The 144,179-nt window shown below is 37.8% G+C and overlaps 2 protein-coding genes, 1 non-coding gene and 1 pseudogene across 5 annotated transcripts; 1 reads left to right on the forward strand and 3 right to left on the reverse strand.

The window, feature by feature from the left end:
* Positions 1 to 21,024: 21,024 nt before the first annotated feature.
* IPMK (inositol polyphosphate multikinase) lies at positions 21,025 to 97,113 on the reverse strand. Of its 2 annotated transcripts, none has more exons than XM_055274357.2 (6): positions 96,560 to 97,113; positions 71,156 to 71,250; positions 60,130 to 60,226; positions 48,656 to 48,828; positions 28,830 to 28,911; positions 21,025 to 26,204 (listed from the first exon to the last, which is right to left on the reverse strand). In XM_055274357.2, exons 1-6 carry the CDS (start codon positions 96,747 to 96,749, stop codon positions 25,582 to 25,584), a joined length of 1,260 nt encoding a protein of 419 aa, XP_055130332.1. In that variant the 5' UTR covers positions 96,750 to 97,113; the 3' UTR covers positions 21,025 to 25,581. The 2 variants fall into 2 exon arrangements, with proteins under 2 accessions (XP_055130332.1, XP_055130333.1); XM_055274358.2 differs by having other exon boundaries at positions 71,165 to 71,250; positions 96,560 to 97,097.
* Positions 43,697 to 48,317, reverse strand: LOC134736459 (translationally-controlled tumor protein-like; annotated as a pseudogene).
* On the reverse strand, positions 72,063 to 72,166 carry LOC129481473 (small nucleolar RNA U13). The gene has a single exon (XR_008657459.1). It is a non-coding gene; the product is annotated as a small nucleolar RNA U13 (small nucleolar RNA).
* A 1,010-nt stretch (positions 97,114 to 98,123) lies between the features above and the next one.
* CISD1 (CDGSH iron sulfur domain 1) lies at positions 98,124 to 119,483 on the forward strand. Of its 2 annotated transcripts, none has more exons than XM_055274366.2 (3): positions 98,124 to 98,427; positions 105,802 to 106,007; positions 116,198 to 119,483. In XM_055274366.2, the coding sequence occupies exons 1-3, from the start codon at positions 98,397 to 98,399 to the stop codon at positions 116,285 to 116,287; spliced, it is 327 nt and encodes a 108-aa protein (XP_055130341.1). In that variant the 5' UTR covers positions 98,124 to 98,396; the 3' UTR covers positions 116,288 to 119,483. The 2 variants fall into 2 exon arrangements, with proteins under 2 accessions (XP_055130341.1, XP_055130340.1); XM_055274365.2 differs by lacking the exon at positions 98,124 to 98,427 and adding an exon at positions 104,696 to 104,898.
* Positions 119,484 to 144,179: the final 24,696 nt, after the last annotated feature.

Raw genomic sequence — 144,179 nt, forward strand, 5'->3', positions numbered from 1 at the left:
TCAGCTTCATCTAATCACATGGACAAAGGTAGGAAAATTAGGGTGGTGTTTCCTGAAGAATTGGAAATTAATGCTGCACATGCAAAACAAAGTAGGTGTTAATGATAATATTAGAATATGAGTGCCAGAATAGCCCAAAGTTACTGTGGCTTCAATAAAAATAGAAGTGCATTTCTCTTTCACATTCAAGAATCACAGTGGTAGTCAGACCAGAACTTCAAGGGGTAAGAGATTAGGCTCAGCTACGCTGTGGGATTTCCATTCTAAAAATCACCTCATAGTGCAAGATGGATGCTGTGGCTCCAGTGATTACATACTCATTCTACCCAGCAGACAGGAAGTAGTGTACAAAAAAATGCAGATCCTCCTGCCATTGGACCACTACCAGCTACATCCTACTGAGTAGAACATAGTCATGTGGTCACATCCATCTACAAACGAAACTAGAAAATAAAGTCTTTTTTCTGGGCAATCATGCACCCAACAAAAAATTGAGATTTAAAATCACTATTGAATAAGGAGAGGATGAATACTGAGAGAGAACTAGAAGTCTTTACCACACAGATTTAAATATAGAATTATAATAGAAAGTAAGTTAGTAAGTGCTAAGAAGACAAAAAAAGATGGTGGGTTTTGCTTTATATTTCTGGAACACTAAGCAGCTGTAACTCAAATTAGTCTTCTGATAATACTGCCAAGTTAGGGAATCACTGACCCAGAAGAATACTAAATACTGATAAAAGTAAAATTGTGGCAGCCAGAGACTTCAAACACATAACTTATATAGCTTTAGGAATTCACCAAAAACATAGTTTTGAGAATAATAATGAAATAATTTTCTACATATTGGGAGTTTATCATTTCAGATCTTCAAATCATGTCACAAATAGTAACAACTAGTTTACATGATAACTTTGAGAATAATTGTAAGCAAATATTATCCCTGTTCTGCCATTAAGGAATCAGAATCAAAGGCAAAACAACAAAATACTTAAGAATTCTACAAGTCTACAGATAAAAGGAAGAGCTTTGTTTCAAAGATTCCCATCTTTATGGATCCAGTCTACATTTCCAGATTCTTTTCCCAAAAATTTTCTTCCTAATGCAGCCAGTTTTTGAGTGTAACTAGCCATTCATTCTGCACAGTCTTCAGATTTTCACCTGAATCCTTTGATGCTGCTGGGCTCTCCAGGTGAAACTTCCTGAAAACATTTCTTCTTGTTAAAATTTCATCCTTCCTTTTATAATTGCAAAACCACTAAACAAACACATGATGGGCACACTGGAGAGAGAGAAATAATAACTAAAACTAAGCTCCCCTCTCAAAATAAGAATGCTCTCTCTGAACACTAAAATAATTGAAAAAAATCTAATCAAGCCAAAATATAAATGCAATCAATTTCTGTATCATTTGACAAAGACCAAAATAAGTATATTTAATTGCTCATCAAAATAAAGGCAAAACACATTATTCTGTTTATTTTATTTTTTCTTGAGACATCACTCTATTGCCCAGGCTGGGGTGAAGTCATATGATTATTGCTCACCGCAGCCTCAAATTCCTGGGCTCAAGTGATCCTCCCCTCAGCCTCCTGAGTAGCTAGGACTATAGGTGCTAGCCACTGTGCCCAGCTAATTTTTAAATTTTTTGTAGAGACAGGGATATCACCATGCTGCCGAGGTTGGTCTCGAACTTCTGAGCTCAAGCAATCCTCCTGCCTCTGCCTCCCAAAGTGCTGAGATTACAGGAATGAGCCACTGTGCCCTGCTTAAAAAGCATTATTCTAAAAAGAACAACTACAGTGAGATTTATAACATAATCTCCTCAGAAACTAACAGGACAAACAGATAATAACAAATGAAGATAGCAAATACTTGAACAATTAGTATTCGACATACGAAATTTATTTAAACATTAGGTTGGTATGGAGAAATACCTAATGTAAATGATGAGTTGATGGGTGCAGCAGACCAACATGGTACATGTATCAAGCCTGCAAGTTGTGCACATGTACCCTAGAACTTAAAGTATAATAAAATATATATATATATGTTAGGTTGGTGCAAAAGTAATTGCAATTTTTGCCCACTATTAAAGTTTAATATTAATTAAATTTCATATATCCAATTACTTTTAATGGCAAAAACCACAATTACTTTTGCACCATCCTAATACATTAGATATAGTAGATGATACACCTTTTGAATATACATGCAACATATATAAGAATGAACCATTTCAAGCCTTTACAATAATCTCAGTAAATTCCAAATGACCAATACGTACTTGAAACTATTACTCAGACTATTGTACAATAAGTTTATAAATTAATACCAAAAATATAGCTATTGAGATGTAGCAAATGTTTGAGAACTAAATAATATATGACCAAACAATCCGTGGGCTAAGAGAAAAAAGAAACCTTAAAGAACATTAAGATCTATTTATAACTGAATGCAAACAAAACCCAGTTTATGTAAAACGTATTTTGACATAGCTCAGGCGGCACTTGGGAAATTTATTGTTTACATGGACTCACTAGGAATTAAGAAAGGTTAAAAATAAACATCTTTATTATTTCTCTCTTTCTTGCTTCTTTAGATGTGTCTTATTGCTCTTTTTCAACTCATTGAGTTGAATGCTGCACTTGAATGACCTATAAACATATGAAAAAAGATGCTCAGCCTAATTAATATTCAGAGATTAGCAAATGAAAACCATGAGATACAAGGCTGGTGTGTTACATGCATCTGCATAGTCCAAGATAACTCAATATCATATTTGCATTCTAGCTATCAGGAAAAAAAAATGTTAGGATAGCGAAGGGAAAGGCAAACCCCATCCTTCTTAAAGGGTGTGGCCTGAAAGATGCAACATTAACATTGTCATTGACCAGAACTTGGTCATGACTACACCAAGCTTTCTGAGGATCCACGAAATGTATACTTTATTGTAGGCTTCCATGTACCAAGATGAAAACTGGGGTTTCTATTACTGCAGAAGAAAAAAAGAATAGACATTGAATAGATAGCCAGCATACTCTAGCACAGGAGACACACTGAAGTAAATTTTTTTTAACTCTCAGACTTTGATGGGGAATCCAGCCCCTTTTTAATGTTCTCAGATGGTTCATTTGGGTGTGGAAAGTTATCTGCTGCTCGAGATTTTGAATTTGAAAAATAGGCCAAAATTAGATTTGGAAAGAAAAAAGTATGCATGCAAATGTCTTTTCAGGAAACTTTTGTTTATTCAGTCCAACATTTAATTACTTGAAGTTTTTTCAGCCTTCACCTTTTATGGAGCTTTTGAAGCAATGCTGTCTGGGATGTTATTAAGCAGAACTGCTAGATAGTTCAAACCCTGAGGACTGATGGCAGCCAACGACTTATAGTGAAAATCAGACTACCTTTCATTTCTGTTTATGACATGCCATGATTTACTAATAGTTTTATATTATCAATTCTTTTCACATGAAAAGAACTATAAACCTTTTTGAACACACTGACAAGAATTTGTAATACCTCTTTGGTATCAAGAACACCATCTCTGTAAAGCAAATGGGCATTTGACAAGCCAATCAATTGCTGAATGGAATGCAGAGGAGAATATCTGGGGGGGAATAATTGACTCCTCCAAGTGGATTTGGAATGGCATAGTTTCTTTTCACAGAAGGCTTCTAGTTACTTTTCAAGAAACAGAATAACCTGGTGTTATCAATGTATAAAAGCTTAATTTTTTTATTCAGAAATATTTTAGTCTCCAGCCTTCCCAGCAGAATCTTGAAATATTGTTGAACACTGAAAGAGTTGAGACCTATTGACACATATTACTGCAGTGAACAAAAATGAAGTATCATTTTCTATTATACTGCTTGTCTCCTCTTCCCCACACCATACAAGAAAATGTGGAATCTGTAAAATCTGTTGAAAATTTACATTTGTTTGGAAAAAAAATGTATTAAAGAGGAGATTACAGGAATTGGCAATACCATCTTTTTACTGGAGGGCTACTGCCTGCCTGCCGGCATCAATGCCCAGTACCAGTCAAGCAACTTACCATATTTTAGGGATGGATCTAATTATAGCCAGTGGAAATTAGCTACTTTCAGATGGCACATTCACTTTCCTGTGTCCTGCATTTTATAATGTGCTTTTCTTGTCATTTGTCCCTTTGTCTAACTCAGAAGTCTTGGGAGACATTTAGCAGGAATGTGAGAGGCCTGATGGTACCAGACATGCAAAAAATGATAACAGGAACTATAACCACCAATTGTGGGCAATGATGATAAGTTGTGTCCCACAAAAATTTATGTTCAACCAGCAACTCAAGTAAAAGAGGGCAAGACTGAGGAAGAAGCTGAAATACAGGTAGCTGTGCTCAGGAAACAAAAGCTAAAATTTTTTAAATGCAGTTTTTCTGTGAGCAAATAATTTTCTGCAAGAAAAGAAATGGGATAAAGGGCATACAGGTGCTTTGAAAAAAGAATTTCAGAACGATTTGGCACTTTAATCTATGTGACTGTATAATTTGATTTAAAAGCAAGCATTAAATAATTAAAAAGCTAAAATACAATTTATTTTCAAGTTCTAACTTCCAGTACCTGTAAACATGATCTTATTTTAAAACAGGCTCTTTGCAGATGTAATCAAATTAAGATGAGCTCATACTGGATGAGGGTGGGCCTTAAATTCAATAACTTGTGTCCTTATAAGGAAAGGAAAATTTAGAGACAAAGAGACACAGACATACATAGAGGGGGAAAGGCCAAATAAAGACAGAGGCAGAGATGGGAGTCAGACAGGTATAAACCAGTGTATTAGTCAATTCTCCATGCTGCTAATAAAGACATTTCCGAGACTGAGTACTTTATAAAGGAAAGAGGTTTAATTGACTCACAGTTCAGCATGGCTGGGAGGCCTCAGGAAACTAACAATGGTGGAAGGGGAAGCAAACACGTCCTTCTTCACATTATGGCAGGAAGGAGATGAGTGCCCAGTGAAGGGGAACTCCCATCATAAAACCATGAGATCTCATGAGAACTAACTCACTATCATGAGAACAGGATGGGGAAACTTCCCCCATGATTCAGTTATCTCCACCTGGTTCCTCTCGTGACACTTGGGGATTATGGGAACTGCAATTCAAGATGAGATTTGGGCGGGAACACAGCCAAACCATATCAACCAAAGAACACCAAGGAATGCTGGGAGTTATCAGAAGTTAGGAAGAGGCAAAGGAAGGAGTCTTTGAGTCTCTGAAAGCTCAAGGAGACTTCAGAGTGTACATGGCCCTGCCAGCACCTTGATTTAGAGCTTCTGGCCTCCAGAACTATAAGAGAATAAATTTCTATTGTTTTAAGCCACTCAGTTTGTAGTAATTTGGTTCAGCAGGCCTAGGAAACAAACACAGGTGGGAATGATATTTCTGGCTCAAAATTTTCTACTACGTCATCAGGAGTTAGTTGCAGACACTCAACCCTCAGGGATATGGAAAAATCTGGCACTGGTTATTTGACTTAAAGGTAGTAAGAACCATGTTGATGGTCAGAAACTAGACTTTAGCAGCCCATAGCATGCTGTGGTGAATTATCTAATTAAATGAATTCCTATGGTCACCTGGAATAAATTGACCTTTAAAAGAGATTTAGGGAAGCTGAGCTACTCTCCGATCTTAGACTAGTATGAAAAACTGAAGGAATTCAATATTGTGGAGTAGCAACTTCTAACAAAACCAGAAAGTTTAAACAGAGAAAAGCTCAAATGCTTAAATTCTCTGAACCACGATGAACTAAAGGCTTTCTATTATTATTTAGCACTAAAGCTAAGATAATTGGAGATTGAATTTCTTCCAAGGTGTGAGGTCACAGTTTCATGATTTCTTACATGACAGTTATAGCATTGGTCACAAAGGAGTGTGACAGAATTTAGAAGATTTGGACTACACCAAGACTCCAACTCCCTATGAACCTCCCCAGACAAATGGATCAGCCCTGTCCTTGTGAGGCTGTGCCACCTTCTTAAAGACACTGTCTCTCTCTTACCTGAGTAGATCGCTTTTCCAGAGGAAGCCACTTCTCAGTTCTCATCTTCAGTCTTGCCCCCCACCCCCACCACTCCTCACAGTCTTTAGATATTAACCATAGGAAGATACAGTCTATGCTGGTAGACTAAACCCAAGAAGAAAATTCCTTGTAGTATGTTACTTAAACTTTAGGAAGGATACTATACCATGGTGGTTAAAACACTGGAATCCAACGGCCTGAATTCAAATCCCCACCGTGACAGTTACTGTGTGACCTTTGTCAAGGTTTTTTTTTTTTTTTTTTTACATATTTTTGCCTTAATTTCCTCATCTGTAAAATTCAAATAATAACAGTTTTATCCCTTAGGGTTTTTGTAATAATTAAAATGAATCTATATATATAACATGCTTAGAACAGCTGGCATACACTAAGCACTAAGTCGTAGCTATTCGTGCACATTAAACTCTAGAATACAATGCACTCAGGCTTCACCAAGCAGTCATCCCTTAGTGTAGTTAGACTCTGGCCTTTTCTGCTATGGAGGCTCCATGCTGCTGTGTTCCACACCTCTGGATAACTGCCATTCTCAGCACAGTCAATCTGCACATCTTCTATGCTGAGCAGGTGCACACCGCCAAGGAAACAAAGACAATAACAAAGCCAGATGTGCTGATACCAGATTCAACTTACTTAATCCGCAACATGAAAAACATAGTGACACCAAAACAGTGAGGCCGAGGGTACAGCTGCTTCTTTTTATGAAATTACTATTTATTGAGGGCCTTCGGTTACAGAAACTGTGTGCTTCCCCCTTTACAAGATATCGTGGATTGATGTCTGCTCAAATGTTTATGTCCCCTCATATTTCACATGTTGAACCCTAACCCCCAGTGTGATGCTATTTGGAAACAGCATCTTTGGGAGGTAATTAGGGGCCCTCATGATAATGGAATTTGTGTCCTTATAAAAAGAGACCCGAGAGTTTGCTCTATAAAGCTCTCTTCACCATTCTCCCTCACCCTTATGAGAGGACACAGGGAGTTGGTGGTGGTCAGGTGCAAGCCAGGAAAAGAGCCCTCACCAGAATTCAACTATGCAGGCACCCTTACCTTGGACTTCCAGCCCCCAGAACTGTGAGAAAATGAATTTATATTGTTTAAGCCGCCTAGACTACAACACTTTTTATGGGAGCCCAAGCTAACCAAGACATGGATATTTTCCTTTGCCCTCACAAGAGTGCAGGAGACCCAGTCCCTGCCCCCAGGGAACTTTCAGTTTACTGATTAGGTACTGATACCAAGGTGATGAGGCACAGAGATAGGGAAGTACACCAAGGATAGCTTGAGGAAAGGAATATATAAAGTACCCCCTCAACACACACCTACAGTTCTCTGCCAAATACAAGGGGGTTGTTTCTTGCTTGATGACAGCAACCAATGCACTTTGAAAACAATGTCAAGCATGTTTCTTCCCACCCCTTTCCCAGCAAGTTCTTAGGAGTTATGCTTCTCTCTCTCTTCCTCCTCCTCCTTCTCCTCCTCCTCCATATTTTCCTCCACTTTTGCCCTTGCCTGCTTCAAAATTCTTGGAAGAGGTTGGACCAGCAGTCACCAGTATCCTGAGGTTTCAAAGCAATTATGTCCTAGTATGGTGGTTTCAGAACCAAGGACAGCACTGTGTCTATCTCTCCCAGACAAAGTTTTGTAATCCACACCTATGGGAGTGCTGTGATTAGATTTCCCCAAAAGTCACAGTTAAGACAGATCTTTCATATGCCATCCTAAGAAAATAATATTAATGTAAAATAACAGTAGTAATGCCTAATGTTTATTGAGTGTTTAAGATATGCTATATGTTTATCATATCATTTAATTCTCATAACAACCCTATAAAGTAGATTTTTTATTATCCCCATTTGACAGTTGAGAAACAAACTCAGGAGGACATCAAGTGGTTTGCTCAAAGTCACGTGGATAGTAAGAATCAGAACCAGAAGTGGAATCCAAATTAGGCATTTACTACTATTATTCTATTTGACAGGACTTCTTACATAACTGTACTTGCTGCAATTATTCTTTCTCTGAATAGTTTTTCCACCATAAAGCACTGTTTTCCAGGAACACTATCAGAATTATGTGCATTTCACCATATGAACCTTACACAACATGACTTCATTACTCATGGGACATTGAGCTTCCACGAAGCCAGATAACCTTAGCAGAGACTCCTGCAAGGAATTACGTGGCGAGGCTGAGAGAAGACATTCCCAATTAACCATTGCCTTCCACCTTAGCCATTGAACTACCAGCCCCAAGAACTGTGAGAAAGTGAATTTATATTGTTTAAGCCACCTAGTCTATAACACTTAACTATGGCAGCTCAAGCTAACCATAAGACGTAGACATTTTCCTTTGTCCTCATCCTGTGAGTGATGGAGAATTACTGTCACCAATAGGAAGGAAATGAGAAGGGCAAATAATATTCATGGAAAATTGCTGTTTTGCAAGGACCTTGGTAGGCATTTTTGCAATATTTTAAAATTTTATATTCAATTTTAAATAAAATTTATTATACTTTTTTCAATTATATATACACACTCCAGCAAAAAAATAAAACCAAAAGGAAAGCCTCACTCATTTTCCAGTATGCAAAGATAACTACTCTTTATGTTTTGTGTATTTCTCCACAGTCTTTACTTTCTACAGTTATTTTCAGCAAGTAGGGGAGTGAGTAGACCATCCAATGATAAACTAAGTATTTATCAGCTAAACATACTGGGACTCCAAGTAAACTCTCATTTGAAGAAAGGATATCATTTGTTTTTAAAACTAAAGTTTTTAAAATTTACCTAGTAAATATTTTAGATACGCTTATGGATATTTTCAAGTTGACTTTCGATTATAAACCAGAAATATTAGTAGCTGATTGCAATCCCGTGGAAGAGAAATGTCTGAGTATTGGATTTCAAAAATTCCAAAATCAACTCGCTATCTACTTATACACCACTAGGTGGTACTAGGTGATTTTTCTTTTCTCTTTAAGTCAGATAATTGTGTGTGTTTTCTGCTCTTAACACTCCTTAAAAGGTGAAATTGAAGGAAATTTGGGAAGTGCCAGAAAAGTTCTAAAATTGGATTGTGGTGATGGCTTCTAAATTTAAATCACAAATTTACTAATATGTCTTGAATGACATCTCAGTGAAGCTGTAAAATTTAAAAAAAAAACTAAAACTTTTTCATATGTGGTTTATCTTGAGAATCCATATGCTTTTTCTGTATATTTAAAAGAAAGCAAGCAATCTGCTTAGAGACAAGTTGAAAATTTTTAATTCATTTATATAATCTGGACATGCTTCCACCATTGTACTTTTACTTCTTTAATTTGCATACTTTCAGAATTGTCTTACATCAGAAAATTGCCCTAATATTGCGGGTACCTAATTAACCAATATAATTAAGTACTTATTTAAAATCTTTTTGTATAGTACTCTCAAACAGAAATAATTTGATTTTTGGTATTGCCTTTCAATAGCTGGTTTACCACACAGAGTATCTCTATGAAATGCAAGAGTCCATAAACCCACATCTTTAACTTTTAACTTAGATGGTATTTTCGGCATTTAATTTCCTTAAAGACGGGGTTTTTTTCCACAGTGATATACATGGTACAGCATACTATCACTAACACAGGTATCCCTTGTTAAGGAAATTACAGAATTGGGAAGTAAGCAAATCTAGTGCAGCAGTTAAATCCCTTGGTCTCTTAGATCTGCATTGAACTCATTCTAAGCTCTGTGAGCTTGGGCAGTGTTCAGAAGTTGGAAACTGCTTAACCTCCCCAGGCCTTTTCCTCATCTGTAAATTTGGAATAAAACTTTCTCATAGAGATTGTATGAGGATTAAATGCGTTTGACATCAGTAACATAGAGGAAGAAAAATGTTACTGAAGCTACCATAGTCAACTGTGCTTGCCAAAAGTGGCTATCATAATTCATTTTTGTAAAACTAAACCTCTGTTCTTCTATTCACAGATGTTGTTGAGAAACAGGGGAACAAAACTGAGACTGGAAGGCTCGGCCAGTGATGTTAAGCTTAAGATCTGAAGTAGGTAGATGGCTTGTTGTTTTTAATAAAGACATTAAGGACCCAGATATAGTAACAGTTAAAAATTCCAGGAGGGAGAGATGTAGGCACTAAAGGGTAGTTTAAGACACAGATGTTTAACATTCTACTTCAATTTGTTTGTGTTATTGCAATGCAACCAAGTTTATCATTCCCAAGCCTTCCTTTAATCCTGCTACACAAACAAAGCCTCTGTGTGATTAGTATGAGAGGAAATCAAAGAAAAGGAGCTGAGTCCCACCCTGGCTTGCTATGGAGCAGAAAGAGCAGCTGCAGAATTAAACAAGATCAAGGGCTGTTGTCCAGGCTGGAGTGCAGTGATGTGATCACAGCTCACTGTAACCTCCAACTCCTGGGCTTAAGTGATCCTCCCGTCTCAGCCTCACAAGTATTTGGGACTATAGGCCTGAGTCATCATGCCTGGCTGGTTTTAAAAAATTTTTTATAGAGACAGGGTTTTGCTTTGTTTCCCAGGCTTGCCTCAAACTCTTGGCCTCAATCATCCTCCCACCTCAACCTCCCAAAGTGCTAGGATTACAGGCGTGAGCCACTGAACCAGGCCTCAAATTCTTCTTAAGATGTGAGATAGAAGGTTGTAATCAAATGTGCATGTTTGTGTGTGTGTGTGGTGGGGTGTCTTAATGTATACAGAGTTGAGCCTCATTATTCATGGATTCCATATTTGCAAATTCACCTACTTGCTAAAATTTATTTGCAGCCCCAACACAAATACTATAAACAACAATAAATATTGACAGCATTTTCTCAGTCATTTGCAGACACACACAGAACAGACACACACACAAAAAAATGAGTCACCGGAGGCATGCTTTCCTAGCTGCAATCAAACAAGGTAATGTTCTGCCTTCTTGTTTCAGCTCACATAAACAAGTATCCTTTTCACAGTGTGTTTACTGCCATGATTTTGCATTTTGGTACGTTTATTATTTTTATTTACTTTTTTGGTGATATTGCTGTTTAAAATGGCCCTACCAAGAGTAGTACTGAAGTGTTGCCTAGTGTTCCTAAGTGTAGAAGGCTGTAATATGCGTGAGGAAGAAAATACACATGAAGATAAGCTTCATTCAGGCATGAGTTACAGTGCTATTGGCTGGGTGTTCAGTGAATCAATCAAAAGTATATATTAAACAAGCCATCTCTAAACAGCAACACACATTAAGATACTGCAATATAATTCTGATGCTAACCATCCAGTTAGCATTCAGACTCCACAAGTTAAAGAACACAGTCCCCGCAAAGACTGCTCTTATTTCAGATGCCAATTCAGGAGTGTCCAGGCCACCCATACTTCTGACCAACTGGTTACAAATCTGGGGGTTTCAAGGATCCCCTCAGGTTCAATAATTCACTAAAATGACTCACAGAACTCGGGAGAGTGCTACACTTATGATTACGGTATATTATAAAGGATACAAACCAGGATGAATTAAGTGAAGAGACGCAAAGGGTGAGGTCTGGAAGGGCCCCCAAACATACAGCTTCCTTGCCTGCTAAAAAAGCTTCTATTGAAAAGAAAGAGAGTAGCTGTCAAAAAGCAGGGAGAACAGAACTACCTGAGAGCACAGCCAACTAGAGCCATTTATGCTCCAACAGTCTTGGAACCCTCAAAAGCCCCTGCAGCTAGTGGGGAACAGGATCACAAATAGTTATCCTCTAAAATTTAAAGTCACCAAAAAGACATTACCCTTCCTTCCTTCCTTCCTTCCTCTCTCTTCCTTCCTTTCTTCCTTTCTTTCTCTTTCTTTCTTTCTCTTTCTTTCTTTCCTTTCTTTCTCTTTCTTTCTTTTTCTTTCTCTCTCTTCTCTTTCTTTCTTTCTTTTTCTTTTTCTTTCTTCCCTCTTTCTCTTCTCTCTTTCTCTTTCCCTCCTTTCTTTCTTTCTTTCTTTCTTTCTTTCTTTCTTTCTTTCTTTTTTCTTTCTTCTTTCTTTCTTTCTTTCTTTCTTTCTTTCTTTCTTTCTTTCTTTCTTTTTTCTTTCTTCTTTCTTTCTTTCTTTCTTTCTTTCTTTCTTTCTTTTTCTTCTTTCTTTCTTTTTCTTTCTACATATAAGGAGCACCTACTCTGTCCCAAGCAGTGTTCTAGATGCTACAGAAGCAACCAGGAACAAAAATGACAAAGCTTTTGCTCTCCTGGAGCTTCCCTTCTACAGGGGGAGAATATGGTGTGGTGGCGGGGGTTGGGACACGGGATGAGAGAGACAGACAATAAATAAATAAGAAAAACATAATATATGTCAGATAATAATAAGTGCTATGAAGACACATTTGACAGCGCAAAATGCCTGAGTCATGAGACACTGGCTGTTCTTACTCAGCAAAAAGCCTTCTAGGGCAAGGATACAGGCACGGGGAACTGGAAAGCGTTGGGGAGAAGTCTATGAAGATGTGAGAGTTGAAAGTTCCAGGTAAAGGCAAGTGTAAATTCCAGGCGTAGGAGGAAGAACTGCACGAAGGGCAGTACCAGCTTAGCCAGAGGGCTAAATATGATAGGAATGGAAGGAAATGAGATCAGAGAGGCAGCCACAGTTTCGAGAATATAAGGCTCTGGAAATCACCGTAAGTATTTTGGATTTTATTCAAGTGAGATGGGACACTACTGGAGGATCTTGAGTGGGAGAGTGAAATGATTTGACTCGAATTTTAACATCCTCATTCTCACTGCTAGTGGAGAAAGAAGATAGGGTGACAAAAGGGAAAGCATGCAAGTATCTAGAAGGCCACTGGGGAACCCTGGGAAAAGATCATGGGGTCTTGGACCAGGGTATTAGCACTGGAGGTGGTGAGAGGCAGTCGGTGTATTTTTGAAGGTAGAACCAACAAACCTTACTAACAGAATGGATTTGGAAGAAAAAGTCAAAGATGACTCTTGTTTTTTGTTTTGTTGCAGAGACAACTGGAAAGATGGCATTGACTCCAAAGATGGAGCTAAGGATCACCAGAAAGGAATCTATTTTTTCTAAGAGTTTTTGGTATACGTACTGCTCTCATGTAGCTAAATTACACTGTGACTTTTTCTAATTACTTTGGCTGCTAAATGGCTAATGGCTTAATTCATGTGTACAGTGCTGGGACTGACGAAGAACTCAATGAATACTAGCTACTGTTACTACACTTTAGATCACAGTTTAACTTCAGTAAAATATCTGGAATAACCATACCAAAAATTAGGATAGTTCATGAGAAAGTAACCCAATGTTTTCCGACTTGGTGACTTATCATCCATCTAAGTAAATGAAGGGTGTTCAAGTGTGTGAATACTCAGAAGAAACTAAATTTGAATGCATGGATTTCTGATTTGTTCTTTTGGAATACAAGTTTAAGAGCTAGAGATTAAAATGATTAGTGGTCTGCTAAGAGATGTTGCTGGGGGAAGGACATTTAACCTTTATAAACCAGAAAATGTATTTTTCTTTCAGTCATATTGTGTTCTGCTCTGTGCTTTACTGCTTAATTTTCATGAAAACAAACTGAACATATGTCTTAGAACAAAGACAATTGGCAGAGCATGTGCAGGCCCTACATTGCCTATTGCTTATTTTCATAACTCTATTTAATTATAATTTATATATAACAAAACGCAACCGTTCATAAGTTTCTCAAGTCTTGACAAATAGATAACATTTGTATAACCACTGTCACAATCATGGTAAACAATATTGCCACCAGTGCTTTCCCAGAACCCCTCATCTCTTCTGGAGACCACCTCTTCTATTTATCATTAAAGATTATTAACTCCAAGTCACCAGTCTCTGTCCAGCCAGGGAAAACGAAGACTGAGTTCAGTGGTTTTTCTCCTTTTGGGGAGAACGAGGGAATTCCACCTCACAGTGACACCTACCTGGTATAGTGGGAAAGAGGGGGTGGTATTAGTGACATATTTGCTGAATTTTATCTAATTCAGTCATCCTTTGGTATCTGTGGAGGATTGGTTCCAGATAGATCCCAAAATCCGCGGAGGCTCAAGTCTATGATATAAAATGGTGTGGCATTTGCATACAACCTACCCATATCTTACTGTATGCTTTAAATCATCTCTAGATTAGGTATTAAATATAATACAATGTAAAAGCTATATAAATAGTTGTTATACTGTATTTTAAAATTTGGATTATTTCTAATTGTTGTATTGTTATTTTTGTTGGAGTTTTTCCCTGAATATTTTCCATCTCTGATTGGTTGGATCTGCAAATGAGGAACCTGCAGATACATAAAGCCAACTGTATTCTTTTCCCCAAGTGATACTAGATAAAAGTATGTCTGTCTGTCTGTCTGTCTTTGGGTGGGACTTTTCTAACTTCATACTGATGCAAATGAACAAATTGTGTACCTAAAGTGTGGAGAAATGATAGGTACAAGGAGAGAAAGACAAGTGCCCACCAGTCCTGGGCCCAAATCTTAGCTTTAACACCAACTAACTGCATGATATTAGACATGGGTTTCAGTTCCCTCATCTGTAAAATGGACAATAGTGGCTTCATGTACTGATTGGATCATTTTGTGTCCTGGAGGGTAAGACAGGGCCTGCTTCTGCTGCAACACTCGCCATCACTGCTTCACAGGCCTGGCCCGCAGGAAGGAGCTGATCCAGGCTGTGGAGCCCACAGTGTATCTCTAAGTGTCTTCTACATCTCTTGGCCTCACCTCAACTTTGATTCCCTCAGAAAGATTCTTTTCAAAGACCCTGTTTCTTGTGATATTCTCTGTGGCACACTCCTTTGTGGCCGATTTTCATGGAATGAACACAATGAAGACAGGAAAGGAATCAAGAGTAGAAAAGGCTGAAAATGCCTGAAATAATCAAGTTGCAAATTTTTATGTAGAAGAAGCTCATTTCTTCATTAAGAAAGACATTTAAAGATATGAAAATACAACCTAAATTTTCTACTTTTGTTCATTTACTATTTAAGGTCTTTTTAAAAATAATGCCACTGTTTTATGAGAACGCATGGGATGATTTATTACATAAGGTCAAAGTATTTTCACTAGAGGAGAGGCCACTGAACTGCAGAAACTCTACTTGAACTTTTCTCACAATGTAATTAATACCCACTCCTAGTTCAGAAAAAATAACTAGCATGCTTTACTGTGTTCCTAATAATGAAATACACCTAACTTGTGGCTGGAGCTTGACTCCTTTGAATTGTGGTATGGTGCGTTTGGGTTTGTACCCAAGTTCCTGATAGTGTAGACAGAGCTGTTAGACCATTTGAGGCCCAAGCTCTCTCATCTACCCAATAGGGATTGTAGTGAAAATAAATTGTAGCCTAAAAATGTTTTACACACACACAAAAAAGCACTGCAAGATGAAGCTATGTGATTTTAAAATGTAAGAAGTGTAATTTCATTTGTTCATTCAATACATACGTACTAAGAATCTCAAATCATAAAAATTCATGACTTATCCATGATGTAAAAATCTTTGTGACCTTGGGTTAAGTAAATATTTCTTAGAGCCAATATCAAATGTACCATACATAAAAAAGAAAAAACATTGATGAATTAACCTCTGCAAATTTAAAAATTTCTGGTTTTCAAAAAGAATATCTTCTCTGTAATGAGAATGAAAGACAGTTCACAGACTGGGAGAAAATACTTGCAAATCATATCTAATAAATAACTTCTATCCAGGATGTATCATGAACTCCCAATGTGCAATAATGATATGGGCAGGAAAGCCTATAAGAAAGGGATGGTTAAAAAGCTAAACAGATACTTCCCCAAAGAAGATGTATAGATGGTAAATAAACACATAAAATGACATCATTAGCCATTAGCGACATACACATTAAAACCACAATGAGATACTACTATACATCTATTAGAATGCCTCAAATTGAAAAAAAAAAAACAAAAAACTGACCATACCAGTGTTGGTGAGGATGTGGAGCAACCAGAATGGTAAAAATGTGAAACAGTGAAATCGCTATGGAAAATAGTTCAGCAACTTCTTAAGACGTTAAACCACTAAATGACCCAGCCAGTCTACTTCTAGGTGTTTATCCAAGAAAAAGCAAAGCACATGTTCATACAAAGATTTGTACACAAAAGTTTGTAGTAGCTTTATTATGATAATGGTCAAACACCAGAAATAATCTAAATTTCTATCAACAGGTCAACAGACAAGAAAATTGTGCTCTCTCTCTCTCTCTCTCTCTATATATATATATATATATATGAATACTATTCAGTAATTAAAAAGAAATGAATTATTAATACATGAAACTATGAGAATAAATTTTAAAACAATTATTCTGAGAGCAAGAAGCCTTACCAAGTAAATCAATAAATAAAAAGTATAGAAATAACAAAAATTCAAATCATTGTATGTATTTGAAAGCAGATCAGTATTTGCCTGGGAATGGAGAGAGGAAGGAGGCATGATGAGGAGGGCCTACAAGCAGGATTACCAATGGGCATAAGGAAATTTTTACAATTGATCGATATTGTCATTTTCCTGATGGTTTCAAGGGTATATGCATATATCAAAATTATCAGATTGTACATTTTATATATGTGCAATTTATTGTGTATTATATAATAAAGCTGTTAAAAAACAAATTGATCATATTTGCTTGTGTCTACTTCTGAACTTTCTTCTCTGTTCCATTTATCTATGTATGTATCTCTCAATACCACAGTGTCTTTGCTTTTTGTAGCTTTAGAGTGAATCTTGGAAAGTGGTAGTGTGAATTCTACTTCATTTTTTTTTTTTTAGATGGAGTCTCCCTCTGTCACCCAGGCTGCAGTGCAGTGCCGCGATCTCAGCTCGCTGCAACCTCCGCCTCCTGGCTTCAAGCGATTTTCCTGCCAGGAGGTGGTAGATGTTCTGTAGCCACTTTCAGAATCATCATTATTCCTGTTCCTTCCTTTAACAAAACAAGGCAAATTCCTCTGAAGTACCTGCTCTCCCTCCTTATTTCTTTTTCTTTTTTTTTTTTTTGAGACGGAGTCTCGCTCTGTCGCCCAGGCTGGAGTGCAGTGGTGCAATCTCGGCTCACTGCAAGCTCCGCCTCCCGGGTTCACGCCATTCTCCTGCCTCAGCCTCTCCGAGTAGCTGGGACTATAGGCGCCCGCCACCACGCCCGGCTAATTTTTTGTATTTTTTAGTAGAGACGGGGTTTCACTGTGTTAGCCAGGATGGCCTCGATCTCCTGACCTCGTGATCCGCCCGCCTCGGCCTCCCAAAGTGCTGGGATTACAAGCGTGAGCCACCGCGCCCGGCCTCTCCCTCCTTATTTCATTCATCTATCCATAGCCCTTCCAATGATGTCAGACACAGTACCTGGCTCACATTCATACTCCACATTCCAGTTTCTGAAGTTATTCTTGATGATTTTTTGTACACATAGGTGATTTTTCCGATAGCTTGACCTCTCAGTCCCTGACCTCCTCACTTCCAGTGATTTTATTTTCTACTCCAACTTCACCTCCTGGCCTGACCTTATTTAAATATAGTGAAAAAATAGCCACTGGTTACCTTAAATATCTCCTTCTGAAAATATAAGGAATTGTGCAATATCTTTTGGAAGGATTATTATAAACAGTTTGAGAACACTGTAATACTTGAAGAAATACACTTCAGTTATTTGCAGATTTGTTGTGTGGAAGCTTCTAATATGTTATCTGCTATTTATGGCTTCATCTCAAATGGATAATAGCATATTTCAAAAACTCAGATCCTTGAGCACTTTTGTGAAAGCAAGGTCTCTACAAAAGCTATAGGGAAAAAGTAAAAATTAGCCTGGAAAAGCTACATAGCACATATTTGTGTAGTAACTGAGCACAGGTCTGATTAATCCTCCTACTTAAGATTAGGCAAATTTACTTAGATCTAGAAACTAGAAATTAGGGATAAACACACGGACATGTTTGGATAAGGCCAGAGTGCTAGATGTTGCCATTTTTCAAAGAAGATTTACTAATTTTATTATCCTCAAGAAATATATTCAAAGCCAATTATTACATCTGCAGATGTACATATTATTACCAATAATAGCAGGGTAAGAACTTACAAGTATCCCCTCTGGGGAAAAAATGAATGGGAAGTTCATGGGAAAGGGACATTATAAAGTAAATAGGTATTCCTCCTAAGACTTTTCACCCTCTTTGGTACATTATAAAGAAAAAAATAGCAGGGAGAAAATGACAATGAATTAATGTGAAATTCTGATTTAGGATGATGAAAATCCAGCTAAACGGAAATGAAACAGCATATTCAAGTTTATCTAAAAGCTGAACTAAAACTACTAGATCTGTGAAAAGAGTTTCAACATTAACTGGTGAAATGGTGTTTACAACACATAATAGAAGGTATGCATTCTTTTGCATAATTTCTGTCATAGAAGCGAACAGTTTGTTTACACTTGAAATAATATCAGTTGACATTGATCACCAAGGAAGCTCATGAATAAGACAAGATTGCTTAGGATATGAAACCACTCTCCAAACTATAACATCATAATTTAAAGTGGAAGAGGGCAATACTCTAGGACTGCCCAGTGGGCTCTACCTAGAAGAGGTAACGGATGAAGGAAAAAAAAAGCAACAAGAAAACGGATTTTAAAACTTGCATATGCTGCTTGTCCTGCTGTCTCTGTTCTGATCCACAGAATTAAATATCCACATTGTCTAACTTGTTCTGACATTGCTGCCCCATAAAGCCATGGACTACGACAAGACAGACTTTCTTGGTGCCCTGTGTGAGTTAATCTGAGGTTGGAGCATGTGGTTGATTGTACTGTGGCTTCCCTGTATCCACACCCTTCAGTGTCCTCCCACTCTGACTCTGGATTCAGCAACAGTAGCAAACTTAAACAGAAACTTGAAACCTGTTTGCATGTTTTCAGCTTCTTCTCCTGGACTCCTAACTACAACTAAGAGAAATGCCTGGGCTAGCCTGCTGAAATATGAGACACATCGTCCTACCCGCACCCCCAGATGACCTGCCAGCTGATTCTAGAGACATAAGTCTAGCCAAGATCAGCAGAACTGCCCAGCCAACTTGCAGATCCATCCAAATAATAAAAAGGGTTAAGACTTACGCTGACACTTTGGGGTGTTATGCAGCAATAATTGCGGACAGAGTGGTCAGGCTAGTCCATGATTTAGATTGATTATCCCCTCCACCTCTGACATAACTTGGGTGGGTCAGGGCCAACCACTATGAAGAGTGGAAACTGAGAGTTAAAACGAGTAAGAATTAAAAGTTATGGTATTACAGTTTCTTTACGAATTTATAAATGAGGATGTTCTTTGAACTGGATTCAAGCCTCAAAAGCTATAAACTAGGTCTGTTTACCTTAAGTATATGATCTTTAAAGTGTATGAGGTGAGACTGGTTATTCCTCCATGCACTATCTCCACACAATGCTTCCACACTCATCATTTTCCTTGAGCCCATTCCAAGGCACTTTAACAACTTATGTTAACTTTCATTAAATAATAATTTTAAAGACCTTCCTAACTCCTCTTAGAAAGACTTGGTTTTCAACATTTCTTGGCATTTGAGGCAATTGTGCCATGTCATTTATGCCCAAAGCACCTCTAGAATGTTGTCAGATGACAAGTACAATGTAATTAACAAGCATACGCAGATTATTTTCTTAGGTTGGCAAAGTAGTAATTATTCACACAGAAATAAAAAAAGGCCAATGGCACAAATAATAGAAAATAACAAGTCTATCATTACAGGACTCCCAAAACTTGTTGCAGGAGGCATGGTTTAATGTCCTTGACATTAACTTTCCAATGAACTTTTTCTTCCAATTAAGAGTGGCCAGTGTTATCTTAAGCCATTTCTGGCTGTATTTTCTTCACATTCTAAGCCCATTTCCTTGTCTGCTGCCAGCACTCTCTCTTGGCTTTCCAACAGCTCTGGTTGGGCCTCTGTTCAAGTGGTAGTGCACACCCTATCTCCAAGAAACTTGTTGCAAATCTTGTTAGTCAAAAGTGTGGTCCATGGACCAGCATCAGAGTCCAGTCCAGTCTACTTAATCAGAATCTGCATTTGAACAAAATCCCCACGTGATTTTTACAATTATTTTCACTTTTTATTCTTTCTCTTTAGCTTTTAGTCTTTACACTTAGCTATAACTTGGGGACTGTGGCAGTGGGGTTCCATGTTATTTTTTTTTAGCAGGTAGGCAGCTCATCTTAATCAGGAGGGAAAAACTACTACATCATATAGTATTGCTCCTCCCCATAGCATTCACAAAGAAGCAGGCATTAAGGTGGAATTCAATACAACCTTCTTTAGCACTACGATGTTATAAATCACACTCTCTTCTTCCTCTTGCATGCTATTGGAATGACTTCTCTATCTTCACAACCCTGCTGGATATTGAGAAGTCAATAATAATTCCACTATTTTATCCCATATTGACATGTTTTTTTCTCTTCCAGCCAGTATATATCTTGATAATAGGTACTGAATCCTTTTTAACTAATAACGAAAAGAATAACTTGATCACTAATTCCTGAAATTTCAAATACATGCAAAAAAAAAAAGAAAACATTACCTTCTTAAGCTTAAGTTACTGCATTTTCATAGCCATATCAATTTGTTTCTCCTCTGGCCCACTTCTCCTTCTAGGTTGATTCCAAAGATTTTAGTTTATGTGACAGAAAAAATAAATATCCATGGAAAATGGTTTACATACTTTATCATTTCCAATTTGTACACTTAAAAAAAAATCCCTTCCCCAATTTGTCTGAAAGTATGGATCTTTCTACTGACGCACTTTGTCATCTTTGATTCCCCAATGATTCCTACAGTTTCTGATACCTAACATTCAAATATCTGTTGAATGAATGTTATTTTTAAACCACCATGTTTGTTAGCATGTTACAATTAATGAAAAAAGTTCCAATGAAAAACATTTTAATAGGTTGTCAAATATACAGTTATTAGAATTATGTAAATATCACTTATAAAAATTGGTATATCACATTAGATGATTCTATAAAATAAAAACACAATCACACATTGACAATAACCCCTGCAGTCCAAGTATACCCCCACAATAGTACAAATTACAAACACATTAAAAAAAAAACCCTAAAGACATTTATACATTTAAACCAAAGTAACTGTGACTAAATACATTCATTCATCAAGTACAATAAATTTAGCACTGCTGCTTATAGTCACTAATAACACAATTTTAGGTGCAATTTCACATGCTTTCATAAATCTTCCAGTACAGTTCCCATAGTAAAGTGTCTTTGTGCACGCCATTTTCATTTATATGCAGGTGCATCATACATCATACTTAAAACTATTTCACTTTACAAACTGTTAATATATATTTAAGTGGACAGTAGGTAAAAAATTTAAACTTCGATGACAAAATCTAAAATTAAAGTCTTGAAAGCCTATAGTGACTTGTTTACTTGAATAAATAATATTTTCACTTAGAACAGGCTATTAATATAAGTAATGAGAATTTAAATATTAACTCAAAAAGATAGAGGCTCCAAACTTTTCTAAGAAATTAATCCATTTTCAAAGTAATAATATAATCAATCTGTAAGTCAAAAGTAATTTCATATTCATTGCCAAATTTAAAATACCAGTGATGTTGATTGAGGCCTAAAACTGTTGTACTAAATTGTAAAATACAGTAAAGAAGATGCAGCTCATTTCCTTGGGAATATGTAATGGAGTGTTTTTCACAGTAATGTTTATGTTAAACATTATTTTAAATGGACAGTCTAAATAAATGTACCTTTGCCAGCAAGGAAAGTGAAAAATTAAGGCTTTTTTATGCTATCTGTAACTAATACCCAAACTTAAATAGAGGTTACAATACTGTAAAATATTACTTCTAACTTCAACTATTGTTAGATGCTTCATTTCAACCCCATACTTATTATCTTATTTAGATGCCTATTTTCCTATATCTCTATTTTAATTAAGTCCCCAATCCCACCCCATCCAAAGAGAATGCTGAAAATGGTTAGGGCCTTATCTGTTTGGTTCACAGTTGTAATACTGGGGGCTAAAAATTCTTAACACATGGCATAAATCCAAGGAATATTTTTGAATGAACTAAGAAGCCTGGCCTCCAAAGGCAACCCCACTTGTTTTTCCAAAGCATTAGCAGATAATTGTTACCTCTTTAGATAATCAGACTGACAATTATTAAAAAGGAATCGATGTTTCCTAGGCTATGAAAACATCAAAAACATGTAATAGAAAGGGTAACTGAGGGCACAAACATATCAAATCAAGACTAAAGGCACTGGAGAAAGAAGGTAAGCATTGTAAACAATTTTTAAAGCAAAACAAGTTTTAAAGTATAAAATGCCAAACTACTAAGAAAAAATGTACTAAAGTGATGACAATGCTTTACCATAGTGGACACAATTCCTGTAATTTCACAAACAGAATTCGTTCGTTGTTCTATCGTTTTCTTTCATCCTACATCTTCTACAATATTCCAGCCCCTAGAAACAAATGTATTTTCAGCTGCGTGAAACAAAAAATTGCAACTGAAGTATCTGTGGAAATTCCTTTTTCTTAAACGATGTTATAAATTTGATACATAGACTTGATAGACATAAGAACATCATCTTGGAAATCATAAAATACTAAATTATGCTCAATCAAAATACAGACAAAAGTTCTTCAGTTCAACAGTTTAGAGCCCCATAAGAGCAAATTGTAGTGTAAAGTAAGTACAATCTTTCCAGACACACAAATAATAATGAATACTGAGTTGAAATACAACAAGCTCCACATTAGAGCCATTTAATATACACATTTTCATAACTGTTTCTTGAAAAACTATTTAGATAAAATATTTAGCATTTATCATTGATTTTAATTTATTTGAATCTATGCAATGTCCATCCATATTAAAATATCAATTAATGTAAATACTTTATTATAAAACTATTATACAATTTAAATTTTTATTAGAGAAAGGTATTATTCACATCCACAATTTCTTAAAGTCCTTTTTAAATGAGTGTATTCCATAAGAAATACACTAAAATCATTACTTATGTTTCATAGGGGAAAAAAAAACTATGAGAATCCTATTAACCCAAACTATATCCATATTATGCTTATTTCTTAAGCATTTACATGTTCAAATATACTTGGTGAATAGTGATCATTCATCCCCACAGTGGTAAATTTCAGCATAATATTAAGTGACCGAGAGAGACTAAGATAGTCACATGTAAATTAGATAAACAGATACTTATTCTGTTATACCTAAGCCTACTTATAAAGCAACATAAAATGAGCATTGGATAACAATGGTAACAAATGTAAACAAACAGAATTAAATGTTAATCCCTTCTCTGAAAAACAACAGATAAAATTATGGGCTTCTTGCTTTATTAAAAACAAAACATGATCTATTGTATCAAAAAGTTAAGACATTGATTTTACAAAATTATATTTCCAAATACAGATAAAAAAATCTTGAACAGTTAATTCAGATTTTATTCAGCTAAAATGTGCAAAAAATCTGATAATACTTAAGTTTATTAAATTCATTGTACATAGGTTGATATCATCCCATACAAAAAAAGCCTCAGTATCTTGTTAAGGTTCAAAATAGTGTTTAATTGTCTGAGCTTAAGATTTATTGAACCACTATCCAAATAACAACAAAACCCATATTGTAAAAGAAAAAAGTAAAACTAAAAATTTTGATTATTATGACTTGAAATTCATTCCCATTAAAACATAAAACTATAGCCAATATCCATTCGAAAAGTGAAGAAAAATTGAAGTCCCTATGATAAATACACCAATTCTAAATAAAAAATTAAAATCAAATTTTGCTATTACAAAATGCACATGATCTTTTAAGCTATTCAGGTTTAACAGATTTACTAAGGATAGAGTTCATAGAGCATTTAGTTGGTACTTCTGTTTGGACTCAGGTATTTGCAAAGTGCCCTCAGAGAAGGCTGAGAAGGTAAAATAAACATAAAATTGTGGTAATTTTCTCCACACCACAATAAAGGTGCTCGGATTTAAAAATGCAATTTGTAACTCCAGAAGAAAACGAGGAGAAAGAATTTACAACCCCAAAATATCTTCCAGGAATATGACAAAACTGATAACTACCTAGAAATGTTACTAGTGAATGGAAGTGCAAGTAATGACAGCATTAACATCAAATGTATTTGAAGACTCAAAGTTTTAAATGTTTTAAATGACAAATAACTAGTTGATTTTTTTTAAGGAGGTGGGTGTGAAACAAAGATAATACAAATCTAATTTTTCCAGGAACTGTAGCACTGCCCCTGTCCCCATGAAATTAAGTTACAATTTCACTGGTCAACATAATATAAAACTGTTTTGAGTAAGAGTGAAATAGAAGCATGAATATAGATATGCACCAAACCCTATATTATGGACTAATTTACACACAGTATTTTTGACAACAACCTAATTAGATATTGTCTTTCATTGCTTACTATAATTCTGAGAAACTGTTTTTAACAACATACATTTACACTACCACTTAACTAAATGGGGACATATAAATACATAAATTTTTAAAGAAAAAAAATCAAGTTATTTAGAGGAGAAATAAAACTTCAATTCTTTACTTTTTTGAAGCTGCATTTAGAGATACAAAGGTATATTGTTTATGATACTTTCACAATGTAATAAATTTATATTCCAATTTTCTCATGAATGAAAGATTGTAAAGGAAAATATTTTGTTCCTTGAAAATAACATCTCTTTTCCCCTAACCCCAGTAAGAACAATTAGTGTGCCCTTAATTTCAAGACTTTGTTGTTGTCATCCACGTCAATTGTCTTTTTCATGAAGTATAATATTTTGAGAGAGAGATGTAAAAATTAAAGAGAAAATCTGCTTTTGGAATGCAACAATTCTAAATCATTTCACTAAGAAGCACCCTTTGATATGCTGGTCTGAACTTTTAATATAAAACCTAAACAGTACTTATTTCTGAAGTAGAATTTTCTCCAGTTTTAGTAACTTCATACATAGCAATACTAAGGACATCAACCTGTGCTTTTGAGATTTTGGTAGGTGTTCTAATAATGTAATATTTTAGATATGGCTCATTGTCAAGGCTGGGTGGACAGAGATTTCATGAATTGGCTACAGAAAGCTAACTAAACTCTTAATGACTGAATAATGGTTTTCATTTTGCTTGAGCCAAAAAAGATGTTTAAGCCATGTACCACCACTTTCCCTGCTTAACATTCCTAAGTTTCTTTATTCTTCATAGTTTTCTAATGAACAAATAATTAGTTTTCCTGAGTAAGATTATAAAAAAGTTAACCTTTCTTCCAAAAGTATAAAGGCAAATAAAATGTCGACTCACAATACAAATTTTTTACATAGCATTAAAGGTGCAGATATTGACTGCTCCTCTTCATTATGATTGGCCCACCCCTAAAAGACTGCAACAGAGGATTCAATTGTCTAAAATACTTCGAAGTACAGAAATTAAATGCTTTAGCCCATAAACATATCCCTCATCTATTGTGTTGCTAGGGAACACATGAGCAAAATCTATCATTCGCACTTCTACTTCAGCAATCTCTTGGCAACCAGTGGGAAGATGGTAGAAAACTTTTTCCAGTTGGGAAAGTACATTTCCATTTAAATGTTCCTGTGACATGCTTTTCCACCCATTGCCTTGCTCCAGATTTTCAACTTTCAATGAAGTCTGACTGTGATGCTTTTTTGTATACATTTTCCTGTGACGAGCATACATCTTGGACAAGCTTTTGCCCACTGAAGCTTCTATTTTTCCATTAGCTGTGGAACTTAACACATGAAAGTTATTATTGTACTCTAGTACTTCTGTGTCTGACAGTTGTCCTTTGGACAAAAACTTTTCTGCCAAAATTCTGTCATTCAATTTTGTAGTGGTTGGCTGAGATGAACCTTCATAAACAAAGAGTAATGAACTTGCGTAAAAATTAAGCTGCTTCTGGTTTTCAAACCACTGCAGAATTTTCTCAATCTTCTGAATACTGGCAGCAACAGCATCTTTTCTTAAGCAGTACCCATTATGAAAAAATCTGGAGACTCCTATAAAAAGAAAAATATGAGCATTATAATCAAATAATGAAATAACTATTATTTGGGAAGTAAACTCATCACAGAATTCTCCAATATTTTCCCCATCATCCCTTAGAATTAAGTGAACAGTTAATCCTAGCATTCTAAGAATTCTAGTCAGATATAGAAGTCTGACCTCAGCTTGATTTTTGGTGAAGATGCTTTTTTAGAAAACATTTAAATGACACTAATATAATATGAAATATCCTATTTAGACAAAAGGAAATTTATTACAGGTAGACTGGTAGTTTACTTCTCTCACTATATTCTCTTAAGAAATAGGATTCCAGGCTGGGCACGGTGGCTCACGCCTGTAATCCCAGCACTTTGGGAGGCCAAGGCGGGCAGATCACGAGGTCAGGAGATCGAGACCATCCTGGCTAACATGGTGAAACCCCGTCTCTACTAAAAATACAAAAAATTAGCCGGGCGTGGTGGCGGGCACCTGTAGTCCCAGCTACTCCGGACGCTGAGGCAGGAGAATGGTGTGAACCCGGGAGGTGGAGCTTGCAGTGAGCCGAGATTGCACCACTGCACGCCAGCCTGGGCGACAGAGTGAGACTCTGTGTCAAAACAAACAAACAAACAAACAAACAAACAAACAAACAAAAACCAAATAGGATTCCAGGCCGGGCACGGTGGCTCACGCCTGTAATCCCAGCACTTTGGGAGGCCAAGGCAGGCAGATCACGAGGTCAGGAGATCGAGACCATCTTGGCTAACACGGTGAAACCTCGTCTCTACTAAAAACACAAAAAATTAGCTGGCTGTGGTGGGGGACGCCTGTAGTCTCAGATACTCAGGAGGCTGAGGCAGGAGAACGGCGTGAACCCAGAAGGCGGAGCTTGCAACGAGCCGAGATCGCCCCACTGCACTCCAGCCTGCGCAACAGAGCAAGACTCCAGCTCAAAAAAAAAAGAAAGAAAGAAAGAAAGAAAGGAAAGAAAAAGAAAGAAAGAAAGAAAGAAAGAAAGAAAGAAAGAAAGAAAGAAAGAGAGAAAAGAAAAGAAAAGAAAAGAAAGAAAGAAAGAAGGAAAGAGGATCCAAGACTTGCTCTATTTGCTATTGTGAGAAATTTTACAGTAAAATTACTTGTTCGGGCTGGGCGCAGTGGCTCACGCCTGTAATCCCAGCACTTTCGGAGGCAGTGGCGGGTGGATCACCTGAGGTCAGGAGTTCAAGAACAGCCTGGCCAACACGGTAAAACCTCGTCTCTACTAAAAATACAAAAATTAGGCATGGTGACGCATGCCTGTAGTCCCAGCTACTTGGGAGGCTGAGGCACAAGAATCACCTGAACCTGGGAGGCAGAGGTTGCAGTGAGCCGAGATCATGCCACTGCACTCCAGCCTGGGCGATACAGCAAGACTGTCTTGAAAACAAAAAACAAAAAACAAAACAAAACAAAAAACAAAAACTTGCTTGTTTGAATCTCATTTAGAGCTAACTAAAACCTAGAGTCAAATTTAATTATTTTTTAATGGTACCATTACCAAATACCAAACCATACCTCTACTAATTTTCATTTGCTCTCAATAATATTGATTAAGTCAATTTTTCCAAAAAGTTAAGCTCACTTTTGGGAATAGCACTTTCCCACGTTAGGTATATTATTGAAAATTGAGACCTTTAAGTGTTTTAACCTATCAGATTATTAGGCCTTTAAAAAAAAAAAAAAACAAATAAAAAATAACTATGCCTATTTTATCATACGTGGGAATTTATAGGTATATATAATTTGATTTCTGCTTTTAAATAACTTGTTCCCCAATGTGGGACAGAAACTATTAAAAGATATATTCAGATATAACTAAATTATTAGCCTGGGAAAATATTTTTTTAAATAGCCCATCTGAATGTTATTTTGCTGTTGATTAAGTACTCCAAGGCAAACACTAATTGTTAAGCTCATGCTATGGATGTTTGCTTTCTATACATAAAATAAGAATTCTTCTACAAACTTTTTACACTATGCATAATTTATTCTCTAAATATCTTAGTGGAGCTAAGAATAAACTTGTAATATAATGTTATTTCCAGGAATCTAGGATATTGTTGCTTTTGTAGTATCTTGGCCATAAATATTTTAGAAGCATATATATATGTTAACAGATTTTATTTAAATCAGTTTAATGCCAGTTAATTATTCATTACGTAGCTCTAGAAACTTACATAGCTCAACTACACGTGGGAATATTCAATAAAAATACATTACATGCTACAACACGTATTTTAAAGTCTCTTATGTAACAAGCAGTTTTAATATACTATGATCTATAATGTTTACTTACAAAACATTGTAGTAATGTTCCAGTATTGAGCTAGATGGCTGGTACACAGCTGTTCATTTTTTTTTAAAGTATATTAATAAGAAATAAATGAAAATGTAACAGAGGGTCATTCATAGTCCCATGGTCTTGATGTATTATGAACCAGGGCTTATGGTTAATCCAATTCTGTAAATCTAAGTTTCATTATTTTTAAAAATAGTTTATTATGAATCAAATCACTTTTCCAAATGACAACTAAAACTGAAATAACTTTAGAAGTATTTTAACTGTTCAATCATAAAAGCATTAGTTTTTTAGTCCTTACCATCCTTTATAGTTTCTTTTGTTAAGCTTCTTCCGTAATGCTGGTTTTGTGTCTCATAGCTATCGGAATGAACATGATAAACCTGTCAAAAAAAGCAGTGAATATTAAAAAGCTAATACTTCTTGACCATGTGGGGTTTATCCCAGCCACAAGGGTGGCTAAAGATGAAATCTACTCAGGTAATTCATTCTAATAGATTTGAGAAGAAGAAAAAAATCGCAGTTATATCAATGGATGCTGAAAAGGCACTTTACAAATTTAACATCCACTACTGATGAAAAATCTTTGTAATATAAGGATAGATATTTCCAATATGATAAAACTATCTACCTCAACCTACCAGGAGTTAGTCTCAAGTTTAAAGGAGAGAACTGAAAAAGCACTTCTTTTAAAATACAAGAAGCCTTCACAAAAATATTTTATCATGATGTCTTTTATATTATTATCATCTAATATTCTGGAGTTCCTAGCAAATGCAATTAGAGAGAAAGAAATTAGAGGTATAATAATTTGGAAAGGTGGAGATAAAGTTAATACTCTGAAGATAATAGTTGTACACTGGAAAATAAAATTAAAGACAAATACAAATAATAAAATATATGACATGGCATTTGAATACAAATTAGTAAACAGAAAATAAGCTTTCTAAACACAAATAACTCGTTAGAAAATGTAATGAAAGACGCCATTTATAAAATGTAACCCCCAAAGAACATGAAAATAAGCTAGATAAGTAAAAGATGTATAAGAAAATATCTTTAAAACATTCCTAAGACACACACCTATGTTCTCAAAAAAGATTCAACATAATAAACTATATCAATTTTACTTAAATTAATCTACAACTAAAGTGAGATTATAATAAAAATATCAACTTTTTTTTGTTTGGGGGAGGGACGGAGTCTCTCTCTGTTGCCCAGGCTGGAGTGCAGTAGTGTGATCTCGGCTCACTGCAACCCCTGCCTCCGGGATTCAAGTGATTCTTGAGCCTCAGCCTCCCGAGTACTGGTATTACAGGTGCATGACAATACGGCCAGGTAATTTTTGTATTTTTAGTAGAGGTGAGGTTTCACCATGTTGGCCAGGCTGGTCTCAAACTCCTGGCCTCAAACGATCCACCTGCCTCCACCTCCCAAAGTGCTGGGATTACAGGTGTAAGCCACCATGCCCGGCCTCAACAATTTTTTTTAACCATAAGCCAACTCTGAAGTTCACATATTTAAAAAAAAAAATAACAGACAAGAAAAGTTAAAATAAGATTAATAAGGTAGAATTAACCTTGCCACCCTACCAGATACTAAAACACATTTTACAATCAAACATATGTGAGAATTTAGTATATGATAATGGGATTTCAAATCAATGGGAAAAGATTATTTATTAAATGGTGTTAGTCTGATTAAACAATGATCAGGAAAAAAGTAAGTTGTATTCATACCTGATACCTTATGTCAGGATAAATTCCAAATGTATCAAAGATTGAAATGATAAAATGGTCCCCGAAAACATATAGGAATCCTTGAGTAACTGATAATAACTAGGTACAGCATTTCCAACTAAAACTCAGAAATGTCAGTTGGTTTTTTTTGGTAGATAATATTTGTATATATTTATGGGGTACATGTGATATTTTCTTACAGGCATAGAACGTGTAATGATAAAGTGAGGGTATTTAGGGTATTCACCACTACAGATATTTATCATTTCTATGTTTTCACAGTGTTCTTCCCATGCATAAATCAAAAGAAAAATAGAGAAAAAAAACTGTTTGAAATTTATTTGATGAACAAAGGACATGTTCACACTTATGGGGGAAAAAACAAGAAACAGAAAAGTGTTTAAGGTAGGTTTTGTAATAAACATATATGCAGTATTTGCATGTTTAAAATATCTCTGGAAGGATATATAGAGAAAAAATAACTATAATATGATATCTTGTATGGAGGCAGACTATTGAAAATTCTCAATAGCAAAGACTTGGAACCAACCCAAATGTCCAACAACAATAGACTGGATTAAGAAAATGTGGCACATATACACCATGGAATACTATGTAGCCATAAAAAATGATGAGTTCATGTCCTTTGTAGGGACATGGATGAAGCTGGAAACCATCATTCTCAGCAAACTATCACAAGGACAAAAAACCAAACACCACATGTTCTCACTCATAGGTGGGAATTGAACAATGAGAACACATGGACACAGGAAAGGGAACATCACACTCTAGGGACTGTTGTGGGATGGGGGGAGGAGGGAGGGATAGCATTAGGAGATATACCTAATGCTAAATGACGAGTTAATGGGTGCAGCACACCAACATGGCACATGTATACATATGTAACAAACCTGCACATTGTGCACACGTACTCTAAAACTTAAAGTATAATAATAATAAAATAAAATAAAGAAAAAAAAGAAAATTCTCAAACTTATATCTGTTATGGTGATCTGTGATTAGTGATCTTTGATGTCACTCCTGTGATTACTTTGGGATGTCACGAACCACGCCCACATAAGATGGCAAATTGGATAAATATGTGTGTTCTGACTGTTCCACTGACCAGCTGTTCCCCCATCTCTCTTCCTCTCCTCAGGCTTCCCTATCCCCTGAGACACAATACTGAAATTAGGCCAATTAATAATTAATAACCCTCCAATTAATTAATAACCCTCCAATGGCCTCTAAGTGTTCAATGAAAGGAAATGTCACATCTCTCACTTTAAATCCAAAGCTAAAAAGTGATTAACTTAGTAAGGAAGGCATCTTGAAAGCAAAGACAGGTCTAAAACTAGGCCTCTTGTGCCAAACTGTGAATGCAAAGAAAAAGCTCTTGAAGGAAATTCAGAGTGCTAACTACAGTAAACACACAACTGATAAGAAAGTGAAACAGCCTTACTGCTAATATGAAGAAAGTTTTAGTGGTCTGGATAGAAGACCAAACGAGCCACAACATTACCTCAAGTCAAAGCCTAATCCAGGGTAAGATTCTTTTCAATTCTATTAAGGCTGAGAGTCACCATGAGAAAGCTGCAGAAGAAAAGTGCAAACTAGCAAAGGCTGGTTCATAGACCCTAGCAGAAGTTTATGGAAAGACGTTGTTTTTAACCTAAAATGCAAGGTAAAGCAGAAAGTGCTATTGTAGAAGCTACAGCAACTTATCCAGAAGATAACTGATGAAGGTATCTACTCCAAACCACAGATTCTCAATGTAGATAAAACGGACTTCTATTGAAAAAAATGCCACCTAGGGTTTTCACAGCTAGAGATAAGAAGTCAATATCTGGCTTCAAAGCTTCAAAGGACAGACTAACTCTCTTATTGGGGCAAATGCAGCTGGTGACTTTAAGTTGAAGCCAATACTCACTCATTTGTCCTAGAGCCCTTAAGAATTATGCTGAATCTCCCAGCCCTTTGGGAGGCTGAGGCAGGAGGATTGCTTGAGGCCAGAGGACAACTTGAGGCAAGAAGCTCAAGAACAGCCTGAGCATCATAGTGAGACCCCGTCTCTACAAAAAATTTAAAAATTAGTTGGGTGTGGTGGCACATGCCTGTAGTCCCAGCTACTCGAGAGGCTGAGGTGGGAGGATTGCTTGAGCCCAGGAGTTGGGGGCTACAGTGAGCTATGATTATGCCACTGGACTCCAGCCTGGGCCAAGACCCTGTCTCAAAACAAACAAACAAAAAAACGTGCTGAATCTACTCTGCCTGGGCTCAAAGCCTGGATGACAGCACATCTGTTTATAGCATGGTTTACTGAATATTTTCAGCCCACCATTGAGAACTACTACTCAGAAAAAAAGATTCCTTCCAAAATATTACTGCTCATTGACAGTGCACCTGGTCACCTAACAAGATTACTGATGATGTACAAGGAGATTAATGTTGTTTTCATGTCTGCTAATAACATTCCTTTTGCAGTTCTATGGATCAAGGAGTAACTTCAACTTTTAAGTTCTATTATTTAAGAAATATATTTTGCAAGGCTACATACAGCTGCCATTGATAGTAATTCCTCTGATGGATTGGGGCAATGTAAATTGAAAACCTTTTGGAAAGAATTCATCATTCTAGATGGCATAAAGAAGATGTGAGATTCATGAGAGGAGGTCAAAATATCAACATTAACAGGAGTTTGGAAGAAGTTAATTCCAGCCCTCATGGATGACTTTGAGGAGTTCAATTCAAGACTTCAGTGGAGGAGGTAACTGCAGATGTGGTAGAAAGAGCAAGTGAACTAGAATTAAGACTGAAGGCTGAAGATATGACTGAATTGCTGCAATCTCATGATAAACCTTGAATGGATGAACAGTGACTTGCTTGCTTGCTTTATTGATTGGCTGACTGAGATAGGGTCTCGCTCTGTTGCCCAGGCTGGAGTGCAGTGGCACGATCATGGCTCACTGCAGCCTCAACCTTTTGTACTCAAGTAATCCTCCCACCTCAGCCTCCTGAGTATCTGGGACTACAGGTGCATGCTACCATGTCTGGCTAATTTTTGTATTCTTTTGTAGAGGGGGTTTCACCATGTTGCCCAGGTTGGTCTCAAACTCCTGAGCTCAAGTGATCCACCTGCCTCAGCCTCCCAAAGTGTTGGGATTACTGGCATAAGCCACTGCCCCTGGCCTCAGAGTGGCTTCTTATGGATGACAAAGAAAGTGGTTTCTTGAGATGGAATCTACTCCTAGTAAAGATGCTGTAAACATTGTTGAAATGACAATGAACGATTTAGAATATTACATAAACTTACTTGATAAAGCAGTGGCAGGATCTCAGAGGACTGACTCCAATTTTCAAAGTTCTACTGTGGGTAAAATTCTATCAAAGAGTATCCCATGCTCCAGAGAAACCTTTCATTTAAAAAAGAGTAAATTTATGTGGCAAACTTCATTGCTGTCTTATTTTAAGAAATTGCTGCAGGCACTCCAACCTTCAGCAGCCACCACCCTGATCAATCAGCAGCCATAGGCAAGAGCCTCTACTAGCAAAAAGAAACAACTCACTGAACGCTCAGATGATCATTAGTATTCTTTAGCAATAAGTATTTTTTAATTAAAGTATACACACTGTTTTTTAAAAAACATAATGCAACTGGGCACAGTGCCTCATGCCTTTAATAACAGTGCTTTGGGAGGCTGAGGCAGGAAGACTGCTTGAGCGTAGGAGTTTAAGATGAGCCTGGGCAACATGGCAAGACCCTATCTCTATAAAAAATAAAAAATAAGCCAGGTGTGGTAGCAAAGATATTTGTAATAAAAAGTTAACATTCTCAACCTAAAAACATATAAATATGTAGCAAAAAAGTATCCAAATTTTTTTTTAATGGAAAGAAAACTGAGAAACAGGTGTAGGAGGACAAAATGATAAGCAAAAGCAAGCTCTAGCTTTTCCTGGTACGTCACCATATTAGTTGCTCATTTTGTGACTTCTTTGCAGAAACTGACAAGCTAATCCTAAAATTCATGTGGAAACTAAAGGGATCCAGAATAGCCAAAACAAATTTGAAAAAGAAGAACAAAGTTGAGGCCAGGTGCAGTGGCTCACACCTGCAATCCCAGCACTTTGGGAGGCCAAGGCAGGAGGATCACTTGAGCCCATGAGTTCAAGACTAGCCTGGGAAACAAAGTGAGACACAGTCTCCACAAAATAATTTAAAAATTAGTTGGGTGTGATGGTGTACACTTGTAGTGTCAATTACTTGGGAGGCTTAAGTAGGAGGATTGCTTGAGCCCAGCAGTTCAAGGCTGCAGTAAGACACGATCACACTATTGCACTCTAGCCTGGATGACAGAGCAAAGACCCAGTCTCAAAATAAAATAAAATAAAATTTAAAAAAGAACAAAATGGGAGGACTCATAATTCAAAACTTACTTCAAAGCAACATTAATCAAAACAGTGTAGTACTTGGCATAAGGATAGACAATATGAAAATGGAAAACATTTATGGTCAATTTATTTTCAACAAGGGTATCAAGAATATTAACTGGGGGAATAACAGTCCTATCAACAAATGGTGCTGGGACAACTGCATATCCATATGCAAAAGAATGAAGTTTGACCCCTTCCTTAAAGCATACAAAAAATTAACTTAAAATGTATCATAAGTCTCAATACAAGAGATAAAATTATAACATCCTTACAAGAAAAATAGGAGTAAATCTTGATGAGTTTGGGTTAGGCAATGGTTTCTTAGATTTTATGCCAAAAGCCTAGGTAACAAAAAAAAGTAAATTGGACTTCCAATTTAAAAATTTAAAAATTTGGAATCTTCGACAAATACTATCAAGTAAAGAAAATCAGATTAGAAAAAATATTTGCAAATCAAAAGTTTGATGGATTTACATACAACTCAATAATTAAAAACAAAATGTCTGAATAGACATTTTTCCAAAGAAGACATATGTAGTCAATAATATTGCACATGAAAAGATGCTCAACATCATTAATCATTAGAGAAAGGCAAATCAAAACCACAAGGAGATGCTACTCGACACCTACTAGGATGGCTTATAGCAGAAAAACAAAAAGGAACAAAGGTTTCAAGAATGTGGAGAAAATGGAACCATCATGAATTGCTGGTGGGAATGTAAAATGAATGGTGAAGCCACCATATGTTCTCACTTACAAGTGGGAACTAAGCTATGAGTAAACAAAGGCATACAGAGTAATACAATGGACTTTAGACACTCGGAAGGAGAAGAGTGGGAAGGGTGGCTAGGGATTAAAAAAACTACATATTAGGTATAATGTACGCTACTCAGGTGATGAGTATGCTAAAATCTCAGAATTTACCACTATATAATTCATCCATGTAACAACAACAACAAAAAACTGTACCCCAAAAGCTACTTATATAATTTTTTAAAAAATTAAATAACTAAATAAAATGGTGAAGCCACTGTGGAAAAACACTTTGGCAGTTTCTCAAAAAGTTAAATATAAACTTAACCTTAGGACCTACCAATTTCACACTTAGGAATCTACCTGAGAGAAATAAAACATATACCTACACAGAAAGTTGTATACAAATGTTCATAACGGTTATTAGTAGCCCAGAAGTAGAAACAACCCAAAGTCCATCAATGAATGAATGGATAAACAAAATGTGGTATAACCATAGAATATTATTTGGCAATAAAAAACAAAGTGCTGACTTATATGACAACATGGGTGAACTTTAAAAACACAAAACTAAATCAAAGAAGCCAGTCACAAAATACCACACATTGTACTGTACAATTTGATTTATATGAATTGTCCAGAAGGGGCAAATCCATAGAGATAGAAAATAGATTAGTGGTTCCCTAGGGACAGGGAGTTTGGAAGGAAATTGGTAGGGACTGCTAATGTGTATGAACGTTTTTTGCAGAAGTGATAAAAATACTGTAAGTTGAATGTGGTGACAGTTGCCCAAGTCTATGAATTGATTAAAACCAGTGAACTCTATACTTTAAATGATTAACAGAATGGTATGTAAATGACATCTCGCTAAAGCTATTTAAAAAAACTAAACCTCTTTAAGAAATAAACAAACCTCTATTTATGTCTAGGGAAACAATAAATCCCAGCAGAGCGAAATCATACAATACCTTGTTTGCTTATCCTATCCATGTACCCTAAAGGTAATGCAAACCCAAAGAAGAGTTTACTATTATTATTATTGTTTTATTTCAATAGCTTTTGGGGAATAGGTGGTTTTTTGTTACATGGGTAAGTTCTTCAGTGGTGATTTCTGAGATCATGGTGCACCTGTCACCCAAGCAGTGTACATTTTACTGAATGTGTAGTCTTATCCCTCACCCGCGTCCCACTCTTCCTCAAGTCCCCAAAGTCCATTATCTCATTCTTATGCTTTTGCATCCTCAAAGCCTAGCTCCAACTTGTGAGAGCACATAGTATTTGGTTTTCAATTCTTGAGTTCACTTAGAATAATGGTCTCCAACTCCATTCAAGTTGCTGCAAATGCCACTATTTCATTCCTTTTTATGGCTGAGTAATATTCCATTGTGTATATATATCTCTCACATTTTCTTTTCTTTTTTTTTTTTTTTTGAGACGGAGTCTTGCTCTGTCGCCCAGGCTGGAGTGCAATGGCGCGATCTCAGCTCACTGTAAACTCTGCCTCCTGGGTTCAAGCAATTCTCCTGCCTCAGCCTCCTGAGTAGCTGGGACTACAGGCACCCGCCACCACGCCTGGCTAATGTTTTGTATTTTTAGTAGAGACGGGGTTTCACTGTGTTAGCTAGGATGGTCTTGATCTCCTGACCTTGTGATCCGCCTGCCTCGGCCTCCCAAAGTGCGGGGATTACGGGCGATCACATTTTCTTTATCCATTCATTGGTTGACGGGCATTTAGACGGGTTCCATATTTTCGCAACTGCGAATTGTACTGCTATAAACATGCATATGCAAGTGTCTTTTTCATATAACAACTTCTTTTCCTTTGGGTAGATACCCAGTAGTGGCATTGCCAGATCGAATGGTAGTTCTACTTTTAGTTCATCCTGTTTTCCACAGTGGTTGTATTAGTTTACATTCCCACCAGCAGTGTAAAAGTGTTCTCTTTTCAACACATCCATGACAACATCTGTTATTTTTTTATTTTTTAATTATTGCCATTCCTGCAGGAGTAAGGTGGTATTTCCTTGAGGTTTTATTTTGCATTTCTGTACTAGTGATGTTGAGCATTTGTTCATGTTTGTTGGCTATTTGTATATCTTCTTTTGAGAATTGTCTATCCATGTCCTTTGCTCACTTTTTGAAGGGATTGTTTTTCGCTTGCAGATTGCTTTGAATTCCTTGTAGATTCTAGATAGTAGTCCTTTGTCAGATGCATAGTTTGCAAATATTTTCTCCAACTCTGTGGGCTGTCTGTTTACTCTGCTGATTATTTCTTTTGCTGTGCAGAAGCTTTTAAGTTTAATTAGGTCCCATTTATTTATTTTTGTTTTTGTTGCATTTGCTTTTGGGTTCTTGGTCATAAATTCTTTGCCTAAGCCAATTGTAGAAGAGTATTTCCAACGTTATCGTCTAGAATTTTTAGTTTCAGGTATCAGATTTAAGTCTTTGATCCATCTCGAATAGATTTTTGTATAAAGTGAGAGATGAGGATTCAGTTTCATCCTTCTACATGTGGCTTGCCAATTATGTCAAAACCATTTGTTGGACAGGGTGTCCTTTACCCAATTTATGTTTTTGCATGCTTTGTTCAAGATCAGTTGGCTGTTAAGTATTTGGCTTTATTTCTGGGTTCTCTATTCTGTTCCACTGGTCTATGTGCCTATTTTTATACCAGTACCATGCTGTTTTGGTAACTATACCCTTGTAGTGTAGTTTGTAGTCAGGTAATGTGATGCCTAGAGATTTGTTCTTTTTGCTTAGTATTTCTTTGGCTATATGGACTATTTTTTGGTTGCATATGAATTTTAGCATTTTTCTGTAGTTCTGAGAAGAATGATGATGGTATTTTGATGGGCATTGCACTGAATCTGTAGATTGCTTTTGGCAGTATGGTCATTTTCACAATATTGACTCTACTCATTCATGAGCATAGGATGTGTTTCAATTTATTTGTGTTATCTATGATTTCTTTCAGCAGTGTGTTGTAGTTTTCCTTGTAGAAATCTTTCACCTCCTTGGTTAAGTATATTCCTAAGTACTTTTATTTTTTATTTTGTGGCTGTTGTAAAAGAGATTTAAGTTCTTGATTTGATTCTCAGCTTGGTAGTTGTTGGTGTATAGCAGTTTGTGTACACTGATTTTGTATCCTGAAACTTTACTGAATTCATTTCTCAGATCTAGGAGCTTTTTGGATAAGTCTCTAGGATTTTCTAGGTATACAATCATGTCACTGGTGAAGAGTGACAGTTTGATTTCCTCTTTACTGATCTGGATGCCCTTTATTTCTTTCTCTTGTCTGGCTGCTCTGGCTAGGACCTCCAGTACTATGCTGAATAGAAGTGGTGAAAGTGGGCATCCTTGTCTTGTTCCAGTACTCAGGGGAAATGCTTTCAACTTTTCCCTATTCAGTATGATGATGGCTGTGGGTTTGTCATAGACAGCTTTTATTATTTTGAAGTATGTCCCTCCAATGCCAATTTTGCTCAGGGTGTTTATCATAAAGGCATGCAGGATTCTGTCAAATGCTTTTCTGCAACTATTGAGATGATCATATGATTCTTATTTTTAATTCTGTTTATGTGATGTATCACATTTATAGACTTGTGTATGTTAAACCATCCCTGCATCCCTGGTATGAAATCCACTTGATCATGGTGTATTATGCTTTTGCTATACTGTTGGATTTGGTTAGCTAGTATTTTGTTGAGGATTTTTGAATCTATGTTCATCAGGGATATTGGTCCGTAGTTTTCTTTCTTTGTTATGTCTTTTCCTGGTTTTGGTATTAGGGAAATATTGGCTTCACAGAATGATTTAGCGAGGATTCCCTCCTTATCTTATGGAATTTCAGTAAGATTGGTACCAATTCTTCTTCGAATATCTGCTAGAACTCAGCTGTGAATCCATCAGGTCTTGGAGTTTTTTTCTTGGTAATTTCTTTATTACTGTTTCAATCTCGCTACTTGTTATTGGTCTGTTCAGTTTCTATTTTTTCCTGATTTAATCTAGGTGGGTTGTATATTTCCAGGAATATATTCATCTCCTCTAGATTTTCTAGTTTGTGCACATAAAGGTGTTCATAGTAGCCTTGAATGATCTCTTGTATTTCTGTGGTATCAGTTGTAATATTACCAGTTTTGCTTCTAATTGAACTTATTTGGATCTTCTCTCTTCTTGGTTAATCTAGCTAAAGGTCTATCGATTTTGTTGATCTTTTCAAAGAACCAGCTTTTTGTTTCATTTATATTTTGCATTATTTTTTGTTGTTCTTTTAATTTCACTTAGTTCTATTCTGATCTTTGTTATTTCTTTTCTTCTGCTGGGTTTGGCTTTGGTTTGTTCTTGTTTCTCTAGTTCCTTGAGATGTGACATTAGGTTGCCTATTTGTGCTCTTTCAGACTTTTTGATGTAGGCATTTAATGCTATGAGCTTTACCCTTGGCACTGCTTTTGCTGCATCCCAGAGGTTTTAATAAGTTGTGTCACTATTATCAGTCAGTTTAAAGAATTTTTACATTTCCATCTTGATTTCATTGTTCACGCAAAAATCATTCAAGGTCAGATTATTTAATTTCCATGTATTTGTATGGTTTTGAGGTTCCTTTTAGAGTTAATTTCCAGTTTTATTCCACTGTGGTCTCAGAAGATACTTGTTATGATTTTTCTTTTCTTTTTTTTTTTTTTTTTGAGACGGAGTCTTGCTCTGTCACCCAGGCTGGAGTGCAGTGGCGTGGTCTCAGCTCACTGCAAGCTCTGCCTCCCGGGTTCACGCCATTCTCCTGCCTCAGCCTCCCCAGTAGCTGGGACTGCAGGCGCCTGCCACCACGCCCGGCTAATTTTTCGTATTTTTAGTAGACACGGGGTTTCACCATGTTAGCCAGGATGGTCTCGATCTCCTGACCTCGTGATCCACCCGCCTCAGCCTCCCAAAGTGCTGGGATTACAGCTGTGAGCCACCACACCTGGCCCTGTTTTTAAAATTTAAGTTGCTTTTCACCTTTCTCTGGTATCTCCTTGAGTAGCTTAATAATAAGCCTTCTGAATTCTTTATATGGCAATTCAGATATTTCTTCTCGGTTTGGATCCATTGCTAGGGAGCTACTGTGATCTTTTTTGGGGTGTTACAGAGCCCTGTTTTCGTCATATTACCAGAATTAGTTTTCTAATTCCTTCTCGTTTGGGTAGACTGCTTCTTCAAATTGTTCTTGAATATATTTTTGATTGGACTTTTTTTTTTAATTTACTTTTTCTCTCTCTCTCTTAAGGATTAGACTTTAATGTTCATTTTAGTCTAAACTGATTCTCGGTACTTGTAGGGATAAAGACTCTGTATGAGTTCCTTATTTATAGAGAGTCTTTGTGTGCTGGCTTTCCCTAATGCTGGCTATAGTAGTTATATTATTGGTGTGTGGGTGAGTTCACTGTCTCCTATAGAGTTGGAATGGCAGGGATCTCTTGAAGCTTATATTTTTCTCTCGTGGTGTACGCCTTATTTATTTAACTTTTTCCTGGTGTTTTATTTCCTAAGTTGATGATTCGGCTTCAGGCCCATAGAGGGAGTAACCCTGGGTAGGCAGCAGGTGTGGCTAAGGCAGGTGAGTAGATGTAATACCCAATGGTGGGTCAAGGTCCCAGCCTTGATGAGGGTAGCTGGGGCGGCTCTCAATTAGATGTGCTGAGGATTTATCAGAGTGAAGAGTGGGAACTACCACAGCTCCCCTACCAAGTCCAGCAGGATAATTATTTACTTCACAGCCTCACTCCTATACTAGTGTTTCAGCTCTTTAGATCAGACAGGCACCTCTTTTCATCTATAGGAATGTTGGTATTCCAAACAGGGAGTGATTGTGACTCTGCCTCTCGTTCAGGCCTGAATCTGGGGGGTGCTCCTCCTGTCAGGCTGCACCCACCCTGGATTATTCCAGAATGGCTGTCTATAGGTGCCTCCATGCTGCATTCCTGTGGGGGATGCCCCAGCTATGTCTACAGTGGAGTGCTGGGGAGAACAAGGACCTCTTCTCCAAGGTCCTTCATGATCACAGTGGCTGCCTGCCTGTTGCGGTGTATGTGCAGACTTTCCCAGTTGTGCCTAGCACTGCAATTGTGTCTCTGCTGTGAGAAACTACCCACCAGTGAAAAGATCTGGAACTCAAGGCCTGCTGTTCAGATTCTTTTGTCCCACAGGGTGATCCTTTGATGTGGTGCTCTCCCCATTCCCCTGGCGATGGGGCTTCCTGAGAGCCAGACTGTAGTGATCGTTATTGTTCTTCTGGGTCTAGCTACTCAGCAAGGCTACCTGGCTCCAGGCTCTGGTTTGTGCTGAAAAATGTCTGCCTGTGATGTGATCAGTCTTCAGGTCTCCAGTCATGGATAACAGCACCTGCTCTAGTGGAGGTGGCAGGGGAGTGATGTAGACTCTGTGAGAATCCTTCATCGTAGGTAGGTTTAGTGTGCTGGCTTTCTCGAATGCTGGTTATGCTAGCAGTGAAGTTGTCACATGGACAAACTGAGGACCACTGGTTAGCCAGGGTATTGGAGGCAGTAGTTTCAGCAGTTGTTTTCTCCTTCCTGGGAGCAGAGTTATTCTGTCATGAGTTGCTGTAATGGCCTGAGTTGGTCAGCCTCCAGCCAGGAGGTAGCGCTTATAAGAGAGCACCACTTGCAGTATTGGCAGTAGGATCTGAGCTTGCCCTAAGTTGGCAAGGGGGAATTATTCTGGTTTCTCACATAATGGGCAATACCATAAAGCTCCCAAGAGTTTATGTCTTATCAGGGCAGGTAGAGAAAAACCACCAGGTGGGGGCAGGGTTAGGCAGGTCTGAGCTCAGACTCTCCTTGGGTGGGGCTTGCTGCAGCCACTGTGGGGGATGGGGGGTGGTTCTCAGGCCAATGGTATTTTTTTTTTTTTTTTTTTTTTTTTGAGACGGAGTCTCGCTCTGTCGCCCAGGCTGGAGTGCAGTGGCGCAATCTCGGCTCACTGCAAGCTCCGCCTCCCGGTTTCACGCCATTCTCCTGCCTCAGCCTCTCCGAGTAGCTGGGACTACAGGCGCCCGCCACCACGCCCGGCTAATTTTTTTGTATTTTTAGTAGAGACGGGGTTTCATCGTGGTCTCAATCTCCTGACCTCGTGATCCGCCCGCCTCGGCCTCCCAAAGTGCTGGGATTACAAGCGTGAGCCACCGCGCCCGGCCTGCCAATGGGATTATATTCCAGAGGAACGTACTGCTGTCTCTGCTGTGCTGTATAGTTTGCCAGAGAAGTGGGGAATAGCCAGTAGCAAAAGGACTCACTCAGCTCCCACGCAGTTGGCGAGGCTGGTGTTGCTCCCACAGTGCATGTTAACAGCCCCAAGTTTAGATCCAGGCAGCCTGCATGTGAAACACAGACCTGCCCTGGGCCATAAGCTTCCCCACTGAGAAAGCAAACATGGCTTTCAGGCCACACCCCTCCTTGTCTGCCAACAATGGTGGTGGCTCCTGTGCTCCTATCTGCAGCATTTCCCATTTGCCCCTGGATTCTGCTCAAGTAAGTTCATGCCCACTTGAAATTGCCACAAAATTCAGCTGCAAGCTTCTTTCACCCTGTGACTAGTCCCTAATTCCACTGGCTGCCTTCCCTGAGATCCCATGTAAGATATAGTCAGGGATGACTTCCTGGGGCTTGCGCTGGAGACTAGGAGTACCTACAAGGCTGTTCCTGCTGTTGCTTCTACTTTTACATTTTACGTGGCCCCCTAAATCCATTCCACCTCTAGGTAAGGTTAAATCCTCCTACTGTGATCTGGATTCTCAGATTCACTCAGGGGGTATGTGTTCAGAGGCAGGTTTTCCCTCCTCATACTTTGGGAATTCACAGTTTTTCACCTAACTCACAGAGTTTGCAGTGATCCTTTCAAAAGATCTGTGAATTCGTTTGGTTTTCCTGGTACTTTCTTGTGGTGGTTTTTGGAATGACAGTTCACATTGTGAATCTCCACACAATGTTCTGTCCATCCACGTGGAAGATGCACATTAGCCCTGCCTCCCATCCACCATCTTCCTCCCATCTGACAGAAGAGTTTTTGAATAGGGAATAGCATGATTAGATATACATTCTACAATGTATAGGGAAAGAATTATAAAATAACAAAACTGAACTTGAGAGACTAGACTCTGGAGAGGGATAATAGTGATAATGGGACTCGAGAAGTTTAGGAATCAAGATCAGTAGGATTGATGGATGGCTGACAGGTAACAGTGATTACCTGGTTTCTTTTTTTTTTTTTTTTTTATGAGACAGAGTCTCGCTCTGTCACCCAGGCTGGAGTGCAGTGGTGCAATCTCAGCTCACTGCAACCTCCACTTCTCCACTTCCTGGGTTCAAGCGATTCTCCTGCCTCAGCCTCTCGAGTAGCTGGGATTACAGGCGTGTGCCACCATATGCAGCTAATTTTAGTATTTTTTATTAGAGACAGGGTTTTGTCATGTTGGCCAGGCTGCTCTCAAACTCCTTACCTCAGGTGATCCACCCACCTCGGCCTTGCAAAGTGCTGGGATTACAGGCATGAGCCACCATGCCCGGCTGACTATCCGGTCTCTAATGTGTAAAACTGGATATATGGTGATGCCATTTACTGAGACAGGGAATAATAGGGATTTGTTTTTAGGCTGGGCACAGTGGCTCATGCTTGTAGTCCCAGCACTGTTTGGGATTGCCCAGGATCACTTGAGCCCAGGAGTTCAAGACCAGCCTGGGCAACGTGAACCTCATCTGTACTAAAACCTCAATTCAACAGTGAAACAGTGCACAGTAGCAACAGTGAAACCTCATCTGTACTAAAAAAAAAAAAAAAAATCAGCCAAGTGTAGTGGCACATGCCTGTAGTCCCAGCTACTTGGAAGGAGGCTGAAGCAGGAGGATCCCTTGAACCCAGGGGTTGAGGCTGCAGAGAGCCATGATCTTGCCACTGCACTCTAGCCTGGGTAACATCTCACCAAAAAAAAAAAAAAAAAAAAAAAAAAAAAGATTTGTTTTCATTGTTGTGGTTGCTGGTTTGCAAGAGGGATAATGAGTGTGTCAGTTTTGTGGGGTTTTTTTCCCCAACTAAATTAGAATCTTCTTATTCTCTTAGTAATCTCTTCCAGAGTCAACTACTTCCATTGTAGGTGATAAAATGTATAAGGCTCCACTTCAGATGTTGGCATTGCTATGAGCATGGTCTCTCCCCTTTACTGCAACTCAGAATTAAAACTTTTGCTTCTTATTTTTTATATTCCAGTTCCAGAAGTAGTTTCCACCGTGAAGTTATTTAACGACAGTCTTATTCTTTCTAGTAGTGGCTTACTACCAGGCTCCAGCTTCTTCAGGAACGTTACAAGATGGATTTAATTTAAATATGTATTAAAAGGTATTCTATCAAATGAGTTTAAATGCATTTTATTTTTAGACAACCTACATGACACGTTTTTCTTAAAAACAATGCATCCACTCCATGCATCCATAGCCAAAATAAATGAAGAGCTCAAGATGACATCAGTCCCATTTGTCTTAAGCCCTGGTGTTGTATGGATGACAAGCAGCAGCCAGTTATGATGACAGGTGATAGATCCAAAGTAATTGCCAAATTTGTTAACATTTTTCCATTTCTGAACCACCCTTAAAGAAAATCATTTATGGGGTCACACTATCCTCATGATAGTCCAATAGAGCAACCATGCCATCTGGATTCCTGTTTCCACCAATAAAGAACTAGTAGTTTTTGCAATCAGCAAGGATGTGCAGCCTCTGTCGCAAAAGGTTTAACTCTTTCTGGTCTCTGTTCTTCAAGTTTGCCTTTGATTGTTTTCATGTAATCTTTGACGTAGTTCTTGTAGGTGTTTTTTGTGAAACTGGTTTCTTGCAAGTGATAGTTTGTGACAGTATCAACAATAGTGATAACTGTGGTTTTGGTACCTTTGCCCTCGGGACCTTCAGCAGAGGCATTTCCACCAATGAGCAAGTCATCAATGTTACCCTCTGTCCTACTGACCATATTGCCCTCCACCACCAGGCAGAGCCCATCTGCAATCTCCCAAATCTGATAAATGTGGAATAACACCTATCTCGTCATAGCTGATAAGATGCTGGTAAACAATCATGATGGCAGCTGAAGGGAGACAGAGGGCAGCGGTGCTAGCTTAGCAGGAGCCGGGAGCTCTGGGTGAGGGTGGTGGAGCTAGAGCGCTCCAGGAAAGGGGAACCATGGAAAAAGCTATGTCAGTTTTTTATGTACTGAGTTCAAGATGTCTTTAAGCACTTAAGATATTTAAGTAAGGTATCCAGTAAGTTGTTAGATGTACATATCAGGAGATCAAAGAAAAAGCAGAGCCTGCTGATAAACATTCGTGAGTTATGTGTGTAACTATAATGAGAACAGAGAGCCCCGCTTAGGAAGAAATAGAAAAGAAAGATAGACATTAAAATGGAACCGGGAGGAATACCTCAGCATTTAAAGAATAAACAGAGGCCAGGAGCAGTGGCTCCACGCCTGTAATCCCAGCACTATGGGAGGCCGAGGAGGGCAGATCACAAGGTCAGGAGATTGAGACCATCCTAGCTAACATGGTGAAACCCCATCTCTACTAAAAAAATACAAAAAATTAGCTGGATGTGGTGGTGGGTGCCTGTAGTCCCAGCTACGCGGGAGGCTGAGGCAGGAGAATGGCGTGAAACTGGGAGGCGGAGCTTGCAGTGAGTGGAGATGTGACACTGCACTCCAGCCTGGACGACAGGGCGAGACTCTGTCTCAAAAAAAAAAAAAAAAAAAGAATAAATAGAAATGGGCTGGCAAAGAAGATTGCAAAGTGGCCTTAGGCAGAAAACAGGAGAAAGGTGGGTGTCATAGATTCAAAGAAGAAAGTTTCAAGGAGGGCGTGGTTGGCATCGAAAGCTACTTTTCAAGGTAAAGTAAGGCAATGAAAAATGCCATTTGGAATTAATGGCATGGTGGTGCTTAATGAAGAGCTAATCCATTAGCATGATGGGGCAGAAGCCAGATTAGAATGAGCCAAATACTGGATGGGAAATAGGGAAATAGAAATAACGAGTTTGGTTGTAAAGCGGAGACAAGCTAAATCTGCAGTTGGAAAGCAAAGCAGGTTAAAGGTGGGGTTTTGATGTTTTGTTTTTTAAAAAACTTGACAGTGATTTGAAGATATTTAAAGCAAAACGATAAAAGCCAGTAAAGAGAGGCAGAAGTTGAAAATATAAGAAAGATAAGAGAAAATCAATAGTACAAGGTTCTTGAACAGGTAAGAAGGAATGAGATTCAGAGGGTGTACAGAGGAGCTGTCCTTAGACAGGAGGATGGAAAATTCTTCAATGTGACGGGAAAGAACAATGAGGGAATAAAAGCAACTGCAGGTAAGGCATGTGCATCTGTTAGCAGGAAATTAAGGGAAATCCTGTCGGATGATTTTTATTTTTTCTAAAGCAGAAAGCAGTCATCTGCTAAAAGTCAGAAGGAAAGAGGGAGGGTGAGAGATCTGAAAACAGTGGAGGCTTAAATAGTTGCCCAATCAGATTCCTGTGGGATGTTTATTTCTTGTTTGTTTTAACTTTATTCCATTACCGTTTTTTCTTTTTCTATATACTCATATTTAATTATAGTTTTCTAAAATGAAATAACTCATTGAACAATTTCTCTGGTTTTATACACAACCCAAATATCAAATTCAATTTTGCTATTACCATCACAATGACAATTTATCTATCATGCTTCCTATTAGCTCTTCTGTTTAGAACTCATAAAGGAAGATCCATATATCATTTTACAGGAATTTCAGAACTACCCATTATGCTTACTATAGATAAACAAGTATTTGGTATATCCACAAATTTTACCTTCATGCATCTAGAAGATGCAGCTTTTGTTTAGAGGACTTTACACCACATTACTTCGCTTTTTCTCTTTTTTTTTCAAAATGGCCTCAACAATTCTCTTCACCCTGTGCACATTGCTATTCATGCTGTGACTTTGCCTTTCCTACCATCGGAGGTGGAGGCTGTTTTCTTGCCCTGTAAATCTGGGCTAGCCCTGTAGTAGATGTTGCCCTACAGAATTTCATAGACGTGACAACAAATAACTTCCTAACCTAGAGTTTAAGAACCCTTATATTCCTCCTTCTTGGAATGTGGTACTTCAAAATAAAAAAGCCCAAGCTAGCCTTCTGACAGATAAGACCACAAAGAAAAAGACCCAGCCAACAGTACCAACTTTCTGACACAAGAACAATTCTCTGGTTTTATATACAACCCAAATAAATCAGAGAGAGTCATTTTAGACCATCTATACCCAGCTGAACCATCAGATGATTGCAGAGGAACCCTAAATGAGATCAGCAAAAGAACTGCACACTTGAGACTAGCTCAAATTGCAAATTCACAGAATTGTGAGAAAATAAAACAACTGTTTTAACCCCAAAAGTCCGAAACAATTACCTATTTTCTTTTTGGCAGAGGCGGTGGGGGCGTTGTTTGTTTTTCTGAGTCAGGGTCTCACTTTGTCATCCAGGCTGGAGTGCAGTGGCATGATCACGGCTCACTTCAGCCTTGACCTCCTGGGCTCAAGATATCCTCCCACCTCAGCCTCCCGAGTAGCTCGGACTATAGGCACATGCTACCTCTCACCCAGCTGGTTTTTGCATTTCTGCAGAGATGGGGTTTTGCCATGTTGCCCAAGCTGGTCTCAAACTCCTGAGCTGAAGCAATCCACCCACCTCAGCCTAGGATTATAGGCCTGAGCCACTGTGCCCAGCCATACAATTACCAAATTTTTAATTTCTTTTATATTTTGAAAATGCAGAAAAATGACTGAATATATAAATTTAGCACTTTTCTCATGGGAAAATCATAAACAATATCACATTTACATTTAATATTTGCTTGCACCTAAATTTAAGACTTCTTTAAAACAAAATTACCAGAATTATAGTCGAGATTCAGCCATCCATCCATTTATTTATCAATCACTCTACTATGTTCCTGAACCAGAGAAACTGACCATATATCAGTGAACAAAAAAAAATTTTTTAAATCCTTGCCCTCGCTTTTCACATCAGGGAGTTACAGACAACTCAATTCCAAAATACATTATTTTCTGATATATTAGTACTACAATGACATCCATAATTTTCAAGGGAAGAACATGTAGAGAGAAATGTGCACATTATACTAATAAGCACTCTTACCCTCATGCCAAGCACCAAGAACCCAATCTCTTCCATTAATGGGTACTTGTTGACCTGTTGCTGAATCTTCTCAGATGAGGCAAAAGGATCATAGCTTTTTTGCCCTATCTTTACATCCATTATACAGGGCTTATTAAATTTATGGGTCACATCTTCCAGTTTTAGGTATAAATCTGTTATTAAAGAAAAATATTAATTAGTAATAGGCAAACATTTTACTACTCAAGTACTTGCCAGGGAAAAACAAGATGAGAAAATCCTAAAACAGAGAAAAAAGTTAAAATAAATGTAAAGTCAATAATTATTCTTACTCTACCTAAAAAAAAAACCTAAACAACAAATTTATAACAAGTATAAACATCACAGAGAAACTCTTGCAGGAGGTGAATTAAATAAATTCAACCATAAGCAAAAGACAGCAGATACAAGGTTTCCAACAATATTGAAAAGGCAATGGAATCATTTCAAAAGCTTTTCCAGAATGCATTCCCCTTGTGAATACAATTTATGCCATACGTTTCAGCAGATCTCTTAGTATTTTAATAATTTTTAAAAATTTATTCATTTAAAATTAGTAATAGGAATAAATCGTTCCCACAGAGTAATACAACAGAAGTACAGATTAAGAAAGGGTAAACCTATCCAAATGATGATAATTGTCAAATATACATTCAAGTCTTACCAGTTTCAAAGGAAAAATATGAATCTTCCTTTTTATTTTTTTGAGACATGGTCTTGCTTTGTTGCCTGGGCTAGATTGCAGTGGCTGATCTTGGCTCAGTGTAACCTCCACCTCCCGGGATCAAGCAATTCTTGTGCCTCAGGCTCTCAAGTAACTGGGATGACAGGCGTGTACCACTGCCTGGCTAATTTTTATATTTTTAGTAGAGATGGTGTTTTGCCATGTCGACCAGCCTGGTCTCAAACTTCTGGCCTCAAGTGATCTGCCTGCCTCGGCCTCTCAAACTGCTGAGATTACAGGTGTGAGTCACCATGCCCAGCCCATCTTGATTTTTTTTTTTTTTTTTTTTTTTAACACAGGCATTCCCCAAAAGTTGGTCTGTATATCATGCTGGCATCCTGCATACATCTTTCCACAAAAAAATTAAATAGAGATTCAAATATAGTATTATAAAAGCCCCAGTTATCATACACGGCTGACCTGCTTTTAGTTTTAGTTTGAAAGGCAGGGTCCAGGTCCCCTGAGGGAAACAGTAAGGAAAGAAATTCTTCCCTCCTTTCCCGGGTTAAAGAATCGTCTCGGCCGGGCGAGGTACCTCACGCCTGTAATCCCAGCACTTTGGGAGGCCGAGGCAGGTGGATCACCTGAGGGTGAGAGCTGGAGACCAGCCTGACCAACATGGAGAAACCCCGTCTCTACTAATAATACAAAATCAGCCAGGCATGGTGGCAGGCGCCTGTAATCCCAACTACTCGGGAGGCTGAGGCAGGAGAATGGCTTGAACCTGGGAGGCAGAAGTTGCGGTGAGCCGAGATCGCGCCATTGCACTCCAGCCTGGGCAACAAGAGCAAAACCATCTCAAAAAAAAAAAAAAAAAAAAGAATTGTCTCAAAGTTCTGAATGAGATCAAGACTCATTTTTTAGTCAGGAATGTAACAAGAAGTATTTCTCCTCAAAGACAGAAAAGATTACTATCAACCAACATGACAAATAAGGTTAGAGAAGGTGTTTATTTTCTGAATTAAATAAAAGAGTACCGGCGTAAGAGAAGCCTTACTCTCTGATGTCCTTTCATTATCCCCATTCCACCAAGACTAGCATAGTTGCTGAATTACAATAAAGAAGTTTGTGCTCAAACAAAAGTGAGAACCCAGTTAGGGCTTGAAAAATTTTTAAGCCCCTCAGATTTAAAAGGAATAAATCTTCTCTTTCAAAGGACAAGAGATACTTTTTATGCTTTAGTCAAAGATGAGAGCAGGGTTGTAACTCTGTAGAACGAAGTGAAGTTAAGCCCAAATATGACAAAAAAGTTACTGCAGTCCAAGGGAGCAGCACTGACACACCCAATGAGCCCTCCACACTTGAAAGAAGGGTTCTCCCAGACAGACACCTTCAGGATAAGAGAAAATGAAAGATCTTGACAGAGACATGAAACTGCTGTCTGTGAAAACTAATGGGACAAGTGGAAATATCCTGATCAAGGAGTTGGAACACACCCAAGCTTCTGTGTCTAAAAGATAACCACAGATGGTATGAAAGAAGAAAGAGCACAGGACAGTTACCTTCAGATTTTCTCCTCCCATCTCCAACCACCTTAAGCAAAAAGGAAGAAAACAGATCCAGCCCCACTCTAGGGCTGCATAATAATTTCAGTAAAAAGACTTGAATTCCAAATATCAGAATAAAGCTAATTAGATAGTAATACATAGTACAGTAGATCCTTGGCATTCAAAAATTTATTATCATTAATTTAGACTCAAGAGACTGCAGAAATCTTACTGGGGTAAAGTTGTATATGGGAGTATAAAGATAGTGAGAGAACATAGCTAAAAGTCACAGCATCTATATGTCACTGTAGGGTTAGTGTCTACCTGTCAACTTGATAGTGATTAAAAACAAACAACAAACTTTTTATGATAAGATAAAGATAAGAGAAGCTAGGGTACAGGCTTTGCAACTCTGAAATAAAATCTCCTATCTCTTTTTCTCTTTGAAAGGAGGAAAATACAAATGCAAACTCTATATACAGTGGAAATACAATAAATGTTTGCTGAATGAATGAGTGTTTGCCCTTCCCATTCCTATTGTCCGGTGAAACTTTAGACTTGGCCTTCCTTGCGCTATAATAAATTGAGGCACCCCTTCAGTAAATAGGGATGAATATCATGGGTTTTATTTGATATTTAGTTAGACTATCCAAATGTGTTTTTCTTTACTTTACTTTCAGGTCCTTGTTATGTTTCATATGGTTGGAATTACCAAATAACTGCTAAATTATTTCTTATTAGCCTTCAGAAATAAAACTAAGTTAAGCCTAGTGAAGAGTGGTTTGGTGTTTTCTTTCTGTTCTCTAATCTTCCATTTTTTTAAGTGAAAATAAGAATTTGAGATTCTCATTTCTATCTTTCCCTCTGAGTTAAAAAATAAACATCAAAACCTGCTTTAGAGATGCAGAATTCTTATGAAAGAATACAATACCATTTATTTCACAACTTACTGCAAGTGCTTTTGAAAAAGGTAAATAGAAAAACAGGGCATGATCTGAGCACTGAGATTTTTACTGATTTACAGGCTGTCATTAATAGAAATAAATCTGATTATTAATTCACCCTGAAAAATGCCATTAGCAAATTCTTTCCCTAGAAGAGAGCTTAATTCAAGGTAGATCAATCCTGAGACTCAGTTACTTAAATGACCAAAAACATTTTACTACAGGCAGCCTCACTTACAAAGCAATGCCAAATTCTGGATTAACAAAGGACACCTTTTTGGCTAGGCCCCTCTGGGTGTAGAGTGGAGCAGTATTTTTCCATTTCTAGGTCACAACCCATCACTGGATTATGAATTCAACTTAATAGGTTGTAACCAAGTTTCCTAAATGAAAGAGAAAAGAGAATATATGAGACTATCTCATATATAGTAAGACTAAGTATTGTTGTCTGGGTTGGTCTCAGTCTTATAAACATTGAGTTGCAATGTAAAAATGTATTTATTACGTATCACAGACAAAGAAGTTTATTCCCCCCATGCCCTAAAGACCCAGTGTTTTCTTGTTTTTTTCCTTTTAGACAAAGAAGTTTTAAAAACACCTGACTAGATAGAATGTCACTGTGTCATTAGCATGTCTGCCTAGCTCAAGAACTATCCTCAGACCTACAGAAGTGGTCCCTTTGCCAACACCATCATACTTTGGGAATCCAGCCCATGGCCCACAGTTACTGACTGGGGCAGGAGCAAATATCTGATACAGGCTTGGTCAGTCTTGCCAATTTGGAACTGGAATGCAGAGAAAACCTGTTGCTGACCTCTGTGGGTGATTGGTACTGTAACATGTAAGTCCCTTGGTAGGGAGGGGAGAAGTGTGGATAGCAAGGAAGGCAGAGGAGAGAAGAGGAAGGGTTAACTAAATATGCAGAGAGAGATCTCCCTGGGCTTTGATAGGGTTCAGATTCTAGTCCCAGTCCCATCTTAGATGCATAGCCCTTGGCTTTCATAAGACACCCTCATATCCTTACAAGAACTTTTCCTTGTTGCTTAATCATGTTCAAGTTTATTTCTATAACTTGTGCCCAAAGAATCTTAACTAAGATGATAAAGTTTAAAGCAACTGCTTTAGAAGAAGAAAAAGGAGGCTCAAATCTCAACTCTACGATTTGCTAGCCTGTGACCTCAGGAGCACTTCTCAAAACCTTAATTATATGTAAAATGCAGGTAATTACAGACTCTACCACAGGGATATTAAGAAGACTAAATGAGATAATATACAGTAAAGCACTTAGCATAGTGTCAGTCCTCATCCCATAAATGCAGGTTACACATTCCCACATCCCCTCCAAAATAAAATTTCATACATTCCATATATAATTACTGTCAAGGCACACAGGTGAAGAAAACAGATAAAAACCTGCCTTCATAGAGCTGCTTTTGAAGAGCTGAAATCGCATTACACTTAGCATAATTGCTGCTACATATTTGGTACTCACTGAATATTTATTAATTTTACCTCTAAGTATATATAAATATTAAACAAGCAAGTCACTGATAAATATTAAAACCTGCTAACCATGTTAGGTCACCAATGAGTACAGGTCTAACTTTGATACTCAGTATAAATAAAAATATAAGATGATTCCCTGGAGTCTACTCTTACCCTTCCAGATGAGACAAGCATAATAAACACAAAATTAAAAATGTATTCATAACTCAATTATGCACTTGATAATGGATATTCTCCAACCCTCAGGCTAATATCAAGCCTTAGCCTTTAGTTAAATATTAAAAAGAATACCTATATATAATAAACATCAAAACCTGCTTTAGAGATGCAGAATTCTTATGAAAGAATGCAATACCATTTATTTCACAACTTACTGCAAGTGCTTTTGAAAAAGGTAAATAGAAAAACAGGGCATGATCTGAGCATTGAGATTTTTACTGATTTACAGGCTGTCATTAATAGAAATAAATCTGATTATTAATTCACCCTGAAAAATGCCATTAGCAAATTCTTTCCCTAGAAGAGAGCTTAATTCAAGGTAGATCAATCCTGAGACTCAGTTACTTAAATGACCAAAAACATTTTACTACAGGCAGCCTCACTTACAAAGCAATGCCAAATTCTGGATTAACAAAGGACACCTTTTTGGCTAGGCCCCTCTGGGTGTAGAGTGGAGCTTTAGAGATGCAGAATTCTTATGAAAGAATGCAATACCATTTATTTCACAACTTACTGCAAGTGCTTTTGAAAAACATAAATAGAAAAACAGGGCATGATCTGAGCACTGAGATTTTTACTGATTTACAGGCTGTCATTAATAGAAATAAATCTGATTATTAATTCACCCTGAAAAATGCCATTAGCAAATTCTTTCCCTAGAAGAGAACTTAATTCAAGGTAGATCAATCCTGAGACTCAGTTACTTATTACATATTGATTTCATCTCAAGTTAAAGTAACTCTCTTTTGCATGTGTCATGACTGCAAAACACAATCTGACCACTAACCTCAAGTATGCCCTTAAAGTTGCTCAACTATCATGATCTGTTTCCCAAATCTCCTCACTTTTCCATCCTCTGAGACTACTATTTCATCCTTCCTTCCCCCATCATCCATAAGCTCAGCTTGCCTCTCTATTTTTTTTTTTAAATTCTGAAGAAAAAGCTACAGATTAGTCAAGGTTATAGATAGTAAACATTACTACAGTAAATATGACAGCTAGGTTTTCTTTGATGAAATAATAACATAAAAAAGATGGCGGCAAATAAATTTGTTCTAAGACTGATCCAAAAAAATCTAATGAACTAAAAATAAGATAGATTTTTGTTGTTGTTGTTGTTTAAGACAGGGTCTTACTCTGTCACCCAGGATGGAGTATAGCAGTAGAATCACGGCTCACTGCAACCTCAAACTCCTGGGCTAAAGTGATCCTCTCGCTGCAGCCTCCTGAGTAGCTGGGACTACAGGTGCATGTCACCACACCCAGCTAATTTTTTTTTTCTTTTATCTTTATTTTATTTTTGAAACAGGGTCTCTCTCTGTCGCCCAGGCTAGAGTGCAGTGGTGTGATCTTGGCTCACTGCAACCTCCGCCTCCTGGGTTCAAGCAATTCTGCTGCCTCAGCCTCCTGAGTAGCTGGGACTATAGGTGCCTACCACCATGGCTCAGCTAATTTTTGTATTTTTAGTAGAGACAGGGTTTCACCATGTTGGCCAGGCTGGTCTTGAACTCCTGACCTCAGGTGATCCACCTGCCTCAGCCTCCTAAAGTGCTGGGATTACAGGAATTAGCCACTGCACCTGGCCTAATTTTTAAAATTTGTTGTAGATATAGTCTTGTTATGTTGCCCAGGCTGGTCTTGAACTCCTGCCTTAAGCAATCCTCCTACCTTGGCCTCCCAAAGTGCTGGGATTACAGGTGAGAGCCACTGCACCTGGCAAGATAGATGTGTTCTATCTGGAATAGTTTAAGTTCACTCTGTTCAAGGTCAGGAATATAAATTAGACTATATTAATATGATGTTTGGAAAATATCTTGTAAAATAATTATAATATGATTATTTCACATGATGTAGTTTACAAGTAAAGGCAGAATTTTGAATATTAGAATAGAGCTTATTTTTACATATCTATATACCCCTCATAGACGTGTGTATCATAAAGATAGCACAATTAACTAGATTTACTTTTATAACTCTAAAACTCTATTTAGGACTCTTATGAAGTGAGTCCTGCAGAAGTCTAAGGACTGGCACTTGTAAACCCCAGATCTAAGACAGAGAGTCTGTAAAGCTTAGTGCTGGTACTTGTATAATAAATAAAAGGATATCTACTCTTCATAAATATGTGGAGTTCATTTCAAGAGGTAACAATGTTTAGAAATAAAGTTACGTTTAAGAGGCTATGGTTAATAACCTATCATTTATTAATTTATAGAAAGTACATAAAGAATTTCTATAGTGCCTTAATTTTTCTGAGGTAAAGATCATGAAAATACCACGTGTTCAGAAATATAACACTTCCTGCTGTTTTAAGCAGACTAAATAAGATCACTCTGTGGCTTTACCAAGGATATTGTTTTCATGCTCAAAATATTTATATATTTCATGATGCTGATGATAGTATGAGATTATATTAGGTTAAGTGAAGTAACTCAGGAATGGAAAACCAAACGTCATATGTTCTCACTCATAAGTCAGAGCTAAACTATGAGGATGCAAAGGCATAAGAACAATACAATGGACTTTGGGGATTCTGGGGAAAAGGCGGAAGGTGGATGAGGGATAAAAGACTACACACTGGGTACAGTGTACACTGCTCCGACGATGGGTGCACCAAAATCTCAGAAATCACCACTAAAGAACTTATTTATGTAACCAAATACCACCTATTCCCCAAAAACCTATTGAAATTTTTAAAAATTTAAAAATAAAGATTACACAAGGTTACTATGAATGAAACTTTTCTATCTTGTTAAACATATAATTAAATATAATTATCTTAAACATAAGTCAAATATACATATTGTTTTATAAGTGTTAGGTATAAAAAAACTTCCTTTAGTTAATTTTCTACTGCTAGTCTTGATACCCTAAGAAAAAGAGGCAAAAAGAGCCCTACAGAAAAATCTCGAAAAATCTACAGATAACTAAATAGTAAAGATAAATAACTAGTTCCTTTAAAGGGAAGACAACAGGGAGGGCATTTAGGGAATTGAAAGAATACTTATTTACAGCCCCTTAATCAATATTGTTGATTTCATAAATTATGAAAATATGGGTTTCAAATTTCATTAAGGTTTTCCTCACCCTATCTGGAAAATCTACTAGGTATTAGCTACCATCTTGATTTCTAAACCTCACAAAAAAGAAGGAAAAGCCAGATGAAGAGCCACTGCCCAATTATGAAGCCAACTGGAAAAACAGATGATATGGTTTGGCTCTCTGTCCCCAACCAAATCTCATCTCTAATTGGAATCGCCATGTGCTGAGGGAGGAACCTGTTGGGAGGTGACTGGATTATGGGGCATTTTCCCCCAAGTTGTTCTCGTGATAGTGAGGGAGTTCTCATGAGATCTGATAGTTTTAAAAGTGGCAGTTTCCCCTGCACTTTCTCTCTCCTGCCGCCATGTAAGACGTGCCTTGCTTTCCCTTCACCTTCCACCATGATTTTAAGCTTCCTGAGGCCTCCTCAGCCATGCAGAACTGTGAGTCGACTAAACCTCTTTTCTTTATAAATTATCCAGTCTCAGGCAGTATCTTTAAAGCAGCATGAAAATGGACTAACACAATAAGACCTTTCTTTTCCACATCAATCTTCAGCTATTCCTGAGAACAATACAAGTTGAAAGCAGAAAGAATAACAAGTAGAGACCTTGGGTCCCCAGATTAGGGGTGAAGGAAGAGGGATGCAACAGACATGTATGTCAGCTTGTTTCAGTTCATGCCTCCTGCAACATGACTAATAGCTAGCTCCAGAAAACTACCAATCAATCAGGCTAGAGATTACATTTTGAAAACTCTCAATTTTTTCAAACATACTCAATGTTATACTTTTCTATCCCTCCAAATAATTATATCCAACAGTTTTTGATGCTACATGTATTAGCCTTTTATGTGTTTATACACAGGTACAAAAGATATTTATTATATATAACTAGCATGAAATGTTCAAAGATAATTGCCAACAAATGTTATATTTTTAAAATTCCACTGCTCATGTTCTAAAATTAGATAATTGTGATGATTGTATAATTCTGCGAATATACTAGAAAACGCTGAGTTGTATGCTTTAAATGGATCAGTTTTATGGTATGTAAATTATATCTCAATAAAACTATCATAACAAAATTAAAAGAAAAAACCTCATTGGTCAGAACATTCTTATTCTTCAAATTATTATATGATAATTTGTTGAACAAGTTGGCTTTCAGCATTTTACTACTTTGGATTATTAAAAACAGTATCAGCTTTATAAAACTCTACCCTGAACACATAAGAAAAGACACCCAAACAACAAGAACAAAAACCAACAGGAAATAATGTCATTAGTTTAAGACTACATAAAACACAGTAATGAAAACCATAATATTCTACTAAAACTCAAGCAAATATGTTTTCATGATCCTGTGAGCTAAACATGTACATAAGTTTGTCATCTTCTATTTCTTTCATTTGCAATTAAAAGGATAAAAACAGAAAGATGATTCTATGAAGTTGCTAGTAAAATCAAAAGAAAACAATCTGCATGGTCCAACAGTTTTGTCCCACTTCTTCCAGAGCTAACAAAGTAGGAAAGAAGTAGAAAATCCCTTGAGGCAACTGTTGGTACTACTGGACCACTCTGTTATCATATATACTTTATTCCTTGTCCTTTTTTCCCTTCAGTTTACATTTTCTCCTCTCTTCACTCAGCTTCCTCACTTCATCCTCTCATCTTAGTAGCACCAATATCGCCATTTATTTTCAAATGAGAGAATTAGAGTTTATAAAATATTTTCACATAAGATAACATGCATCTTTACAACTCGGTGGTATTACTTTCTATTTGCAGAAGAAAAGGTGGAGCTCAAAAAGATTACTGAGTTAGCCAAGTTCATAACATTTGTAAATAACCAAGATAGAGGCCAAATATTTTTATTTCAAAGTTACTGCTCCTCCTATATTAGCATAGCTGAACTTCAAGATTATACAGTATTGAAGACCGAAAAGGTTGATTACTAGCAATCCCTTGATTATTTAAATCATATGCTAGTAATCCTAAACTAAAAATGCTGTCTTTAATTAAAATGTTTCTTCTCTTATCCAAATTCTTTCTATATACTCTATTCATAGTAATTATGCTGTATTTGCTAGTTATTCTACTCTTTCCAAACAATCTTTTAAACTAAGCATTTAATTACCTAGATTTTCAATCAAACACCATCCTCAGCAACCTTCATTAATTTTTCAGCGTCACTTTACTGAGGAATAATGATTTACTCTAAATTAACAGCAATCGGTAGCAAAGTTCATTGGACTCTAGATAGTATACCTTCTCCTTTCCTTTATCTCATTTATAGCATTCCTGAAAACTTCCACTTACAGCAAAGGGGGAAAAAAAAGGAAGGCATTAAATGGGTGTGCGAGAGATTATATAGGGAATGATGACCAAAGGGCAATCATAATGACTTGTAAACTAATTTAAGCAAAATGTTGATCGAATCATAGACAAATAGATATAGTTAGGACTAAAAAGACCTGTAAGCCCACAAAAAAGAAGGAAGGAATTAAGGGAGGGAGGAAAAAAGATAGTTAATGGAGCTTCAGCTCACTTTCTTTTTTTCATGTAATTAAAGTACAGAGGAATCATAAATACTCAAGGGAGCCATCGATTTACTATTAGCAAGCTGAGAATACTCACAGAGAGATACCAGGGTTCCCTATTAGTGAAACCTGGCACACAAAGTCATTAAGTTAAAGGAAGACAAGAACTGACAAAAGGAATAGGCAGGCTCACACTGGAATCCCCTTCTCTTTCTGTCCTCAAAGTGTGGTTCAAGAACTATCCACATCAGAAACACCCATGGCTTTTATTTAACAGGCATATCACTACACTCCAACATAGACCTGTATAAACAAAATGTCTGGGAGTTGGGCTTATATATTTGCATTGTAACAAGACCATAGGTTATTTTTAAACCCACTAAAGTTTGAAGCCCTTTCCCCTCAATTCACCTTTGTCAGTGGTCAGTCAGTCAAGTTGCTTGTTTAATTAAATTGTGTCTGTTTTGGCAAAGGCCTTCTGGGGGCAAATACTGCTTCAGGTATTAATCTTAAAAAAGAGAAATTCTGTGCCCTTATTTAAGTCATTTTATTCTCTATGAAACTTACCAGTGTTTTTCAAAAGACTGTAATTTAAAGCCTGGAGGCGAGGGATGAAAGAATAGGATAAGAGACAGGGAGGAAGTCATGCAGAGACAATATTTTTCTTGATTTTTAAAAAATTACTCAAAATGGGAAAAGAAACTGCACAATAAATTAGGACAGAACATCTGCAAATTAAGACAGTATTAAGTATATATGCTTCCATTCAACTATAAGAGATTGGCCGTTTACTTGCATATGCCATTTTAAAAATGGTTATGAAAACAAAAGTATTAATAAGTTTCATTTAGTGAAAGAAAGATTAGAAGGCAAAACATATATATTTTGTGTTTTTATAATACATACGCAGTTAAATTTTAATTTTACATAAGGCCTTTAAAGAAGCTACATTCATGAATTAAAACTGAAAGATAATTTTTATGACAAGATTACCGTTTGGTGCAGTGGGAGGTGACCAGATGCCATAATATTTTGGCAAATATTTTCGTAGCTCTAGAAGAACACCATCAAAACAGTCAGCAGCATAAACCTGAAACAGAGAAATATAACATTGCTAGGTTCTTACAATGCTTTGTAACTGCCCTGCACATTTCTCAAATAAAATATATTATGTTGAATTATAATTCATCTGGTATGGCTTCAATTGCAAGTAAATTTGGAATAAGCAAAAAATATTACTGTGTGTCTCCAATGAGTAACTATGTATTTAGAGTACATTCTTCTTGATTATCTAATTCTAGCCTTTTACTATCCTTGAACTATTTTACAACTTTGTAAGTTATAGATACTGATAGCAAATGCAAAATAACTCTTGTCCATAAACATGTAAATAAATTCTGGCCAGAGGACGTTCTTCTGACTTTCCTCCATTCACCCTGAGAGGAGGAAATGTAGTGGCAATATGAAAATTCACATCAAACTTCCATTATTACACATAAATGTGTGTTTCTTTAACTTCTCTTTTGAACAAGTTTTAACATCTATCTGGTTCCCTCATTAAATAATATGTTAAAGCAAATCTTTAACTCATATTTATTTTATATCTACATGGTGATTTTTGCTTTTATCTTCTTTTTTTTTTGAGACGGAGTCTCGCTCTGAAAAATCCTTTAACACAATGTAAGTCTAATTGCTGCTCATTTAATTCCTTGATTTGTAACCATTAATAATGCTAAAATATATTAGAAAATTCTAATATCCTAGAACTAGATTCTAGTTTTCCTAGAAGAAAAGAGATAATATTTTTTGTTTACAAAATGGCATGTAAGACATTTTATCCAATGAACTTTTCCTAAATATTCTCTACCTAATTGACTAAAATCATTGAAGTTTACTGGTGTAAAATGCTTACGAAAACTTAATATTAGAATCTAATTATATATGCCAAACCATATTTATGTCAAATAGCTGTATGCAACATAATTCTTCAGAATAAACTCAAGTGTGGCAGACTCTTGGCAGGCCAAATATCCAAGTGGTACATTATATTTCCCAGATTCCCCTGTTGAAATGTTAGAAGTGATTCATATTAGTCACTTCCAGGCCAAGGTAATTTAGAGTAAGTATACCTGAACGTCCCCCTCCATTCCTAGCTCAATGACCATGGGTGCAGTGCTGAGGATGAGCTAATTACAAGACGGAGGAATGAAGTAGATCTCTGTGTACTGATCTAAAGAACTCCATGCTATATTTATAAATGAAAAAGATAAAAGGCATATTACATACAAATATATATAGCAGGTCTATGAAATTAAGTAAGATACATATGTGTGTATCATCTCTGTAATGGCACAGAAAAAATTACAAATATTCATTTGAAACTACTCATAGTTTAATTCTGGAACGGAAATGAAAGAAAGATAAATTTTCTCTTCTTATTTAGAATATTTTTTAAAAGTCGTGGGACTGGTGTTTACTACAACATGCCAGTCAAGATAACCTAAAAACCTTTCTTTTTTCTGTGTGTGTTTTGTTTTTTGAGACGGAGTCTCGCTCTGTCACCTACGCTGGAGTGCAGTGGTGCAATCTCAGCTCACTGCAAGCTCCACCTCCTGGGTTCACGCCTTTCTCTTGCCTCAGCCTCCCAAGTAGCTGGGACTACAGGCATCTGCCACCACGCCCGGCTAATTTTTTATATTTTTAGTAGAGACGAGGTTTCACCATGTTAGCCAGGATGGTCTCGATCTCCTGACCTCGTGATCCACCCGCCTCAGCCTAAGATAACCTAAAAAACCTTTCTATCTTGAAACGTAGAATAAAATACAACAAATATTTTCTTAAATGCATAGCTGAGCTCTCAAGGAAAAAAAAGGGAATTCTTCTTAGTTTTGCATGCTTATGAACCAAAAGTGTTAACCCGAGCAGTGATGTTTGGGCTTCACAGAGGTTCACTCAAGACCTGAATCAAAGGATCTCAGAACTCAGGGATGAGGCAGAGCTGAGGACAGAGTTACTATACTGAAACATGGAGAGTAAATAAAATTCAAGATCTTGAAAAATAAAAATCTTGGCTTCCTTCTCTCTCCCCCAACGACTGAACTCCAAGAATGCTGGCAGCTAAGCTTACAGAGAAAAACAGAAAAGCAGCAAACAAACAATACTAGGAAAGAAAAGGGAATCTCAACTGATAGAGCAGAATTTTTTTTTTAATACTAGGAAAAGCTTTGTCAAGAGGGCAATTTGTATTTAAAAAATAATCTAGGCCAGGCATGATGGCTAACGCCTGTAATCCCAGCACTTTGGGAGGCTGAGGTAGGTGGATCACCTGAGGTCAGAAGTTCCAGACCAGCCTGGCCAATATGGCAAAACCCTGTCTCTACCAAAAATACAAAAATTAGCCGGGCTGGGCGGCATGCACCTGTAATCCCAGCTACTCAGGAAGCTGAGGCAGGAGAATCACTTGAACCTGGGAGGTGGAGGTTGCAGTGAGCAGAGATCGTGCCACTGCACTCCAGCCTGGGCAACAGAGCAAGACCATGTCTCAGAAAAAAAAAAGAAAAGTAATCTAAATATATTGTACTATCACATTAACAAATAAAATAAAAATCTGAAGAACTTCAAGAAATCAAATCACTGGTTAAAAATCTATCCTTCCCAGGAAAAAATGAAAGAAAGAAAGTGCGAAAAAGAGGAACGAAAGAAAAAGAAAGAGGGGGGTGTTCCAAGATGGTCGAATAGGAACAGCTCTGGTCTGCAGCTCCCCAGTGTGATCGACGCAGAAGACAGGTGATTTCTGCATTTCCAACTGAGGTACCTGGCTCATATCATTGAGATTGGTTGGACAGTGGGTGCAGCCCACAGAGGGCGAGCTGAAGCAGGGCGGGGCGTTGCCTCACAAGGGAAGCACAAGGAGTTGGGGGATTTCCCTTTCCTAGCCAAGGGAAGCCGTGACAGACTACCTGGAAAAATGGGACACTCCCATCCAAATACTGCACTTTTCCCAAGGTCTTAGCAACCGGCAGACAAGGAGATTCTCTCCCATGCATGGCTCGGTGGGTCCCATGCCCATGGAGCCTTGCTCACTGCTAGCGCAGCAGTCTGAGATCGAACTGCGAGGCAGCAGCCTGGCTGGGGGAGAGGAATCCACCATCGCTGAGGCTTGAGTAGGTAAACAAAGAAGCTGGGAAGCTCGAACCGGGTGGAGCCCACTGCAGCTCAACAAGGCCTACTGCCTCTAGACTCCACCTCTGTGGGCAGGGCATAGCTGAACAAAAGGCAACAGACAACTTCTGCAGACTTAAACGTCCCTGTCTGACAGCTCTGAAGAGAGCAGTGGTTCTCCGGGCATGGTGTTTGAGCTCTGAGAACAAGCAGACTGCCTCAAGTGGGTCCCTGACCCCCGTATAGCCTAACTGGGAGACATCCCCCAGTAGGGGCCAACAGACACCTCATATTGGTGGCTGCACCTCTCGGACAAAGCTTCCAGAGGAAGGATCAGGCAGCAATACTTGCTGTTCTGCAACATTTGCTGTTCTGCAGCCTCCACTGGTGATACCCAGGCAAACAGAGTCTGGAGTGGACCTCCAGCAAACTCCAACAGACCTGGAGCTGAGGGACCTGACTGTTAGAAGGAAAACTAACAAATAGAAAGGAATAGCAACAACATCAACAAAAAGGTCATCTACACCAAAATCTCATCTGTAGGTCACCAACATCAAAGACCAAAGGTAGGTAAAACAACAAAGATGGGGAGAAACCAGAGCAGAAAAGTGGAAAATTCTAAAAATCAGAGCGCCTCCTCTCCTCCAAAGGATCGCAGCTCCTCCCCAGCAATGGAACAAAGCTGGACAGAGAGTGACTTTGACAAGTTAATAGAAGTAGGCTTCACAAGGTTGATAATAACAAACTTCTCTGAGCTAAAGGAGGATGTTCGAACCCATTGTAAGGAAGCTAAAAACCTTGAAAAAAGATGAGACGAATCGCTAACTAGAACAAACAGTGTAGAGAAGAACTTAAATGACCTGATGGGGCTGAAAACCATAGCAAGGGAACTTCATGATGCATGCACAAGCTTCAATACCCAATTTGATCAAGTGGAAGAAAGGGTATCAGTGATTTAAGATCAAATCAATGAAATAAAGCAAGAAGACAAGGTTAGAGAAAAAAGAGTAAAAAGAAATGAACAAAGCCTCCAAGAAATATGGGACTATGTGAAAAGACCAAATCTACATTTGATTGGTGTACCTGGAAGTGATGGGGAGAATGGAACTAAGTTAGAAAACACTCTTCAGGATATTATCCAGGAGAACTTCCCCAATCTAGCAAGGCAGGCCAACATTTAAATTCAGGAAATACACAGAACACCACAAAGATACTCCTCGAGAAGAGCAACCCCAAGACACATAATTGTCAGATTCACCAAGGTTGAAATGAAGGAAAACGTGTTAAGGACAGCCAGAGAGAAAGGCTGAGTTACACACCAAGGGAAGCCCATAAGACTAACAGCGGATCTCTCAGCAGAAACCCTAACGCCAGAATAGAGTGGGGACCAGTATTCAACATTCTTAAAGAAAAGAATTTTCAACCCAGAATTTCATATCCAGCCAAACTAAGCTTTGTAAGTGAAGGAGAAATAAAATCCTTTACAGACAAGTAAATGTGAGAGACTTTGTCACCACCAAGCCTGCCTTACAAGAGCTCCTGAAGGAAGCACTAAACATGGAAAGAAACAACCAGCACCAGCCACTGCAAAAACACACCAAATTGTATAGACCATCAATGCTATGAAAAAACTGCATCAATTAATGGGCAAAATAACCAGCAAACATCATAATGACAGACTCAAATTCACACATAACAATATTAACCTTAAATGTAAATGGGCTAAATGCTCCAATTAGAAGACACAGACTGGCAAATTGGATAAAGAATCAAGACCCATTGGTGTACTGTATTCAGGAGACCCATCTCACGTGCAAAGACGCACATAGGCTCAAGATAAAGGGATGGAGGAGGATCTACCAAGCAGATGGAAAGCAAAAAAAAGCAGGGGTTGCAATCCTAGTCTCTGATAAAACAGACTTTAAACCAACAAAGATCAAAACAGACAAAGAAGGCCATTACACAATAGTAAAGGGATCGCTCAATTCAACAAGAAGAGCTAACTATCCTAAATATATATGCACCCAATACAGGAGCACCTAGATTCATAAAGCAAGTCCTGAGAGACCTAAAAAGAGACTTAGACTCCCACACAATAATAATGGGAGACTTTAACACCCCACTGTCAATATTAAGACATATCACCGAGACAGAAGGTTAATAAGGATATCCAGGAGTTGAACTCAGCTCTGCAACAAGCAGACCTAATAGACATCTACAGAACTCTCCACCCCAAATTAACAGAACATACATTCTTCTCAGCACCACATTGCACTTATTCTAAAATTGACCACATAATTGGAAGTAAAGCACTCCTCAGCAAGTGTAAAAAAACAGAAATCATAACAGTCTCTCAGACCACAATGCAATCAAATTAGAACTCAGGACTAAGAAACTCACTCAAAACCGCACAACTACATGGAAACGGAACAACTTGCTGCTGAATGACTACTGGGTACATAACGAAATGAAAGCAGAAATAAAGATGTTCTTTGAAACCAATGAGAACAAAGACACAACATACCAGAATCTCTGGGACACATTTAAAGCAGTGTGTAGAGGGAAATTTATAGCACTAAATGCCCACAAAAGAAAGCAGGAAAGATCTAAAATCGACACCCTAACATCACAATTAAAAGAACTAGAGAAGCAAGAGCAAACACATTCAAAAGCTAGCAGAAGGCAAAAAATAACTAAGATTAGAGCAGAGCTGAAAGAGACAGACATAAAAAACGCTTCAAATAATCAATGAATCCAGGAGCTGGTTTTTTGAAAAGATCAACAAAACTGATAGACCGCTAGCAAGACTAATAAAGAAGAAAAGAGAGAAGAATCAAATAGACACAATAAAAAATGATAAAGGGGATATCACAACCGATCCCACAGAAATACAAACTATCATCAGAGAATACTATAAACACCTATACGCAAAATAACTAGAAAATCTAGAAGAAATTGATAAATTCCTGGACATATACACCCTGCCAAGACTAAACCAGGAAGAAGTTGAACCTCTGAATAGACCAATAACAGGCTCTGAAATGGAGGCAATAATTAACAGCCTACCAACCAAAAAAAGTCCAGGACCAGACAGATTTGCAGCTGAATTCTACCAGAAGTACAAAGAGGAGCTGGTACCATTCCTTCTAAAACCATTCCAATTGACAGAAAAAGAGAGAATCCTCCCTAACTCATTTTATGAGGCCAACATCATCCTGATACCAAAGCCTGGCAGAGACACAATAAATAAAAGGGAATTTTAGACCAATACGCTGATGAACATCAATACAAAAATCCTCAATAAAATACTGGCAAAACAAATCCAGCAGCACATCAAAAAGCTTATCCACCATAATCAAGTCGGCTTCATCTCTGGGATGCAAAGCTGGTTTAACATACGCAAATCAATAAACGTGATCCATCACATAAACAGAACCAACGACAAAAAACACGATTATCTCAAGAGAAGAAAAGGCCTTCGACAAAATTCAACAGCCCTTCATGCAAAAAACTCTCAATAAACTAGATATTGATGGAATGTATCTCAAAATAATAAGCTATTTATGACAAGCCTACAGCCAATATCACACGGAATGGGCAAAAGCTGGAAGTATTCCCTTTGAAAAGAATGGTGAGAGAGGGCACAAGACAGGGATGCCCTCTCTCACCACTCGATTCAACATAGTGTTGGGAGTTCTGGCCAGGGCAATCAGGCAGGAGAAAGAAGTGAAAGGTATTCAGTTAGGCAATGAGGAAGTCAAATTGTCCCTGTTTGTAGATGACATGATTGTATATTTAGAAAACCCCATCGTCTCAGCCCAAAATCTTTATTTATTTTTTTTTTTGAGACAGAGTCTTGCTGTTGCCCAGGCTGGAGTGCAGTGGCGCGATCTTGGCTCACTGCAGGTTCCCCCGGGGTTCACACCATTCTCCTGCCTCAGCCTCCCAAGTAGCTGGGACTACAGGCGCCTGCCACCTCGCCTGGCTAATTTTTTGTATTTTTAGTAGAGACGGGGTTTCACCATGTTAGCCAGGATGGTCTCGATCTCCTGACCTCGTGATCCACCCACCTCGGCCTCCCAAAGTGCTGGGATTACAGGCGTGAGCCACAGCGCCCAGCCCCAAAATCTAAGCTAATAAGCAACTTCAGCAAAGCCTCAGGATACAAAATTAATGTGCAAAAATCACAAGCATTCCTATACACCATTAACAGACAAACAGAGAGCCAAATCATGAGTGAACTCCCATTCACAATTGCTACAAAGAGAATAAAATACCTAGGAATCCAACTTACAGTGGATGTGAAGGACCTCTTCAAGGAGAACTACAAACCACCACTCAATGAAATAAAAGAGGACACAAACAAAGGGAAGAATATTCCATGCTCATGGATAGGAAGAATCAATATGTGAAAATAGCCATACTGCCCAAAGTAATTTATAGATTCAATGCCATCCTCATCAAGCTACAAATGACTTTCTTCACAGAATTGGAAAAAACTACTTTAAAGTTCATATGGAACCAAAAAATAACCCCCATTGCCAAGACAATCCTAAGCAAAAAGAACAAAACTGGGGCCATTATGCTACCTGACTTCAAACTATACTTCAAGGCTACAGTAACCAAAACAGCATGGTACTGGTACCAAAACAGAGATATAGACCAATGGAACAGAACAGAGGCCTCAGAAATAACACCACACATCTACAACCATCTGATCTTTGACAAACCTGAAAAAAACAAGCAATGGGGAAAGGATTCCCTATTTAATAAATGGTGCTGGGAAAACTCTCTAGCCATATGTAGAAAGCTGAAACTGGATCCTTTCCTTACACCTTGTACAAAAATTAATTCAAGATGGATTAAAGACTTAAATGTTAGACCTAAAACCATAAAAACCCTAGAAGAAAACCTAGGCAATACCGTTCAGGATATAGGCATTGGTAAGGACTTCATGACTAAAACACCAAAAGCAATGACAACAAAAGCCAAAATAGACAAATGGGATCTAATTAAACTGAAGAGCTTCTGCATGGCAAAAGAAACTACCATCAGAACGAACAGGCAACCTACAGAATGGGAGAAAATTTTTGCAATCTACCCATCTGACAAAGGGCTAATATCCAGAATCTACAAAGAACTCAAATAAATTTACCAGAAAAAAATAAACATCCCCATCAAAAAGTGGGCAAAGGATATGAACAGACACTTCTCAAAAGAAGACATTGAGGCAGTCAACAGACACATGAAAACATGCTCATCAGCACTGGTCATCAGAGCAATGCAAATCAAAACCACAATGAGATACCATCTCACGCCAGTTAGAATGGCAATCATTAAAAAGTCAGGAAAAAACAGATGCTGGAAAGGATGTGGAGAAATAGAATGCTTTTACACTGTTGTTGGGAGTGTAAATTAGTTCAACCATGTGGAAGACAGTGTGGCGATTCCTCAAGGATCTAGAACTAGAATTACCATTTGACCCAGCAATCCCATTACTGGGTATATACCCAAAGGATTATAAATCATGCTACTATAAAGACACATGTAGACGCATGTTTACTGCAGCACTATTCACAATAGCAAAGACTTGGAACCAACCCAAATGTCCATCAATGATAGACTAGATTAAGAAAATGTGGCACATATACACCATGGAATACTATGCAGCCATAAAAAAGAATGAGTTCATGTCCTTTGCAGGGACATGGATGAAGCTGGAAACCATCATTCTCAGGACAGAAAACCAAACACTGCATGTTCTCACTAATAGGTGGGAACTGAACAAAGAGATCACTTGGACACAGGGGAACATCATGCACTGGGGCCTATCAGGGGTTGCGGGGCTGGGGAGGGATAGCGTTATGAGAAATACCTAATGTAAATGACGAGTTGATGGGTGCAGCAAACCAACACGGCATACGTATACTTATGTATCAAACTTGCACATTGTGCACATGCATCCTAGAACTTAAAGTGTAATAAAAAATACAAAAAAAAGAAAAAGAGAGAGACAACCAGTAGGCTGTTGTGACAAATTTATAGGTAAGTTCTATCAAGCTTTTAAGGAATAAAACTCTTAAAGAACTTATTTTAGACGGAGTCTCACCCTGTCCCCCAGGCTGGAGTACAGTGGTGCAATCTTGACTTACTGCAACCTCCACCTCCCAGGTTCAAATGATTTTCCTGCCTCAGTCTCCCAAGTAGCTGGGATTACAGATACGCGCCACCCACAGTGGGTTAATTTTTTTTTTCTTGGGTAGAGATGGGGTTTCACCATGTTGACCAGGCTAATCTTGAACTCCTGACCTCAAGCGATCCACCTGTCTTGGCCTCCCAAAGTGCTGGGATTATAGGCATGAGCCACCATACCTAAAGAACAAAACTCTTATCTGATGCAAATTCTTTAACAAAATAGATAAGGTTCCTGGACACATTTATGAAGCTACATGAAACATATCAAAAGCAGATAAAGATAATATGTGAAGAAAATAAGAGTTTAATTTCATTTGTGCACACAGCTAGAAAAGATCTTAAGCACTCCCAAGCAAAATCTCGCAATGCATAGTATTAAAAAATTAAAAAGACTTAAGTAGGTTTTATTTGAGAAATGAAAGGTGATAATACAGAAATCTATTTTTGTATTTTACCATATTAACAGATTAAAGAAGGAAACTCATATGATCATTTCAACAGATATCAAAAAGGCAGCTGGAAAATATTCAATATTCATTCATGCATTAAATTGTTTCTGAAAACTAGAAGGGCCAGGTGTCGTGGCTCATGCCTGTAATCACGGAACTTTGGGAGGCAGAGGCAGAGGATCTCTTGAGCCCAGGAGTTCAAGACCAGCCTGGACAACTGGTGAAACCCCATCTCTACAAAAAAAAAAACTGTTTTAAAATTAGCCAGGCTTGCTGGCCTGTGCCTGTAGTTCCAGCTACTGTGGGGAGGTTGGGGTGGCGTGGGGAGATGCTGAGGTAAGAGGATAACTTGAACTTAAGTGTTTAAGACCAGCCTGGACAACACAGTGAGACCCCATCTCTACAAAAAATACAAAAATTAGCCGGGCTTCATGGCACACACCTGTAGTTCCAGCTAGTTAGGAGGCACAGGCTGAAGTGGGAGAATAGCTTGAGCCCGGGAGGCAGAGGTTGCAATGAATCGACATCATGCCACTGCACTTCAGCCTGGGCAACAGAGCCAGACCCTATCTCAAAAAAGAAAAAATCAAAATAGAAAAGATGCTATGTATCGTCCCTTTCCCATTCCACCCTTCTCCACCCAAGAGGCTGACTTGAATCAACTGCATCAGTGAGATCCCTTGCCCTCTTGCCCTTAGAAGACACAAACAAGAGAATGGAGGGTATGAGAAGAGTTGAGGTCAGTTATTTACTTTTCTAGCTCCCTCCTTAACAGGTCATGTCTTCTCATAAAGTTACCTTCCCTAGGCTCCAGGAACCACTCTCTCCACTTCAGGCCCAGGGATGGTATAACATCATGACATCTCTTACAGGTTGCCATAAGCTCTAACGCTACCTTTGTAAATAGTCCCTTTATGAAACCAACAGAGCATACCATTTGTTCCTTGACAAAATGTTGCCTCACACAGAGGGTAATTTTAATTTCCTTAACCTGAGAAGAAGTTTCTACCATAAACACAGAAGAAGAATCTAAGAATTGAAATAGAATAGAAAATACCAGACTGCATCACACACAGTAAAGATAAGCACTGCTTTCCATGAAGCTTTTGTTTCCATTACATACACACAGTGACTATGCTGTCAAATATGTCTTACTGTGAGTCACCACCAGAAAACTCTGAAAAACACTTTGAAGACAACAAAACAAATCTTACCTCACTTACCATATTATAGAATTCCAGCTCTCTTGGGCCCCTTGGAGGTGGTTGTAACTGTTTCAAAACTGTGCCATCTGGATGTTGCAGTATACCTATGGAACAAAAATCAGAAATTTTTTAATGCTTTAATAATAGTAAACCTTGCTTCATTAAATAGATTTGTTCCTGAAGTGACAGGTAAACTACTTCCATTAAACTTAAGAGTTTACTTTTACTTATTTCAGAAATTTTAACATTCAACCAACATATTTCAGTACTTACTACAGCAAAGCACCAGAACACAAATTACAAATATCTTAATTTTAGTGTCTCCAACCACTACCTCTTTTGGCACCCTCAGGCTTTATAATACATAGAATATATGTGTCAATTTATATAGAAATTCCTCAGTAATAGGCTTTGTATAAGATGTTATAGTTACAAGAAGCAAGTTAAAAGCAATAGCATGAATTGACCCCACTTTTAAAACCAGAAAAGAACATATGTGTTAACAGTGGCAATACATGAATTTCCTACTTGGTAATTTTTTATAAGTCTCTCTTGTCTAAAAGCAACTAAAATATTTGCTGATTCAAATGCACTGTATACAATTGTATAGATAGTACCAGGGCATCTAGCCAATGGGTAAAGTGAGGGCTGAAATCAGGCACCTTTTTATAATCTGTCCATTCAAAGAGGGAGACTTTTTATAAAGTCACCATATATATACTACACTGGTCCTACCCCTATACCATGAAGACTCATTCCAAATTTATATGTTAAAATCTTAAATTTTGATGTATTGAGATTTTATAAAATCATGCTAGCTAGAATATGGCTCAAATAAACATATTTAGAATTTTGATAAAATATGCCACCTGAGTTTCCTTTTCTTTTTGGCAAGTGTTAGGAATTTTTTTCTTTCTGTCAGATAGGTAATGTGCTAACACTGTAACAAGATTGGAGTGAGGCGTATCTCACACATGAGCATGAAAACTCAATCACTGTGCTTATGAACTACAAAAGGATCTAGAATTTTTAATAATGGCAAAAATGCAGAATTCAGCCAACAGAAGCAGAAAGTCTCAAGAGATACAGAAATCAAGTTTTTTTTTTTTTTTTTTTTTAATCTTAAGACTTAGATATAGGCCAGGCATGCTGGCTCACACCTGTAATTCCAGCACTTTGGTAGTCTGTGGCTGGAAGAGTTTGAGATGAGTCTGGGTAACATAGTAGACCCTGTTTCTACAAAACGTTTAAAAAAGAAAATTAGCTGGCATGGTGGCATGTGTCTATAGTCCCAGCTACTCAGGAGAATGAGGTGGGAAGATGGCTTGAGCCCAGGAGTTTGAGGCTGCAATTAGCTATGATCAGGCCACTGCACTTCAACCTGGGCGACAGAGCAAGAGCCCCTCTCTAAAAATATTTGTTTAAAATTTTAAAAAGGCCTAGATATAGAAGAAAGGTAAATATTAATCTTTCTGTATAAGACTGGTTGGTAAACAGTCAAAAGACTTCAAAGCGTAGTCCAAAATAAGTAAAAATTTCTGAAGAAGAATTCTGTTCCTGAAGGTTCAGATGGAGCACAAGAAAGGCCTTTATTCCCATGGTTATAACATTTTCTGTGGGGCTTAAAATGAGTAAAGAAGCTTTGATGAATAGAATTCCAGAGGAAAATAAAAATTGAACTTTCATAAGTAAGCAGAGAACCATGACAGCTTCTCCGCCTTGGAGCAAACACCTTGGTCTAGATACAGGTGATCTTCCCATTAGACAAATACATTTTATCAGGCAAGCAGTATTCGGCCAAGCCGTAGACAACAGTGTGGGATAGCAGGATGGATTACAGACTGTAATAATCCCGACACAAAAAGAGATTGCTTCGTCCAATATGTCTCCCATATTACTCACCCTACAACATAACCCTTCTCGTTTGAGAAGACAGAAGGTGGTAATCTCGGCATTCTCTAGGTGAGTGAATTCCGGGATCCAAATAAACCAACAGTAAACCAACAGTATCTGAGCCTGCAACCAAATCCCCATCCCCAGCTCAAAAACTGTCAAGATAAAAAAGGAGGCACCTTGGAATGCTGAGCCAATAACAGATACACTGAATCTGAGACTGCAGCCTAGCACTAGCTCAACTAAACTCAGTCCCTTACCCTAAACACAGGAAAGGGCATGTATTGCATGGGGGATCAAAACAAAACAAAAAATAGTACACATCACTTCCCACTGTTCTTTAAATAAAATGCCCTAGATTCAAGAAAAAATTATGACACATACTCAAAATATCAGGAAAACATGGAGCACAATCAAGAGAAAACATAATAGGAGATGACACACAGATGACCAAGTCATTGTAATCAGCAAGCAAGCATGTTAAAACAAAAAGTATAAATATGCTAAAGAAACTATAGAAAAAGATGAACGTAAATGCTAAAGAGATTAGGTATTTCAGGAGATAAACTATGAAAAAAACTCTAAAACTGAAAAGGCACAGTATCTGAAATAAAAAATTTAATTAATGGGATTTAATCAACAGATAAGCAAACACAGAAGAGCAATGAACATTCAGAAAGACCAATACAAAATATCTAAATTAAAGAAAATACAGAAAAGTATCTAAAAAGAAAAAAAAGATGTATAGAGCATTAGAAACCCATAAGGTAATACCAAGAGTTTTTAACAAATGTATAGTTGGGGTCCCATAAAGAGAAGAGAATGGGCCAGAGAAAAAATTCTGGGCTTTCAAGTTTCCACCTAGGATACAGAAAGCTGGAAGAAGCATTGCTCCCACCTAAAAGCAAGAAAAAGCTAGATAATCTACAAAATCGTAACTTTTCATGAAACCATCAAAGTGTTGAGATAATAAGCAACAAACTTGAAATCTAAAGGAAGACATACACCACGAAAAAAAAAAAAAGACAAATGAGAGCACTGGCTCACGCATGGAGCGGAGTGGGAAGGTGGGGTTATCTTACAAGGGGGTTAGAATAACACAGCTAAAATTTTTAATAAATAGCTAATGGCAAAGTGTAGATTCCAGTAAGGGTATAGAAGTTGCAAACACTTGCAACATTTTCTTCCAGGCTGTCAAGAAAAAGACTGGAGAGAGGCAGAAAGCCAGAAAAAGTTACCATCAGAGGTACAGGCATTAAGGAAGTGAAGCACCACTACTAAAAAAGACCCTTTTCCCCTCTGGATCAAAAGTCTTAAGTTTTTGAGGTAAGAGCAGCAAATCATGTTGTCCCCACGAAACAGGTGACAAGCCATTGTGGATGGCAGAAGAACAAAGAAAAATATTCTCTAACCCTGGGAGGGTGAAGGAAGACAGGAAATCACATGCAGTCCTAACTTTAGAGGTCTCCTGCTGCTGGGGGTGGGAAGGAAACTCATGCAAACGACTTGCTGAAGGCACAAGGCAGTCTGACTTCTACAGGAAAGAGGGGCAGGATCCCTGAACAAGTCCCATTCCCCAAAACTTAGGATCACAGAGCCTACCTAACATTGAATCTGGGCCAAGACAATAGAGGATACCACTGCAGCCTAGCACCAGGGTAGCTATCACCAAGTAAAAAATAATAGTAATCTACATTTGCGGGAGGGGCACGAACATAGTGAAAACCACCTCTGAGGCCTAGGTGCACAAAGAAGAAGACCTAAAGTAGACAGTTAAACAGGAATACTGAGAAAAATCCTCTAGCAAATCAGACCCACCCTAAACAAAAGATGACACTAGCAGAATTTCAAATCTGTGGTGCACTGACAGTATTTTAGTCAGCCGGGGTTTGCATAACAAAATGCCATAGACTGAGCAGCTTAAACCATATAAATTTATTTTTCCATATTTCTGAAGGCTTGAAGTCCCAGACCAAGGTGCTGGGAGATTTGGTTCCTAGTATGGACTCTCTTAGCTTGTAGAAGGTCACCTTCTCACTGTGTTCACATATGGCAGACAGCTAACTCTCTAGTGCCTTTTCTTATAATGATACATTCTGTTGGTTTAAGATTTAACCCTTATGACCTCATTTAACCTTAATTACCTCCATAAAGGTGCAATCTCCAAATATGGTTACATTTACACGGGAGGGGGGCTTCAACATATGAATTTTAAAGGACACAAACACTCAGTCCATAACAGAAACCAACTATAACAACAATACTTACATTTATCTCAACTCCTCATTAGACTGGTTCAAATCACCAACATTACCAGTCAAGCAGAAGAGGTATATTCATTTCACTAACAAATACTGTTGGCTTCAGTTTGCTACAGTCCTACACATGATGCCCACCAGAATTTAATAAAAATTACAACAGATAAAAAAGCAAGGAAAATAATACCATCAAGAGATACAGCAAAATACAGACCAGTATCAGAAATGACAGTGATGTTAAAATAACCAGGGGAACTTAACCACAATTAATATGTTAAAGCCGTAATAGAAAAAGTACACAACATGGATGAAAAGACATCATGAGGTAAGGAGATCGAGACCATCCTGGCTAACACGGTGAAACCCCGTCTCCACTAAAAATACATAAAAAAATTAGCCGGGCGTTGTGGCGGATGCCTGTAGTCCCAGCTACTCGGGAGGCTGAGGCAGGAGAATGGCGTGAACCGGGGCGGCAGGGGTTGCAGTGAGTCGAGATCGCGCCACTGCACTCCAGCCTGGGCAACAGAGCGAGACTCCGTCTCAAAAAAAAAAAAGAAAAGACAAGTGCGTCCATCAGAGAGAAACTTTAAGAGCTTAATGGAAATAGTAGAAATAAAATACATGGTATAACAGAGATGAAGAAAGCTTTCTATAGGCTCATCACTATACTCAAATCAACCAAGGAGAAAATCAGTAAATTTGGTGTCAGGTAAATAGAAATTATACAAATTGAAACACAAAGGGAGAAAAAATAAAAATGAAGGAGAAATCAGAAGAAAGCATCCCAGATCTATAGAATAATATCAAACAGTCTATGATAACTATCTGATATGGTTTGGTTCTGTATGCCCACCCAAATCTCATGTTGAATTGTAATCCCCTGTGTTGGGGGAGGGACTTGGGAGGTGACTGGATCATGGGGGCAAATATCCCCCTTGCTGTTTTCATGATAGTGAGTTCTCATAAGATCTGGTAGTTTGAAAGTGTGTAGCACTTCCCCCTTCTCTCTCTCTCTCTCCCTCCTACTCTGCCATGTAAAGAAGGTGCTTGCCTTCCACCATGATTGAAAGTTTCCTGAGGCCTCCCCACCCATGCCTCCTCTACAGTCAGTGGGACTGAGTCAATTAAACCTCTTTTCTTCATAAATTACGTCTCAGGTAGTTCTTTATAGCAGTGTGAAAATGAACTAATACACTATCCTAGGAAAAAAATCAGAGAAAGGCACACCCATGTTGATTATAACATTATTTACAATAGCTGAGAAGTGGAAGCAACTTCTATGTCCACTGACAAATGAAAGGGTTAAAAAAAGTGGTATAGGCATACAATAGAATGTCATTCATTATTTTGTATGTATACATGCATATGCATTGCATGTATGGATATACATTGTATATGTATACAATAGAATGTCACTGCCTTTAAAAAAAAGAAAATTCTGTCTTATGCTAAAGCATGGATGAAACTTAAAGACATTATGCTAAGTGAAATAAGCCAGTGTAACAAAAAGATAAATACTACATCATTACACTTATATGAGATATTTAAAGCAGTTAAATTCTTAGAAAACAGAAAATAGAATGATAGCTGCCAGGGGCCAGGAGAAGGGAGAAAAGAGGAGTTGTTGTTCAGTGGACATGAGTTTTAAAAGATGAAAAAGTAGGCTAGACAATAGTGGCTCATGCCTATAATCCCAGCACTTTGGGAGGCCGAGGCAGCCGGATCACAAGGTCAGGAGTTCAAAACCATCCTGGCCTTCATGGTGGAACCCCGTCTCTACTAAAAGCACAAAAATTAGTCAGGGGTGGTAGCACATGCCTGTAATCCCAACTACTCGGGAGGCTGGGGTAGGACAATCACTTGAACCCAGGAGGCGGAGGCTGCAGTGAGCTGAGATCATGCCACTGCACTCCAGCCTGGGTGACAGAGCAAGACTCAGTCTCAAAAAAAAAAAAAAAAAGAAGATGAAAAAGTCCCAGAGATATGTTGCACATCAATGTGCATGTAATTAAGAATACTGTACATTTAAAAATGGCCAAGATGGCAAACTGTATGTGTTTTTTAACAAAATTAAAAATGTTGTATATTCAGGATTACAAATATTCAAAATAAATGCACGCTAAAATTTCTCTCTGCAGAAGGCACTTTCTAAATATTTGTTTTTTGATACATAACTGTACATATTTATGTGTGTGCACATATATGTATTTTGATATGTGCTTACAATGTGTAATGATCAAATAAGAGCAATCAGCGTATCCATCACTTCAAACACATAATTTATTTGTGTTGGGAACATATCAAATATTCTCTTCAAGCTATTTTGAAATATACATTTTTATGAACTATAATCACCCTATCATGCTATTAAACACTAGAACTTATTCCTTCTAAGTGTATTTTTGCACCCGTTAAACAACCTCTCTTCGTTCCTCCCAACAACCTTTCCCAGCTTCTGGCAACCATCATCCTACTCTCTACCACCATGAGATCAATGTTTTTAGCTCCCTCATCTGAATGAGATCATGTGTTATTTGTCTTTCCATGCCTGGTTTATTTCACTTCATATAATGAGCTCCAATGCCATCCACGTTGCTGCAAATAACAGGATTTCATTCTTTTCTATGGCTGAATAATATTCCATTATGAACCACATTTTCTTTATCCATCTGTTGTGGACACGTAGGTTGATTCTATATCTTGGCTATTGTGAATACAGCTACAATAAACATGCGAGTACAGATATCTCTTCAACATACTGATTTCTTTTGGATATATATTCACAAGTGGGAATGCTGGATCATATGGTAGATTTATTTTTAGTTTTTTGAGGAACTTCCATACTATTTCCCAAAGTGGCTATACTAATTTACATACCTAACAACTGTGTAGTAGTGTTCTCTTTCTCCACATCCTTGCCAGCATCTGCTATTTTTTTACAGTTTTAAAAAAAGTATATGTTGTTGTTGTTTTTGAGATAGGGTCTCACTCTGTAACACAGGCTGGAGTGCAGTGGCACAATCATAGCTCACTGCAGCCTCCAATCTCTGGATTCAAGCAATCCTCCCATCCCAGCCTCCCAGGGCTGGGATTATAAGCATAAGCCACCATGCTCAGTTTGACGTTTTAATAATAGCCATTTTAACTAGCATGAGATAATATCTCATTGTTTTTTAGATTTGCTTTTTTCTTATGATTAGTGATGTTGAGCAGTTTTTCATACCCCATCTGGTCATTTGTATGTCCACTTTTGAGAGATGTCTATTCAGATTCTTTGCCCAGTTTTAACTGGATTATTTTTGCTGTTGAGTTGGTTGAGTTCTTTATGCATTCTTCTTATTAATCTGTTCTCACATGGATAGTCTGCAAATATTTTCTCCCATTCTATAGGCTGTCACTCTGTTGATTGTTTCCTTTGTAGTGCATAAGCTTTTTGGCTTGATGGAACCCCATTTGTATGTTTGCTTTTGTTGCCTGTCCTTCTGAGGTCTTGCCCAGAAAATCTTTGCCCAGACCATTGTCCCAAAGCATTTCTTCAGTATTTTATTCTAGTAGTTTCATGTTTTACATCCAATCCAATCAAATACATAGTTTTTTTTATATATGGTAAGGGATAGAGATCTAGTTTCATTTTTCTGCTTATGGATATCCAGTTTTCCCACCCCATTTATTGAAGACACCATCCCTTCCCCAATGTATGTACTCAACATACAAAGGCATGGCACCTTTGCCAAAAATCAGTTGGCTGGAAACGTGTGAATTTATTTCCAGGTTCGCTATTATGTTCCATTAGACTATGTGTCTGTTTTCATGTCAGTGCCATAGTGTTTTGGATATTAGAGCTATGTGGTAAATTTTGAAGCCAGGTAGTATGATGCCTCCAGCTTTATTCTTTTTGCTCAGGATTTCTTGGGGTATTTGAGGTCTTTTGTGGTTCCATACAAATTTAGGAATTTTTTCTATTTCTCTGATGAATGTCTTTGGTGATTTGATAGGGATTACATTGACTCTGTAGACTGCTTTGGGTAGTACGAACATTTTTAATTCTTCCAATCCATGAACATATCTTTTCATATTGTGTGTCTTCTTCAATTCTTTCAGCAGTGTTTTATAGTTTTTATTGTAAAGATATTTCACTTTTTTGGTTAAATTTTTTCCTAGGGTTTTTGTTGTTGCTGTTGTTAACTATTGTAAATGAGATTGCTTTTTTAGTTTCTTTTTCAGATTGTTCACTGCCGATGTATAGAAACGCATATTTTTGTATGTTGACTTTGTATCTTGCAGCCTTGCTGAATTCCTTCATCAGCTCTAACAGTATTTTGGTGGAGTCTTTAGATTTTTATAAATATAAAATCATGTTGTCTGCAAACAAGTATAATTTGACTTCTTCCTTTCTTATTTCCTTCTCTAGACTAGTTGCTCTAAGACTTCCACTCCTACGTCAAATAGGAGTGGTGAAAAGGAGCATCCTTGTCTTCGTCTAAGATCTCCGAAGAAGGGCTTCACTTTTTCCCAATTCAGTATTATATTAGATGTGAGTTTTCACAAATGGCCTTTATTGTTCTGAAGTACGTTCCTTCTATACACAGTTCGGTGAGAATTTTTATCAGGAAGTGATGTTGAATTTTATCAAATCTTTTTCAGCATCTATTGAAATAATTATACAGTTTCTGTTCTTTATTCTGTGAATGTGATGTATCATGTTTCTTGACTTGCCATAGTATGTCAAACCATCCTTAGAGACTTTTCGTCTATTTCACTTCTACTAATTTTGGTTTTGGTTTGTTCTTGCTCTAACTCCTTAAGATGCATCATTAGGTTATTTGAAGTCTTTCTACATTCTGACGTCAGTGTTTATTGCTATAAACTTCCCTCAAAGAACTGCTTTTCTTGCATCCCATCTGTTGGGATGCTGTTTCCACTGTCATTTGTCTGAAGGAATTTTATAATTTATTTTCTTAATTGACTCCATTCATTGTTCAGGAGCATGTTGTTTAATTCCCATAAATTTGTACCATTTCCATCATTCCTTCTATTACTGGTTTCTGGGTTTATTCTGTGTGGTCAGAAAGGATAGTGGATATTATTTTTTAAAATTTGTTAAGACTTGCTTTGGGACCTAACATATGATTTATCCTGGAGAATGCCCCATGTGCTGTTGAAAAAAATGTGTATTCTGCAACTGTTTACTGCAATATTCTGTAAATGTCTGTTGGGTCCATTTGGCTTACAGTCCAATTTAACTCTGAAGACTGTGGATTTTTCTATCTGGATCATGTGTCCATTGCCAAAAGTGGGCTGTTGAAGTCTCCTACTATTATTGTATTAGAGTCAATTTCTCCCTTTAGGTCCATTAATATGTTTTATATACTTGGGTGCTCCAGTGTTGAGTACATACACATTTACAATTGTTATATCCTCTTGCCGTACTACTGACTCCTTCACCATTATGTAACAAATGGCCTCCTTTGTCCTCTGTAACATTGTTGACAAAGTTTATTTTATCTGATACAACCATAGCTACTCCAGCTCTCTTTTGGTTTGCATTTGCATGGAATCTTTCCATCCCTTTACTTTCAATCTGTGCATGTCTTTAAAGGTAAAGTGAGTTTCTTGCACCATATAGTTGGGTCTTGTTTTATTATCCAGTCAGCAACTCTATGTCTTTTAATTGGGGAATTTAATACACTTACACTCAAGGTATGATAGGTAAGGGTTTACTACTGCCATTTTGTTAGTTGTTTTGTGGTTGTTTTATAGATATTTTCTTCCTTTTTTCCACTTACTGTCTTCCTTTGTAGTTAAGGATTTTTTTCTAGTAGTATGTTTTGATTCTATGCCATTTATTTTTAGTGTCTCTCTTACAGTTTTTGGTTTGTGGTTACCACGAGGCTTATAAAAAACATCTTGTAGTTACAACAGGTTATTTTAAACTGATAACAACTCAACGTGGACTGTCAAGTATCAAAAACAAACCCTATACTTTAACACCATATCACCCCCTGTACTTTGACTTTCATGTTTCAATTTATACCTTTTTATATTGCCTCTTAACCAATTGTGGAGTTATTAAGAGTTTTGTCTTTTAGTCTTCATCTTTAAGATATAAGTTGTTTTACTTACCATAATTACAGTATTAGAGTATTCTGAATTTGACTTTTTTTTTTTTTTTTTAAGGTTTACTTTTAGGCTCAGGGGTCCATGTGCATGTTTGTTCTGTAGGTAAATTGTATGTCATGAAAGTTTGGTGTACAGATTATTTCATCACACAGATAATAAGCATAATACCAACTAGTTAAGTTGTTCTACTTTTATCCAAGAGTTTTCTTTCTTTTTTTTTTTTTGAGATGGAGTCACCTTCTGTCACCCAGGCTGCAGTGTAACGGTGCGATCTCGGCTCACTGCAACCTCCGCCTTCCGGGTTCAAGTGATTCTCCTGCCTCAGCTGCCTGTATAGCTGGGATTACAGGGCACCCACCACCCGCCTGGGTAGTTTTTGTATTTTTAGTAGAGATGGGGTTTCACCGTGTTGGCCAGGCTGGTCGCAAACTCCTGACCTCAGGTGATCCACCCACCTCAGCCTCCCAAAGTGCTAGGATTACAGGCATGAGCCACTGTGCCCGGACTTATCCATGAGTTTTTTAACTTCAGATGTTTTCTTATTACATCTTAGCATCTATTTCCTTCAGACTGAAGAACTCTAGCAGTCTGATATGGTTTGGCTGTGTCCCCGCCCAAATCTTACCTTGAATTGTAGTAATCCTCACATGTCAAGGGCAAAGCCAGGTGGAGATAATTAAATCATGGGGGTGAATTCCCCCATACTGTTCTTTTGGTAGTGAATAAGTCTCTGATAGTTTCATAAATGGAAGTTCCACTGCACAAGCTGTCTTGCGTGCCACTATGTAAGATATGACTTTGCTCCTCATTCACCTTCTGCCATGATTATAAGGCCTCCCGAGCCATGTGGAACTGTGAGTCAATTAAATCTCCTTCCTTTATAAATTATCCAGTGTCAGGTATGTCTTTATTAGCAGCGTGAGAACAGACTAATACACAGTTCTTGTAAAACAGGTCTGGCATTGATGAACTCCCTCAACTTTTGTTTGTCTGGAAATGTCTTTATCCTTCCTTTGTGTTTGAAAAATAGCTTTACTGGGCCAGGCACAGTAGCTCAAACCTGTAATCCTAGCACTTTGGGAGGAGGAGGCAGGCAGACTGCCTGAGCTCAGGAGTTTCAGGAGTTCGAGACCAGCCTGGGCAACACAGTGAAACCCTGTCTCTACTAAAATACAAAAAATTAGCTGGGCATGGCAGCATGCGCCTGTAGTCCCACCTACTCGGGAGGCTGAAGCAGGAGAATACTTGAACCCAGGATGTGGAGGCTGCAGTGAGCCATCACACCACTGCACTCCAGCCTTAGCGACAGAGTAAGACTCCATCTCCAAAAAAGAAAAAAGAAAAAGAAAAATAGCTTTACTGGGTACAATATTCTTGGTGGACAATTTCCCTTCCTCTCTCCCTCCCTCCCTTCCTTTGAATATAGCATTCCAGTCTCTCCTGGCCTTCAGGGTTTCTGCTGAGGAATCCACTGAAAGCCATACTGGGGCTCCATTGACTGAGATATGTTTCCTTTCTCTTGATGTTTTGAGTATTTTTTCTTTGTCTTTGATTTTTGCTAATTTGATTATAATGTGCCTTGGGGAATTCCGTCTCTAGGTTGAATTTGAATGGTAATCTCTGAGCTTCCTTTACCTAGATGTTGTCATCCTCCCTCAGATTTTGGAAATTTTCAGCCATTATTTCCTTAAATATACCTTCTAGGCCGTTTTCACTCTCATCTCCTTTAAAAATTCCAATTATCAGCCGGGCACGGTGGCTCACGCTTGTAATCCCAGCACTCTGGGAGGCCGAGGTGGGCGGATCACGAGGTCAGGGGATCGAGACCACAGTGAAACCCCATTTCTACTAAAAATACAAAAAATTAGCTGGGCGTAGTGGCAGGCACCTGTAGTCCCAGCTACTTGGAGAGGCTGAGGCAGAAGAATGGCGTGAACCCGGGAGGCGGAGCTTGCAGTGAGCCGAGATTGCGCCACTGCACTCCAGCCTGGGCGACAGAGCGAGACTCCGTCTCAAAAAAAAAAAAAAAAATTTAATTATCAGAGGTTGCTTCCCTTATTGATGTCTCCTAATTCTTGCAGGCCCTCTTCATTCTTTATTCTTTTCTTTTTGCTCCTCTGTTCAGGTAACTTCATAGCTTCTACTCTCAAACTCAGTAATTCTTTCCTCTGTTTGATCAAGTTTGCTGTCGAAACTTTCTAATGAGTTTTTCCATTCAGTTATGGTACTCTTCATTTATAGGATCTCTCTCTTTTTTAAAAAATCACTTCTATTTTTTGTCAAAGTTCTCATTTCGTTTATGGAGTGTTTTCCAAATTTCATTTAGATTTCTATCCATATTTTGTGATTCCCTGAACTTCTTCTTCAAAAAAATTCTAAATTCTCTTTCAAAAACCTTGTAGATCTTCAATTCTTCTAGTTCATTACTGGAGTTGAATTGGTTTCTTTTAGTAGTATACTTTGTTGGATTTTCACAATCCTTGCATCTTGATGCCTGCACATTTGAAGAGACAGTTACCTCTTCTAGTTTTTGCAGGTGTCCTTTACTGGTGTCAGACCTTTACTTTTTAGTATCAGAACTTAAACATGGCTTGTTGTTTCTTCCTGTTCCGTGGATGACTTATAGTAAGTATTGGAACTAAAACCCTGCACTAGAACTAATTCATTGCCCTGTCATTGTTTCCTATTCTGGGGGAAGACATAGTGAACATCAAAGCATAAATGCTGTTGCAGGATGAAATCGCTGCCCTGCCACTGTTTCCCACTCTAGGGAAGACTTACAGTGAGCACCAAAGCTTAAACACTGACACAGAACTACATTGCGGCCCTACCACTGTTTCCCAAACTGGGGAAAACTTAAGTGGGCACTGGAACTTAATCATGGCTGTTAGTTGTTTCTATCCAGGGAAGGTTCCATGCAAGCACCTGGGCTTTGTGGAAAGCCTGGGATTCAGGCTATCCCACAGACTGTCCCCCTACAGCTGTATGGCATCAGCCAGTCTCTTCAACACGGTTTCCCACTGAGTAGCCACAAAGATCCACACACCTGTCACTGCAATCACTGACCCACTTTTGTTCCCAATACACTCCAGTTGGTTCAGCCCTTCTGGCATTTCCAGTGGTTCCTGTGACATGGAGCTGGAGTGGGCTTTCCATGAAGATTCCCAGACCAGTGAGAAAATCAAACATCCACCTCCAATTCTCTCCTCTCACCTCAGAAACCACGGGTCTAGGGAAATTTTCTGTGAGTGGTGTTATGCCAGTTTAGGGGAGGGGGTGACACAGTCTGAAATGATTTCTCTTATCAGTCTAGGTTTCTCTCAGGTCTGTGGATACAGGGGATTTCTCTGATTCTCCCCTGGGCTCTGGTGTATTCAGGCTGGTGCTCTTGTCTTTGAATGGTTTCTAATTGTATTTTTATGAAAGCAGTGATGCTAGGGGATCTTCTATTCTGCATCTTGATGATATCACCCTCTAGGTAATTTATATTTCTTTTTTTTTTCTTTTTTGTAAATTTCTCCTGGAATTTTCTATGATAAACGTATATTGGCCAGGTGTGGTGGCTCACACCTATAATCCCAACACTTTGGAAAGCTGAGACAGTGTTCCGGGAAGTCAGAGACCCCGAATGGAGGGACCGGCTGAAGCCACAGCAGAAGAACATAAATTGTGAAGATTTCATGGACATTTATTAGTTCCCCAAATTAATACTTTTATAATTTCTTATGCCTGTCTTTACTGCAATCTCTGAACAGAAATTGTGAAGATTTCATGGACATTTATCACTTCCCCAATCAATACTCTTATAATTTCCCATGCCTGTCTTTACTTGAATCTCTTAATCCCGTCATCTTCATAAGGTGAGGATTTATGTCGCCTCAGGACCCTGTGATGATTGTGTTATCTGCACAAATTATTTGTAAAGCATGTGTGTTTGAACATTATGAAATCTGGCCACCTTGAAAAGAACAGGATAACAGCAATTTTCAGGGAACAAGGGAGATAACAATAAGGTCTGACTGCCTGTGGGGCCAGGCAGAACAGAGTCATATTTGTCTTCTTACAGAAAGCGAATAGGAGAAATAGCACTGAATTCTTTTCTCAGCAAGGAATACCCCTGGGAAAGGAATGCATTTCCAGGGAGAGGTCTCTAAAATGGCCCTCTGGAGTGTCTGTCTTATGCAGTTGAAGATAAGGGATGAAATATGCGCTGGTCTCCTGCAGCGCCCTCAGGCTTGCTAGGATTAGGAAATTCCAGCCTGGCAAATTCTAGTCAGACTGGTTGTCTGCTCTTGAACCCTGTTTCCTGTTAAGATGTTTATCAAGACAATGCATGCCCAGTGGGACATGGAACCTCATCAGTAATTCTAATTGCACCCTGGCCTTGTGATCTTGCTCTGCCCTTCTGCCCTTGTAATCTTTTATTGCCCCTTGAAGCATGCGATCTTTGTGATTTAGTCCCTGTTCATACCCCCCTCCCCTTTTGAAATCCCTAATAAAAACTTGCTGGTTTTGCGGTTCAGGGGGCATCACGGAATCTGCCGACACGTGATGTCACCCCCAGAGGCCCAGCTGTAAAATTTTTCTCTTTGTACTCTTTCTCTTTATTTGTCAGACCGGCCGACACTTAGGGAAAATAGAAAAGAACCTACATTGAAATATTGGGGGCTGGTTCCCCTGACAGGCAAGAGGAAAACTTGAGCCAAGGAGTTCAAGACCAGCCTCGGCAACATAGTGAGATCCCATCTCTACAAAAAATAAACGAAAATTAGCCACGCATGTTGGCACATGCCTATGGTCTCAGCTACTTAAGGGGCTGAGATGGGAGGATCACTTGAGCCCAGGAGGTTGAGGCTGCTGGTAAGCCATGATCACACCACCACACTCTGGTCTGAGTGTAAAAGACCCTGCTTCTAAAAACAAACAGAATAAAACAAACGAAAATAACATATTTGCTTTTATTATTAGAAAAGAAAACCTGTGATATAAGAAAGTATATACATTATATACATACTAAGAGAATTATAGATTCTGTTTAATCTCAATTAAACACAGGGTATTTCAACAGCCAGGCCCAGTGGCTCACACCTGTAATCCCAGCACTTTGGGACTCCAAGGCGGGTTGATTGCCTGAGGTCAGGAGTTCAAGACAAGCCTGGCCAACATGGTGAAACCCTGCCTCTACTAAAAACACAAAGATTAGCTGGGCGTGGTGGCACGTGCCTTGTAGTCCCAGCCACTCAGGAGGCTGAGGTATGAGAATCTCTTGAACTTGGGAGGCACAGGTTGCAGTGAGCTGAGGTTATACCACTGCACTCCAGCCTGGGCAACGGAGCAAGACTCTGTCTCAAAAACAAAAATAAATAAATAAAATAAAGTAATAAGATAAAGAACATTTTTAAAATGTGAGAAAGGGACTGAGAAAATATTTGACAAGGCAATGGCTGAAATGTTCTAAAAGTATTAAGAAACACAAAAATGTACAGCCAAGATGCTCAGAGAATCCGAAACAGACTGAAAAATATCAAATCCCTAGACACTTTTTAAAGACACAAATGAGTTAAAAAGAATGGAAAAGATATATCATGCAATTATTGCTCATAAGAACGTCTGATATAGTAATATTATATATCAGACTACATAGTATTAGAGACAGCAGACTACAAGAAACAGAACATTAAACATAGAGACATTTCATAACAACAAAATCCTAAATATGTGTGTACTAAATTATTTGGTGGTTCAAAATACACGAAGCAAAAACTGACAGAACTGAAAGGACAGACAAATCCACAAAGGACAAATCCACAATTACTTTCTCAATAACTGATAAAACAAATAGAATAGGCCGGGCGTGGTGGCTCACACCTGTAATCCCAGGACTTTGGGAGGCCGAGGCGGGCAGATCACGAGGTCAGGAGGTCAAGACCAGCCTGGCCAACATGGTGAAACCCCCATCTCTACTAAAAATACAAAAATTAGCTGGGCATGGTCGTGCGTGCCTATAATCCCAGCTACTTGGGAGGCTGAGGCAAGAGAATTGCTTGAACCCAGGAGGTGGAGGTTGCAGTAAGCCAAGACTACACCACTGCGCTCCAGCCTGGCGACAGAGTGAGACTCCATCTCAAAAAAAAAAAAAAAAAAAGAATATTAGTAATGATATATAAAACTTGAACAGCAACAAACAAGTTGACCAAACTGACACCTGCAGAATGAATGCTATATCCAACAGAATATACATTCTTTTAATATATAAATGGAGCATTTACCAAGATTGACTATTTGCTGGACCATAAAACAAGTCTAAAATCTAACAAGATTGGAATCACACAGAATATTCACATAGGGAATATTCTCTGACCACAGTGGAAGTAACAATAAGATATTTGAGAAAATACCAAATAGTCAGAAAGTAAACAACACCCTTCTAATTATTAATGGATCAAAATTCACAATGAAAATTAGAAAGTATTTTTAACATAAATTATAATAAAAACTCAACCTATATCAAAATTTGTGAAATGCAGCTAATATATTGCTTAGTACTTAAAGGGAAATGGGCAGTTTTAAATGCTTGTATGAGAAGAAAAACGAAGTCTCCAATTTAAGATGTCAGAAAAAAGAAAATATTAATTCCAAATAAATAGGAAGATAGGAATGAAAAATCAAAGAAATAAGAAATGGACAATGAAGAAAAATCAATGCAATTTTAAAAAGTGGTTCTTTTAGATTGTTCCAGGAAAATAAGTTGGTTTAAATATTTCAAAATGAATAAATATACTGATGTTTTGGGGAGACAGAGTTCTCACTGAGGAAGAAGGGAGATGTAAATACAGAATGGAGGGAGGCAAAAAAGAACTTTGTGGTGTTGAATTTAAATTATAGGTATGGGGATTAACTCAAATGTTTAATAATATGAAATACATTTCTTAGTCCAGTCTGTGAATGGACAAACAGCAATCACACCTAAGGAACCATGGGCACACCTAGTGGCCAGACCATAGTTTCTAAATACCATTTACCCCTAAAGGAACAAGAGTTTCTTGAAGAAAAATGGCTCATTTCAGGGCCCAGACAGGGAAAACACAAAAGGAATGTGGAATATCTTTTTATGCCAGAAAGTTAAAAAATGCTTTAAAAGAAAAAACAGGAAATATCAAAAAGACACAGGAGCCAGCTTGAAGTTCTCATTGCTCAAATCTGAGACAACCATAACATCAAGCAGCAACAATAATGGATAATATCTACCCACTGAAATTTGAAAAAATCCACCTTAATAATGAATGAATGAATGAATGAGGAGGGAAATCTATTCCTTAACATAGAATGCCAACTAACAAATTTAGTAGGAATGAGGGCTGGGCAGAATGGCTCACGCCTATAATGTCAGCACTTTGACAGTCTGAGGTGGGTGGATCACATGAGCTCAGGAGTTCAAGACCAGCCTGGCCAGCATGGTAAAATCCCATCTCTACATGAAAAAAAAAAAAAAAATTAGCCAGGCATGATGGCGCATGCCTATAGTCCCAGCTACTCAGGAGGCTTCGGTGGGAGGATCACTTGAGCCTGGCAGGCGGAGGTTGCAGTGAGCCATGACTACACCACTGCACTTGAGCCTGGGTAACAGAGCAAGAACCTGTCTCAAAAAACAAAAACAAATGTAACAGGAATGATAGTTAGAATATTACTATTTTGCAATTATCATGGTACTATGTGAGTCTGTCAGATATTATCAATCAAGGCAAAGTTTCATGAGGAACAGAATATCTAACAGTCTCAAAATATGCCTCTCAAATTACTTAACAGCAAAAATGATAACTTTCATGTGGAAAAACCTGGCAGAAATCACTTAACCAGGTGATCAAAGTTACATCACCAATAATGCAACTGACATCCTATGTCTTATGATATGCTTTGAGGACATGACATAGTCATACAATATTCTTACCAAAAATGCATAATCTGAATATAATCATGACAAAACAATCAGACAAACTGAATTTAAAGGACATTCTAAAATGTCGTACACCTATACTCTTCAAAAATTTCATGGCTATGAAAGATACAGAAAAATGAAAGAAGTGCTCCCAGTAACAGGAAACTAAAGAATCATAACAACGAAATGCAATGTGTGATCCTGGATGAAGGAAAGTGCTGTAAATGATATTATTGGAATAATGGCAAAAGCCAAATGCTAAATACTCTGAATTCTGTAATTTTACTATGGTTAGGTGAGAAAATTGTCTTATTTTTAGGCAATATACACAATTATTTAGGGAAAAGGGGTCATGATGTCTAAAATTTATTCTTAAATGTTTATACACAATCATCATATACAGAGAGTAATAAAGCATATGTGGCAAAATTAATATTAACAATTGATAAATCCAGATGAATGGCATACATTAGTTCACTGTACTATTTGGGCATATTTTTAATAAATTTAAATTTTTTTCAAAAAAAATTTACGGCAGTATAATTTACAGTAAAATCAAATACTTAAGGAAAAAGCCCAGTAATCAATGTGTAAGACCTGTACACTGAAAACTACGACTCACTGAGAGAAATTAAAGGACTAAATAGAGAGATACACCATGTTCAAGTATTGGAAGACTCAATATTGTAAAGAAATCGATTCTCACCAAAGCTATCTACAGATCTACAGATTCAAGGCAATGCCAAATAAAATCTCATCCTGTTTCTGGGGAAAAGTAATGAGTTGATTTAAAATCTGTATGTAAATGCAAAGGACCAGAAAAAGCCAAGACAATCTTGAAATAGTAAGCGGGATGCATGAAGACTTATTATAAGATAACTTGAATCAAGATCGTGAAGTAGGATAAACAAGCCCATGAAAATAAAAGGCCAAAAGCAAATCCAGGAAATTGATTGACTATGCACGGCTGAGCTATAAAAAAAAAAAAAGAGGAGGAATTCTATGAACTGATACATATGAATTTCTAGGATATAGTCTTAACTCTTAAAAACCATGTGAAAAACAGTATATACAGCATACTAGCTTTTGTATCACAAAGAAAGGGAAATAAAACTTCCATAGATCTATTTAATTCTGTAAAAAGAAACTCAAAAAGGGTAAATCAGAAAACAATGAAATTGATTACCTACAAGAGATGCTGAGGAGTGGATGGGGTGGAGTGATAAGGGAGTGACATTTTTTATTATACTTTTCTGTAAAGTTTGCGAAAAGGGAGAAAAAGAAATAACAACCAAAAACAAAAAACCCAATCCAACTAACTTTTGTTTGTTTGTTTGTTTTTTTAGACAGTCTCGCTCTGTCACCCAGGCTGGAGTGCAGTGGCACAGTCTCGGCTCACTGCAACCTCCACTCCCAGGTTCAAGTGATTCTCCTGCCTCAGCCTCCTGAGTAGCTGGGACTATAGGCACCACCAACACATCCGGCTAATTTTTACATTTTTTGTAGAGACAGGGTTTTGCCATGTTGGCCAGGCTGGTCTCAACCTCCTGGCCTCAGGTGATCCGCCTGCCTTGGCCTCCCAAAGTGCTGGGATTACAGGCATGAGCCACCATGCCCAGCCCCAAGTAATTTTTGAACACCGTTTATATCCTCAGTATAAGAAAATCTCATCCTGAATTCATGAGTTGATGTCCTTTGTAGCGACATGGATGAAGCTGGAAACCATCATTTTGAACAAACTATCGCAAGGACAGAAAACCAAACACCACATGTTCTCACTCATAGGTGGGAACTGAACAATGAGAACACTTGGACACAGGGCGGGGAGGGAACATCACACACCGGGGCCTGTTGTAGGGATGGGGGAGGGATAGCATTAGTAGAAATACCTAATGTAAATGACGAGTTAACGAGTGCAGCAAACCAACACTGCACATGTATACATATGTAACAAACTTGCACGTTGTGTACATGTACCCCAGAACTTAAAGTATAATTAAAAAAAAAAATCTCATCCTGAATTCTTTATCCTAGGCTTGTTTTCTGAAGCAGTATGGGTGTAGAAATTCTGAAAATTATAAGATTAAGCAAAAGAATAAACATATTAGTATCACTGGGAGCCAGGGTTCTTACTACAGAAGAAGGGAAATACAAATTTAGAATCAAGGGAAAGGAAGAATTCAGGTTTAAATGAAGTTTGAAATATGAAATTATAATTTCTAAAATATTTATACATACTTTAAAAATCATGTCCATTGAAAAGTTCTGGAAGAAATGATACTCCAACAGTTATGACAATACCTAGTAACACAGATCTTGGTTTCTAAATACCATTTTCAACTAAAAAGAAACCAGGGCTCCTTGGAGAAATGGTTGACTCTAGGGCTGGGGAAGAAAGTTATGAGATAATTCTAAAAAATCTGTTATGACAGAAAGGCAGTGCTCTCAATGGTCAAATTTGGGACAATCTGAGCAGCAAAATAAGTAAGTTCCTTTTTTAAAAACATTGAGATGTGATTAAAGTCCAATAAATAAGTTCCATAATGGGTAATGGTACATGTTATCAAATAGGAATCCATGATGCAAACTGATTATAAATAAGGACATAAATACTTAGGGGTAAAGGAAGAGCTATTTCTTGGAATGCTAGCTGTTAAAGCAGAGGGAGTGAAAGAATGGGGGAAAAAAAAAAATCACAATTTTGTAACTATCAGAATAAACACAGCTTCAGGCAAGAATCAACAGATGCCAAATCTAGGGGTGAAGTTGATGAGAATCCAGATAGCTGCATGATTGTAAAGTGTCTCCTCACATATAGCTTACTAATTGTAGAACAGAAAACATTAACTATATACTGAAGCCAGGCATGGTGACTCATTCCTGTAATCCTAGCACTTTGGGAGGCTGCAGCAGAAGGATCACTTGAAGCCAGTAGTTCAAGACCAGCCTGGGCAACAAAGCCAGATCTCATCTCTACAAAAAGTTTTAAAATTAGCCTGGTCCAGCGGTGGCTCATGCCTGTAATCCCAGCACTTTGGCAGGCAGAGGTGGGTGGATCACCTGAGGCTGGCAGCTCAAGACCAGCCTGGCCAACATGGCAAAACCCCGTCTCTACTAAAAATACAAAAATTAGCTAGGCATGGTGGCGCACTCCTGTAACCCCAGCTACTTAGGAGGCTGAGGCACAAGAATCACTTGAACCTGGGAGGCGGAGGTTGCAGTGAGTCAAGACTGCACCACTGTTCTCCAGCCTGGGCAACAGAGGCAGACTCTGTTTAAAAAAAAAAAAAAATTAGCCTGGCCTAGTTGTGTGCACCTATACTCCCGGCTACTCAGGAGGCTGAGGCAGGAGGATTGCTTGAGCCCTGAAGTTGGAGGCTGCAGTGAACTATATCACACCACTGCACTCCAGCCTAGGTGACAGAGCAAGAGCCTGTCTCAAAAAACAAACAAACAAAACTATATACTGAAGAAGCCAGACTATACTTGAATCAGACAACCAGAAATAATCCACTACTAAAGGACAGCTATTGTTGGCCTCCACTTAACACAATGTTCCAGCTGGAAATGTATCACCTGAATCCCATCATAAGGAACTATCAGAAACCCAAATTAAAGAACATTTCATAAAATAACTGGCCTGTACTCTTCAAAATGACAATGTCATAAAAGACAGGGAAAGGCTGAGGATATGTTACAAATGAAAGGACACTAAAAGACATAACAACTAATTGCAATAAATTATTCTGGACAGGATCCTGTACTGAGAAAAACAAATGTGATAAAAGACATTACACTATTGGAACAGCTGACAAAGTGAGACTATGGACTATAGATTAAAGTATTATATCCCTATTAAATTTCCCATAGTTGATCAATGTGCTGTGGCTACAGAAGAGAATATCCTTGTTCTTAAGGAAGACACACTTTAGTATTAACATGTAAAGTGGCATAATGTATGCAAATTACTTGCAAATAGTTAAGAAAAAATTATTTGCATTGAGAGATAATAAAACAAATTTTGCAAAATGTTAATTTCTATTGTTCTTGCAACTTTTCTCTAGGCTTGAAATTATTTTAGGTTAATTAGTTTCAGAGGATATCTAATAAAAAGAGACTACTAAGCCAAGATAATTGTAGGTCTTTCTCCCCCACAACAATTATCAGTTTAAATCCTTGTTTTCCCTATAGACTACCCCATTTCTACATCCTACATCGGATCAAGAAATAAATATCAGATTTCCATCATTTGTTTAAAACTTTAAGGACTTTTTAAAGAAATTAATGATACATATTAAAAGAATTTTACGCAGAAAAATATTTTATGCTAACTTTGGTGAGTTTTGGGAATTTATATTGATCTTTTTTTTGCGAAAACTTCCTACAGAGATAGGTACACAATGTGCAAGGTATGCTATTATATACAGGAATGTTTAATAAGTACATTACTTATCACAGCAAACAAATGGTGAAAAGTCTAAAAATCTACGATTAGAGAAATAGTTAAATAAATTGTGATACATCCACATTGTAGAACACAATTTTTAGAAAGAATAAAGTATATCGTGAGTGCAATAATATAGGTATAATACATGATATAATACAGAATGAATGAGAAAAGTTGCTGATAGATTTATTTGTATAAAAAAACAGAACTGTGCTAATGTGTTTATGTGTGTGCCCAGAAACAAAGGCCTGAAAGGATAGACAGGAAGTAGTTACCAGTGATTGCCCCTGGGAGAATGAGTAGGGGGAATGGCACTACTTAAACTGAATTTTTTTCCTAAAAGATCCGTGTACTATACAATTTTTACAATTTAAAAAACAAAATACTTCGTATTCTTAGAACTAAGATTTAAATGTATTTTGATGAAATATGGTTTCAGTGAAGAACATAATATGTCACTGATGTCTGAACTACCAATATATGCTTGTTACTTAGCATATATAACAAGATCTATTTTCCTGCTCAAGCACTTTTGTTCTATCAAGTTCCATGAGTTTAATTTTTAAACTAACAAAGCCAATAACTCCTTTTTGGAAATAGGTAAAATAATCCTAAATGGAACATTTCTGGTCACTTAATGATAGTAACACAAATTTAAAAACAAAACAAATACCAACATAATGTCCTTAACAAAGCTTATCCTGAGAATTATTTCAATTGACAGACCAAAGCATGATCTAAATGATGTACTTTAAACTGTACATGACTTATGACCGTGGAGAAACATAATAAAACTGTTGAACTTTGAATTAGTGACCATCTTATCCATTTGACAAATAGGGAATATATCAGTCAAGTATCCTTTTACTTAACAATACATGCAGGATTGTGTAACTATCTGAGAATTAAATTCAACAAATATTTATTAGGTTGCTAGCACAGTATGTTCAAGCCATTCTACTATGGTGACACAAAGACTGTCCCTACTCAAAAGACCCTTATGAAATTGCAAAAAAAGTTTATTTTACATTGAATGCAATAATAAAATTAAGGACTACTACCTCTAGAATCTATCTTTTAATTAGGCAATTTGGGTGACAAATTAACTTTTCGGCCACTATTTGCAATTACTCTCTGAATGGGATCACTGTTACATACTGTAATAAGCAGTGGTTACCCTCTTAAGTGAGAATTATTTAGATTGTTTTTATGTTGAGATTTTTAAAATCTATTCTCCTTTGCATATAAGTCAATCTCTAGGGACCTTTAGGGAAACATTTACTTTTTCAGGCATCTAGAATATTATTAGGAATATTAAAATCACAATGTATTAATATAAATCAATAGGCATTCCTCTATTAACAGAAACCCCATGAGTATTTTCGAATTCTCATTACAAGACACTGGCACACAGGAGGAAATGTCTATGCTGAGCACCTTGAGGACGTTGTTTCTTTACCTCGGTATACTAAAAGAACTGTCAATTTTCACCATTCAGCATTTCCTGAGTGTTACTGATTCCCAGTCCGTGCACAAGGCTATGAGAATACAGATTCCCTCTCTAACATCTAGGAATTCACAATTTAGTGGGGAGAAAGGCACACAATTAAACAAAGTAGGTAAAAATAAAAGTAGTGGAAAATGTAGCTTTGAGAAATAGCATATACTCAAATTAACACATCCATTTTCTAAAAGCCTTGAGTTGTTTCAGCAAACACAATACATGGTGAAAAAAAACAGTACTCCAAGGAAGAACTCTTGGTTTCACAATTCTTAACATATGTAACGTGACTTCAGGCACGTCATTCTTAACCAGGGGTGGCCTTAGTCACCTCGTCTAAAAATGTCAGTATTAGCAGCCTAAACCCGAATCGTTTTACCAGCATAAACTAAATTGTCTCTAGTGGCTCCTCCGGGTCACAGATCCACAATACTCACATACTCATCCATCAGACTACCCCAGTAATCATGGCCCAGAGAACCACTAGGAGTAAACTAGATGAATTAGAGTTCCTAAACTGAGATAGGCTTTAAACTTGTGAACTCAGAAAATGTATTACAGTGGCCATGATACAGCCTTATAAAATGAACAAGAATAGCTGAACATTTTGTGTATCATTCTGGTACAATACGCGTGTGAATTTCCTACCAGGAATCCGAGTTTCTGCACTACTGGAACCACGCCTCCCAGAGAAATCAAGGAGACACCAGAAAAACCTCCTCAAGGGACAGGGAAAAATCACGGACAAGCTTTCTTCCCTTCTCACCTCCCCCCGCAAAAAGCCCAGTGTTTTTCTTCCCCTCTAGCTATGCAGCTGCACCCAGCAGAGAAGTACTAGATTAGCATCATCTGTATTTCATTCCTTTTCTTTTGCAATAGCTATTCGCCTATAATAAACAGACCTTGTGCTCAGGGGAGAATTTACTTCCCCGTCCAGTAAAAATGAAGTTCCTTATTTTCACTAACAACGCCGTCTCCAATCAACACCCAACCTCCCTGGGGGGTGGGTGAGACCAGGCACGCCTCTCCCTGCCACCCGTGCTGCAAGCCTGACGACCCACACCCTAGGAATTGTCCCACTTTCCGAGCCCCTTCTGCTCGAGTGGCGAGGCTTCGGGGGACAGCGGAAGAGGCCGGGGATTTGGCGTGCACACCAAGGGGGCGTCCAGGCAGGCCCGGGAGCGCCAGGCTGCCTCGGCTGGCAAGGGGCTCGCAGAGGCGGAAGGGGAGCGGCGAGCCCCGTGCCACCCTCACTTACCCACTTTGTCCTTCCCGTACATGTGCCCGGCCACCTGATGCGAGAGTGGCACGCAGCCGTTGAGGAAGCGGAGTCTGCCGCCCGCCGGCTGCGGGGTGCCCTCAGGGGTGGACTCGATCGCCGGTGGGGTCCGCATTTCTGGGGGACCCGGCGCCTCGACCCGGAGGGGGGATGGTGGCTCTGTTGCCATAACGGAGAGCAGAAGCGGTAGCGGCGGCGAGAGCAGGAAAAAAAATAGGGCGAGGGAGGGGGCGCCGGAGAACCCGGGGGTCGCTCAGGCTCGGGAGCGAGGAGGCCCGGGGGTTCCCGCGGCTGGTGCCCTCTGAGGCCCGGGGAGGGGGCCCATGACGCCGCGGGGGCGCGGGCGCTCCTCTGCCCGACTCTCGGCGGAACGCGGCTCCCGGCTCCTGCTCCTCTGCCGCCGCAGCCGCCGACCCCGGCGCTACTCAGTAGACAGAACCGAACAGAAGAGCAGCAGCAGCGGCGCCCCGCGCTCCCTGGGGCCCTGACGGCGACGGCGGCCCCACCTCCTGCGCCCCCGCCCCCTCCCGCCGTCCTCCAGTCCCCTCAGCTGCCGCGCGCGCGTCAGCGCCGCCAGCACCGCCGCTGCCGCCGCTACTGAGCATGCCCAGAGGCCGTCCGACGGGACACCCCCCCCCCACGCAGTCAGCGGGGCGGGTACGCGGCGCTGCCGGGACCTGGCGACGGCGATAGGGATGGGGCGAGCGCACCCCTCTTCCTTCTCACACCCACCCCGCGGGCATTTCGAAGTCACGCGTGCTGCTGTGGCTTCATTCATTCAACACGCTTCTCAGCGCGTCAGCTCAGAGAAGCCAGGGACTTCTAAGTGTGCGGAGCAGTCCGGCATTAGAATTGGAAGGCACTAGCATTGCCAAGGGTGGCTCTAAAAGCCATCCCTAACTGCACTCAACTCCCTCCAACTTCCACCCCGCACAAAAACAACAGAAGTAAAAGCAGGCAGCTTATTAGAGATGCGCCTTCAAAATACCCTTCGAGTTAATCTCAGCCCCCCTCCCCAGATTGCTGTCTCTAAACCGCTCTTACCAAAAAATAAAACGTAAAAATAAAATAAAATTGGAGCCGACACGAATTTCAGACAGTAGAAGACAGAGAAAAATTCTAATTTTTTTAAGTGAACAGGTTTTTCAAAGAAAGGAGCAAGTTTTTTCTCTCTCCCACTCGACCTTTAAGATAGTGCAGGTTCCAAGGTCCTGAGTAGATAATTACATCAAAAGCAGAAAGGGATGGACACCGGTAGCTACGCGAGGTACTGGAATGGGACTCAAGTCATTGATTCCTGTATGTCCGCCACTGGCATGTTACATAAAAGCTGGACCTGGCCTTGAAGGTAAATCGTCATAAGCTCCGAGCAAGAAAAACGGGTCAAATCTTAGGTATCTGATTAAAGTAAGTGTCCTGTTAACACCTGTTACTGCCCCCAGAAGCCCACACACCTGGAAAAGACGTAAAATCTGGCCTGGATTCCCTAATCCCAGGGCCCTGCCCCTCCGCTTCAGGGCCCCGCCCCTCGGCGTTGCGCAAACTCTGTTGCTACCTAAGGCTCTTCCTCCTCCCCGCTCCCGTGGCTGTCAAAATCCGGAGTCCAGACTTCCTTAAGGACCAGGATAGCTCCACGCATGCTCAGCACCTACCAGGGTCGAGCTCACACACGTGCTTACGACCCGCCGCGGCGCCTGCGCGGTAGCAGCGCGGAGTCGGTGCCCTTAGTACGCTGCTGGCACCTTTACTCTCGCCGGTCGCGTGAACCCGTTTGTGCTCGGTATCCTAGTGCACACGCCTTGCAAGCGACGGCGCCATGAGTCTGACTTCCAGTTCCAGTGTACGAGGTGAAGTGGGGTCTGGGAGCGGGTGAGGCTGGTGAGGCTTAGCGGTTGCCGCGCCCGCAGTTCGGCCGGGTTGTTTTACCGCTGCTCTACGCGCCCGCCGGTCCTGTAACCTTGAGATGCAGAAGGGCAAGCGCTCGGCCCGGCTGCGGGCCCTGGGCCCGATAGCGAAAGGGGGCGAGGTCAGGGATGGATTGATGGTTTGGGGCCATGCCGGACTAGAGTCCACGTTTATCCCAACTAGCCAAACTGTAACACCTAATGACCGCGCCGCTAGCTTTTCTTGTTCTCCCTTAAGACGCTTTCATGTCCTTAAGTCACGGAGGCTGGAAAAGAAGGAAAGGTGGGAGAAAACAACAGCAAACCTGTTTGCCCTTCTCATGTTTCAGTCAGCGTCGGGCCACAACGTCGATTTCCTGCAATCCTGAAGCATTGCATGACTAATCACATCTTAGTTTTGCAGATTTTTTTTTCAAGGGATGAAGCGCAATCCGAGGTTTTCAGTTTTCCCGGTTTTTTATTATTCCTCTGGCATCTGACACTCGGTGGCAGTAGTCCAGGATAAAGGATTGAAAACCGCGTTCGTTGAACCTTCAGCTTTCTGAGTCTTCTTTCCCCTGTGCTAGTACGTAGCGTTTGGAAACAGTATTTCGCAGAAAGTCCCATTATAATAAAATTAAGAGACTTTATAAGCAGTCATTTAGTGTGGAGTTTCACTTTATAACCATTCTTGGTGATGTTATAATTGTTAATATAATACTGTGTACCAGACACACGGTATGTGTGATCTTTGACCCTCTATAAAACGCCACTTCGCAAGGTTTTGAGTAAAGGCAAAGAGATTGTCCAGAGGTGAATTGAAAATACGTTCGGTAAATATTGAGCATCTGTAGTCCCAGATAATATGAAGTCCTTGCTAACTTGAGCCCTAATTTTTTAATAGGTAGTTTCCAAAAATTGGAGAGTTCCACTTCTGTTGACAAAATTTACCTGGCTAAGGGTGATATTCCATGACTTTTCGAAGTTACTAATGATATAGAGATTATTATTTGCAAAAATTATGTTAAAGGATACTCATCTTGAGACTTTTTTTAACAGAGGCAACTTGGTGCATTTAAAATAGGGTGTGATTTTTGTTTTTGTTTTTTAAAAAACTATATTCTCTTGGGATTAAGACTTGTGAAATGAGATGTTCATGTGACTTGTGCCGCTGATATTTTTAATTTTACAGGAAGACTGCACATGTTTGAGGTGGACCAAAAGATTCCACAATGTGTGTTTAAAATGTGGGATCATTTTGTGTACATGAACACTAAACTCTATTTGGGTTGCATATTATTGAAACGTGAAACAGGTGAACCCTCTAGGACTTACCACTATCTGCAGGCTAGTCTGCAAGATTTCTTTTTTAAACAAGACTTTTTTTGTTTTCTTTTGTTTTTCAAGTCTAACCATAGGGGAATTCAAAGGCAACTTTCCCAATCATTTTCCATTGCCTAAGGAATAGGAAATCACTGAAGCAGGTTATTGGCTTCAACTGGAAGTATTCAACTTTGTTATGAGGAGTGATTACTATCTATTTTTTGAGACAGAGTCTCACTCAGTGGCCCAAGCTGGAGTACAGTGTTGTGATCATAGCTCACTGCAACCTTGAACTTCTGAGCCCAAACCATCCTTTCTCCTTGGTCCCCTGGCTTCCCAAAGTGCTGGGATTACCTATGTGAGACACCACACCCTGCCATGACTACTTTTTTATTTCACCAAAAAGCATGAAAGTTGTCATGAGGACTGTAGGGAGAGGCCCAAAGCCTTTGTAAATCTCTTCTACCAACACTTTCCTCCTCAATATAGTAGTAGGTAGGCAAGGTAGGGACAGAGAATGTCGAGGGGCTTTAACTTTTAATGTTTAGATCACACAGAAGATTGGTTCTCCTCTCAAACTTTAAACCAAATTTATTCCTACAGATTGAAAATCAATTTAGATCTTTTAATTGGGGGAAAGATATGTCTCCTCTCAATTACAAATTTATAATTTGTAATTATAAAGTGTTTAGAATGATATGTGACAATGGTAAGCACTATACAAATATATGTTAAATATAAAGTGTGTACATGTATGCATAACTCTTGTTCATCATCAGAAGAAAAATAAAAGGTAGTTTATAAATAAAATTTAACGGGAACCAGGCCAGGACCGGAATCAGGCAGAGGCAATGAGAATGAATGATTGGAACTGAAATACTCTTAAGATACTGATCATTGAGATAGCTCTTGATACCAGTATAGTCGATAAGACCATTAGTTTATTATATTTTCTAGTACTAAGTGGCCTTCACTGCCTACTCGTCCGGTCTCTTATGATTCCTCCTTATATCCAAATAGATGACCTTTCTGAACATCATCCTGCTCCTTGATAACTCTAGCACTCGTTGATCACTCTCACCCTTAACCCTTTCCCTTCTATTTACAAGGAAGATGTTAACTCTTAGGCTGTTCTCTCTCCATGTCCTCCAGATGCCGTTTTCTTCTGCTTAAATCTTTGCCTCAGTGATACCTGTTGTTTGTAAATATTTAGCACCTCATAAAGATTTTCTTCAGCCTAAAGTCACTCATAATTCACCCTCATCTTTAAAAAAAAAAAAAAAAGCCAACTAAACCAGATAATTTTAAAAGGCCTTCCTTAACCTGCCTACCCCTGAAATCACTTTTTTTTTTTACTTTACCCTCAAGTTGCAAAATAGGGATTTGTCTGTTCATCTTATACTTCATTATCTATCCCAAACCCTGATCATTACAATGTTTGTAACCAAAATTACATTTCATAAATTCTTATTATCTTTTATATTCTTGTGTATTTTATTGAAACTAATTTTCTAATTCATTTAACCTCAACATAGGAAAATATTATTTTGGTTCACTAAATTCACCAAGTCATTTAAAGTCACTATTTAAGGGTTTGTTTTTGTCTGAAAAGGAATGTATGGATCATACTGAAAATAAAGGGGATAGCTCCTATAAGTTATAAACAATAAATGAAAAATAAGAGGGCTGGGCGCAGTGGCTCACGCCTGTAATCTCAGCACTTTGGGAGGCCGAGGCAGGCTGTTCATGAGGTCAGGAGTTCGAGACCAGCCTGGACAACGTGGTGAAACCCCCGTCTCTACTAAAAATACAAAAAATTAGCCAGGCATGGTGGCTTGCACCTGTAGTCCCAGCTACACGGGAGGCTGAGGCACGAGAATTGCTTGAACCCAGGAGGCAGAGGTTGCGGTGAGCTGAGATTGCACCACTGCACTCCAGTCTGGGCAACAATGTGAGACTCTGTCTCAAAAAAAAGAAAGAAAAATAAGGGGGGTGTTTGGAGCTATAGATTGGCCAAATTGATGGTTGTTAGAGCTAGTTGAGGGTAAATGGGGTTTATTATAGTATTCCCTGTGTGTGTCTGAAATGGTCCATAATAAAGTTTTTTTAAAACGTAGCTTCTTATATATGCCTGAAGTTTTTTGTTTGTTTGTTTGTTTTTAATATATGTATCAGGGAGCAAATTCCACACCCTGATACAGCAGGTTAAGAAGAAGGTAAAGATAAGTCATTTAGTATAAGAGCAATGCAGTGTAAGGATAGAAAAATCGCACGTAGGAATTGCAAATTTAAATTAGTCATCCATTATTTATTTTGACTCAACCAACATTGTTGAATACCACTTATATGCCAGGCCTTGAGAAAAAAAAAATTACCAGGCACAGCCTGCCAGCCTATGGGAGATCTAATGGAGGGAAGGGTTTAAGCACAGTTCCCCTCCCCCTCTCCTGATAGAAGAGGAGAAACATGATTCTATGGCAGTTGATGGTGGGCTGGAGAGGGCAGTTTAGAGCAGAAAAGGGGCTAAGGTAAAAGAAGCTGTGAGAGATTTCTAAGTTAAAGCAAAATAATGCTCACGGTAAAAAAAAAAAAAAAAAAGAAAAGTCAAAGATTGGGTTATATACAAGGCTGTTCAGTTTGGGAACAAGTCCACGTTTTCTCTCTCTCAATAATTTTAAAGAGGAAACCAAAGATTATACAATAGTATTCCAGTGGAAGAATAAGCAAATGGGAGGATTATTTAGAAATTATTAGAAATGTTACCTTTCTCTACATTTGTGATCTTTAATGATATTTGTGTAGATATAAAGCATGGTTACATGAGGTCTGGTAGGGTGGGGTTTGACCTAACTACAGGAATTAACTGTCCTTGAGAAATGTCTATAGAAAAGAAAAGTGAGGGCCAGGCATGGTGGCTCATGCCTGTAATCCCAGCACTTTGGGAGGCCAAGGCAGGCGGATCACCTGAGGTCAGGAGTTCAAGACCAGGCTGGCCAACATGGTGAAACCCCGTCTCTACTAAAAATACAAAAATTAGCCAGGCTTGGTGGCGGGCACCTATAATCCCAGCTACTTGGGTCTCAGTAAAGTTCCTTGTTGCTTCTGAGATTGTGACAATTCTTAATAGGCATATACCCGGTTATCAAGTATTATTGGATATTGCTATTTTTATTTGTTCAATTTCTCAGGTCTTCAGTTCTTTCTTTATCCTAATTGTTGACTTTTGGACCTGTCATCATTTTTGTCTATCTCTGTATAATTTCCTTTTCCCTTAGAGTTGCCAGTGGCATCCACAGCTTTTTGCCAGAAAAGACTGATGATTCAGGCTACACTCATGAAGTGATAAAATAGCAACTTTTTTTTTTCTTTTTTTTTTACTTCTGGGAACTATTGCATTTGTCCCTAATGAGATTAGAGAATTAGAATTTGGGAAGGGAAAAAACAAAAAAGAAATGGAAATTGTTTTCTCAAGACCTTAGAGCAAATACAAAGCTATTTTCCTCAAACACATGGTACTGTGACATTGGCATAGGGTCATAAGTGGCACTTGCTAGGGGTTAGGGGGTAGAGCACAAAGTGTGTGTTTTGATTCCCCATGGGGCAGCTAGTCTTGGGTATCTGTAGTCAGTTTCCATTTCTTTCAATGATGCCTTTGGTGTTACCCCTTTTCCACGTCAGTTATTCTGTCCTCTCTCCCACCATCATAAAATCCAAGGGAGGTAAAGCTTAAAAAAAAAAGTGACCTGTGGGTGCAGTTGGCAAATTATATGAGAAAAAAGAATGCAAGAATAATGTTTTAATGACTAGGAGAGATTATTTTCACCTATCATGATGAGTTTCATGTAGAAATTCCTATAGTATTCTCTTTTTAGGTCATGAAACAAATTAATACTAACCAATTGTAGTTCTTTGGATCTCAGGACTTTTTGCAATATGCAGGTGCCATCAAACAAATATGTTATGAAGTACTTTATAATTCACCTGAAAAGTAAAGTGTAACTAAAATCAACAGCATTAAGGAAGTTGCATTATTTTAGTCTTTTGGGATATTGCCCCCCTTTAAGTTTGTACTAAAGATGATGTTCAGCAAATGTTATGGTGCATATACTATGCAAAGCAGCGTTTTAGCCCATTTTGTGATAGGTACATTAGGTATTCAGAGTGGCTTTCCATTAGCTAAGAAGTGGATTGCTACAGCTCCTGACATAGGAAATGTTTTCTCAAGAAAGTTCCATGGTAAATAACATGAGAAAGGAAGATCATGAATCTAGCTAGAAGTCATGGCAAAGTTGTAGACCTGCTTGGAATAACCACAGGGTAATACCATGAAGCAGCACTACAATTCGAAATAAATCTACACATAATGTGTACCTACTTAAAAAACGTCTTCTGATGAGGACAAAGGTTTGAAGCTGTCAGATGATATATTAACTTATCTTCTCAGTCATGCAGGACCTGGGAAAGACGAAACGTTAATGTTTATTAGGGAATTATCGCAAGAAAGAATGATAATGGTATGGGAAGGAAAACAGCATAAGTTAATTTGTTAAGAAAAATACTACCGTGGTTGAAAATAAAATCCAAGGAACACGTTAATTAGAAAGTGAGGATAAACCAGAAGAGGCAGAAATTATGCTGTCTTACAAGATGAGCAAATGAAGGAATAAGTTAGATAAAGTCTAAATTGTTAAATAAACTAGAAAAGGAGACCAAGATGCAAGAGACTGAGAATGATCCTTTCTATTACAGTTTTAGAAGATTAAGCTCCAGTTTTATGTAAGGTACTATTAGGTATGGTGAAATAAGAAATTTGACTCAATAGTGCAAGTAAACTATACAACTAATTATTCATTATGTGTTTTTATTTGGCCTTGGAATGTGTTTTTTTGTACTTATCTCTCTAGGGTTTTATTTGATAGTCTGGGAACTTATTTCAAACACTGAAGATCTGACTCAGGAAGTGCTGGGAAGGAGTCCAGTGTGTTTATCCTGACCCCTGTTCAACTTCTTCCTGCAGCCCACTCCATGCTGGGAATAGACAACTCTCCTCTGAGGCTGAGGCTAACCAGATTATGCAGAACTTTCTTCTCTCCAACATTGCCTGGAGCTGGGGTAGTTGTTAAGCCCTTGGGTTTCTAAAGACTTGAAAAGCTGTTTGAAAAGAATAACTAGATGGCTTGTTAGTCAAACAGTTTTTTTATTACTAGAAAGCAGAATAATGCCATTAAATTTAAAATAAATTTTATAGGAAATTAAATTTAGAATTTATTAAATGAGAATATAACTATACTTATATTAGTCATGTTTTCTACAAAATATGAAGTTAGTACATTCTGATTTGTGTTCTAATGAGAAAACACTTTGAAACTTTAAAAAAGGACTTTTGAATGAAGAATGACTTTGAAACCTGGAATCCTGCTACATATATTCCTTTGAATGTTTAACATTAAGGGTGGTTTTGTTTTGTTTGTCTTTTTCTTTGGGTGTCATTTCTCTTACAGCTTTCTGCAGTAGTTGCAATTGAGTTTTGGTAAATTAAATAATTTAAAAATCACTAAGGGATCTTACTATTTAAATAAACTCAAAGGAGTCATTTTGTTAACATAACAAAATATTATTTGTAATCTGAATTTTTATGTTTCAGTACTTTTTTTTTTTTAAGCAGTAGTTACCTGCAAGTTCACATGTTATTTAAAATCTACTCATAAACACTTTTTAAATGATTATTGAGCTTTGGGTTTTTTTTACTTCAGCTCTAAAATAATAATTTTAAGTTTCTTCTTCTTAATGTAGCTGTCATCACTCAGTAGAAAATACACAATTGCTTCAATAAGGGCCAGGGAAAGTCATAACAAAGGACTATTATACCAGTGTTTTCTGGTCATTTTGTTAACATTAAAAACCTTGGACTATTAGGATGCTTAATACTCAAAAACTTGATTTTCCGACATTCATGTGATATTATTGGTGTATATTTTGGTTTTGATAATTATTTGTTTTCCTTCCCTGCTCTAGTTGAATGGATCGCAGCAGTTACCATTGCTGCTGGGACAGCTGCAATTGGTTACCTAGCTTACAAAAGATTTTATGTTAAAGATCATCGAAATAAAGCGATGATAAACCTTCACATCCAGAAAGACAACCCCAAGATAGTACATGCTTTTGACATGGAGGATTTGGGAGATAAAGCTGTGTACTGCCGTTGTTGGAGGTCCAAAAAGGTGAGGAAAGCAATTCCTTCATACAGTACCATTTTCAATGTTATATTTCTTTTTAAATTATTCTGTCAGACTTGTATCACCAGATATTGTTATGATATCCCTTTTTTGTTGTTGTTGAGACAGAGTCTTGCTCTGTCATCCAGGCTGGAGTGTAGTGGTGTGATCTCAGCTCACTGCAACCTCCACCTCCTGGTTCAAGTGATTCTTGGGCCTCAGTCACTGAGTAGCTGGGATTACAGGTATGAGCCATCACGTGTGACCTGTTATAATATCGCTTTTTCTTTATTTTTTTTTTTTTAATGAATCCTATTCTTCTTTGTCTTCCATATGCTCTTAAAGGAATATATTTTCTAAAATATCTAACCAATATGCAGTAGAATCATGTTGTACCCTCACCGAGTTCAGGCAGATTTAACCATATTCTTGGCCAAAGAAAAGAGGAAAATCCCTTTAATTTTCTCTTAGGATTTCTTAGCTTCCACTGTCCCAGGAAGTGAAGCGTACAGCCTAATCACAAAGAGAAGCAAAAGAAGTAATTTTTTTTTGAGCTTTCAAGCACCAGATGCTAAGACAAGTGTTAGAAATTTAAAAAGAAACTTCTTTAAAATTACCCGTAAAAACTTACCTGGTAAATGTCCTATACCTTCTTTCAGCTGCAACTCCTCTGGTTAAATATCTAACAATATGGGATCCTAAAATCTTGTTTTCTTATGTGAGAATTGTGTTTTATCAAGTCCCTTTTGGGGTGTCGTCTATGAAATCTGCAGGCTTTAGACATGATGGCAGCTAGTGATCCACAGTTGATAAAATACTGTCTCGAGCATCTCAAAAGGATTTGTACACCAAATGACTTCAGGATTTCTGGTGTGTTGTGAGAAATATGGTATAAACACTGTACTACCACTCTTAGCATTCAAATAAAATGGATTTCAGCAGGGCGTGGTGTCTCACACCTGTAATCCCAGCACTTTAGGTGGTTGAGGCAGATCACTTGAGCCCATTAGTTCAAGAGCAGCCTGGGCAACATAGTGAGACCATCTGTTGAAAAAAAAAAAAAAAATAGCCAGGCATGGTGGCATGCACGTGTAGTCCCAGCTATTCAGGAAGCTGAAGCAGGAAGATCACTTGAGCCCAGGAGGTTGAGGCTGCAGTTAGCTGTGATTGCACCACACTGCATTCCAGCGACAGAATGAGACCCTGTCTCAAAAAATAAAATAAAATAAAATACAATGAAAAAAATAATGTTAAAGGGCCCCCCAAAAAATCAATAAAAATGATGTGTCTGTTTTTGAAAGCACATTATGTTGGGGATCTCTTCCCATAGTAGAGGGTCATTTTCGCAAATAACTTGTCACAAATATGGAAGAAGCCACGTACTAGGTACAGGTTGAGCATCTCTAATCCAAAAATTTGAAATCTGAAATGCTCAAAAATTTGAAATATTTTGAACACTGACATGACACCACAAGTGGAAAATTCCACACCTGACCTCATGTGACAGTTCACTAGTTGAAGTCAAAACACAGATGCACAGGACACAGTTAAGTCAGTGACCCAAAGGGAAAAAAAGGCCCCCCCAGCTGCTGATGTAGGTATTCTGGTGATGCTATTATGCTGCTTAATTTCCCAGAGCACTTTTTTTTTAACTGAATTAATGGTATGTTATGTTTTTTACTGTTAAGTACTGACATGTGAATACATGCAAGAAAATGATTGCTTATCAGTAGCATATAAATTCATAGTCGGGAATGATGGTGATGCAAGATAACCACAGATTGTCCACATGTGTGACTGAGATGGTGACACCTTTGCTTTCTGATGGTTCATTGTATACAAACTTTGTTTCATTCACAAAACTATGTAAAATATTGTATAAAATTACTTTCAGGCTACGTGTATAAGGTATATATAAAACATAAGTAAATTTTGTGTTTAGGCTTGGATCCCATCCCCAAGATAACCTCATTATGTATATGCAAACATTTCAAAAGTTGAAAAAATCTGAAATCCAAAACTTTTCTGGTCCCAAGCATTTTCTTTTCATTTTTTTTGACCAAGTATTTCAGATAAGGATTACTCAACTCATACTAGAAAGCATATTTCACTCCTTTCTCCCAATAAATCCAGTCATAAAGTACTTAGGTTATGCCATTTTGTTCAAAAACTCCATGATGAATATATTGAATATAAACCAAAAATTAATAGGCTCATTACAACAAATTATGAAGAGCACTATTCATTTGGAATTTGAAATTGTTGATAAGTACTAGTGGGGTTACTAGAAAATAATAAAGTAATACATCTAGAAATTGTGGAATTTCTAAGTTGGAGTTTTATAGTTCCTTAGTGATCTTCAATAGTTCATTTACTATCTACTATATATGCATGCATGAGAAACATTAAAGAGTAAAACAGCAAATGTCACATGTATATAGTACATGTGGTGTAAGTGGTCTAAATAAATGGAAGCTAAAAGGAAGAAATTACACCATAGGCTGGGTGCAGTGGCTCACACCTGTAATGCTAATACTTTGAGAGGCCAAGGCAGGAGGATCTCTTGAGGCCAGGAGTTCAGGACCAGCCTGGGCAACATGGTGAGACCCAGTCTCTGTTTTTTGTTTGTTGTTTTTTTTTCTTAATTAAAAAAACACCACATCTTCTGGGAAAGCATAGTCATATACTTGGGAGTTAAATTGCTCTGAGAAAAACTGGTAGCATTTGAATAAACTGCATATATTGGAGACTCTCAAAATCTGCAAAAAAGGACTTGTGAACAAAGGTGAAATGGATAAAGAATCTAGTCTGGTTCTTGTACTGTCCTTCCGCCAGGAATAAATCTAAATTGAGGAGAGTCTTGAGGACCAGTGTGAGGAGTTTGTGACTCCAGACATGGGGAGCTCCTTGACGGGTTTCAAACATAGAGTTATGATACCTTTACCGGGGTGCTAGCTATGGAAATGGGGACAAATGAGAAGAGACATAAAACATTTCAGGGAAAGGATCAGCCAAATGCACTGACTTCTGTGTGAAAGACTAGGGGAGAAAAACTAAAGCTTATTGAAGGATCTAAGCATGTAGGATTAGAAGAGCGTTATGCCATTAACAGAAATAAGAGATTCAAGGTGAAAGGCTAATTTTCCAGGACAGCAATAAGGAGTTCTGTTTCAGAGAGCGAATTTGAGGTGATAGTTGAATGGAAATGCACAGCAGACAACGTGAAATGTGAGACATCGGGGTTGGAGATAGAGATCAGCAAAACTGATGAGTCAAGTGTAGGAATGTAACTGATCTTTGATATGGATAAAAATCAAGGGCTAAATATGAAATCTTGGAGAATTTTCTGCATTTTGGAAAGGGGACAAGAGCCATTTAAGGAGATGGAATGGGCCAGAGCAGTTAGAATAAAACTAAAAATATCACAGCTTCAAAGTAGAAGAGGGAAAAGTTTCAAAGATTTGGTACTGAACATTGGCCTGTGCAAAGACAACTACATGAATAGACAAGACTATTAGATTAAGCAGTTGCCATTTTGGTGTCATTTCAATGGAGTAATTAGAAGCTATGTCCAAGTGAGTTAAAGTGCGAATTAACTAATAAAGAAATGACAGAAGTCTATGTCATATTTTCCGTAGATGCAACAGTGAATGGAAAGAAAAGTAAGATAATTGCTTGAGTGAACACTACAGCTTGGCTTTGAGATCAAGTAAAGGGTGTTTGCTTTGAGTGGGTTTTCCCAGAGGGCAAAGAATCCAATAAACTAAATATGGGCTTTCATGAACTAAGATCTCAAATATTTCAGGAAGAATCACCAATGGACACAAACTAGTGGTGTAAATGTTTATTAGACTTTTTAATTCAAAACATTCCCGGATTATTCTTTCATTTTTCAATTTAGAGTTTCCAGATGGTTAGACCAGGGACTGCCATTTCCTGTAGGTGGACTGAGAGAGGACTAAGAGAGGGAATGAGACCAGTCATTTTATTTCCAGTTTTCATGCCTTTTTTTTTCCCGTCTGGCTTATCTTTTATGCCATTTAGTGATCCTCTTTGTGTCTTGAATTTGTCAGTTCTGAATTTTCATTGCATCTTGGGCACTTATTCCTGCATTAATCAATTAACAGTTTGCTTTGAATATTACCCAAGTTAACAAATGTTGTTATTCCTCAGACACTTTTGGAAACTCCCCACATTCCTGTGGTTCTAAGGTTATCACACAGGTGCCAAGTCACACACTTACACGCCAGTTCACAAAGACTAATTAATACCTTTGATTAAGTGGCTACATTGAGTTTATAGTCAATAATTTTTCCCTCATACAAACCAGTTGCAATTATAACAAAATTTAAACATCATTTTACCAATGGAAAAAATGTTATATGCGATACAAACTTCAATTCTAATTCATTCTTAAGGTGCAGTCACTAGTAGCCTGTTGTGTGTCTGTAACATTGTGAGCAGGTTTCCCAACCCTAATGAATCAGATTTCTTAGTAATGTGCAGAAATTACATTTTTTAAAAACATATCCCTCCCTCTTGTCCAGTGCTTCTCTTGCCAGCATTGGTATGTCATCTCATGTTTCAGAAATTAGGTTGGCTTTTTTTTTTTCTTTTTCTTGAGACAGAGTCTCACTCTGTCACCCAGGCTGGAGTACAGTGGCGTGATCTCAGCTCACTGCAACCTCCACCTTCTGGGTTCAAGCAATTCTCGTGTTTCAACCTCCTGAGTAGCCGTGATTACAGGCATGCACAACCATGCCCGGCTAATTTTTGTATTCTTACTAGAGACAGGGTTTCACCATGTTGGCCAGGCTGGTCTTGAACTCCTGACCTCAAGTGATCCACCCACCTTGGCCTCCCAGAGTGCTGGGATTGCAGGTGTCAGCCACTATGTCTGGCCCAGAAATTGGTTTATTTTATAATACAGGCTTCCCTCGGTGTCCATGGATTGGTTCCAGGACCTCCCATGGATACCAAAATCTGAGAATGCTCAAGCCCCTGATTTAAAATGACAGTATTTGCCTATAAGCTATGCACATAATCCTGTAAACTTTAAATTATTACATCATCTCTCGATTACAAATAATACCTACTAATACAGTGTGAATGCTATGTAAATAGTTGTTATGCTGTATTGTTTAGAGAATAATGACAAGGAAAAAAGTGTACATGCTTAGTAGCCATACAATTATTTTAGCGAGTATTTTCTATCAGCAGTTGGTTGCATCCATGGATGTGGAACCCACAGATACAGATGGGGCCAACTGTATTTCACAAAAGGGCTATCCATATTTGAAGTGAGAATGAAAGGAGCCAGTATAGAGGAAATGATTAAAGTGACTACAGGGAAAGATACTATTTGAGTCAGTGGTATCTTGACAAAGGGTGGAAGGAAATGAGGGTAAGAGCACAGATGTGAAACTCAGCCTTAAAAAGGAAGAGATAGTCTTGCTTTCGAAACAAGAAGATGAAGGACTCTGATGTAAGAGGGAAGGGTATGGGATGTAGTACTGCTAGGTTCCTCTCCCTGCAACTTCAGGTTGGTTACATCATTTGCTGAGTTGTGTGATGGCCACCTAGGAGGCAGTTCAAGCAAGGACAGCAAAAGAATACAGACTAAGAAGAAAGAGAGGAAAGTCTTACCAGTTAACATCAGGAGCTCAACTGAAATTGAAATGAAATGCAACTGGACATATTTAGACTCATTTTCTTTCATTTACAGTGTAAGATTTGAGTTGTGATACTTTTGTTTTATCATGGTAGTAGGCTTGATCCTGGGTTTTTTTTGGGGGGAGGGGGGTGTTGGGGGAAAAAGAGAAATCCTCCATCCTGTTAATGGCTTAGAAGTGGGTTTTACTGAGTCTTTCTTCATAAAAACGATATTCTGAATGTTGGTGACATTCCTTGGCCAATCCACATAAAGACAGTCTTAAAAAAATCTTAATTTCTCTTTGTACATTTTCATATTATAGCTACTGTCTCAGGTTTATTGAAGTAGGTACATAAGAATGGTATAAAATGTCATAATCTCTAGGTTAGTCTCAAAAATCTCATTACTTCGTTTTCGTTCTCAACCAAAACAAGCATATTTTTCTGGACAGTTTATGGTAATGAGCCAAAATGGTGCCAGGCAACTTCCTTGGGACAGAAAATCAAAACTCTAATACAAAGTACGAAGTTCAGAGAAGGAAGATAGTCTTTAAAAGAAAATTGTCTCACGTGGAAGAGATAAGTCAAAGAGGAGCATTTATTAAAACAGAGGCATAACTTGAGATGTGGGGCCATTAAAAAGAAATCTTGTGTTTTTTTGAAGATCCATATAGCATTGCTAACTTTCCAGGTGGAGAGCAAGGATCTCCAATGTTTTTTTACTAAAGCTTTATTCCAACTTCTTCTAACCTTTTCTTCCCCACTTTTAAAGATATTTGGGATTTGTAGTGTTCAAATTGGGTTAACAAACAAATGATGTTTTCTGGACATAAAGGAAATTTGGTTTACAGACTTTTTCCAGGATTTGTTAATAAACAAACACTGACATCTTAGAATAAATTAAGTATCAATACTACATGAACTGAATTTAATATTCTTTGTGTTTTTTTCATAATTTAAAACAATTTAACAGATTTCAAAATTTTTAATGAAAAAGTTAATAAAATCCTCATTTTTTGTACATTATTTAATGTAAAAATTACTGTACTTCCTACATTGTATTTGAAAGTATATAATGCCAGCACAGTGGCTTAGGCCTGTAATTCCAACACTTTAGGAATGTAACGGCCAATGTAGTGAAACCTTGTCTCCACAAAAAAATGTAGAAATTAGTTGAGTGTGATGGCATGCACCTGTAGTCCTAGCTACTCAGGAGGCTGAGATGGAAGGATCCCTTGAGCCTGGGAGATGGAGGCTTCAGTGAGCTGCGATTGCACCACTGTGCAATCTAATTTAATCTCTTAAAAAAAAAAACAAAACTATATCCACCACATACTATCTTTCTCCTGCATAGGGCAGAAATAAAGCAAGACACGTAAGGCAGTAATTCCTAGGGTTAAGTGATATAAAAAATACCATTAAAAAATATGTCTCTGAACAAAATTATTTTTAACACCTAGTTTGCATTATAAAGGCATAAAAGCTTTATACACTTTAATTGCATGAAAGTTTATTAACAAATAACCAGGATAAACTACTCATTGCTTTTTAAAGAAATGTTTATTTATTTGTTTGCTTTTAAGAATATGAAGAAATAGGCTAATTTCAGTTTTTAGGCAGAATTGGGTGATGAGAAAAAAATGTATTCTCACTTTTGATATATGACTTTCTTAATATTTTGTAAGATTTTCTTTGTATATTTTTCTATAGATTTCTCTCCTATTCTGTATATGGAGGAAAATAATTTGAGAAAATGTTAGTTTCTAATATTTTCAACATAAGATTAAAAAAGAAATAAAAGTTAAACATGCCATTTCAGTAAGTTATTTAGAAATACTTCATTTTTCAGAAATGTAGCCTGCATGGATTTAATTTAGTGAAGTGTTTTGTGTGTGCTATTTATAAAAATAGAGTCTTTACAATGTAAACTTTTATACTCACTGTAAAATCATATGTGTTTGTTTATTAAACATATGTCACTTTGAAATGCTGTACTTTGCTGTGGGATACATTTTAGTTTAATTTTTATAGCCTCTTTTCCTCATCCATGCCAAGAAAAAACTGAAAGCTTGACTTTATGTTTTTGCATCAAGGCTTGTTTCTAATATGAATATACTGTGTACCACATCTTATTGACCTCAAAAAAAGAAATAATAAATAATATAAACTTTACATATATTACGTTTACACTGCCCTCTATGACAGGATAGAATTTATATCTGGAAGTATAAGATATGCCAATACCTTGAGTTTTTCTGTAATTTTTAGCTAATTTAGTGCCTCTTGCAATTATTTACAGATAGATTAAAATTTGATTACTTTAACATCAAGTAGACTTTTGGATATCAAAGTTTAAGATTAAATACCATCATTGTCGAGTTTCACTGATCTGTTATGCTCCCTTCACTGCACGTAATGAGGTACTTGTTACTCATAAGGCTAAGACTCCTCTTACTTTACTCTTCTAAATAGGCTTCTTCAAAGCAACAGCGTACCTTAGACTAAACAGTGAAACTCTAGATTCTAGAGTGTAGATACATTCAAAACACTAAGATTAATGCAAAGATGCTAACTCTCGTCATTTGACATGAAATAGAAATAAAAGATACAAATATAGAGAAACAAATTACTGATAATTATACCTTCTAAGTGTAAAATCCTGAAGAGTAAAGTGAAATATTATTAAATTCTTTTTTCATTTTACAATAGAGAAGGATATACTTGTTAAAAATGATTTTATATAGCAAGAATGTTCAGATGTGAAAATAACAATTATAATAGTGATTAAAAATATGACAGAAATAATCTTACCAGAATATACATGAGATCTGAGCATGAAAACTACAAAAGAAATTAAAACTTGGCAAAAAAACATTCTCAAGCTTATCTGGAGGAATAAAGTGATAAAGTTTAATAAAGTTAACAGGCCGGGTGCAGTGGCTCATGCCTGTAATCCCAGCACTTTGGGAGGCCGAGGCGGGCGGATCACGAGGTCAGGAGATCGAGACCATCCTGGCTAATACGGTGAAACCCTGTCTCTACTAAAAATACAAAAAATTAGCCGGGTGCGGTTGCGGGCGCCTGTAGTCCCAGCTACTCGGGAGGCCGAGGCGGGAGAATGGCGTGAACCCAGGAGGCGGAGCTTGCAGTGAGCCGAGATCGCGCCACTGCACTCCAGCCTGGGCGACAGAGCGAGACTCCGTCTCAAAAACAAAAGGTAACAAAGAATAATGAAGGAAAACTAGCCCTACAAAACACTGAAATGTTTAAAATACAAATATCCCAGCGTAGTAGGCCGATCAACATAACATAGAACCTATAAATAGGTGATTTTACATGTAGAATTTATTTTGATAAAATTACGAATAAAGGTAATAATGTGGGAAGCAATAGCCTCCAGTAATGCTGAAGCAACAGGGTCTTAGAACAGCATTTGCAAAGTGTGCTCTACAGAAAACTATGATAATAGAAGTCAAAATTTCAAGTGTCCATAGTCCAGTCACCTTGAGAAACTCTAGGATAAAATTGTGTTTTTTATAGCAAAATTAAAATAATGTGTGCTGTGATTCAAATGGGCTATATGATATGTTTTTTAACACAGAATGAAACCACATCAGAGTGTCTTGCAGGATTCAGCTTCTTTGGACCACACTCTGCAAAACACTGTGTTAGAAATTTAGTTTGTCCCTTTGCCTCCAACTGGACACCAAAACATCAGTTATATCTAAAATGTGAATTCATGAAAATGAATGGAAATTTATATTTGTCACATCTCTAGAAGAAAGCTCTCTCCATGAATGATGTTAAAAAGGGAGATATTGGCATATTTGTATGAAAGGGGAGAAAATAAGCAAGATGAAAAGATTTGGGAAAGATTGCTGCAAAAATAACAAAGGAATAATATGCAAATTGATTTTTATTTTTATTTTTTACTTTTATGTTTTTTGAGACCAAGGCTGTAGTGCAGTGGTGCAGTCTCGGCTCACTGCAACTTCCATCTCCCAGGTTCAAGCCTCAGCCTCCTGAGTAGCTGGGATTACGGGCACTCGCCACCATGCCCGGCTAATTTTTGTATTTTTAGTAGAGACAGGGTTTCACCATGTTGGCCAGGCTGGTCTTGAACTCTTGACCTCAAATGATCCACCCACCTCAACCTCCCAAAGTGTTGAGATTACAGGCATGAGCCATCGCGCCTGGCCGCAAATTGATTTTAAATAAAGGAACTTAAACTCTTAGAAGTAAATAGGCAATAGACATGTTCACTAGAAAGGAATGTAACTAATATATAAACATAAAAAAGGCCTTCAACACTCATCAAAATCACACTGAAATTCAATAAATGATGTGTGTATTATGCACAACTCAATTTCTTCATCTTACTAAGTAGCATATGTAGTTTACATATGCTGTTTAAGAAAGCCTATATAAGACAGCCAAGAAAATCTTTATGTTATGTTGTATGAATTAAGCATCACCTTCCACTCTGCCGAGCATAATACTGATTTTGAGATTAGATGTTTCACATTCATTCTTTCTCTTCCTAGTTCCCATTCTGTGATGGGGCTCACACAAAACATAACGAAGAGACTGGAGACAATGTGGGCCCTCTGATCATCAAGAAAAAAGAAACTTAAGTGGACACTTTTGATGCTGCAAATCAGCTTGTCGTGAAGTTACTTGATTGTTTAATTGGAATGACTACCACCTCTGTCTAATTCACCTTCGCTGGATTCTAAATGCGGTATATTGCAAACTGCGGCTTTCACATTCATGGCATTTGTCTTGTTGAAACATCGTGGTGCACATTTGTTTAAACCAAAAAAAAAAAGGAAAAACCAACCCCATGGCCTGTGGGTTATTTTGGTCTTGTTAAGGATCCGTTTCTTTAAAATACTGACATACAGAGTTGTATCTTATATAGAATATAGTTGTATCTTGAAGTCAACATATTAAATTATTCTGAAAATTACGTATTTGCAGATTGTACTTGTAAGTTTCAAAGAAAAATTATCATCTTTTCATATTGACCTAGAAACTAAATAGGATGTGATTCAGCTACATTAATTTCTTAATACAATCTAGGAAAGACCTGTTGTGGCCTTGATTTTCTTGACATTGGTAATGACACTGAGAAAATATGGCTTCTGTTTTTCACAGTTTTCAATCAAAATGATTGATGAATGTTATTCTGCTTAATTTCGTAAGTGAGGTCAATAATAAAGGGGTGGTAACTTCTTCGTATTTATCTTCATAGATATTTAATGAAGATGGATCCATTAAAGGAGCCAATAGTGAAAATTTAGTTAAAGGTGATACTAGATTTAAATTAGTTATGAAGAATGTCTTAAAATCTAATGTTCCAGAATTCTGGCCCAAGGAATGGTAAGCACTTGAACTGAGGACTTGGAAGGAATCGGAACACATAATGTCAAGTCTTTTGATCACTAAGCCACATATCCTGACAGAAATAGTAGTCACAAGATTAGATCAAAGGCGTGGGAAGATTTTTTTTTTTTCCCACTCTAGCTAATCAAGCACATGGCTTTTAAATTGTATGATCTTTTTCTTAAAAGCAAAAATTTGAAGACAAATGTTTGTTTATGTAATATTCTTCAAAGACTCTGAGCAGAAACATTGCATTCATTGTTGATTCAGAAAAAAGAAAATATAAAAACTGAAAATAATTAGCAATAAAAGAATTAAGACAAATAGTTCATAAATATATTTAAAGATAGATTAGGTTTTTGAATTTCATAGGTTAGAAGGAAAATCATGGCAAAATTTATAGAAAATTGGACAAACAATTGAAATTGATAAAGCAGGTAAATATCTTCATCATTTTAGTATACGTGAATTCTCAGTAGTAGTCAATCACAAGTTTCTACCTGCTAAAATCCATTTACCTTGACAGCAATCAAACCTGAGAGCAACATTCCTGTATAATATATGATCATGGCTATTTTTAAATATATAGTTTTGTGTATTACTGTAGATAACAGTTGGTAACAAAATTGTACAGTGGTTTTAAGAAGCCCATGTAACTAACTTGGACATGTCTTTAAGTCACATATTCATCATAAAATCTAAAATCCTATAAACTGATTCTATTAGATTCTTAGGGTAAGTTTTTTCTTTGCCCACCTCCTTTTTAAGATAAGTATGCATGTCAGCAAAACAGAGCAATCATGCTTTTAAAGATGAACTGTTTTAAAGAAAAATAAATGCATCAACTCCCAATGTTTCTGATAAAGGGACATCCTTCTAACGTAACAGACTATTCTTTATCTTGAATTTGAAATTACATTGTTAGTCATGCATTTTTGTAATGTCAGGGGGAACCTGGTACCAGTTCTCAAAACTATAGGATTATATGAGTGTGTGTATACGTATGGCAAAATTATAAATGACCACCTTACTGTGAAATATAGATCTTGAGCATTTTGAAAGGCCAAAATAATTAGGTAAATGTATTTTCAAGGTCATGTTAAAATGTTTACATGCTTTTGAACTAGCATTCATTTATGATTAAAACCCTTTTCAGGTTATTTGACCTAAAAACCAAAGTGAGTGTGGTTAGGTTAATATGAGATTTTTTTACACAAAAATCATTGTGTGCAATTACTGTTCTAGCTAAGCACCTTAATGCTTCTAAGTGCTTTTCATTTCGTTGAGGCAAGACAAGTGGGGCTTTCATCTTTTTTTTCTCTGTTTCATTTATATTCTAATTATTTCTGAAGAGTTTGTACTAGGTTGAGAAGTTTCTAATGTGAAAAATCTTGTTCATCTGTTCACGCAACAGACATTTATTAGGCATCTGTAGACCATATAATTGAGACAGAGAAACATTTTAGAGAATTAGAAGCTCACACTATTAATGGCATAGGTTATATAATTATGGTAATTTATGATTTACTTTCTTGACAAAAACAGCTACAACCATGTATACCTACTATTTCTCCTACAAAGTAGGTGAGATTTTTTGATTTTACATTAGTTAGGGAGGTTTTTGATTTGGTTTTGCTTTAAGATAGGCATTGACTATAGCTTCTGATTAGCAACATACAGTATTTTGTGCTTGGGTATCTGTGAGGGTGTGTAATTCTAGTTGTCAGAAGCTGTGCTTTTTCTCCTTGATGTTAATACTAGCTGACCTCAGGCAAAGCCACTCACTTCTCAGCCTTTTAAATTGTGAAGTGAATGGACTAAATGGCATTTTAGGCAATTGTTCCCAGATTCTAGGCCAAGAGTAAATATTCAGCTCTCCTCAAAGGAAAAATATAAATATTGCTGATAGAAAGCTCAAATTTGATTTTTTGTTATGATTATTTCAGCTCTTATGGTATTTAAGTGTCTTTTATGAAATGTTGATGGTAGTAGCTTGGCAAAATAGTAAGGTGGCAGCCCAATGTTGATCCCTACTTTTTTTTTTCACTGCTCCATGGAATTTAAAAGTCTGGGAACCACTAAGCCAACATCCTATCTAAAGTTCTGAGACTTATTAAGGTATTAAAGTAACAGTTTTATTTTGAGATTTAGCTTGTGTTATATGGAATTTTTCATTAGCACAATGTGTTGAGGCTTCATGGAATGTTACTGTAAAAAAAAAAAAAAATCCTTACTTCCATTCAGTTTACCATCATGGATCCAAACTAAGGGTAAAGCCAATACATCCTAATGTGTGCCCAACCCATAACTTTAAATGATTAAATGAAATACACAACAGGGAGATCTATTGTTAATGTGTTAACCAAAATTGCCAGGAGTCACCCTAAAGGGGAAAAATTGTTTAATCGGTAAATCAATGAAGAAATAAAAGATTATAAATTAGAAGTGTTGCTATGGTGTTAGCTCCTATATCCCTGAACAACAAAAAAGACAGTTCAACCCCAAGCATGGAACAGAAAAATGCTGAGCTTAGAATGTTGTCAGCTAGATATTGTGTAAAATAGATGTTCTCTTTAATACCTGTATCTCTGTGGATAATGTATTTCTAGTTCTTCCAACCTGTCCCTTACAGATAACCAGAAGTCAATTCATGTTAATATTAATTTTGTTCTTTAATTGTGACATCGTTTTCATTTGTAAATATGCAGCGTTATGTAGATTCCCAGCTTTTTCATTTAAAATTATTTTGAGCATTGCCCACCTGCCTGAATGCTCATTACTGGGAGGTAAATAATTTTTCTGCTGGTGATACTGCCTGCCAACAATTTCATAAGCAGTGGTTTATCTAACTCATTATACAAGATAGACATGAGATACAGACGAGAGATTATGTCTCTTATGGCTTTATCATCAATTAAACTTAGCAAAGTCTGTTAAATTTATTTCAGAGTCTCCCAACTGTGAAAAGTAGAGTTCCACTTATGTCATCCGTATCTGCACAGTAATCTTTTTTTTAATCCTAAACTTTCTTAACAGGTTTCTTCTCCTTATTCTAGACAATAATGCTATGTGTTTTCCTTGAATACCATGATTTTAAACTTTTAAAATGTCTCAGCCTTCATCTTTCCAATGCAGTCTACCCTGTAGCCTTCACATGAACCTTCTATATCTTTTCACTTTCACGTCCCTCCCAGCAAAGAACATTTTGATCGTTAGTTAAAGCAACCTCACCCCTTTCTCTTTTAAAACTGTTTCTCTTAGAATCCACAGGGAAACTATATTGAGCACAGAAGCTAGTATGATTGGCTGTCCATTTCTAGTTAATGCTTTCAGCCTGACCCTGGATGCCACCTAGTGTTGAGTCTCTGATAATGAAAATATGAAACCATGAATTACATTTCATAATTTAACAACGCCATCTAGTATATGCATTTGGTATATGTCCCTGAACTTGCAGTACCTTTGTACTCCAAAAAGTTTGGTCACTTGCAGCAGTTTACATTTCTGTGACTCCCTTACGCTTTTGGCATCTGGTTTGGAAAATAATTAAAATGTTCAAGCACTCACCTTTTTTAATCCCTGAGAAAGAAAATAATTTTTAAAATTTTGATTATTACAGTAGTCTCAGTACCCAGAACAGTTACAAGTACATAGCAGATGTTCAATAAATACTTGTTTAATAATAAATAGATTTGAATGCACGATTTTTAAAGGATACAAAGGTAACTGCCAAGAAGTCAATATTTTGTCTTGTTCTGCCCCCAAACCTGATTACCTTTTTTTTCATATTTGTTTACATCATGTATTCTAAATTTTTGAATATGCCTTTTAGGAAAATGTACTAAATAGCTCTTATTTTGACAAGATTGGCTATAAAGTAGTCTACCTAATCAGCACTTCTGTGGCTAAACTTGTGGTATAAAAACCAACCAACCAACAAAACTGCTATCCAAGTCAGCTTGTTTTAAACCAGTGTGCACATGGTGTATCATACATAACTGGGGAGAGATGTGGTACTTGGTTATTTCAAATCTGTGGCCAATGCTCGGGGAGAAAGCTGCTATAAAGATGACTAAAGTTTCTGGTGTTTGTCATCCTGGAAGTCCTGGTGATTGCCGTTGGGGCAATGTGGGGACAACAATCATGGAATTCTAAGTCAGACTTAAATGCAGATCCCTGATCTGCCCCTCATTATTTGAGATCTTGAAGAAATTATTCTCTCTAATGGTTAATTTTATGTTGCAATTTGACAGTGCTACAATGTGCCCAGATATTTGTTCAGACATTCTTCTGGGTGTTTCTGTGAGTGGTTTTGGATGAGATTAACATTTGAATCAGTAGACTAAGTAAAGCAGATTACTGTCCCTAATATGGTGGGCCTCATTCAGTCCTTTAAAGGCTTCAATAAAGCAAAAATGCTGTCCTTCTCCAGTAAGAGAGAATTCTTCCTGCTTGACCGCTTTAAACTGAAATAACGAATCTTCCTGGATCTCTAGCCTGCCTACTTTCAGACTAAAACTGTACCATCTGCTCTCCTGTGTCTCCAGCTTGCTGACTCACCCTGAAGATCTTGTCAGCCTCCGTAATCATCTGAACCAATTCCTAATAATCTCTCTCTCCATCCTATTTAGTTTTTATCATGTAAAAGGGAGATTGTCCTTACCCTTCAAGCATTAGAGATAATGAATTTAAATATCTATCATAGTATCTGACACGTAATACAGACTAGCTTAGCCTCCTTAGCCTAAAATCATGTCACTTGCTAAAAGTAGTACAATGATTCAGAGTTGTTTCCTACATAATTTTAATATGGAGAAATGATTGAACATTGGAAAACTTGTTAACATCCTAAAACAATTTTGGAAAAGAAAATTTTTAGAATTTTTATGCATGAGAGAAAAAAAAAGGGCCATTTTATAGTAATTTCTACAAATAATTATTGTTGGCTTAAAGAAAGAAACTGACTCAAAATTAATATAGGCAAAAAGTTTACTTGGGCCATATTTGAGGACTGCAACCCAGGAGACACAGATTCAAGTTGCCCTGAATAAATACCCTGATTAGCAGCAGTTACAAGTGGGTTTTTAAAGGAAAAAAAAAGTGTGTGGGGGGGGGAAGGGGGGGGCAGTAGTTCTTAACATTGGTTCATTGGTTCATTAACCATAATAAGCTATTGATGAGCTATACATCATTCTTCCTATTACAAATTCCAGTAACGTGAAGATAACAGGTGAGGGTTACATTGTGCAACTTGTGATAACATTTTAGGTAATTTATTAGCTAGTCTGGAAATTACAGGAAAGGAAAGGAAAAACAAAATGCCCTTAAAAAATTGCCCCCAGGCATGAGTGGGTGGGTCTATTAGTCTGTTTCCATATTGCTATAAAGAACTGCACAAGACTGGGTAATTTATAAAGGAAAGAGGCTCAATTGACTCACAGTTCAGCACAGCTGAGGAGGCCTCAGGAAACTTAAACTCATGACAGAAGGTGAAGGGGAAGCAAGGCACCTTCTTCACAGGGCAGCAGGAAGGAGAAGTGCCAAGCAAAGGGAGAAGAGCCCCTTATAAAACTATCAGCTCTCCCGAGAACTCACTATCATGAGAACAGCACTGGGGAAATGACCCCCATGATTCAGTTACCTCCACCTGCTCTCTCCCTTGACTTATGGGGTTATGGGGTTTACAATTAAAGATGAGATTCGGGTGGGGACACAAAGCCTGACCATATCAGTGCGTAAGGGTGTGATTGAAGTCTCTTATTCCTGTCTCTTGCCTGATTAATTCTGCATACCTCACATAGCTCAGACTGCTCTGAGTTACTTTTCTTTCACATTATCGAGCACCTACTGTTTGTCAGACTGTAAGTAACAAGACGGAAACAATTTCTGCCCTCATGGAGTTCATCAATACACATACATCCCTCTTAGTAGGAGAAAAGGCTAGTGTTAGAGACAAATAAAAAGGTCATTATTAATTAATATGATTAGAGCTATGAGGTGGAAGAGTGAAGTACAAAAGCTATATGAGTACAAGGGGCATAAATCTAGAACCACCCAGGTCAGGGCATTAAGAATTAAAGAATGAGTTATGTTTTTGAAGGGAAATGGAGGCAGCAAGTTTCAAGGCTTGGAGACCAGTTCAGAGCAATACACCTTGCCCTCTCCACCAAGATGGATGTGATTGGTTCCACCACTTGTTATGTCTGCAGTGTGCCTTCCTGTAGAATAATATCATTAATAGTGTTTTTCCCCTGACTTTTAATATGCAAGATGAGATCTAGTTGTCCTGACTCAATGTCAGGATTAAATAGTTAGAAGAGGCAGCTCACACTGCCTTGGCCAAGACTTAAAAGGTCTTGTATTCAAATGTAAACCAAAAATAAAACTCTGAGCCTCCCAGCCAACTAAATGGACCCCCTCTCAGCCAAAGTGATGCCAAACAAACATGAAAAACTAGATCAGGTCATGCTGGGAAGTGGGAGCTCAGATATGCCTCATTGTATCCTCTTCCTTTTGGAGTTTAGACACAACAAACCAGCATTAACATTAAAATAGAGATCTTAAGACTGACAGACTTAGTAGCAACAAGACATGAAATTCCGGCCGGGTGCCGTGGCTCATGCCTGTAATCCCAGCACTTTGGGAGGCCGAAGCAGGTGGATCACTTGAGAACAGAAGTAAGTCAAGACCAGCCTGGCTAACATGGTGAAACCCGGTCTCTAATAAAAATATAAAAATTAGCCGGGTGTGATGGTAATCCCAGCTACTCAGGATCCCGAAACAGGAGCCAAGGAGGCGGAGGTGGCAGTGAGCCAAGATCGTGCCACTGCACTCCAGCCTGGGCAACAGAGCAAGACTTGGTCTCAAAAAAAACAAAACAAAAAAAGATGAAATTCTAACCTGACACTAGTATAGCATTACATGACAAATAGGCCCTGAAGGAAATGAAAGTATTTTGTCCCAAAATATATTTCTTTGACGTGTTTTAAAATGGCCCTGCAAAGTTGCCTCTTGTGGGGTAAATGTACGTTCCATGGAAAATCCCCTTCCCTTTCCAGATCTTTTTCTGATCCTGAGGAGATTAGCTGAGAGTCTCTAACATCTTTTAAATATCGGAAGAGGAAATATTTACCATCTATTGCCTCTAAAAGCAGCCACCTTTGAGGCTTTATCTACATAATAAACTTGATCTTCACAACTGCGTGTCTTAACCCAGACACTCTGTTCTGTTTATTCCCAGCTTGTAGATAATAACAAATCTTTCTACAAATTGCCAATAGAAAATCTTTGAATCCACCTATGACCTGAATTGTCCTGATGTTCTGGATGGAACCAATGTGTACTTCACACAAAAACCAAGCTGTAACCCAGCTACCTTGGACGCATGTTCTCAGGACCTCCTGAGGATATGTCATGGGTCACAATCCTTAACCTTGGCAAAATAAATCTTTAAATTGATTGAGACCTGTCTTAGATACTTTTTGGTTTACACAACCATGATCACTTCACCAGAGAGGCTAAAATGTTAAATCACTGGTGGTTATGTCCTCTCATTTCCTAATGAAGAAATACCTGACCTGGATACAAATGTTTCATGATCTCAGTACAAACAGTGATGTTTTAAATTAAGCTATACTGGCCACATGCGGTGGCTCACGCCTGTAATCCCTGTACTTTGGGAGGCCGAGACGGGTGGACCACTTGAGGTCAAAAGCTCAAGACCAGCCTGGCCAACATGGTGAAGCCCTGTCTCTACTAAAAATACAAAAAATTAGCCGGCTGTGGTGGGGGGTGCCTGTAGTCCCAGCTACTTGTGAGGCTGAGGCAGGAGAATCGCTTGAACCCAGGAGGCGGAGGTTGCAGTGAGCCAAGATCACACTACTGCACTCCAGCCTGGGTGACAGAACAAGACTCTGTCTCAAAAAAATTAAAAATAAAAATAAATAAATTAAGCTATAGCACCATGTGATTTTTGAAGAAGGCTAAGCAGGTATTTATATCAAGACCATTCTTTTCGTTATTCACTGCTCATTATTGAACACATTGGGGGAATCCCTAACAAAGAGATAAGGACGTTAGGTCAGGTCATTTAGCATCTTTCTTTGAGAACCTATAAAACATGGATAAGCCTGTAATCCCAGCACTTTGGGAGGCCGAGGCGGGGGGATCCCGAAGTCAGGAGATCGAGACCATCCTGGCTAACACGGTGAAACCCCGTCTCTACTAAAAATACAAAAAATTAGCCGGGCATGGCAGCGGGCGCCTGTAGTCCCAGCTACTCAGGAGGCTGAGGCAGGAGAATGGCGTGAACCCAGGAGGTGGAGCTTACAGTGAGCCAAGATTGCGCCACTGCACTCCAGCCTGGGTCACAGAGCAAGACTCCGTCTCAAAAAAAAAAAAAAAAAGTGAATAAGAAGACTATCTCACAGAGCTGTCATGAAGGTGAAATGCACAGGAAGCACTTTCCACTGTGCACAACACCTGGTAAGTGTGTTCTATTATTCATTACCGTTCATTTTGGTTCAGATGTTTAACAGCATATCAAAATGAGTAGGAATCATAACTACTGCATAGTCATGAGTGTTTGCATTCAAAGAAGCCATTTTCTTTATTAGAAACTATAGCTTAGTGGTAACTATAGTCAACCAACTACAGTTGGTTTGGGGACTAAGGTTGCTTTCTTTGTTATACCCTTTGATTTATACTGTTAAAAGACCCAGAAGAAGAAACTGGAGAAGGACAGAAGCAATAAACACACCAGACAAAGGTGAGGAGGTTGGAAATCTGAACTGAGAGAAATTGCTCAAACATTTCTACTTTTTTCTAGTTCCTCTTTTGTCCTTTAGCCTCCTTTATTAATATCTGCTCCATAGGAGGAAAGCCTTGCGAGAAACCCGTTTTAGGGACCTCTGTGCACTTGTTACCATGTCCACCAGGGGGAGGCCTGACAACACATTTCTGTGGCAAGGTAATAGGTGGGAGTGGGTCAAAGTCTCTTCTATAGAAGTTTCTCATTAACGCTTCATCAAGATTAGAAAAACAGTGATACTGTTGACGAATGCAGGTGTGCCACTTGATTTCAAACAAGCAAGTTGATTTCAACCAGCTAAGTTTTTATTGGTGTGCTAAGAAACGGGCGAATATAAACCCTAAGGGCAGAATCAAAAACCAGACTGTAAGCTGATCAAAGCAAGGGGATCTTAGACTGTTCTTTTATCAGTAGGACAGAAAAATGCACACTGGCAGAGAGCGCTAAGAAATTCCACATGTAATATCAAATAAAATTTCTAATCTCACATTGCCTTCAAATACATCTTAGATTATAGGAAATGTTTAATACACTTCCAGGGTGAAGCACATTTCTCTACCCTTACTCTTCTAATTTTATGGGTTTTTTTTTTTTTCCTGCTGGGTAAGAAGGATTCCATATATTCATAATTCCTCACTCAGATAAAATGAAGAGTCAACTCTCTATGGTATATCTCTCTATGTGTATTTATATATTTATAGCATTTATGATGTCTTACAAATATCAACTGCAAGCTAAAAAGTCACTTTACAGATAGAAATCAAGGTATAAAGTATGCAGTTAGAAAAGAAGTAAGCATGCCTTTGGGGATTATTATTTATTTATTTATTTTTGAGACCGAGTCTCACTTGGTTGCCCAGGCAGTAGTGCGATTTCAGCTCACTGCAAACTCTGCCTCCCGGGTTCAAGTGATTCTCGTGCCTCAGCCTCCCACGTAGCTGGGATTACAGGCGTGCACCACCATGCCCAGCTAATTTTTGTATTTTTAGTAGAGACGGGGTTTCACCGTGATGGCCAGGCTGGTCTCGAACTCCTGACCTCAAGTGATCCGCTGCCTCAGCCTCCCAAAGTGCTGAGATTACAGGCATGAGCCACCGTGCCCAGCCCAATTATAATTTATATTGGAAGTTATTGTATAAGCAGAAAATTCAGAGAGATCCAGAAAAGAGGTGGGAGCTCTTTGGGTTTTAATAGTTGGAAAACACTGCATGGAAAAAATCCAACATGAACTGGGTCTTTATAATAGTATACACAAGGAAGAGACCTGTACGGAAACACCTGTCATACTTGTCTGTTCAATGGCACTAACACAAATAAACACATAGGCTCACTCTCAATGTTTGAACACAGCCCAAACAATAGAAGCAGACCTCAGTGTGACATGGAATTCCATGAAAACCTTCCTTCTAAGCAAATTCCATTAAATTTTCATCCCCACTTAATCACTTGCACCATCAGTTTAAACTAGATTTTATAAGAACCTGCCTACTAATGAATACTATTATTTCTGCATAGGGTTTTATAGAGATTACAAAATGCTTCTCATATATCATCTCAGTTGATCTTCACGGCAAATTTGTAAGGTTGGTAGGGTTTCTTGGTCCTCATTTGATAGATGGCCTGAAAAGTTAGGTGCCTTGCAAAGGTCATGCCATTAACAAGGAAGGTATATAATGTTGACGTGAAGTCCTATATGTTTTCTGCAGCAACAGATCACCTCTTGCATCATGCCCAAATGTGAATTTAACTCATTTTAATTCATTTTTTCTCTTCTCTCTCTTCCTCTGTCTCCATGCTTCTTTTTTGAAGATCTTCCCTTAATTTTTTTTCCTGAAGCCTACAAATTTCTCCCACTTATTTATCTCTTTATTATTTATGTAGCTCTGATCCTTCAGGCTACACACCTTTTGCAAGGATATGGGTAATGTCTAATTTCCTTTGATTTTTTTGTCCTCCTCCTGTTCTATTCTGACTCTAGAGACAACAGGCTATTTGGCATAGATTTTATATGTGAATTGGTCCCTTTCCTTCTTATCTGAGGCATTTAAGCATGAGTTGACCCAAACTGACATGTTCTTTGGACTTCTATTCATTAGACAGACTTCAGCTTCCACAACATCTAAAATAGTCTCTAACTGGCTATCAGATTTCAGAGTGTTTGTTTCAGGACTTACTGGTCACAGTGCCACCAAACCTTTATATTCTCAGGTCCACATATCAAAAATCTGCCCTGGATTATAATATTATGCTGCTTTACCACAATATGTCTTCCACCTAATCATATGATCTCCAACAATTTTATTCCCGAATAATAATGTATGTAGACAAATCTTTAGCTTGCTGCTTAATGCTGTGTCCTTTAAAAACTGTTCTTCAGATCTTATTTCTTCAGATGTTTCTTCACACATAAGCCATAAGCTTTACATCACACTCCATCACAGTCTGTCTAAAACTAGGCAAAATGGGATTTCACATCAAAGTTTCACCTACATAATCCCTGAGGACCAGCTGACTTGGAAACTAATCCTAGCAACAGATAATCTTTGCAGAGATTTCTGATGAAGTGTTTTTTTTCCCCGAGACATTGCTGGCAGTCCTTTTTAATTCCGGTGACCTTAGAGGAATAAGCAGATGTCCCAACCCTATCAGAAGTTCCTTTTCCCTTTTCCCCTCCTCAAGGTACAGCAGAATTTATCTCCCTGCTTTTTTTCTGTTCCATCCTTTATACATTTTTTTTTAAAAAAGAGACATTACAACATTTGTTTTGCTTCTTTTTCTACTACCTTTCTACTCTTTGAGGTGACTATTATCAGACAAAGCTGGCTGCAGGTCTTCACTCCACTTTATCACCTGTGTGACCCTCAGCAAATGAACCTCTGAACCTCTGAACCTCAGACTCTGTGTGTGTAACATACAAAAGGTGATAGCTAATTCAAAAGGCTGTTGTCAGAAACAAGGCAGATAATATACCTAAAGCACGTAGCACAATGTCTGGTACATAATAAGTGCTAAGACACCATGTTATTATTTATTTTTTTTCTTCTTCTCAATTTCAGTTCTTCCCAGTGCTTACTTCCCAATTACTTCATGGCACAATCTTTTTACTCTCCATCGATTATTTTTCAAGGACTCTATTCCCTCTCAAAGTGGACTACTATCTAACCTTCTACCAAAGCAGCTATCAATATTCAGGATGCCAATAATACTGATTAAATATTCACTGTAATGTCTAGTCCTATATTAGACATGATGACCTCAGAGATGTAAACTGACCTCAGAGAAAAGGGCTCTTAAACAGCTAGAACTCCCACATTTCGATTCCTGGACAATCCACAAATAAATATCCAAAATAGGATACATTTGCATTTGTCTTCCCGTTGTCTTTTGATTACTCTAATTTTTTAAAAATCTGAAAATCAACATTTATGAATAATGTCCATATGAACTAATGGATTAAATCTGAACCCCTCACTGGACATTCAAGGACCTTCATAATATAACCCTAACTTAACTTTCTTATCATTAGATACTCCCTAATGCATGCCTTACGTTTCATCCCTTGTCATTATTCATTATTCTGCAGTATTTGCCTTCACACTTTGGCCTCTGTATCTTTGCTTATGCTATTCCATTTGCATATGTCTTCTCTCATGCTCTTTTTATGTTAAACATTACTTATTCTTAATGTCCATTTCAAATTCTCTGTCCTCTGATGTCACTGACAGTCTTACTCCTTTTGCATTTCTGAAACACTCATATGCAGGTATCCATTCATTCAGGGAACAAGTACAAGGTATCATACTGATGCTTTGGATACAAAGATTAATTTTTAAAATTTAAAACAATTCCAGCCTAGCAGAAAAACTAATAATAATACCTATAAAACAGAATAACTAGTGTTAAAATAAAAGTATGTGCAAAGTACAGTTGTTCAGTCTATTCAAATTCTGTTCTTGGGGGCTACAGGGTGGTTGGACTGACTGTTTTTCCAGAGAAAGTGGCACTTGAACTGGTACACAAAGAATAGATGAGATGTGCCCAGTCCTAGAATAAGAGGAAGTTAAGAGGGGCTGTGGAGGTGGGGGGTGCGGGGCAGGAAGCCACTGGGAAAAGAAGAGGCATTAGGTTGCATAGTATGCTAGTGTAGATCAAGGTTATTCAGTGTAGTTCTTCAAGACCAAGCTTGACTACCCCTCTGGCACTGTCATCCTTCATCTGCAACCCATACCCTAGAAATCAGCTATTCCAATCTAATCTAGATCCCCTGCCAAGCTGCTCTTATTTCTTGCAACACCTCCCCACATCTTTTTCTTTCTTTTTCTTTTCTTTCTTTCTTTCTTTTCTTTCTTCTTTCTTTCTTTCTTTCTTTCTTTCTTTCTTTCTTTCTTTCTTTCTTTCCTTTCTTTCTTTCCTCTCTCTCTCTTTCTTTCTTTCTCTCTTTCTTTCTGTCTTTCTTTTCTTTGTTTCTCTCTCTGTTTCTTTCTTTTGTTTCTTTCTTGACAGAGTCTTGCTCTGTCACTCAGGCTGAAGTGCAGTGGCGTGATCTTGAGCTCACGGCAGCCTTAACCTCCTGGGTTCAAGCAGTTCTCCCGCCTCAGCCTCATGAGGAGCTAGCACTACAGGCATGTGCCATCACACCCAGCTAATTTTTAAATTTTTTTTGTAGAGAGAGGGTTTCACCAGGCTGGTCTTTTTTTTTTTTTTTTTTTTTTTTTTTCTGAGTAAATCTGCATATTGCTTCCTGTGGAGAGCCATCCCTACTCCTTCAGTCAGGATTAGGTGCCCCTTCCTTATGGCCCTCAGAACTGTGCATAGTTTTTGTCAATAGTTTTACAATGACTATAAACCTTTTTACTTAAGCTATAAAGTCTTATATATTTCCCTGCTCTCTAACATATGTTGAATGAACGAATGAGTGAATGGGCACCTGTTATGTGCCAGAAATTCTGGTAGGCCCTAGGAGGGAAAGTACAGTAAGACATAATTCTTGCCCTTAAGGAGTTTAAAGCTCAGATATGTCATAAGGGGTGTATCAGTGGCTGAGGATGAAGGGAGAAGAGAGAAGGAGGCATTGAGTTGTGGGAGCCATTGGCAGAGACTGGAGCGAGGAGACAAGGAGACGGATTCCCTTTGTGTGTTCCCAGCACTTACCAACATAAAGACTGAAAACTGTAGGACTCATGCTCAGAAGAATGATAGGCAAGTTGTGTTTGTCCTATTAAGCTAACATTTAAAACTCAGAAGATTTTATCCAAAAGATGGATTTCCAACTTCTTTTGAATAATCTGTTAACATGGGACTGTAGTGTCAGAATGGAAAAACAGCTGACCTTTAAAGATAAGGTATTAACTCTCACATTTACCAATTTTTATTTTAAATAAACCTATTTCAGTTAAGAAATGAATTACTTTAAAGAAAAATAAAGGTAAATAACTAGATAGGCAGTCCTTGGATATGGCCTAAAAAGTGAAGGGGCTCTTAAACGATGGTTCAAGGCCATAGAGAACAACACACGGGCCTCTAGTTTGTCTATCACTGCCCACCCTATCCCAATTCCAACTTCCAACATTTTAGTCAAAATGTATACATAAGTTGGACATATCTGTAAAATCGTTGTGTATTGCTTCCTTTAGAAAGTGCCATCTTTGTAATTATTTTCCAAATTTAGTCTCATCTGATGTTTATATTGAAACCTCTACTTTCCTATTATTTGCATCTTCTTAGAATGTCTGTTCATTCTTTTAAAGTTTTCTAAGTAATTTTAATTTAGTACTCTCTCTATATACACAGTATACAATGTAAATGTTCTTTGCTTTATCATTCAAGCAGATTATTTTATAATAGATAGGTTTAGCATATTTACATTTATGGATATAACAGATGAGTGTTAGTTCTATCATTTTTTGATGATTTCTTTCTTATTTTTAGCTTATTTTTAATAATATTTCACTATATGTCCTATGCTTGTTTTGTGTTGTTACATTTTTTCTGACAATTGGAAAAGTTTGTATTTTTATTTTATCTTTATTATGAAATATACATACTCTTCTATTTGTTTGTCTGTTTGTTTGTTTTTACATGGAGTCTCTGGCAGCCAGGCTGGAGTGCAGTGGGTGATCTCGGCTCACTGCAACCTTTGCCTCCTGGGTTCAAGCGATTCTCCTGCCTCAGCCTCCTGAGTAGCTGGGATTATAAGCAGCATCACCACACCTGGATAATTTTTTGTATTTTTAGTAGAGATGGAGTTTCACCACGTTGGCCAAGCTGGTTTAGAACTCCTGACCTCAGGTGATCCGCCTGCCTGTGCTCAGCCTCCTACAGTGCTGGGATTATAGGCATGAGCCACTGCACCTGGCCCTATTTGTTTAGAGAGTATTTAGTTACTACCTATTAAGAAATTATGACATAGCATATTTACACTTCCTTCTCCCTGTCTTGCGTCTCTGCCACCATCCTAAATGGATAGCTGAGGGAAGCAAGTTCCAGGAAATGGGAATGACAAGTATAAAGGCATCCTGCGGTAAATTATGCTTAGTTTGTTGATGTATTCACTTAAGAAATAGCTAAAATGCCCGTGGGGCTGGAGCTGAGTGACAGAGGGAGTGGGAGGGGATGAGGTCCAAGAGGTCATTAGAGCTGTGTTAGCCATGGTGGCTTTTACTCTGACCCAGGCTTCTGTGTGGAAACTAAATAATAGAGACACCAAGCACAGAAGCAAGGAAATCATTTGGGAGGCTATTGCAATAATCCAGAGGACAGAAATGATGGTGGCTTTGTCTAGGATGGAGTGCTAGAAAGTTGGTCAGATTCAGGATATATTTTGAAGGTAGAATGGGCCAGATTTGCTGATGGATTAAATGTAGTGTGTGAGAAAAGGATTACTGCAAGGCTTTTGACCTGAGCATTTACTGGGATGTTCTCCAGATTTTTGTAGGAGGATAGCAAAACCTATTATTAAACCCCAAATTAGCAAGCCAGATAGTTAAACCTATATTTAAACTACAATAATAATTGGAATGGTGTGATAAATGCAGCATAATTTTTTTAATCTGTGAAAAACAATAGAAACTTAGACAGGACCTTAATTCAATATAAAAGTAACATTTCAAATCATCATAAAAAGGATAAGAAATCCAAAGTATTGTGCTGAAACGACTAGATAGGTGGCTGGGAAAAAAATAATGTTGGATACCTACCACTACCTGATATATCTTATAACAAAATAAATTTCAAATTCATATACCTCCCCAAAACTGTGAAGGCAAAGAGGGACTATAAAGCTCTAGAAGAAAAGATAGGACAATATTCTTTAACTCTTCAGGTAGTAAAGATTTTTATAACACAAAATACAGAAGTCATAACATTCGAGTTCATTTTAAAAAACAAAACAAAAAAAACTTCTGCATCACAAACACCCAAGAAATAAAGTCAAAAGATGAATAAGAAATTGGGAGGAGGAGAGGGTTATATATGCAAGTATTACAAACATATATAATGTTACTTTTCAATTTTTCTGTATTAAAAAAAATTTAATTCAAAAATCTCATATAAAAATATGAAGAAGGAACATAAACCCCATGGAGAGTCGGGAACTGAGCATTAACTTTGAACATGGTAGGAGAAGCTTGGCACTGAAAACAGAAGGATAGCTTAACCATCTGACCAACGAGATGTAGACACCTCTTACCAAATACCCTGTCATACTCACTAGGGCAGATGGCTCTCTCTCTGCACATTTTCTGAAAGACAATTTGAGGTTTACCCTGGGGAGAAGTTGTCATGGAGGGACACTGGACTCCAGCACCCTAAATATGGTGAAGAGCTGAATTAAAAACCAAAGGGCGAAGTTAAGATATGTCTGTTAAATGGTGAGCCTTATAACCCTTTTACTGACAGCTTGCTTATAACTCCTTCCCATGTCCCCTCTCCACTGTAGCCTGACAGAGTAGCCAAGCGAAAATACTAACATTTGTAACACAAATAAATAACCCTAAAGTAATACCCATCATCACTCCTAAATGTGAACTGATAGACAATCATTGACAGACCTGTGAGGTAAACCTTTAATGTGAAAAACTGAAGCAAAAAAAAACAACAGGGAAAAAATTTTAAAGTTAATAGATGCATTATAAACTCCAAGACAAGTAAGTGTGATATAAGACAATAAAAAGTTGTGTGTAGCTCTGCTGTGAATACTATTTTTCTGATTATAATAATTAAAATATTAAATTTGTTTTTCCCCAAACTGGGTAACTAAGAAAGGACAGCTGTTTTCTCTTCAGAACCTTGTAGTAGTATTTGACTATGAAAATTATGTACAAGCCAGGCATTGTGGCGCACACCTGTAGCCCCAGCCACTCAAAAGGCTGAAGCTGGAGGATTGCCCGAGTCCAGGAGTTTGAGGCCAGACTGGGCAACATAGCAAGACACCATCTCTTTAAAAGAAAAATTTTAAAACTGTATACAGACAAGTCCCTGAAGGTCCTAGTCAGTCAGTGGGGAAGTTGGGCGAGGAAGACCAAGAAACTTAAATAAGAGACAAAAGGATTGATAAGGATGAATACAATTCTAGGTGGTCTATTTGTCTGTCACTTCATGATTCCCAGAGTCTTAGCTGTCACCTTACAATTACTCTTGATTTTGGGACACACATGGTGCCCTAAAGATTGTTGACATGAACATCTTGGAATCATTAGAGCACAGAAAATCATACAGGTTGCTGAATACAAGCTCATGATATCAAAATCCATTATATTTGTATACAACCAATAATTACCAAAATAGCAAGAAATAAATTTAATGAAAGATGTAAAGATCTTTATGGAGAAAAGTGTACAATTTTAGTAAAGAACACATAAGAAGACCGAAGTAAATGAAGAACACAGCATATACAAAAATTGTAAGAACTGTCATCATAATGATGTCAGTTTCTCCCCAAATTAATCTTTACATTTAATGCAATTACAATTGAAATCTCTTTTCATGCACATTGACAGGCTGATCTTAAAATTCATATGAAAGAATAAAGAAGGCAACATAATTTTCAAGGCAAATAAGAAAGGGACGCTTATCTTACAAGGAAAGCAAAGCTCATTATAAAGCCGGAATAATTGAAACAGCATACTGCAATATGACACAAAAATACCAGTGAAAAAGAATAGTGAGTTCATAACAGTTCCACATAAATATGAACAGTAACAAGACAATTGTCTAAGCATATGGAAAAAGATAAAATCAGATAACTCTATCATTCCGTAAAAAACACATTTCAGGTAAATTAAAGATCTAAATATAAAATGCAAACTTTAAAATGTTTAGAAAACATACAGCAGCCAGGAGTGGTGGCTCACACCTGTAATTCCAACACTTTAGGAGGCCAAGGCAGGCAGATCACTTGAGGTCAGGAGGTCAAGACCAGCCTGGCCAACATGGCAAAACCTTGTCTCCATTAAAAATACAAGAAATTAGCCTGGCATGGCGGCAGGCACCTGTAATCCCAGCTACTAGGGAGGCTGAGGTGGGAGAATCACTTGAACCCAGGAGGTGGAGGTTGTAGTGAGCTGAGATCGTGCCATTGCACTCCAGCCTGTGCGACAGAGTAAGACTCTGTCTTGGGAAAAAAAAAAAAAAAAGGAAACATACAGCTAAAAAATTTTTAATGAAATTGACATAGGCAGAGATTTCTTAAACAAGATCCGAAGAGCACAAACTCTGAAGAAAAAGACTTAATTATATAGATCACACAGATAATTGATTACATGGATATTTAAAACTTCTACTTAACAAAATACAATCCATCTAGTACCTGGAATGTATAAAGAATTTCTATAAATTCATAAAGAAAGAAAAGATTTTAAGAATGGCAAAAGATGTGAAAAGGCAATTCACAGACAAGGACCCCCAAACCCAAATGATCAATAATCAGGGAGAAGGTGCTCGACCTCTTGAGTAATCAGGAAAACGTAGTATTAAAAATAAACAAGAAAATACTGATATACTTTGGATATGCATCCCCTTTAAATCTCATGTTGAATTGTAATCCCCAATGTTGGAGGTGGGACCTGGTGGGAGGTGACTGGATCATGGGAGTGGTCTCTCATGGTTTAGTGCTGTCCTCACAATAGTGAGTGAGTTCTCGTGAGGTCTGGTCATTTAAAAGGGTGGAACTTCCCCCTCTCTCTCTTACTCCTGATGTGTCGTGTGAGATGTCTGCTCCCTCTTTGCCTTCCGCCATGATTGTAAGTTTCCTGAGGCTGCCCCAGAAGCCAATGCCAGCACTATGCTTCCTGTACAGCCTGTAGAGCCATGAGCCAATTAAACATCTTTTCTCATAAATTACCCAGTCTCAAGTGTTTCTTCTCAGCAATGCAAGAACAGCCTAACACAAATACCGTTTGACATACATCTGATTATCAAAAAAGTCTGATAATACTAAATGTTGGGGGAGAATGAGGGAGTGTAAGTTGGCACAAATAGCTTGGAAAACCATTTGACAATGTTGAGTGAAATTGAAAATGCATGTACTCTATGACCCAGCAATTTTATGTCTAGAATTTAACTCTGAAAACTTTTGCTCAATTGTAAGATCCAAAAAGCAAAAGCCGTCAGAGGTGTATTATTAGTAAAAATAAAAAAACTGAAACAATCTAAATGTCCATTGACATGAGCTAATGACAAACTGTCATATATTCTTATATAATATACAGCAATTAAAATTACTTAATAAGTTCTATGGAGGTCATTATGCTAAGTGAAATAAGCCAGGCACATAAAGATGAACATTGCATGTTTTCACTTATTTGTGGTATCTAAAAATCAAAACAATTGAACACATGGAGATAGAGAGTAGAAGAGGGGTTACCAGAGGCTAGGAAGGGAAGTGGGAGGGGGAAATGGGGATGGTTAATGGGTCAAAAAAAAAAAAAAAAGAAACAATGAATAAGACCTAGTATTTGACAGCACAACAGGGTGACTATAGCCAATAATAATTTAAGTGTACTTTTAAAAATAACTAAAATAATGTACTGGATTTTTGGTAACACAAAGAATAAATGCTTCAGGGGATGGGTACTCCATTTTACATGATGTGATTATTACACATTGCATACCTGTATTAAAAAAATCTCATGAACCCCATAAATATATGTAACTACTATGTACCCACAGAAATTAAAATTAAAAATCAAATAGTAAAAAATAAAAATAAAAAATCTAAAATTACTTAAGAAGTTCTATATGCATAAAAATGAATAAAACTAAAAGATATTTTTGTTGAGCAAAGAAAGGAGATTGTAATTTGGTAAAATGTGATACCATTAATGTACTATTTTGAGACACAAAGCAATATTATATATAGCTAATAATATGTAGAGCTATATGTTTGTGAATGTGTAATAAATTTATAATAGCATACACAGGAAGGATCACACGAAACTTCAGTATAGGAACTACCTCTTCAGAAAGAAGTAGGAGATGAAATGTCTTCAATTTTATCTGAAACATTAAATATTATAAATATATACATTCATTTAATCTAGGTTGTGGGCATGGAAGTGGGGATTTTTCACATAATTTTGGCATTTTCCAAATGCTTAAAATAGATCACAATTTAAAGAGAGAAAGAGAAGCAGACAAACTTAATCTAGGACCAAAGCCTTAGTCATCACTGAGAAGGAATGATTTTAAGTAACACATAATATTTCTACTCAGATTCTTCATTGAGCCAAGTCTCCACCATCACATGGGCTCATGCCCAAAGTTTTCTGGGAAGGACAGGAGGCTAAGAGAGGAAGGAGGGAAATGCTGTAAACATGAACTGCAAGTATGCTATTCTTAAAATTCTAGAAGACATAGTGGTGCAAGGCATGGTAGGGAAATTTTTTTTCTTGCACTTCCTTTTTGATTCCTGGTACACACTAAGGCTGTGAAAACACAGAAGAGCAGTACAATTCAACACCAAGGAGGAGACAGGTTTCCTTTCTGTATATTGGAGCTATGCTGACGGAGGCTAATTTCAACAGTGTGAAAAGTTAGCTTTCTTTTAGGTGCTCTGCTGCAAGTTAACACTAGCTGGCATTGCTATTGAGAGCCATTAGCCACTCATTAGCTGCATTGAGAGCACATTTTTTATAGCCATTATATTGCAAGTGAAATTCAGAGACATTAAGTAACTTGCCCAAGTTCACATTGCTGTTAAGTAGAGGGGTCAGGATTCAAACCTAAGTTTCTCTGACTCTAAAAATCCAAGCTCTTAGGCGGGACGCAGTGGCTCATGCCTGTAATCTCAGCACTTCGGGAGGCTGAAGCAGGTGGATCACCCGAGGTCAGGAGTTTGAGACCAGCCTGGCCAACATGGTGAAACCCTGTCCCTATTAAAAATACAAAAAGTAGCCAGGCATGGTGGCGGGTACCTGTAATCCCAGTTACTTAGGAGGCCGAGGCGGGAGAATTGCTTCAACCCAGGAGGCAGAGGTTGCAGTGAGCCAAGATAGCACCATTGCACTCCAGCCTGGGTGACAGAGTGGAAACTCCATCTCAAAAAATATAAATAAATAAATGAATAAATAAATACATGAAAAGCTGGAGATACTTCAATAGAAAGAATTTAAAGAAAAGGGGAAAAAAGGAATCAGAAGAGAAAAGATGCATGGGAAGTATATTCATTACTTATTACTGCAAAGCAGTATTACCAGAAATTTAGTCGCTTAAAATAACACATTTATTAGCTCATAATTTCTTTTTCTTTTTTTTTTTTTCAACTTTTATTTTAGGATCAGGAGCACATGTCCAAGTTTGTTACATGGATATATGGTGTGATGCTGAGGTTTGGGGTACAAACGGCCCCATCACCCAGGTACTGAGCACGCTACCCAATAGTTTTTCAACACTTCCCTGTTTCCCTGCCTCCTCCCTCTAGTAGTCCCCAGTGTCTGTTGTTGCCACCTTTATGGTAAACATGCCATCCATGTGTACCCAATATTTAGTTCCCACTTATACGTGAGAACATGCAGTATTTGGTTTTCTGTTCCTGCATTAACTTGCTTGGGATAATGGCTTTCAGCTGCATCCATGTTGCTGCAAAGTTCATTGTTTCTTTCTTTTATCATAGATGTGTAGTATTTCATGGTGTGTATACACCACATTTTCCTTATCCAGTCCATCCTTGATGGGCACCTGGATTGATTCCATGTTTTTGCTGTTGTATGACAGAACTTCTGTAGGTCAGGAATCCAGGCATGGCTTAGTGTCAGGGTCTCACAAGGCTGAAATTAAGGTGTTGGTCAGGTTGGTTTGACTGGGAAAGATCTGTTCCAAACTCAGATGGTTGGTAGCAGAAGTCAGTTTCTCATGGCCTATTGGACTGAGAGCCTCCTTTTCTTGCTCTCAGTGGAGGCCATCTTCATTTCCTGCCTGGTTGTTGGCCAAAGGCCACCCTCAGTTCCTTGCCACCTGGGCCTTCTTAACATGACCCTTTGCTTCATCAATGCCAGCAAGATGAGCATTGTGGGGGGCTGGTTGGGGGGAGAAGTGGGGATGGTTAATGAGTGCAAAAAAATAGAAAGAATGAATAAGACCCAATATTCAATAGCTCAACAGGGTGACTATACTCAGTAATAATTTAATTGTACATTTTAAAATAACTAAAAGGGTATAATTGGGTTGCTTGTAAGACAAAAGATAAATGCTTGAACAGATAGATATCCAATTTTCCATGACGTGATTATTACTCATTGCATGCCTATACCAAAATATCTCATGTACCCCATAAATATATACAACTACTATGTATCTGCAAAAACCTTTTCTAAAAGATGGGCATTTTACCTTAATAATGTAATTGCAGAAGTAAAATGCTCTATGCTATTACCTTTGTGGTATTTTGTTGGTTAGAAACAAGTCACAGATCCCATCCACAATAAAAGGGAAGGGATTACACAAGGGCATGATACCAGAAGATGGGAATCTTCAGGGGCCATCTTAAAGTCTGTCCACAACAGGGAGCAGAGAATGTTAGGCCTCCATACTCTAGCTTGCCTCTCTGTAAGCCTAAAAGAAATCCCCAAAACCAACACCTTCTCAAATTTTGTTCCCATTTTGTCATCTGCCAGATGCATAATCATCCTTCAAAATGCAGATCAACTATTCTTTTAACCATTAAATTGTTTATAAATTTTTGTCTCTTATCTACACATTCCATTATTCCCTCCTCTGTTGTACCATGGTGTTCTGTTCAAACTTCTAATAGAGATAGGACTTAACACTTGGTATTATTATCTGTTTATGTGCCCCTTTCGTATTATCAGCTTTTGAGGGTATAGCCTGTCTTATTTATTGAAATATTCACATAATGTATGCAAATGTCTGACACATATTATGGATTGTTCATAGGTGTTCACTGATGAACTACTATATTAAATATCCCAAGTTAAGGGATAATAAGTCCCAGAAAAATGACATAGATTGTAACTACTATAAGCAATCAGAGGAGTGAGAAATTACATTTATTTCATATGACTCCAGAGATAGCAACTGGTAAATGTTACAAGGAAAGCAATTTTAGGCTCACTATAAGGAGGAGTTTGAATAATCAAACTAGCCCAGGAGCTGATCTGTTTCCCCAAACTCACTAGAGTTTCTTATTATTACAGGCCAGTGGTCTGGGAATCCTGTATTTGTTAAAGTATGGGACCAAGGACCTCTAATATCTTTTCCTAACTTCTAATTTATGATTTCATGAAGTTACTAAGTGTTTGCTTCCATTAGGCATCTCGTCTGTATTTTATTCCTGAGTTTGATATTTAAGAGGAATTCTTCTTGGAGGACATGATGAAGGAATTGGAAATAGAGTGAGCTCAGAGCTTTTCTCAACAAACCAAACCTTAGGCTGCATTCAGGTTATGGATTTACCCTGCATCATGCATCCTGTCTATTGGGATGAAGAAGAGGTACAGGAATAAGAATTCTGGTTCACAAATGGGGTAACTGTGTGCTTAGGTTTGCAGTAACCATTTGATGCAGAGAAGGAAAGAAGCAAGGAAGAGAAAGGCAAGACACCAAATGTTTTGGCCTGTGTCACGTGGAAGAAGACCAAAAAGAGAAAAAGAGCCTTTTCAGTGGAAAGAAAATGGAAATAATTTGATTCTAGGTAGTAAGAACCCATTAAATGTCTTTCAGTGGAAAAAGCCTGAGAGATAATGACAGTAAAGACAGCAATGAGCCTTTTTCAACAAACCCTACTGGCTTCTTTTCTTGTATGACCTCTCTAGGCTGCCTGTCTCCCCATGAGCTTTTCTCTTTGCCCACCAAGAAATCCAAACCCCTCTTCCTCTCTGTTTCCCCTCCAAAGCTATTTTCCTCTTCTTCTTCTTCTTCAGCCACCCAAACTTTTTCTTGACTGATCACCTAAATTGTGTTCATTTTCTCAGGGTATTTATTCCAAGTTTGATCTCTGTTGCTGGATTCTCAAGACTGGGGCACCCAAGACACCACTGACCTCATCTGCCCCAAGTGTCTCGAGGTTTTGAGAACAGTCCAGGGAAGAACAGAAAAGATGTCTTCTTTCAAGATTTCTCTGCACGCTGTTCTTAGTGATTTCCATCCGTGTGAAAGTGGATGTTTGATGGAGTTGGTAGTTTTGTATTCTGTAGTATTTGTAGTGTATCTCTACCATGTCACCTCCCACAGTCCATTTCATTGCTCACTGTTTTAAAATATGTTTTACACATAGCACAGACTCCAGTAGCATGGGATGAAATGAATTGAATGTGCTTTCATAGTAGGCTGTTTTGGTGGACCCAGCAGACACTACAAAGCATTAATGAATCAATCTTTTGTTTCTACAAGAAAATAATTAGGTTCCAGATAAGTTAAAATCAGTGCCACTGTCTATGAAAGGGATATTGGGACTCTCTTTAAAAATTAAAAAGTCACTTAACATTTGACCCAAAAACTTTATTTCTAGGAATTTGTCCTATAGATTTATTCACACGAGTAAATGAGATAGGTTTAAGATTACTATATGGCATGCTGTTTGTAATAGCAAACCAAAAGAAACCTGAGGTTTAAAGAATAGGGTTCAAATTAACTATATCACAGCACATGGTCACAATCAATTAAAAGGCAGCCCTTAAGAGAAATGAGGCAGATATTTCCATACTGATATGAAACTCTATACAATATATGTTAAGAAAAGTAAGGTGCAGAAGGGTATGTATATGCTCTATTCATAGCTACCATTTCACAACATTTGTGTGAAAATATATATTCATGTGTACATTTGTGCATATATACATATATAAGTAATTTAAATACCATAAAATTTCAAGAAAAACCAATGCAAAGCTTTATCCATAGCTACCATTATCTAAATAGTTGTTACACTGAGTGCAGGGGCATTAGTTTCTGAAATCCAAGCCTAAACTTGAAGATGGCTGGAAACAATCCAGTCTCTGTTAGCTAAGCATGTAATGAAATAGCTAGCCTGCACCTGTGGGAACAAAAACAGTAGGGTTTTGCCTCACTTACATCAGTAGACCAAGAGGACATTAACTTTCTTCTCTAAGCAGGTCCCTCTAAATCAATTAAATTCAGTACTTAGAGTCTTAACAGGCCAGGAGCAGCCCTTCCGATTTCCTCATGTTTATTCCTCTTTCTTTTAAAGTTCTGAATCAAAATACTTCTTTTCAGGCCCTACTCAAGCTTTCCCCCACAAAACATCTCAACTGCAAGAGCCCCTAGTAATGGCACCCTTTCCTGGCCCTACAGAGGTTTTGGTCCAGGTCTTTTCTGGGTACTTGACATATTAGTTATATTATCTTCATGTACGTGTTCTGAATTCCTAATTAGACCATGAACACATGCAGAGCAATGTCACTCATTGAAGACAGACAGATGTGGATTCAAATCCACTAGCTGGAAACCACATGTTACTATGTAACCTTGCACTAAAGCTCTCTAAGCCTCATCTATAAAATAAAAATGATAAAACCTACTTTAGGGTTTTGATGTGATGATTGAATCAAGCAACACATGAGAAACTGCCTGTCCCAGAACCTGATACATGTGAGTATCAGATGTGAGTCATGTTGCCCCCCAGGCTCTAACAAAGTAATTTGTAGAAAGGAAGTCATTGGTGCTTATTTATTTATCATAACATGGACTTTTTTAAAGAAAATAAACCAAACATAAACATAATTTTCAAATATAAACAATGCAGTAGTCAAATATCGTGCAGGGCAGAATTTTATATTAATATCCCCTCCATCCATTCTGTATGACAAAATTATTTTCAGTAATACCATAAAAAGAAATGACTAATAATGGCCAGAAAAGAAATGCAGATGGAGAAATTTTATTTCATCTAACTTCAAATATATAATCATTTTGGTAAAAATAAGAATAAAAAAATTAAACATTTCAGTAAAATAAAGGAAAATAAAACGATCTTTTTTAACCATGTTAACAGTTTTTATACAAAGGAAAATACCTATATATTGGTCTATAGCAGTAACGAATAACATTGCATTTTCTCTTTTTAAGTGTTAACTTAGACAAATTTATCAATGACTTCATCAAATTTGACCTTCACATCTTCACATTCAATGAATAGTCTAGCAGGATTTACCTACCAATCTATCTTGAGAGAAAACAATATGTTATAATAATTTTAATTGGAAGTTTCTTTCACATGAGGCAACAGACACACATTTAAACATGAAGATAATTTTGGCAGAGTAATAAACGTTGGATTTAACAAGAAATTTTGGAAATTGTAATATCCTTATATCTTTGTCTTTAGGAATAATTCTAAGGGCTTTCAAAGGTCTCCCAAAAAATTTCTATTAAAATGCTATCTTCACCAGAAATATTTGTCAGAAATTTCTTTTCTATAATTTAGTAAAAACTTCCCGGTTTTCATCTTATACAAGAATCTGAGAAAAATGATTGAATAATAGTAAACATTGGCTTTTGGGTTTTTTTTAATCCATTGCTTTAAAATGGTTATCCAGTGCTTGGTATTCAAACACTGACTTTTGATTTCTTCTGGCAATGAAATACCAACTTTTTCATTGTTTGTCTTGGCATTCTTTGAACTTTTATCCTTTGTTAAATGTAAATATCCAAGTTTCTTACGTTTTGTTGCTGTAGAGCCTTCTCTACAATATCTATGCACAGATCTTCAAGGAATAATTTTAAAGCTTTGTGTTTCATTGTATATTATTCAAGTCTGATTGTGGCTATTTGCAAACATTTTTATATCTGATTAACCTCATCTAAAAATTTTATGCCATAAAAAAATTAAAAAAATATTGCTTACATCTATGATTGTTTGT

Source organism: Symphalangus syndactylus, chromosome 4 (assembly GCF_028878055.3).
Source record: "Symphalangus syndactylus isolate Jambi chromosome 4, NHGRI_mSymSyn1-v2.1_pri, whole genome shotgun sequence".
Taxonomy (NCBI): domain Eukaryota; kingdom Metazoa; phylum Chordata; class Mammalia; order Primates; family Hylobatidae; genus Symphalangus; species Symphalangus syndactylus.

What these genes read in the sequence shown, in the direction of transcription:
- IPMK (XM_055274357.2), bottom strand. Translation starts at nt 96,749, where the DNA reads ATGGCAACAGAGCCACCATCCCCCCTCCGGGTCGAGGCGCCGGGTCCC. An exon ending in GTACGGGAAGGACAAAGTGG is followed by an intron (nt 71,251 to 96,559) that starts GTAAGTGAGGGT and finishes TTTGTTCCATAG; the next exon opens with GTATACTGCAACATCCAGAT. An exon ending in ACCTCCCACTGCACCAAACG is followed by an intron (nt 48,829 to 60,129) that starts GTAATCTTGTCA and finishes CTTTAATAACAG; the next exon opens with ATTTATACCTAAAACTGGAA.
- CISD1 (XM_055274365.2), top strand. Translation starts at nt 104,859, where the DNA reads ATGCAGAACTTTCTTCTCTCCAACATTGCCTGGAGCTGGG. An exon ending in CAACATTGCCTGGAGCTGGG is followed by an intron (nt 104,899 to 105,801) that starts GTAGTTGTTAAG and finishes TCCCTGCTCTAG; the next exon opens with TTGAATGGATCGCAGCAGTT. An exon ending in GTTGTTGGAGGTCCAAAAAG is followed by an intron (nt 106,008 to 116,197) that starts GTGAGGAAAGCA and finishes TTCTCTTCCTAG; the next exon opens with TTCCCATTCTGTGATGGGGC.